The sequence below is a fragment of the Prionailurus viverrinus genome, chromosome D2, assembly GCF_022837055.1.
Source record: "Prionailurus viverrinus isolate Anna chromosome D2, UM_Priviv_1.0, whole genome shotgun sequence".
NCBI lineage: Eukaryota > Metazoa > Chordata > Mammalia > Carnivora > Felidae > Prionailurus > Prionailurus viverrinus.
In genome coordinates this window covers 4,712,280-4,856,458 of record NC_062571.1, presented here as the reverse complement: position 1 = coordinate 4,856,458, position 144,179 = coordinate 4,712,280, and the positions used below count along the sequence as shown (strand labels likewise).

General features: G+C 43.5%; 1 protein-coding gene and 1 long non-coding RNA gene across 2 annotated transcripts; both read right to left on the bottom strand.

The window, feature by feature from the left end:
* Positions 1-87,338: 87,338 nt before the first annotated feature.
* LOC125148188 (nexilin-like) lies at positions 87,339-109,896 on the bottom strand. Its single transcript, XM_047826000.1, has 3 exons — positions 109,466-109,896; positions 109,363-109,375; positions 87,339-87,483 (listed from the first exon to the last, which is right to left on the bottom strand). The coding sequence occupies exons 1-3, from the start codon at positions 109,866-109,868 to the stop codon at positions 87,339-87,341; spliced, it is 561 nt and encodes a 186-aa protein (XP_047681956.1). The 5' UTR covers positions 109,869-109,896.
* A 27,582-nt stretch (positions 109,897-137,478) lies between these two features.
* On the bottom strand, positions 137,479-143,336 carry LOC125148127 (uncharacterized). Its single transcript, XR_007145432.1, has 3 exons — positions 143,201-143,336; positions 140,137-140,395; positions 137,479-138,055 (listed from the first exon to the last, which is right to left on the bottom strand). It is a non-coding gene; the product is annotated as an uncharacterized LOC125148127 (long non-coding RNA).
* Between the last annotated feature and the right edge of the window lie 843 nt (positions 143,337-144,179).

Below are 144,179 nucleotides of genomic sequence, written 5' to 3'. Positions count from 1 at the left end.
TGACTGCAGTCAGAATCTTTGTGAGCAACTGGAAAGTGGAGATGGTGGGGGAAAAAAAAAATTAAAGTAGGTTTTCTTCGGTGGGTGAATGAACTGGGCTGGATTCTTGGCTCAGCGCGGGAAGGACCTGCCTTTCAAAGGACGGCCTTGACGCTCACTGACGCGCAATGTGCCACACCGTGCGGTACCCTGTTAACTCTACCCAAGCGCCAGTTTCTTTACTATCCACTTCCTGTCTCTCAGTCACGCTGACTCTATGAATTATAACCCAGACAGTAGTGCTCTTCCTGGGCTTGGCCCTCCTGGAAATTTCTCCTGTCTTGCGGACATGCAGGTATGGATCAGTTGTTGTCTATGTCCATGCAAGTATCCTTTTTGATATATGCACTCCTATTACTTTTATAACTTTTTGGGCAACTTTTAGAATTTTATGACAATTAGCAGGTTCCATTTCAAAATCCTTTTAGTGGGTCACCTCGGTGGCTCAGTCGGTTGAGCGTCTGACTTGGGCTCAGGTCATGATCTCACGGTTCAGTTCCTGAGTTTGAGCTCGGCTTCAGGCTCTTTGCTGAGAGCGTGGAGTCCCTTCAGATCCTCTTCTCCTTTATCTGCCCCTCCCTTTTTGGTGCTCTCTCTCAAAAATAAACACTTAAAAAATGAAATTCCTTATAGTGATTCACTTCTAGTTGTCTGCAAATTATTATTTATTTTCATTTTTTTTTCCTCTAGGGGAAACCTCCAATGAGAAGTTCTTCTTTTTTCGTTTTCTTTTGTGCAACTGACGCCTGACAATGCCTGGTTCGTAGCCTGATTCAAGGTGTCATGACTATTTATCGTCAGGCTACAGGGTTGGGTGTTAACCCAGCAAGTATGTTTCCAGAAAGTTGCCTGTAAATTATGTATCTAAAGCCCTGATTCAACACTCTGATTTGGCAACATTTAAATCTAACATGTGCAAATGTTTAGAAGACACCATAAGTACACTATTTGGAAGGGAGATATTTTATGTTTTTCCCAAAGAACCTAAAATCGTTTTAAAAACAAACATGGTCCAGAGTTCATTAGCCATCATGTAACTGAAATGGTGATTTGCACAAAGTCCTTAAGGTAAATAATATGACGTGCTTTATTCCTAAGAAGTACTCTGTTGAGGGGCACCTGGGTGGCGCAGTCGGTTAAGCGTCCGACTTCAGCCAGGTCACGATCTCGCGGTCCGTGAGTTCGAGCCCCACGACAGGCTCTGGGCTGATGGCTCAGAGCCTGGAGCCTGTTTCCAATTCTGTGTCTCCCTCTCTCTCTGCCCCCCCCCCCCCCCCCGTTCATGCTCTGTACCAAAAATAAATAAACGTTGAAAAAAAAAATTAAAAAAAAAAAGTACTCTGTTGATTCTTATGAAGAAATAAAACAACTTCTGTATTCATGTTTATAGGCTAAAAGCTCATATATTTTTATTTTTTGCAATATAATTGACATGAAACATTTTAGTTTTCAGAAGTACAATGGTCTCACACCTCTATATACTATGAAATGATCACCACAATGTCTAGTTAACATCCACCACCGTACATAGTTATGAGGATTTTTTCTTGTGAAGAGAACTTCTAAGATTTATTCTTAGTAACTTCCAAATGTACAATATGTTATCATGTATTTTTAATTCAAATAATTAAAATTTTGGAACAATGCAATAGAGAGATAATTTTTGACTCAGACACATGTAAACATTTATTTTTATTTGCATATATGGAGAGCTTTACAAAAATTATTAAAGCAAATAGAAATATTCATTTTCAGAAAAAGGGTTTTGAATGCCCCTACACTCTTGGGAGACTAAAAGTCATTTCTTTATTTCTATGTCTTGTGACCAGTCAAAAGGAAATCAGTCCTCAATTTTAAGAAATTTGTTCCTAACTTAGGACCTAAAAGTTGTTTGCCCTGAGGCATTTATATGAATTTAAACCCTTTTCCTCATGGATTTTACATCTTTTTTAGAGGCTCTAATTAGTTATATGGAAATACTGCGAACACATGGAAAGTTCTGCAAATGTACAATGTGATTATCATTACTTATTTAAGGTTAAAGAAAAATATATGGAACACTTGCCATTAACAATAAACAAAGACAGGGGCCCCTGGGTGGCTCAGTCGGTTGAGCGTCCGACTTTGACTCAGGTCATGATCTCGCAGTTTGTGAGTTCAAGCCCCACATTGGGCTCTCTGCCGATAGCTCGGAGCCTGGAGCCTGCTTCAGATTCTGTATCTCCCCTTCTCTCTCTGCCTCTCCCATGTTCATGCTCTGTCTCTCTCTGTGTCTCAATAATAAATAAACATTAAAATAGAATTAAAAAAAAAAAAGAATAAACAAAGACGGGATACCTGGCTGGCTCAATTTAAAAAGTGAGTGACTCTTGATCTCAGGGTTGTGAGTTTGAGCCCCAGGTTGCGTATAGAGATTATTAAAGACAATAAGAAGTTATAACTCAGGCCACCTGGGTGGCTCAGTCGGTTAAGCATCCAACTCTTGATTCTCAGGCCATGATCTCGTGGTTCCTGAGTTCAAGCACCACATCAGGCTCAAACAGAGACTTCCTGGGGTTCTGTCTTTCTTTCTCTCTGCCCCTCGCCTGCTCTTTTTGTCTCTCTCAAAATAAATAAACAAACATTTGGAAAAAAAGAACTTATAACTCATTGGAAAATAATGGAAATTCCTAGGTCTATAAATAAATAGCTCGATAGATAATTAGAAAAATAGGGAGGGGCACCTGGGTGGTTCAGTCAGTTAAGTGTCAGACTTCAGCTCAGGTTGTGATCTTGAGGTCTGTGAGTTCAAGCCCTGTGTCGGGCTCTATGCTGATAGCTCGGAGCCTGGAGCCTGCTTTGGATTCTGTGTCTCCCTCTCTCTCTGCTCCTCCCCTGCTCACACTCTATCTCCCAAAAATGAATAAACATTAAAAAAAATGAAAAAAATAAAAACGGGGTGGGGGCGCCTGGGTGGCGCAGTCGGTTAAGCATCTGACTTCAGCCAGGTCACGATCTCGCGGTCCGGGAGTTCGAGCCCCGCGTCAGGCTCTGGGCTGATGGCTCAGAGCCTGGAGCCTGTTTCCGATTCTGTGTCTCCCTCTCTCTCTGCCCCTCCCCCATTCATGCTCTGTCTCTCTCTGTCCCAAAAATAAATAAACGTTAAAAAAAAAAATTAAAAAAAAAATAAAAACAGGGGGAAGACAAGCTTTTATTTTTTTGTAAAACATTAACCAATTTGTTGAAGGTGTAGTGGTTAAAAATTGCCATTTTCCTTTACAGTGTAGATTCTCTTAGGCACGAATCATCAATGGATATTAAATCTACAGAGAAAAAGATTGATGAGAAGCAGGACATATACTATGGTCACCACATTTCCCCCTGCAGAGACTAATGAGTAGTTGCAAAGGGGGAAATTAATAACTATACAGCGGAGAAACAGAACCACACTGTAACTAGGTGACAGAAATGAATACCACCATCCAGGAGGTGATGGGCCTCGTACCCTCCAACTGTGGTAACGGGGAATTGTCACCTATGATTTGTCCTGCAGGGATACATAAACTGAATCTTATCGTGAGAAAACATCAGAAACACCCCAAGGGAAGGAAATATAAAATGACTGGTCTGTGTTCTTCAAAAATGCCAATGTCATAAATTAAAAAAAAAGGAGGGGTGGGGAAGAAGAAATAAAGCGGAGCAACCCCATCTGATTAAAGGAAACAAGAGGTCAGGACAACTAAACGTCACATACAAGCCTCAGCTGGAGCGTAGGGCGAGGCTCCTGTAGGGCGTGATCTCCCGTGGTCTGCAGTTCCGCTTCCGCCCTGTCAGTTACCTTGGACCCTCGGACCGGAAGCAGATGATCCTCCCCGGCCCGCGGGTCAGAGGCGGTGCGAGCCTGAGCTAGGGCTGCACGCCCGCGCCTGCGCAGTCCACACTTCCGGCACCCAGGCGCGCATTTTCTTCTCTCCCGCCGCTGTAGCGAGAAAGGTGAGCGGGCACCTTCCCATACGCTCATTACGTTCTGTCGTTCCAGGTAGTCTGTCTTATCGTGGGCTGTTGCTGTTACTCTTGTAGGGTGCCTCATTTATAAATCGAACTTCATCCTGGGCGCGTATGCACAGGAGAGAACCGGGTATGCGGGGGTGGGCGCCGTTCCAGGTTTCAGGCCTCCCCTGGGGTCTTGGAACGTGCCCCCCCCCCATAAGAGGGGGTTACTGTGCATTATTGGAAAAACTGACAAAACTGGGCAATGTATGAACGGTTCGATTTTAAAAGTTACTGCATTCATGCTAAATTTTGGAGTTAATAGCTGGGCTCTCATTACAAAAGAAAATCATTTTCTTAGAGAATACACACTGAAGTATTAGGAAATGAGGAAACATACAACGTATTATCATGAATCAAAAAAATCATATACATGCGTTATATAGCTCTATATACTACAGAGATACAAGTATTTCTATATAATTTAAATAGATATATAACATGTAACATATGCATAGTGGCCTGTATAGGATATAAATTAGAATATAGAATACATATATTTTACACTATATGTAATGTATATATAATGTGCATGTATGGAGAGAAAAAATACATACAGCAAAAATATTAAAAATGTTAAAGATTTGTGAATCTGAGTAAAGTCCATTTGGGAATCCTCTACATTCTTCTCTGGGTCTGAAATTATGTCGCAAAAATTGTTTTTAAAATGTGATACAGTTTTGGCAGCTACCCTCCTATGTAATACATAAGAAAATATGTATGCCTGCGTGTGTATGTATTTTTCGGTGGGATGTTTCTGCTGGAATCATGGTCTGGAGAAGTATTTCTCCTCTGGTTGGTAAGGTAATCTGAGGTCTTTCTGGCTTCTGGTAGATGCCCATTAACTATTTGAGTGCATAAATGAGTTAGTGTCCAGCTGGTCTCCCTTACCTGGTCTTCCCTCGTTACTGCAGAGGTTTCTAGTCACCCTGACAGGGGTTCTCTCGTGGACATTTTGCAGCGTTCCAGCCTGAGAAAGCATTTTGAACTCTGTTCTCAGGTGCCGTTACTCATTCCGTGCCTACGACCTGTGCCATCCGCATGTGGAAAAAGCCTTGATTGCTCATTTTCGTCTACGTTCAGAAGGGGGCGAGTGCTAAAGTTTCCTCCAGGTTGGTAGTCACCTTCTCCAGGGGCATCTCTTCTAACAGCTTTGAAAACTGTCGATCTTTGAGAGTCCTGTGTCTTTGGTTTATCCCTGAGAAGGATGGGATGGGATTGGCCAGAGAGGGAGGAGGATGTGCGGGAACCTACCAGTAACAAATCATCAGTGGAGGGAGTGAGGCCTAGATACGGCAGAGCAAAGTAGGAATTCTGGCAAAACAGATTCAGGTACAACAGGAGGGAGTCACCACTCAGGCTTGGCCAGATTGCGTCGCAGCGAGGGCTGGGGACGGAGGAGGCCAGTGGCTTGTCCCGGTGGTGGGGTCCTGGTGGAGCCATATATCGGGAGACTCCAGACTCCGTGTTAAGGGCCAGCAGGTGGGTTGGCAGGTGCGTCCACAGGTGAGCCGGTGCTGGGCTGTCTAGTAATGCAGGATCTCCCGGATGTAATCTGTGACAGGCACTGTCCAGGAGCGTGGGTTTAATCTACTGAATTACAAGCTCTCTTAAGCCTTGAAATCTGTGTTTTTAGTGAGTAACCCAGATGACTCTTATCAGGCAAGTAATAAAACTCAGCTGAAAGCAGAGGTGCCAGAATGCTTTAAAACGGGTTTAAGGGTGCTGTGAGCAAATTGGAAAGAGAGTAGATGTTTTTTTTTTTTAAATCCTGTTTCGATTTTGAGTAAAATTGTAAACAGAGAGCCATGTAGTTTCACTGTCTCTTTCTCTACGTTTCCAAAGTTCACAGAGTTCATCTGAAAATACGGAAACCGTGAAAACATCTGGCCCCAAGGTTTTTGGATAAGAGACCCAAATAACTATGGTCCCAGAACTCTGCCAAGAGGAAGGGCTAGCGTTTACTGAACTGAACCATGGTCCTGGGCGTTGTAGGAAGAGCCTCCAGGGGCGTGTTTGACAGTATAAACATTCCTCATTTTACAGATAAAGCAAAGTGAAGCTGCAGGAATTTAACCTAAACGTTACAGTTCACACTTCTTGTTAAATGGCAGAGGAGGGATTCAGTCCTAGGCTGTCTGACTCCATAGTACACATGTTCCCTATGCCATTATTCAGAACAAAAACCACAAAAAACCAGGGACAGAATATAAAAATTTCACCCTTCTGCATACCCAGTGATTTGGAGAGCGACAGTAGATATGGCTCGCTTTTCGTACCCCGCTTGAGAGAGTGGACTGAACCAGAGGGCTCCTTGTCCTGCCCTCCCTGTAAGTGACAGAGAACCAGAGTCTTCTGTGTCTGCAGGGCACTTTTCAAGCATCCACAGCAGCACAGAAGAGGAGAACTGGCTTAGAAATAGCAGGTCCTGGGGCGCCTGGGTGGCTGTCATTGAGCATCCGACTTTGGTTCAGCTCATGATCTCACGGTTTGTGAGTTCAAGCCCCACATTGGGCTTGCTGCTGTCAGTGCAGAGCCTGCTTCAAATTCTCTCTCTCTGTCTGCCCCTCCCCTACGCATGCTTGCTCTGTCTTTCAAAAATAAATAAATAAATAGATAAAAATAAACCTGGAGGAAAAAAAAAAAAAGAAAAGAAAGGAAATAGCAGGTCCTGGTCTGTGGCCCTCCAGAGTAGGAATCACATCTGAGACTAATGATGTAGCTAGCTCGGGGCCTGGGGTAGCTTGTGAACCTCCGGAGGAGGGTTTGAGAGCAGACCATCCTTGGAAAATTGAGCGTGGATAACTGAACAGTCAGCCCCGTAGTTTACCAATGTGATTTCCCGTTTGGGAAGTCCCTGTGGACTGGCTGGGAATGTATTCCGAGAAAAGCATCCATTACGCCACCTGAACGCTCACCTCACCCATACGTTCTCACTTGGGTGTTTGTGCGCCTGTGCACGTGCACACACGCACACAGAAAGGGTCACCGTTAAAAAAAAAAACAAAACACCTTCCTTTTTCTGAGAAAGAACAAGGATTACCCTCTTCCTGCCATTAGGATCTAAATCAGTAGTCTTCAGAGTAGAGTGTGGGAAGAAAATACTAGAACTTACATTTATATTTCTTCTCTCATTGTTTTAAAATTTTGGTGTTTTATACAGTGCATCATATTTCTACTTCTAAATAAATATACACGTATTAAAAAGGGTCAGAAATGAAGCCAGGAGTCCACTGAGCCAAAGAAATGAATGTTTTTTCATTTAGAAAATAGCTGGAAGGACTGCGGTAGATAGAGGGTATCTGGCATTCCGTCTCCGGGGCTTTCGGACCCAAGGTTCACACCGGGGCTCGGCTTCCGGTTGTGTAGATTGGGCTCCACACACCTCTAGGGGGCGCCCTTTCCGTCATGGTCGTTATAGATTTGCACGGTTGTCCTGTGTCCCGGCAGATGGCAGCGAAGCGTCTGGAGGAAAGGGTGGCTCTTCTTTGAGTGAGCCTGCACCCCTGGCTCCCGCACATGGTACCTCCTCCTGCACCTGTGCGCCTACCCAGAGACTGTGAGCGTGGGGCCACGAAACTATGTACTCGGCTCCCTCAGTCCTGAGAGGTCTTCAGCATTCCAGAGAAACGATGTTAGACTTGGACTACCGTGTTGCTGAAACAAGGCTCACCAGATTGACACCATTTCCTGAATTTACCGATCTATTGATAGTCATGAATACTACTATTGAAAAAACACTGCCCTCTATAACGTGTTTTTTTTTTTTTTAATTTTTTTTTCAACGTTTATTTATTTTTGGGACAGAGAGAGACAGAGCATGAACGGGGGAGGGGCAGAGAGAGAGGGAGACACAGAATCGGAAACAGGCTCCAGGCTCTGAGCCATCAGCCCAGAGCCCGACGCGGGGCTTGAACTCCCGGACCGCGAGATCGTGACCTGGCTGAAGTCGGACGCTTAACCGACTGCACCACCCAGGCGCCCCTTACGTGTTTTTTATAAACCTGTGCTTGCTCCTAGTGAGCCCCTGCAAACCATCAGCTTAAATAGCTGTTTCAGATTTTTTTCTTTTCTTGAGAATTATGTAAATCCATTATTGTGCAGTTTCTGGAACATACCGCTTCTTTTTTTTTTTAAATTTTTTTTTCAACGTTTTTATTTATTTTTGGGACAGAGAGAGACAGAGCATGAACGGGGGAGGGGCAGAGAGAGAGGGAGACACAGAATCGGAAACAGGCTCCAGGCTCTGAGCCATCAGCCCAGAGCCCGACGCGGGGCTCGAACTCCCGGACCGCGAGATCGTGACCTGGCTGAAGTCGGACGCTTAACCGACTGTGCCACCCAGGCGCCCCATACCGCTTCTTAAAAATGTGACATCTACCCTGGTCTTCTACACTTCTCCAAGTTTGCCTTGTTTCTAAAATCTCCCAGTATCTTCATGTGATCCATCCGAATCCATAAAATGAAGCTCACTTTCTGGGGCTTTATGCTTTCTTCGCATCTCAGCTTTCAATTTCCTCCTCCTCCTTTTCACTTTAACGGCTCACCTTTGGAATGGAGGAGAGAGACAAAATAAGGAAGTTCTGTCTTTTCTGCCATTATATTACATACCTTAATGCAATCTCTGCCAGCAAATGGGAGCATTTCTTTGGCTGGTGTTTTAGTTACACCCTCTGTAAGATAGGTTTCCTCAGCTGGTTAACTGACATCTTTTAGACATAGAGCCTGACATTTTTAAGCTGTCTGATACATCTTTCAGATCATGGACATCTCTGTTGTAGTTTTTTAAAATTGACAAATAATTGACATACAATATTCGTTGCAGGTATGTAATATAGTGACTCCATATTTATATATCTTATGAAATGGTTACCACAATGAGTCTAGTTACCATCTGTCACCATACAACGTTGTTAACGTTATTACTGATTATATTCCCTATGCTATATGTTACATCCCCGTGTCTTATTGATTTGATAGCCGGAAGATTATACCTCTTAATCCCCTTCACCTGCTTCCCCTGACCCCCTACCCCCTTCCTGTCTGGTAACCCTTCAGTTTGTTTTTTGTATTTATGAGTCTGATTTTGCTTTGTTCTGTGTGTTCATATGTTTTGTTTTTAGATTCTACATGTAAATAATATGGTGTCTGTCTTTGATGTATTTTGTGTAACTTGATACCTCCTAGGTCCATCCATGTTGTCACAGATAATAAGATCTCATTCTTCTTTATAGCTAAGCAATATTCTATTCTATATATTGTATATGCCACGTCTTCTTTCTTCCTTCATCTAGTGATGGACAGTTAATTTCCTGCTGTATCTTAGCTATCGTAAAGCAGTGAACATAGGGGCATATACGTCTTTTCGAATTAGTGTCTTTGTTTTCTTCGCATAAATACCTAGAGGTAGAATTGTGGAACCGTATGGCAGTTCTGTTTTTAACTTTCTGTGGACCCTTCATATTGTTTGCCATAGTGGCTGTACCAGTGTGCATTCCCACTAACAGTGCGTGAGAGTTCCCTTTTCTCTGAGTTGTGGACATTTCTAGGGAGTAAATACTGTATTTTCTCTCCAGTCTAATTTCTTAGAAGATGGCCATTATTATGAGATGCAAAATAGTATACATCTGGTCAATATAAAGCTCAGTGTTTCAAAATCCTATGGAATTTTACTTTGAAGAAAGAAATGTAAACATTTAAATAACTAACAATGGAGTTCCCACTAAATGAGCAAGTATACTTAGTCACAGTATCACATTCAGCAAGACATATTTACCGTGTACCCACAGAGATTTATTTGGAAAGGTAAGGATACAAAGATTTCATTATGAACATGCCCAGAGGAAGAGTCTTTTGTTTGTACATTTGGTTTACTTTTTAATTTATGTTCTCATCCAAGGAAATTCTGTGCAGAGAAAATACCTGTAATCAAGTCCGAGCTCTGCCATGTACCAGCCATGCGAACTTGAGTAAATTACTTGTCTACTCAGAGCCTCAGTTTTCTCATCTATAATTTGGGAAACATAACATCTCTCTCAAAAAGTAGATGTGAGGATTAAATCCTGTAACTTACAAAGGGACCGCCTGCATTTCTTGAAACCCACTGCATGAACGGAGAATTTACACACGTGTGTGTATTGGCGTGTAGGTCCCTTTCTCTGTGCCACCTCGGTAGGGGACTTTGTTCTGTCCCACTGAACCTCCCTCCTTTCTCTGGCTCTAAGAAATTTCAAGGAAATCCTGTGCTCAGCCTTCCAATCATCTTTCTCCTGAGACTGAAGTTTGTTTCAGTTTTGTTTTAGAAAGAGCAGAGATCGCGAGGACGGATGGAGCACAATCCCGGATCTCATGTTTCCTGAACTATGAAAATATTCTAGGACTGTGCTTGCTGTTTTCTCAGGCATAGCGCCTTGCTTCATTTAAGGGGCAAAAAATTAGAATTAATCCCAGCTAAACAGGAACTCCTTAATAAGCTCCCATTAGGGGGTGCCGTGTGGCTCACAGGACTATTATTAAGCATTTATATAGCACTTTGTATTGACAAAGTAGTTTATAATTACTTTTATAAGTAATTTATAATTCACAGAGACTCTCTGAGCTAAATTGGTATTGTTAGTCGATACAGAGGTAGTTACCTAAGTCATAGAATTTGCCTAAGGCTTCAAAGAGGAACCTCAGAGCCCTCTCCCTTCCAGAAACAAATACGGGCTCACCCTCTTTCTCCTAAGGAAACACAAAAAAAGAGGTAAAAGGGAATGGCAGTGCCTTACTTATCAGTCACATTACAGGGTCACTTTAATTTGTGTGCATGTCTTTAGAGTGACTATCTACTGTTCGAACTCTGCTTTTTGGACTAGATGCTTAAAGCCTTTGTCTGCCTCCTTGGCCCGCATCAGAAACATCTTTCACAAGAACCTAAGTGAAATAAGGAAGTTTCTTTCCAAAAACAAACCTTTTCATCATGCATCCCAACCCTTACCACTCTGCAATTAGTAGTGCATTCCCTGTAGGCAGTAGTTTAAGGGGTGCGGTAAGAAGCAAGGTTCTTCCTGTGCAAGTCTGGAAGCCCTCACACTGGGCTACAAGTGGGACTCCCCTCCCCCACCTCTCACAAATGAGTCCTTCCCTGCGTCAAGAAGTCTAATGCATAAAAGGGCATTTTCTTTCTTTGCAAGTCAACTCAGTTACCCGTGAAGAGGTTCCCTCCTGTGAACTAGCTCCATGCCCTTCCTCGTGCTTATCCACACTGGGTCCCAGCACCTGACTGCTGTGTGCCCGGGGCTGGTCAGAACCCAGCATGCAACCTGCTTTCAAATGGTTTAGCAAAAAATAAGTAAATGCATTTCAGAAAATAACACATTTGCATAATCTGCATGGTGATGTTTTGTATGTGTTTGCATTCTATATTTACTGATATATTTGTGCAGACAGATGGTCTGGTTAAACTATATATTTAGATATTCATATGTTTGTTATATATAACATATACATATATCTAAGGTAATAACGTGTATTATACGTAAATGTATATATACTCTATAATATAGGTATTGCTTTACATATGACAAAATTTTAGTACATATATTTTATACTAATATTGATGTGGAAATTTCTATATAGATGATGTATAAATGTTATACCTATGATATCTATAACACATGTTTACACATTATATATAAATATATAACAAGCATTTTTTCCTGAACCATATATGGTTTATGTAAATATGCTAGTTTTAGATTAAAAGGATAAATTTATTTTATTTTGTTGTTGAAACCACTTGAGAGCAAATTTCAGACATCATGACACTCGAGATACTTCACCTTTTCACATGGCACGTGTCCCTGAGGAAAAAGGGCATTCTGTCTATCGCTGTGTTATGATGATCATACCTGAAAAACATAACAATGATTCCTGATGTGATCTAACACCCAGCGTGTACTGAAATCTCCCCAGTTGTGGCAAGAATCTCTCCGACAGCTCTTTTGACTCTGGAGTCAGATTGGGTTCAGCTCCTACATTTGATTTCAAGCTTATTTGACCGCCAAACCCTCTCGTCCTCCGACAAGCATTCCTTGCAGGGACTGCTTGTTGGAACACACCCAGAGAGTCACGAATGCAGAGCACAGTAAACGTTCTTGAAGAACACAGATCCGGCACAGGACAGGCACAGAGCGTGGCTGGAATAACAAGTTAGGGAAGGAGCCGTGAGTTGGGAGAGCTGAAGCCAGATCAGCCGAGGAGGTTTGGGCAAGGCATTCATGGCTTATCGGGCAGATGCAGCAGCCGGAGCTAAAAATAAGTGCAACAAGACGAAATGGCGGCCCCAGGCACACGTGTTTCTTTCTGTACAAGTTATTTCTCTGGATTTGTGTGTGTGCTAACCACGAATACCTATCCGGACAATCCCGTCAACCCAAAGAGCTGTCCACAGGCACGCACACACCCACGCACGCACTTACGTGGGGAGGGAGAGAGAGAGAAGGAAAGAAAGAATGGAAGGAAGGGTAGAGGGAAGATACTGCCATTAATGGATTGGTCATCTCAGGAGAAAATCTGCAAAATATGGAAAGGGAGAGAGAAGAAAAAACAGTGGGTAGATGAATTGTTGACTTGTGATGAATATTCTATCTTGAGGATAACTTAAGGTGAAAGTTCATTCTTGGAGACTTTGGAACTCAGGGCAGGGAAAGCCAGGAAGAGGGAAGAGGAAGCGACTATGACAGCAATTCCAGGAGATAAGTGGCCTACGTAGGAATGAGAGCTTTGCCGTTGCGTGTTGTTCTTTACTCGAAATACTCTTGCTATTCAAGATCTGGGCCTTGCTTGGACATAATCTGTCACTCTTGCCAAATATGTGTGGTATTTTGGGGATGTGGACAAATCTCCACAGGAACTTGGCTGAGAGCTGCAGGTCTATTTTTACCTCCAAAGGCAAACAACAGGGCATTAACTTGTTCTGCCACTTAGCACTTAACATGTGAACCACAGCACACCAGTCTGGTGTGGTCCTTTACGAACAGAAGTTAGACTGACGCCATCTGTTTCATAGGCTTTGGTCTTTCTAAGGTTTACAAAGAAGGAGATCATAGGTTGTAAGGCTGGATAAACCCTCAGAGATACAACTCCTTTGTTTAATAAATGAGGAAGACTTGATTCAGAGGAAAGAGCACAGGGTGGAAAGCCCGGGAATTAATTAGCTATGGAGTTGTGGGCAAGTCACATCACCTAGTCTGCAGATTGATGCAGTTGACTGTGTGAAGTTCCAAGGGTCATCTTGAATTCCTCTTCCAAGATCCAACAACATATGATTTTGTTTGTATGAAATGGGACAATTTAAGTAGTTTTTGCTATTATTCTTCATATGGAATTGTGGAGTTTGGAATTTTTTCTTTCTTTTTTCTCTGGTAAAGGGTGTCAGGCCACCTTGGAAATAGCTATGCTAAATCAAGGGGAAAGGTCCGATAATCCACCCTCTGTCATGTCTGATTTGATGAGCCATTGGTACAGGTAATATGGAAAACAGGATATTGCATGTATAATTCAACACGGCTGCTCTCCGTGCTCATTTTCTTCAAAAATTGAAGGATGCGGGATGGGGGGTGATGGTAGCAACAGATATATCACCTTCAAGCAAGGAGTGATTCCTCACATGTCGATAGAGAGTAGGAACGGTCTAAAAGTACCTGCATGTATTGGAGATATTCCCTTGACAATTGTCTGGGCCGCTGCTATCGAAATCACTGAGTTCACGAAAGCAAGGAAAGGAAAGAGAGAGAGGAAGGGAGGATACATGTTCTTTTACTTACTACATAGAATTTGGGGAGGTGTGTGATAACCAGTCCATCCTTAGAGATGAAGTTGCAGTTCCCAGTGGGTAAAGGGACTTGCTTATTTTTCCACGACTAGTTTAAAATGAGGGTTCGGGTGCCAAACGGGTCCTGCCTACCTGTGTGGATGATTCACTTTCCAGGAGCACCTGCTCGGCAGTTGGCACCAGTCACTTCCCAACTCTTGGCTTGCTCTGGTCAACCGGGCCCGAGACCTGCCCTTAGGCACTTTGAGCTCTGAAACTCTGCACACAGTCCCCAGTGTCTGGAACCTGTCCCACCCGGCGAAACCTACTTCCTGTGAGGAGTCTTCTCCTGACGACCCGGCCCTCAAGGGTTCTCTTCCTTTTCTACACTCCGATAGTACTTTCCGGTGTGCCTGCGTTCGACGCTAGTATTTAGTTGTTTCGGTTGTTCGTCCCTCCCCTCCCCTCCCCTCCCCTCCCCTCCCCTCCTCTCCCCTTCCTTCCTTCCTTCCTTCCTTCCTTCCTTCCTTCCTCTTTCTTTCTTTTTTTCTTTCTCTCTCTCCCTCTGTCTCTTTCTTTCTTTCTTTTGTATCTTCTTCGTTTTCTTCTCAGTGGTAGGCTTCTTACCTGCCCGAGGACAACTGCCTCTTGAGAGGGGACGCATTCATGTTTATAAGAGTATCACGTGTCATAGTTTCGTCACCAGACCTGCTGCAGACCCATCCCTCGCCATGCTCACCTGAGATTACAGGGACTTGTGCTCTGGTTTATACAGGTTTGGGGTGGGGTAGGTGGGTCTGCTGCTTCCATTGCACCGTCCTCCTATACTCTCTGGAAAGTGACCCACATTTTCAAAGAGGAAGAAGGGCGCACCGTTTCTGTACTCCTGGCTAACGCTGACTTCACCGAGAACCTAGCTGAAAATTGGAAGGCCTTTTTCTTCCTTCTGTCTTTTGAAGACGTACACACCAAATGGGTGAAGACACAGGTCATGCATATTCGCCTATTCTAGTCAATGATTTAAATATAAACAGCGAACACACAAAGAAGTAAAAATGAGGGGAAGCATTGATTAGTCAACCTTGTACATCCTGTTCAGAGATCAAAGGGGCCAGTGAGCAGGGATCAAAGTGCTGGGAAATACAGAATGTAGCACCCTTGTGAAGCGACGTTTCTCACGATATGGTATGACTTAATCAGAACCACTCTGTTCAACAGCTGCAGAGAAGGGAAAAAACAACCCTGAAAATTATGACTTAGGCTAAGCCTATGCTCCGTGTGCCTTTCATGACAGACAGTCTGTGTGACTTGCGTCAGCTCTCAGTGCAGAGGTGTTTTTGGAGAAGGCTAACTTGGGTTGCAGGTAGGTTCCTTTTAGAAATGGGCACAAAAGTACATTGTGGTAGCAGCCATACAACCACACCTAGCCTGACTCAGGTCTGCGGAACTCCAGCGTTAAGTGTGTGGGGCTTGTTCACATCACAGGAACGTGTTACTCAGCTGCTCATCTGTGAAAGGCACACACACACACACTCAGAAAACCCCTCAGAGCAATAGATGTTCAACTCAGAAAGTTACATCTGGATAGCGCTTTACGGTTTGCAGAATATTTTCACACACACCCTTTCTCTTGTTCCTCACAACCTTAAGCGAAGCTAAGTGATTTGCCATCAGACCACAGAGCCGGTAATTAAGCAGAATCGGGACTTTCATCCTGGTCTGCTGAGTGCAGTGACGCTTCTACATATGTCGGGTCATAAAATACATTTCAGAGAGAGCTCGTTGGGTTTTGAACACAAACAGTAAGGAGCTCGGAAGAGAGCCATAAATGAATGAAGGAGGTAGAATGATTGGATCCGAGCAAGGTATGGTGACAGGACTGTATTGCAAACCACTTGGTATCTAAGGTCCTAAGTTTTAGGTTCTTGGCTGACCGGTCACCACTTTCTATTAATGCACTCAGTTCTCCAGATCGGTTAGGTTTAAGCTTCTGTTACGTGAGATTGCGTTCCGGACATGCGTTCCTGAAGGGCACACAAGTCAGCAATTTCGTGTACAGATTGTCATTTAGAGTGAGCTCTTCCTGCAAGTGGCTTATGAATGAGAATTCATTATTCTACCTTTCTTTTAGTTTTATTCTTAATTTCAGGTTTGGATAACATCTTGCCGTTCCTCCCGAGGTCCATGGCTTCTGTGACTCTGTTATGAAAGCCGTGAGAATTTTCTTAAATTTATCTTTGTTTTTGCTTTTATTTTCTTTCTGAGCTTACTATTATTTTTAAGATTCTGTTTTCCTTCTCTTTCTTTCTCTTACGGATAATTTTATCTTTGTGTTATAAAGAGTCCACCTGACTCTTTATAGGTCAGGTAGAGACCTATAAAGAGAAAAAAATTCTACCTGAGTTGCCTGTCATTTTAGAATCTCAAGGCAGAGAATTCTGTTTATTTTTAACCAAAGGTTTTATTTACTTATTTTTAATCCAAAGGTACTGAACAGTCAACACTCCCCACTTCTGCCCTATTCCTGTGCTACTGTGGCCACTCAATCTCATTCAGCTTTAACACAAACTCTGACTTGTGCAGCAGTGTTTTGTATCCTTATTACTTCTTGTACTTTCCTCACGAATGAAGTGCAGACAAAAAGAACGTGTCTGAGACCTGGTTTTAGCTGACTGCCTTGAGTTGGATTCCTCCGTGGCTGCTGGATCTTTCCTCCATGCCGGTTCTGGTGTCCTATAGAAATACAGATTCGTTTCCTTCATGTGGTCAGATTGTATCACTCCCGTTCCCATTTTTAGACGATGACCTCCAGTATGCTTCCACTTCCCTGATCTTAAATTTCTACATGGTGTGTATTAATTTTCTTAGGGATCCAAGAGCCTGGAGACATTTCCTGAGGACGTGCTATTATGACTGTGGTGACAGTGACTGTGGTGGGCTCGGGGTCCTGGTATGCATCAGTATAAGCACTGGCCCCTCTGCAGTGGTTCCTACAGTGATGAAATTACCAGAGATACAGTTGATGAGATGGGAGATTCTCTGCTCCAACATAAAGGTGAAGGGCATACGGATAGCACATGCCTCGCTCCCCCTTTGTTCCCTGCCCTGGAAGAATGCTCACCAGCTGCCTCGGCTGGAAACTATTAATCCAGGAAGTCTGACTGTCCCCAGAAATTCCCTGTGGACCCCTATGGCTTTTCTGTGGCTATGTTTCTCCCTTTCCTTTTTAAAATTCTTCATTTCAATTATCCTCTATTTTTGCACTTTATTTTCATTTGGATGATTTAGTATATCTCAAGATCATATCTCATATGGTCCCTGTTTTCTCTCTAATATCCAATGACATTGGCTTTCAATACTTTGTCACTTTTTTGTCAGAAATGTTCTCTCATTTATGTTTGAACTTTTGAAATGCGCATTTTTAAATTTTCACTCATCTTGGTGTATTTTTCTCTAGCTGGCTTTTTGTATTTGTTGAAAAAAATCCCTTTTGTCTTATTGATTTTTTTCTCTTTTCTCGTTTATCCATTTAGCAGATATGTATTAATCACCTACAATGTGTCAGATTATTTATCCCTATACATCTTATCAGGAATAAGAAGATATATTTTAGACATGTAGCACCACTCTATCCCTTCCCCCCATATCTATTCCTGTTCAATAATGCCCACATTTTTATCTTATATAAATTTTAAGTTTTATCTTAAAGACTTAGGAGTCAGTATTTCTTACCTTGTATTGTAATCCTAAATTCACTTTATTTTTCCATGCTCTGTCTATTAATCTATGGAGATCTGAGTTCATAAGCATCTGTATTATTTTTGGTCCCCTTCTAAATTCATTATTTCTTATGTGTATTACTGGGTACGTTTTTGTTTTGTTTTGTTTTCACTTCAATCCAAGTCAGTTAACATACAGTGTAGTATTGGTTTCAGGAGTAGAATTTAGTGATTCATCTCTTACATACAACACCCAGTGCTCATCCCAACAAGTGCCCTCCTTAATGCCCATCACCCGTTTAGCCCACCCCCATCAACCCTCAGTTTGTTCTCTGTATTTAAGAGTCTCTTATGGTTTGCCTCCCACTGGATACTTTTAAATATTTCTTAGATGTTCTTCCTGACCTCTTCTGGTGGTCGTGTTGATTCTCAGTGCAGTCCGGAGTGGACAGTGGTCACTGCGAGCTGCTGTTTCGTGGGTATTTGCTTCAGGAAAGTAGCACGCTTCAGCAATGGTCCTTTAGTCCACAACGCCATCAGTCACCCTCCATATTCCTATTCTTCTCAGATAAATCACATTTCCCAGAATTTAGGAGTGGTTCCTCCTTATTAACCTGGCGTTTACTCATGCAGCATATGGGACTTCAGTATGTAGATTCCGTAGGAGAGAGCCCTTCTCTTAAATATCAGATTTATTTCTTAGAGATGTGCTCTATTTTCCAGTGACTCTTCAGTGGGGCCGCTTCCTTATTCTCTCTGCCTCTTGTCTGCACAAGCCCCTTAGAGAGGGGCTACAGGCAAACTAGCTTTTTATTTCTCTTTGTATTTTATACTGTGTCCTTTTACTGGGTGATCTTTGTAATAATGGGTCTGCATCTTGACTCTGTAATCAGAATCATGGTTTCCTGATTTCCTTTCTGAATTATTATTACCTCCATTCTACTTAGGAACTCCTCCTTTCTGATAAACCGGAATGTCAGGAGGCCTGTCTATTCAAGCAATGTGGTTACCTAGCTGGTACTTGCCACAGAAGGAAGACAAATGTAACACATTCCCTTAAACTCTTTGGAAATAGGCCCCTCGGTTTCTATATTTTTTTTCTTGGTTAGTGTTGAATCTCAAATGGAATTAGCAAGCTTTGTAACGCCCCTTGATAACTCTCCCTTAGATGACCCTCTAAGTGAACAATTCTCACCTATTTGGTTCAGGCTTTGATCTTCTGGAGTTATAAGAGTTTGCTTTATATATAAGCCACTCCCTTCTCCCACTATCTTGAACTGTTTTCCTCCACAAGGCAATGCACAGTTGGTTGGCAACTGCCAGCAAATGACACCAATTGCCACCAAATTTCTAGCTCCTCAGAGCAGCTACCAGATTGCAAGAAAATTGTTCACATTTTCCAACCGTGTAGCTTCTGCTGCAAGCACGATCTTCACTGGTTCATGACCAGGCTCACTACTTTAAAATGGCAGCCTGTGGGGCACCTGGGTGGCTCAGTCAGTTAAGTGTCCCACTTCAGCTCAGGTCGTGATCTCATGGTTCGTGTGTTCAAGCCCCGGGTCGGGCTCTGTGCTGACAGCTCAGAGCCTGGAGCCTGCTTCAGATTGTGTGTCTCCCTCGCTTTCTGCCCCGCCCCCACTGGTGCTCTGTCACCCCTCTCTCTCAAATATAAATAAAAAATTAAAAATAAATAAAAATAAAATGGCAGCCTGTAGAATGAAGGGAGTTGATCCCAGGCTCTGGATGATTTGAGATCAGGTGATGTCCGCAGTGGAGGTAGATCTCCGTCTAGGGTTTCAGGAAAATAAGGAAAATGGCTGACACCTGACTACTTCATCATCAACCTTTTAAAGTTTTATCTGGGGAATTTATTTTCTTTTTTTTAAATAACACATTGCCTTATGTTTAATTTTTTTTTTTTTTTTATGATTTTCTTTATTTTTGAGACAGAGACAGAGCATGAGCAGGGGAGGGGCAGAGAGAGAGACACAAAATCCCAAGCAGGCTCCAGGCTCTGAGCTGTCAGCACAGAGCCCGACGCGGGGCTCGAACTGTGAGATCATAACCTGAGCCGAAGTCGGATGCTTAACCGACTGAGCCACCCAGGCTCCCCAAAACATTGCCTTATGTTTAAATGGAGATATGACTTGTTTTATAGAAACATTTTGCATTTAGTAAGAACCGAATAACAACTTGTTGAAGGTTTGCTTAGATGAACACTCGACATGCAATATTTTTGAGGGATTTTTGTCAAAATATAGTAAATTTAAACATAGTTTTAGAAATTCAAGTGCAGTAGAATCATCAAGAGACACTGTTAACTAATGTACATAGGTGTCTTTGTCCACTCAGTGATTATTATTGACAATACCTGAAATAATAAGATTTTAATGATGGTGCTAATTATACTTTCTGGCTTACTGTTTTATTAGCATCAATCTGGATGTCAATATTAAAGACGTGTTTCATTTAAGTTCATAATGTCAGATTATTATGGGTTGTCTCAAAGTTAAAAACATTTCACCTATGATAGTATTTCCTTAGTAATTATTTTAAGAAGATATTTGTTTTTACTTTTGGGGAGTGAGAGAGCAGTTATTCATGTATACTGATCCTGTTGGGTAGTTTGTGGAAAAGAGTTATGTGGACAAGTAAGTTTGGGGGTGTATGCGTCTTTATTTTGGAAATACATGGGGTTTAATTTAGCATATCAGTCACAGAACTAAGTCTTTTTTTTTTTTTTTTTTTTTTAATTTTTTTTTTTTTTTTTCAACGTTTATTTATTTTTGGGACAGAGAGAGACAGAGCATGAACAGGGGAGGGGCAGAGAGAGAGGGAGACACAGAATCGGAAACAGGCTCCAGGCTCTGAGCCATCAGCTCAGAGCCCGACGCGGGGCTCGAACTCCCGGACCGCGAGATCGTGACCTGGCTGAAGTCGGACGCTTAACCGACTGCGCCACCCAGGCGCCCCAGAACTAAGTCTTAAAACACGTATCAGGTAGTTTCCCTGAATTATTCTCCCCGGTTTTTAAGATATTTATCCTCCCCTGTCCTCCAGGAACTCCCATGTTTTAGGTATATTTTAAGGATAGAATCCAATCTCATTCATCTTTTTCTTTTAATTAGTACCTGGTAGAAGGACCTAGTAAAAATTCCTGTGCATAAATCCTGTTTTGTAAATTAATATCTATTTAGCATCTTTATGAAAACATCTCTTCTTTGTTACAATCTAATTTGCTCTCAAGTTTACATTTAATCCAATGAATACTGAATCATTTAGATGTTAGTTCACTAGAAATGATTTGAAATATCTAGTGGTAAAATTAAGAACTAATATAATTAGAGAGGGTGGAAAATGCCGGATCAGGAATCAGGATCTGGGTCCCAGCTCCCTGGGTTACTCACTTGGGGTAAGTGGCTTAAACTTTCCAAAACGGCAATTTCTTCATTCTGCCTCTAAGAATATATGCATCGGGTTTGAATTTTAATATACAATATGGGTGTAAGGAATGTCACGTTCTTTTGTTTCACTAAGTAAAATTTAATTTGTTCCAAGACCCCTTCCCACAAGACAAGCAGGGAATTAAACCACCACCGTTACAGGGGGATCCCCACCTCCCAGCCCTCCAAGTTGTACAAAAGCCTGGAGTTCTTATGCGATCCATAAGATTAGCAGGGAGAAGCCTCCGTCTGTGCCCACAGTGGTCAGTGATGAAATGGTCATTGTCCAAGCTGGCTAATCCTTGAAGGCTTGTTTTTGGTAGGAGTAGAGCATAGGAGTTTTTGCCCTGGCTGGACACCCTCCTGCTTCAGGTCTGGCTTCCCTCAAGGCACAGCACCGCCTTGTCCCCTGAGAATGTGCCATATCCGGGAGCTTGGCAATCAGAGAGTTGAATGGATACAATTGCCCTGAGCTGTTCGTGTCACACAGACCACAGTGGGCTATACTGATGGATGCTAGGCGTGGATGTCGGGAAGGATGTAGATGGTTCCCTGCTCCCTGCTTTCCGTGCCCCACACAACCAGAGGGAGGGAGAGGAGATGTAAGCATTATTGGTTGGGCGCTGGGTAGCTTCCATGTGCCTCCCGATGCCCTTTTCCGTTCCCTGGTGGCCTGGAGCATAAGGTCAGGGAGCAAAGTAGATTTTAAGGGAGGCTCGGTCTCTGTTGGCATTCTCTGCCTTCAATGTGACATTTAGTTGTTTTTCTGTACTTGAAAGTAGCCCTGACCGTCAGACTCGGGCCAAGTAACACCGCAGGCAAACACACTCCCACCTGGTATTTGTAAAAGGGACTAGAGTCTTTTGAAGAGAAAGTTGGGCATGTGTTGAATATTCAGTATTGACACGTCAAGGTCCTGCAGCGTCCCGAGAAGTACTCGTGGTCTCTTCGTTCCTCTGACATGCCTTCAGGAAGTTCCCCGGGGACACACAGCCTTAGGTTTGGGACGGCCCTCGCCTCTCCTCGCAGAAGCGGGGGGAGGAGCCCTCCAATGGTTTACTGGAGACTTGCTCTTGGGCTTTTAAGTCTGAAAGTTAGGCTTGTTATATTCACCACTTCGTTAAAAATGATTGTAATTTCCTGTCAGTTTGCATTGACTTATTCTTTACCTAGTGTCAAATTATCTTCCGTGTCTTTAATGTTATTCATTTAAATACCCTTTAGAAGGCACGGTTGAGTGACAGGGACATATGATTTAATTTCATATCCCACCGTTAAAAAAAATCAACTATGTTTCCAAATACACACGTTTTATTCAAATGTCACCTTTTTACTGTGATAGTTTATGATATGAGACACTTTCCTTGAATGTGAAGGACCATCGTGGTAAGAATTTATATAATTGTATATAGGGGTATATATCTCGCATACATGCTCATATTTCATACTTTCACAGTTCTTTCCTTAAAAATAAAAATATATATTTATAATTATATAAATATAAGTTATATGAATGTAAATTAAATTAAATTTTATTTTAGGGGTACCTGGGTGGGTCAGTCAAGCACCTGACTCTTGATTTAGACTCAGGTCACGTTCTCATGGTTCATGAGTTTGAGCCCCGGGTTGGCGTTGCCCTCTGCTCTGAGAGCACAGAGCCTGCTTGGGATTCTCTCTCTCTCCTCTCTGTCCCACCCCTGCTCACTCTCTCTCCCTCCCTCCCTCTCTCCCTCTCCGTCTCTCTCTCTCTCTCTCTCTCTCAAAATAAATAAACTTTAAATATACATATGTATATTAAAGTTATATTTCATAATTTTACAGTTCTTAAAAATGTATTTCCGATTATGAAAATATAAGTTATGTAAACTTTTTCATCTGTAGAAAGAACTGTGTAGTCTGACAGCTCCCAGCATGATCCCCGCCTCTTGGTATTCATGGTCTAGAGTGATCCCCTCCAAATGAGTGTGGACTGGACCTACTGACTTGCCCCTGAATGAAAAGAATAAGGCAAAAGTGAGATGTTCCTTCTATACTTCAGTCACAAAAGACAGTGGCTTCTATTTTGCTGGTAGATTCTCTTCCTTGCTAGCTTGGATGAAGCAAGCTGGCACGTTCAAGAGGCCCATCTAAGGGCAACCTCCGTCCAACAGCCTACAAGGAACTGGATCCTGTTGACGACCGATAGAAGAGCTTGCAAGCAGGTCCTTTCTCTGTTGACCCCTGAGTCGACTGTGAACTTACACCAAACACTTGACCGCAGCCTTGTGAAAGCTGCTGAGCTGGAGAACGAGTCCAGACTCCTAGAAACTGTGAGATACTAAGGCTGTGCTGTTTTAGGCTGCTAAACTTTAGCATGATTTGTTACACACCGGTTGATAACTGATACAGACTATATCTTCACCATCTGCTTACTCAGTTATCGTTTGCTTTGGACTTCCTGGGGACTTTGGACTTCCTGGTGGGACTAAGAGATACAATCCTCCCAAACCCGGAGTCTTAACCCACAGACAGGGGCGTATGTCACTTGGGGGTATACTCGTACTGTCTTCACACTGATGTTCATAATGATAACACTGAATTATAGAAGTAAATACCGAAATCAGTGATGAGTGTAATTGAGAAGTAAGATCCATTTGAACTGCTTGAAATTCTGCTTAAAGGAGGAACATCTTATTTTTTTAATTTTAATTATTGTTTATGTAGATGCCAACAGAAAAATACTGTATTAATGAAATTTCAAAAATTATCTTTGTCTTAAACTTTCTCAAATACATCTTTGTCTTTACTATCACCCTTATTAGAGTTTTTTGTTTGTTTTTAAGTTGTTAGTTAAATTCCAGAACAGTTAACACAACAGTGTCATATTCTGGTGTATAATATAGTGATTCAACACTTCCATACGTCACCTGGTGCTCATCTCGACAAGAACACTTCTTAATCCCCATCGCCTGTTTCCCCCATCCCCCCCCCCCCACCTCCCCTCTGGTGACCATCAGTGTGTTCTCTATAGTTAAGAGTGTGTTTCTTAGTTTGCCTCTCTCTCTCTCTCTCCCCCCCGCCCCCACCTCCCCTCTCCCCCAACCCTTCTGCTCATTTGTTTTATTTCACAAAATCTACATATGAGTGAAATCACATGGATTTGTCTGTCTTTGACGGACTTATTTCCCTTAGCATAATACGCTCTAGCTCCATCCACGGTTCCGTTTTGCAAATGGCAAGATTTCATTCTTTTTCGTGGCTGAGTAATATTCCATTGTATATATCCACCGCATCTTCTTTATCCATTCATCAGTCGGTGGACACTTGGGCTGCTTCCATACACTGGCTATTGTATGTAATGCTGCGGTAAGCATCAGGGTACGTGTATACCTTCAAATCAGTAGTTTTCAATTCTTTGGGTAAATGCCTAGTAGTGTGATTACTGGATCATAGGGTAGTTATATTTTTAACTTTTTGAGGAACCTCCGTACTGTTTTCCAGAGTGGCTGCACCAGTTGGCAAAAGGGGGAGCATTTGAGTCAATTATATATTCACATAAGTGGAATATTTTATATCCTGCCAGGTCTCACTGATATATTTTGTTTTTCATAATTAATCCTTAAATGAGAAATTCCTGAGAATATTCTTGCCAGTAGCAATATCGTGAGACGATACCAGAGGCAGTGAGAATGACATTCTTTTGTGACATGTCTAGTTATTTCTGGAAATCATTCAGTATTTGTGGCCTCATAAACCTTAAATTATGATACTTGGCAACTCCAGTATGATCTTAACCTATTAGCCCATGATATTTGGTTAAACTGAATTAAGTAACTGCCAGGTATGGAGAATGTCTGACAAAACTGAACATGAATACGTAGGCACAAGAATATATAGGTCCGAAGAAAGAGTTACTTGCAGTGTCTCTTTACCTTTTAGAACAGATGTAAAGTTAACCTTGCATTTGGTGAAAAAAAATGCAGTAAGAGTAAAGTGTTATAGAGAAGGCAGGGTTATTTACAAGAGACAAAAACTAATTAGCAAGGAATAAAAATACATTAGGGTCATGGGGGATCAATTCAGAAGCAAATTTACCATTTGTGTGAATGTCTCTTTGGTGGCCAGCATTCCATAAATGCCGCACATAAACACATTCATTTTTAATGTTAAACAGTTCCAGAGTTATTTTAAAAAGATACTTTCTCAACACATGAAGAAGTTTAAAGTTACAGCGCTATGAAAATATCCCTTGGTAGATTCATGTGTTTATCATTTACTTTAAGGATGTTTGTGCCTACAGTTCTGTCTTTGTGAGCAGTGTTTAGGTGGTCCAGACTGAGCATTCCATATCTATGGGAAATTCTCATGTGCTGAGGAAAATTCTCAAAAACGTTGACGTTAACCCAATCTTGGCATTTCTCCTTTCTGTGTAATTGAGCTGTTTTAGGGAATGAGTAGTCAGAATATCTTCTTCTATAATAAGTGACATATCGTACGATTATAGCTATAAATGGCAAGTAACATTAATAAAACTGCCTTCTTTTTCCCTGAAAATATTTGAGTTTATAACAGTTCAGATTTTCTGTTTTCACACCACCCTCCTTTTCCTCATGTATGTTAGAAGTAACTTCTGTAATTTTTTGTTTAATTTGAATAATTTCAATTTACCTGAAAGTTCTAAGAATTTTAAAAAATTTAAAAATTTTTTTAACATTTGCTTTTCGAGAGAGAAAGACAGAGACAGCTCATGAGTGGGGGAGGGGCAGAGAGAGAGAGAGAGAGAGAGACACAGAATCCGAAGCAGGCTCCAGGCTGCAAGCTGTCAGCACAGAGCCGGGTGCGGGGCTCAAACCCATGAACTGTGAGATCATGACCTGAGCTGAAGTTGGACGCTTAACTGACTGAGCCACCTAAGCACCCCCGAAGAATTGAAAAAGTTCTTTTAATTGAAGTACAATTAACATACAGTGTTATATTAGTTTCTGTGGATGGTATAGTAATTCACAATTCTGTACATTTCTCAGAGCTCATCAAGTTACAAGAATTTTGAGAGCAAATTGTAGCTATGATACCAAATCACATCTGAAAACTTCAGTGTTTTCGCTGAATCATTTCACTAAATCAATGACACTCTTCAACATAGCACAGCGTCACTATCCAAATCAAGAGATCAATGCTGATCCAGTACCATTGTCTAATCCACAGACCTCATTCAAATTTTTCCAACTATACCAACGATCTCTCCTTTCTGTTTTGGTGTATAATCTAGTTCAGGGACTCACTGTGCATTTAATTGTCATATCGCTTTAGTACCCTTCAGTCTGGAATGATTTCTCTCTTTCCCTGTTTTTCATGACCTGGCAGTTTTAAAGAGTGCAAGCCTTTCATTCTGGAGGAGCATCTTCAGAGTGGCCCAGCCAATGTTTCTTTCATACCGGACTTGAGCTGTCCTGTTTTGGCAGTAAAACAGCATTAGTTACTTCTGCTCGTTAGTGGCTTGTATCAGGGGGCACACACTGGTAACTCTTCACTCCACTAGTCGTCATTAACCTTGATTCACTGGTCAAGTTGGTGTTAGCCATGTTTCCCCACCCAAGGTCGTCATTCAGTTCCTTTGTAACTAGTAAGTATTTTGTAAGGATGTGCTCTGAAATGATAATAATATCCATTGTCACCAATGTGCTGCATCAAAATCTGCCCACCAGCCTTGGCATCCATGGATGAGACCTGCCTGAATTAGCCACAATTTAATAGGTTCCAAATGGGCACCTATTTCTACTGTTCCTTCCACATTAATTACTTGGCATTCTACTCTAAGGAAGAACTTTCTTTTCTTTCCCACTTTTTTTTTTTTCTCATTTGCTTATATTTGATGCTCAGATAATCTCAGATCTCTTTAGTGGAAATCTCTGCAAGCTGATTCTTGGGTTCTCTTGACCTATTCCCATCCTTCTTTGAGCATTAAAAAAAAAAAAATCTGGGTGAAGATATCCCAGGATCATCCTTTATGTTCCCTACTCCAGCTTTGGGATCAGCCATTTCTCCAAGGTGTTTAGAAATAAAGGTCTGGGGGAAAAATGTGCTCACTGCTACTGAGATATTCTTGCTTTTAATATTCTCAGTGGAGGGGCGCCTGGGTGGCGCAGTCGGTTAAGCGTCCGACTTCAGCCAGGTCACGATCTCGCGGTCCGTGAGTTTGAGCCCCGCGTCCGGCTCTGGGCTGATGGCTCGGAGCCTGGATCCTGTTTCCGATTCTGTGTCTCCCTCTCTCTCTGCCCCTCCCCCGTTCATGCTCTGTCTCTCTCTGTCGCAAAATAAATAAAAAACGTTGAAAAAAAAATTAAAAAAAAATATTCTCAGTGGAGAGAGTGAAGGTATGAATGTGTACACACACGCAAACACACACACTCATATTTCTACTATGTCATATATATTGGAAAAAAACGCAAGCTCACATGGATACCTTCTGTTGCATTTGAGAACCTTGGTGTTCTTTCTAGTCTTATCCTCTTCCATATTTATAAACCCTGTGTCTAACAGTGAGAAAGGTGATTGCCCCACATAGCTGTTTATTTGCTCACTTGCTTTCACCGTAACCAGTCTCCCTAATCTGCCAGTCACTGCTTCCTAGTCTGTCATCCCTGGGCTCTCGTGGATTGTCCCCGATGACATCACCATGTCTGCGGCCACCACAGCTCTATAGCTTTCTAACTGATATGATTTAATGTGTATTATTTAAAAATAGAGTGTTGGGGCACCTGGGTGGCTCAGTTAAGTGTCCAACTCTTGATTTTGACTCAAGTCATGATCTCACAGTATGTGGGTTCAAGACCCTCATCGGGTTCCATGCTGTCAGTGCAGATTCTCTCTCTCCCTCTCTGTGTCTCTGCACCTCCCCTGCTCTCTCGCATGTACTCTCTCAAAATAAATACACTTAAAAAAAAAAAAAGAGAGTATTGGAAAATCACTGTAGATTTCCAAAGAATGATAAAACTGTCTTGGTTGGATGCCTGGCTAAATACCAAAAAAGCATTTGATGATATTGTATTCAACATCAACTTTCATAATCTCCCTAACAGATTTACTCTTATGAGCCAGAAAATATTCTACCTTGCTAATCAGATATTCTGTCATTCCCCCCCCCCCCCATTTTTCTGTTTTGGGCTCTCAGGAGATAGATAGATAGATAGATAGATAGATAGATAGATAGATAGAGAGAGATAGAGATATAAATGTGCTTAGAGTACTTCTATCAGTCCTTCAAAATTCTTAAGGCTCCAAGACACCTTTGACTTCCATTCTTTATGTCAAATGAATCCTAATTTCTACCATGTTTCCTCATCGGAGGTATTTATACCATTCATGTTGTTTGAAGGACTGTAAAACCCAAAAGAAAACCTAGAAATCAATTGGTCCAAACTATTAAAGTATATAATACATAAGTAATATATATAAACTGCCAACTCCAGATACTTCATAGTTACTGGAAATATAGTGAGGAGGAAAAGATAAAATCATTCTGAAGCGTGAATGTTTGGCCCCGTGTTTCATAACAGGGTATGTCCAGTGGCCCTGGATTTTCCAGTTAACTCAATTCTCCCTCTTTCCACTGTACCATTTGCTTTTATGCTTTTCTTGGATTCTCTCTGGTTTCTTAACCAGAGGTCATAAGCGAGTAGTCTGTGGCCATGTCAGGGCAGTAGACTTGTTTTGTTTGGTCTACACGTGCTCAGAATTGTGCTTTGAATCATTTGCCAAAATCCGTAGATTTTACATGAAACTCAGAATGCGAGCTCCCCAAAATTAGATCAAGCAACGCTGGTCCTCCATCGGTGCATGACCACACCCAGCTGGAATCAATAACTGCTCACCACCTTCAGGTAGGTTGTGAAGTCTGCGTTTAATTGCAGGCCCCACCACTACCTACAGCGTTATAGCCAGTCTGCTTTACTAACCTGGTGCCCCCTGTCCAGCCTTCTCTGGGGGGCATCCGTTTGCAACCTCTGCTTTATACTCTTAAATCATCATTTTCCACACATTAGCTGCCGAATGGACTGCCAATACTTATGCGCTGTACAGCTTATGAGAAATCTGAACTAATGTGTAACAACTTTTTACATGTGAATCTTCCATAATAATCTGTATAGTGATGGCAAAAATTGGATGGCAGTACTTGTAATAGTAAATTAAGTTATTAGTAGCAAGGCAGGTGTGATTCGTAATTAGCTTTGGTCCCTGGGAATTCCGTGTTTTGACAATGCATGCTTTTCTCCCGTGTTTTCATGGGATTTGATTTTGCCACTCAAACTGTGTAATACTCGTGCATTTTGATTCCATCCGTGTTCTCAGTCACGTTTTCTGCCGGCCACTGGACTTCGTTTTGTATTACATTTTGCACAGCGTGTGAGATTCTCTGCTCCAACAAACCTAGTCAGAGTGCTTCAGTACGCTCCAAAGTGGTCTTTGTCTTTAAGGAGCTTTGATTCCACTAGTTAACATTCAGTCCATCATTGCTTTTTTTTTTTTTTTTTGCATAAGGGTCTCAAGGCTTCCTCTTGAAAGTTAGTTGTTTTCCAGACATCACAGGTAAATAGGTTTTAAGAGGGGCTCTCAGGTGATCTCTAGGATAACCTTAAATTAATGGTGCATAGCCCAGATATTTTGTTACCTGCATTTATGTATGAATGAGCATGATACTCTGGAAGTTCACTTAAAATGAATCATGATGTGAGCTGTTATTGAAGATTCTCTCTGGAAGAACTGAGTATATAGCTCTCATCTACATTATCCATTTTTTTCTAAGCACAAGGGGTTTTGGTAGATAAACCTCCACTGGACGGAATTTATTTGCGTGTCTGCAGACAAGAATTAATTTTGTGTTGTATCCAGTTTGCTACAATATGTAGAGTTGTAAAATAGCTCCCATGGATAATGCATAGCTTTCCAGGGAATCACAAAATTTTCATTACCGTACTTACATTAACAAAGTACTATCTGCATTTTTCCCAGTCTGTCCCTTTGCTTTCTTTCTAGGGATATTCAGAAAGTAACATTAACTTAATCAGTATCCTTTCCAAACTTTTGCTAAAAATGTGACTTTTCGAATGATAAGAACACATGTGGAGATAGAGACATTTCCGTTTTGAAATGTGGTGTTTCACTTGGTTTTACTTCATGAGGTTTTATCTAAACTCAAAACAAAATTTTTTTAAAAAGTGTTTATGAGTGATTTCTTATTATTTGGGTACGGATAATGCCAATGAAGGAAAAAAGAGCAAGATACATTTGCTTATTAGAGATCTAATTAAAAAAGAATTAACCACCTCTTACAAAGTTGAAACAATATGGAAATCCCCTTCTGCCAAAATATACTTGGCTCTTGCTAGTGGGGAATGCCTAAATATTTGAGTTTAAATATTTAAATTCCCTTTGGGCTTTGTCTTATGATAAAATCATATTGTCTGTTCATTGTGTTTCTCTATCTGTTGGTTTCTTCTCCTTCCAAACCCAAAGGGCATGTCTGTAAGGGTCTTGCCTCGTCCCTGAATGAATAACACATTTGTAATAAAAGGTCCTTTGTTAGAGGGTGGAGTCATTTCACAATGAAGGCATTGACATTAAGTTGGTAAAATTTGTGAGCTTTTACATGAATAGAGACTTGCAGTGATTTTTAAAATCTCTGTAAAAATCTCTATAAAGTCCATGTAAATGCATTAGGGAATTTGACCAGGACAGTCTTATTGAAATGGTGATACCCGCTGAAATTACCTGGGAAACTTTCTAGTTTTGAGGCTTTCCTCCCTTAAAGCATTCATTTTATTTACAGCCTCGTCCAAGGGCCAACTGTATTTGAGCTCTGTTACTAGAATTTCATACTCCAGGGCCTGTTTTGTTGGGGTGCGAGCCCTCCGCTTTCCGTTATCTCCAAGAGCGTACCCTCTCCTTCATTATTCCACCCCATTACACACAGTAATTTGTCGCGTTGGGGAATCTTTCTTCCTTCCATAAGAGAAACCCCAGTTCAACCTCAGGTTCTCAGTGGTGATCAAGAGAGTGAACTCTTCCCGGTATTTCAAAAACCTGGTAGGAAATAGTTTGTAAACCATTGCAAAGATTACATCTTCCCTCTTGCCCTACAGATCAGTATGAGTTTGAGGGGGGAAGGTGTGGAATGGGATGTTGCAGGAAAGGCTTGTCAGACATAAATAGCTTTGGTTAATTAAAAATGGGAAAACAAATTGTATAACAGATGCCATTTATTTGACTTGAAATCACGTCTTTCAAACATTTGTCTGTGGCAAACACATTAAAAGCGTTTTTAGTGGTAAATATCTGAGAACTCTCATTTTATCTGTTCAATTCAAAATTTACATAGCAAGTATCTAACATGCCCCTCATGCAGTCTTAAAGTGCCATGGATCAATGATTCATTGATTGGTTCTAGATTTCAAGTGGTTTACGATCTATTTAGAACAATAGAAGATATATAATGATAACATATGATGAATACAAATACTACATCATAATTTCTTAAGTTTATTTATTTATCGTGAGAGAGAGTGAGTGGGGGAGGGACAGGGGGAGAGGGAGAGAGAATCCCAAGCAAGCTCTGTACTGTCAGCACAAAGCCTGACATGGGGCTCGATCTCACAAGCGAGGAGATCATGACCTGAGCCGAAGTCAAGAGTCAGACGCTTAACTGATTGAACTACCCAGGTGCCCCACTACCTCATAAATTTTACTTATTTTTTTATGTTGCATAAATATACATATATTTCATGTTGAGGTCATATATAAGTATGTAAATTGTATATGTAATAAAATGCATCTCTGAACTATGATAGTAAATAAAACCATGCACAGCAAATAGGGATGGATGAACAAGCATTTGGTTAATTTAAGTTTCTACCAGAGCATTCATCAACCAAACCAGTTTTCAAAGACTTTGCATATAATTTATTCTCTCTTTTGATCGTTCGGAATAGCCTCAGAACATTTTGACGCGCAGATTTGTATTTGTGAAGATAAACATCTAGTACGGTGAGCAAAGACCATTCTAGCGATTCTCACCTTGTGGTGACTTCAGTTCTGATAAGTAGAAGAGCACTGTAGAAACGCACTGCTAATCCTTCAGGTGAACCCCCTTTCTCCAAGTCAGCCGGGAATGTGTATCATCGTGAGCAGATCTCTCAAAATCAGGCTCCCTGCCAAATTCCTACTCAGATAATTACATTTTATCTGTCTAAATCCCCTATGTTACTGCATTGGGATAAAGGCTTAATTTCCCATCCATTAATTTTCTTTCATTTTGTCTAAGAGGTGTTTGCATTTTTGTCATTCAGAAAACAATTCCAAGGAGTCCTTCTGAACTTCCGGTGTGATCTTACAGACGGAAGCTTATGCAGATGGACATCTGTTCCCCTCAGGCCTTCCAGCATCCATAGCCCCCTTTCCTGGTGACGGCCCGAGAGCCCTAGAGAAACCTGCCATCCCCTCTCTCAGCCTGTGCTCTCAGGGGAGCCCGATCTGGGTGGTATATGCACTGCTCGGCATTTTCCATCCCCCTGGCCTCAGTGATCGGCTCGGGGAACACAAGTGGCCTGATTCGGCTGGGTCTGACCTCAGCCATTCATTCAATCCACCTTGAGCAATGGTGTGACAGTCACACAGGCTCTGGGGATGCAGTGGTGAACACAGAGTTGTCGCCCTCGTGGATCTCACAGCCTAGCGGGAAACGTTTTCTTTGGTGCAAAAGGTATTTCTCTGGGGTGAGAGGCGTTCTTTCCTTCTGCCTGACTTGGGGTGTGGGAAGCCAAGTCTGGAGTGGCTGGGACCAAACAGAGGGCGGCACAAGGCAGAGGGGACAGAGAGACTTGAGTTCTGGACGCGTCACGTCCCCACGTCTGTTGTCATCTTTTGGGCCCTTGGAGGCCATAAGCCAGCTAACGCCTGGATTTTCAGTGAGAGGATCTACTCAGTCCTCCTTTGAGGTTAACTAGGTTGTGACAGAATTTCTGCCACTTGTAGCTGAAAACGTGCTCCTTGGCCACCTTCAAGTAATGTGATCAGGTACCCAGTTGTGGCAAGTGCGGCTCCCTGGGTCTCCGTGTGACAACAGTGAGGCAGACGCGAAAAGTCCATTCGTGGCTCCCAAACGGACTCTTGATGAGAGTGTGCCTGGCCTGAAAAAGAAAAGTTCCAGAGGACTTGTTTTAGGGTTGGCACCAGTTAATTTTGCTAGAATGAGTCAGGGACGCTCTGGGGTAGGTTACAACCCTTTACGACAGTTTTTGTTTGCCTATTTTGTTTTAAATTTCAAGCTACTTTTATTTTGGAGTTTTTGTTATGAGGCAATAGATAATCAATACATATCTAGATAGGATTCATGTAAACTGCAATCTATATGTTCAACATTTTTTTAATATTTATTCAGTTTTGAGAGACAGAGAACTAGTGGGGGAGGGGCAGAGAGAGAGGAAGACACAGAATCGGAAGCAGGCTCCAGGCTCTGAGCCGTCAGCACAGAGCCCGACGCGGGGCTCAAACTCACGAACCGTGAGAGCATGACCTGAGCCGAAGTGGGACAGTCAACCGACTGAGCCACCGAGGCGCCCCCCTCAACATTTTGAAACGGATTGGCTCGTGAAATCCAAATGAAAACCTGAAGATACACTGCTATACGTGAAAAAGGCAAGTTGCAGTTGCAGAACAATTAAGTAGACAGAGGTGGGTTTCAGTATTTTTTAAATAATTCATGACCAGTTTGAGCGTCTGACCAAAGCTGCAGCTGTCCGGTATTTAAACACCAATGCTGTCACGTGTTTCCATAAATCTGTAAGAATTCCAAAGTCTTCTCAAAGAGGTCACGGCAGAGGGGGGAGAGAGACTGAGTTCTGAATGCCTCGGTAGCTGTAGGTGTTGTTCTTGTATCCTCTGTCTTTCCGTGTAGTTTTCTGTTCTGAACCGTGTCCACCATTCGCTCAACGTCCAGATACTCTGAAGAGACGGCACAGCTCTCCTGTACCTGCCGCCGTCTCTCCCATCTTCACTCTCACTGCCCTTCACATCTGTGCGGTCCTGCGCTTCCCGTCTCTTGCTCGCGTCCATACTGCTTCTGTGTCGTGTCAAACAGTAGCTAGTAAGCGAGCTGTAGGACCATCTCCTTCCATCGTCCCAGCAGCCCTGACAGGCACGTGGTGCTGTTGGCCCCGTTTGACATCTAAGGAAACTGACCCTCAGGCGTCAGGTTACCCGTCAAAGCTCGGTTAATTAGGAAGCAGAAAAACTGAGTCTGGCATCCAGATCAGTCTATCAGTGTACTGAACGTTTCTGCCCACTCCCGGGGTTTATCCTTACATGGTTTTTGGGTTCCAGCTTGGGCACTTTTCCTCCATTCCGTCCGTGGGCTTCTCAGTTCCCCGCTGGTGTCTGCTTCCATCCCCACTCGGACTCTTGGCCGTCGTGTCACCCTGCTTTTGAGCGTGCCCCCTGTGTCGTCGGCCTCCCCGGGAGAGGCTGCACACGCGCCGCGGTCAGTTACGCGACTGATTGTTGACTTGTGCCGCTTGACCGTGGAAAACACTCCTGCCCACGGGAAACTGCTGTGAAGGTCAGAGAGCACTGCCTTCCTGGGAGCGTCCAGGAGAAGAACATGCTGATGAGGAATGAAATCAGCTTTCCTGTCGTAAGGCTTTCTGTTCTCTAATGTGGCCACAAATACAGCAAAATGGGCAGATCTTAAAGACTGGCAGGGAGTGCTACCAGCTTTTGAAGCTCTTTTCCCCTGCTTACTGCGGGCTTACACATAAGTGGTTGCACTGGTTATCAGCAGACTGGCCGTCACTTGAAAAGAATTACTGCAAGGCCATAGAATTTTGAAGTTCAAAAATATGTTACAGATCAGCGATTCACTACTTAATGAGCACCCTTGACAACCGTGACTGACTCTTTTGCATTAAACAGCCCACCATTTGAGTATTCAGAATATTCTATTACCGGAAAGGAAAGAAGGACAACACTGTTACTAGGTCGTCAACTCTTCCTTCAATGCAGAGCGATTCACAAAACTGTCGGATCTTAGGGGCAGTTTCTTCCCAGGGTCCCTGGGCTCGTCATCCATGTGCTCACACCATGGCCACGGTTAGGCCTAAAAGTAGGTATGAAGTGAGGTATCTCCTAAAGTCTCATGTCCTCTCAAACACCTCCCTCTCCAGTGGTTAGTTAGACCCGGTCTCCTTTCAGTCTCGCCCCAAATTAACTGCATTGTTCTTTTCTGTCCTAAATCCTGGCTTTAGTCCTTTCTCATTAATAAAGGATCAATACCTTCCTCAAATAAAAGTAGATAAGTTGTGGAGAGAGTGGGGAACATGATGAATGGGGTGTTAGGGATTATGGAACACCTGTGCATCAAAGAAAGGTACCAAGCACCCAAAAAAGAAAAAGTCAAACGCAGAATTCTCCTACCTTTCAGTATGGCTCACTGTCCAGTCCTGGACTTTCACTACACAGAGGAGGTGGTGGCCCATGCCGTCTCATTTGGCAAACCCTAATTACTCTTTTTCTAGAGCTACGCTGTCCAGTATGGTAGCCACTTGCCATATGCGGCTGTTTGTACGTAATCAAAATACAACATTAATTCCCTCTGTTGCACTAGCCACGTTCAAGTGCTCAGTAGCCACATAAGATTAGTGGCTACCGTATTGGACGGCATGAGTCTGGGATATTACCAGCATCTCCGAAATTTCCGTTCTACAATGCTGTTCCAGTGTTTCTTTAGACCAGTGCTTCCCAGCTTTTAACATGCATAAAAATCACTTGGGGATCTTGTGAAAAGGAAGATTCCAGTTCAGTAGGTGTGCAGCATGGTTTGAGATTTTTTATTTCTGACGAGGTCCCCATGTCATAATGCTTTCGGTTCAGAGATCATAATTTGAGGAGCAGCTTTTTACATTACACTGTAAGATCATCGTTCTTACACTCCTGCACGTTGAAATCACCAGAAGCTTTAAAATCCTAATGGTCAGGGGCTCCTGGGTGGCTCAGTCGGTTATGTGTCTGACTTTGGCTCAGGTCATGATCTCGTGGTTCACGAGTTCAAGCCCTACATCAGGCTGTGTGCTGACAGCTCGGAACCTGGAGCCTGGTTCAGATTCTGTGTCTGCCTCTCTCTCTGCCCCTCCCCCACGAGCACTGTGTGTCTCTCTCTCTCAAAAACAAATAAACATTTAAAAATTAAAAAAAAATCATAATGATCAGGCAGCATCTGAGATGAGTTAAATCAATCCCTGTGGATGGGAACCAGCCATCTGCACTTTTTTTTTTTTAAATTTTTTTTTTTTCAACGTTTATTTATTTTTGGGACAGAGAGAGACAGAGCATGAACAGGGGAGGGGCAGAGAGAGAGGGAGACACAGAATCGGAAACAGGCTCCAGGCTCTGAGCCATCAGCCCAGAGCCGGACGCGGGGCTCGAACTCACGGACCGCGAGATCGTGACCTGGCTGAAGTCGGACGCTTAACCGACTGAGCCACCCAGGCGCCCCCAGGCATCTGCACTTTTGATGAGAACTTCCCAGATGAATCTGATGTGCAGTCCAGATTGAGAAGCAGGGTACTCAGCCTGCATCAGAATTACTGGAAGGGCTTGTTGAAACAAAGTTCCTACTTCCCGTCCCAAGTCCCTTTCAGTAGGTCCAGGAGGGAGCCAGATAATTTGCGTTTCTAATAAATGCCCAGGTGATACGTGTGCCGCTGGTCTGGGGCCGCTCTGGAGCCACAGCCTTGGTAACCGCAGCGTGGGCATTTCCTGGGAAGTCCTCAGAGGCACCAGATCTGGAGTCCCACCCCAGACCTATTCAAGTAGAATCTGCATTTCAGCCAAATTCTCTGGGTGATCTGAACGCACGTTACTATTTGGGAGGCGCCACTGTGAGGCACTAGGGAATGTCTTTAATTGCTAACTCAACTGATCAACGCGTTTTGTACTTGCGGTAGAAGTCCTTAGCGAAGAGGCTGGATATAACGTAGTTCACCTGGCACGAGGCTACCTTGTGTGGTAGTTCCTGAAGTGCGCAGCGTCGCATGCCCGAGGTGCTTGGGAGAAACGTAAATCCTCAGGCCTCGTCACAGACGGTCTGGATGGGATCCACTGGGGCTGTGTGTCTTCCGAGCCCTCCAGATGTTTCTTACGTATCCTCGAGGATAAGGACCCCTGGTGTAGCCACAAGGGTGGGCTTTGGAGCCAGATGGCCCTGGTTCAGATCCCAGAACCACTGCTGAAAAGTGGTGCCCTCGGATATGTTAATTGTCCCCGGTTTCTCTTATGAATGAGGATGAGGATAATAGGAGTACATCCCTTGCAAGGTTATTATATGCATTAAATGAGAAAATACATGAAAAGCTCCCTCTAGTGACTAGAAAACGTTAGCAGTTGTGGTGGCACATGACTGGCAGTACATATGTTTATGAGAGCCCCCAGACCGCCTTCAGAGGGAGGTGTTTGCGATTTTGATGCTGGCTCATGCCTGGAATGGTCATCAGCAACTACGACCTTAGCTCAGGAGAACGAAGCCAACCTGACGGCTGTTGACATTTTCTGGGCTCTACTGCAAGGATGTGACATGGCTGCGAAGACAAAATCTTGCAGGACCCGGGGCCTGCACACTGCCCTTCTCCACCTGCAGGACCGGCCCCCCACCTCAGGCTGGCTTAGCTCTGCGTCATGGGCGGAGCTGTGTCGGGCTCCCAGGACATGCCTCTTAGGTGCAGGGGTTGGGTTGCCCTCGCCTAACCTGAAGAACCAATGCTCTCTTTCCTCTAAGCCCACCCACCCAGGCAGTCTTGAGGTCGTGTACCATGAGCCGGCATTGGAGGACTGGTGTGGGTGGGTGGGTGGGTGGGTGGGTGGGTGGGTGTGTGTGTGTGTGTGTGATTCCTCCTCTTCCCACAACCGCCTTCTGTAAGGACAGGAAATACATTTGAGCTGAAAGAACGTCTCCCTTCCTCTACCTGTCTTCCTCTTCCAGCTGTTCACTAAAGATGTTCAGTTTTTCTGGCTAGCTGCATAGCTGACTGAAAGCCTCCTGACAAAACTATTAAAATAATCCGCTCCTCTCTTTAGAGCATTTCTGTGGCCTGTTGCTCACTCCAGTTTTGGCTAAAAACCTTAAACTTGAGTGAACTAAGTACACTGTCTTCTATTGTTTCTAGCTACTCAGTTTGACAGAAATATGTCCTCCCCGCTGCCCCCCCCCCCCCCCCCCCAATAAAAGAACCATGGTAATATGCTTTTCTTTTCAGGCTAGTAAAGCAAGTAAATCAAATGACCTCTACTCTTCTGAGTCTTTGTCAGTTGCATAACCTTCCCCATCTTTGATGTTATGTTTCTTTCTGTAGGGGTTTGAGTGATATTGTCCATTCGAGCATTCGAGCAGTGTCTCAAGAGCTCAAGAATGCATCTCATAAACTAAGTCAAACACTCCCAAGAAAGACTCACCACCACATGATAGATTAGAATTATGGAATTAAAAAAAAAAGAATTATGGAATTTAGTTGGAATGTCAGAGCTTGGGATCCCAGGAAACCTTGTAAAATTGTCCAGTTCGTTAGTTCTCAAACTTTGGTGTGAGTCACCTAGGAGGTTTGTAAAAACACATGTTGCTAGATCACACTTCGGAATTCTTGATTTGGTAGGTCTGAGCTGATGGTTGAGAATTTGCGTTTCTACCAGATTCCCAGGGCTGCTGCTGGTGGTTCTGGGACCCCGCTTCAAGAACACTGACCTAGTTCAGTCTTCTTTCTTTAAGGAAAATACTTCTAGCCCCAGTTTGCATATAAGACTGTGGAAGTAGAGAAAACGCTACATACGCAATTTAACCAGAATGTAGAAGAAAAGGGGAATTTTTAGGTCTTGATTATCTCTTTGGGTTAGCTAGACAAACATCTGTAATGTCAGGGTCCTAGATTAAGTGTCTGGGGAAAATGAACCACTGTGAAAATTTCGACTTAACCTCAGCTGTGACTTAACCACTGGGAGGCATGCATTTGTTACTGAATTTCCTGAAAAAAACTCATTTGATGGTTTTGCTTTAAGTTGTCTCCAAAATGCTTTCGTTGATACTATTTTTTGTTAGATGGCACTAAAATCCTGTTCACAGGACCTGTATAAGGAAACCAACGATCAGAGATGTTAAGTGATACTCTTCTAAACCACACAGTATGTAACGTCCTGAGGCAGAAAGAATACACAGGCTTCTTGACTGCATTAAACAGCACTATTCAAGATATATCTTGTAAACCAAATATGTCATTTTAAATTTCTAGGAGTGACTTTAAAAAGTAAAAAGAAACAAGTGAAACGAATTTAGCAATATATCTTATTTTAACCTGACATATGCAAAATATGATACCCCAAGTACGTAGCTCTATATGTGATTAGTAGGTCCTGTATCGTACAGAGTAGCTTGAGCAGGCTTGTTGGGAGACTCAGGTCAAGGAGCTTATTGCTCAAGGTCAAGATTGTAAGGGTCAGCGGCAGGTCTCGTTTCTTTAAAAATGTCCATGACTATTATGGTCTGTGGAGTATGTTTCTAACTCCCTTGTCAGATGGCCCGTGGTCTAGAGCTGGACTCTCCCATACGTGCGACAGCTTGAAATCAAGTTAACTAAAATTAAATAAAATAAAAAATGCGTGTCTTCGGGGCGCCTGGGTGGCTCATTCAGTTAGTGTTCAACTTCAGCTCAGGTCAGGATCTCACGGTCCGTGAGTTCGAGCCCCTCGTCGGGCTCTGTGCTGACAGCTCGGAGCCTGGAGCCTGCTTCGGATTCTGTGTCTCCCTCTCGGTCTGCCCCTCCCTTGCTCACACTCTGTATGTCTCTCTCTGTCTTGCAAAAATAAATAAAATGTTAATTATTTTTTTTAAGGAATTGTTTCTTCAATCACACTAGCCACTTTGCATGAGCTGCATAGCTCCGCATAGCTAGGGCCTACACACTGGACAGCCCAACTGTGGACTTCGTCTCACTGTTCTCTTTGAACATTCAAACAATTTGGAGATACATGGTTTTTCTTCCACTGACAGTCTCCGTTTACAGCCCCGGTTCAGTCTTCCCTCTACTTTCTATAGAGAAGCCCTGTCAACAATTTGATATATATTCTTCCAGTTTTTGTCTATGTACTTTGTACATATGAATATTCATACGTACTACTCTCTGGCTGTTTATATGGATGGCATCATTCTTTTGTATTTAGAAATTTGCTCTTATTCACGTGATATTTCCTGAGAGATTTCATCTTTATACATATATGCCTCTACCTGTTATTTTAATTGTGTCACGGTACTCTGTTATGCTTACAGTATACGTATTTTTAAGACATCTCCCTTTGTGCGTATAGTCTGTTGTGGGTATTCTGCTGTTGCAAACAAGGAAACAACGAATCACATTTTGCATATCTTTTTTGTGCATTTGTATAAATTTTCTTTTGAACAATTTTCTACAGGTACATTCATTTCATCCAAGTATATCCGTGTTTTAAATTCTTGTAGATATGTCCAGTCTGCCTTTCCAACCCCCCCCCCCCAACCATTTGAAATGCCACCTTTATCTCAAACTACATTTCCGATATAAAGGATGAGTTTCTTAATGTGTTTTTCAATGGTCAGTTTTTCTGTGCCTGCGTAAATATTTTCTTGGTTACCAAGCGTCGTGGTATGTTTTAATACCTGCTAGAGAAGTCTGATTATATTTTTCATTCGTTCATCCAATGGCTTTGTTACTCCTGAACGTTCTCTCTTTCATATGAACTTCAGGATCAGTAACTTCGTCAGCCGAGACTCCAAGGGCAAGTCCACCTGAAATACGATAATATATTTAGAAGCATTTGGATATACTTCTTTTGAATTTGTCATAACTCAAAAGTACAATCTGCATTGGGCAGTACATGTATTTACTAGATATAACAGACCTGTTTCACCTAGAAATGACAAGTTATTACCCAGTAATACACTTGCATATTTTAGGCAGTTGTAAAGTCTTTATTGAATGTGTAAGATCAGACCTTACTGTTAGCTTTTAAATCATGTAAGGACAAATGGCCTCCTGGCAATTAGCAGTAGCATTAGAATTTTGATTTATTATGTTTCTGTGCTGATTCACCTGCAAAATCATTTAACGCCAAAGTTCTTTAACACAACTAAATCTATGTTTTAGGAGTTCCTTTCTGAAATAAGGGAAAGCGCATATTTTAATCATCTTTTTATGTCGTGGTTGCCTTCCGCTCAGAATTCATGTAAAAATGACAATTCTATTTAAAAACCTCTAGGAATGTAAGTGCCATGAAATGTTTATGAAAATCAGCTTGTGTTACATATCTATTCATTTCAAAATAAGGGAGAAAGGGGATGAAAAAAAGCTTTCAAACCTTCTAGCTGTTTCCCTAATAACACCTTTTAAGTTTGAAACATTTTGAGGAAAACTTTTGCAGTTCTAAGAAAAAGCTGTGAAATGCAAGCCTTCCAAATGAAAATCCGAAGTAAGAGAAAGAAAAGCTTCTTTCTTTTTTAATAAATCATATTCAAGGGAGGTGCTTTTTTTTCCCCCCTAAATTCCCTTCTGTTTACTGTGTGCCTAGAGAAAATTTGGCAGGTAGAGAAGTGTTGGTAAGCACACGTCAGGGCTATTTGAAACTAAAACCAAAATGGGGAAAAAGTCCTAGGCATTGATGCGGACAGCCAAAGTAGACATGTCTCCCCATGTGCAGTTTTACAGATTTAAAGATATTTCTTGAAGTTCTATAAAAAGCAAATAAATGAGAAAATTACATGAGGGTGAATAAATGTCTAAGCTGATGTAGCAATATGTATTTCATTTAATCCTCTGTATTTTTAGGGTATTTTTGTGACGTTGTGCTGAAGAACATTTTTGCAATTCAGTCATCTGTGTGATGAATTCAAAATTACAAATTCTTGCAATTGGAACGTGCTGTGTAAATTTGTTTCAGTTTCACACCACGGAGATACAGGATGTGACACTTCTAGACAAGTCAAAATAGCAACAGAAACCCAGAGAATGTGAAAGTCTGCTGAGGAGTTTCATATTCTAGAACAATCAGATGTGTTTGATTTCGTTTGTTTCCATTCCCTACCAAAAAACAAGCACTTGTAGAACAGTTTGAGAACTGGAATAATTTCGTTTGTGCTAAACGTATGTTTCATAAAAATCCTGTTGTTTGTGAAAACAGCAGGTCCCAGTGGTAACGCAGAGAGTATTTCCAAAGGCCTTGCCGTGAACCGTGAAGCCCCCGTCAGTCACGGCTTCCCGCTGTGTGACCTTCGTGGTGGTCACAGACGTGGATCTCCACAAGAGGAAATGGTGGAGCCTTCACGCAGGTGACTTGTTCAACCGTCACTTGACAAGTGGAAATCACACGTGAAAGGACGGCACTTCTGCGTGATCCGAGTCTGGTTCTCCCCAAGCCACGGAGTTAGCTCAGAGAAACCTGTGGATCCTTCAGAAGCAGGAAGGGAGTAGAAAAAAGTGATTTAAAATCTGGTGAATTCAATCACATTTCCAAGGAAATACAATCAAGTTGAAGGTTGTGCTGCGGAAGGGGAGGAGGAGGGGATGGTTGGCCACTGTCTTGCTCTCTCTGTCTTGTTAACGTACTCCAAGTACATGTCTTAACTTCACTGGCGATATGTCTGGACCAGAGTTTCTGAACGTTGGCACTACTGATGTGTGGAGCTGGTCGTTCTTCCTGTGCGGAGCTATCTGTATGTTGTAGGGCGTTTAGCACATCCCTGGCCTCTACCCACTAGATGCCAAGATAGCACCGCCCACCCCACACACGTTCGCACACCGTTGTGCCAACCCAGCATGTCTCCAGTCCTTGCCACATGTCCCCTGGGATGCAAAATGTCCTAGCCTGTGTCTTTGCTTGTTTTCCAAGTGAAAGATACTTTGCTGATGAGTTTTGTTGAATTGTTGGTTAAATTAAATGAGTTAAGTTGTTTTGGTTGAGGGAAGTCATAAAACTCTTTTCCCTTATGAAATCAGAAGGATATAATGCCATCAACACACCATCAAGTAGGGTAAATAGATATTTTTGTGGAGAGAGAAAGTGTTTGACAGGTTCAGCTGGGGTAAAATGATTGAATCGGTAAGTGCCTTGAGCCAGCAAATAAATGTTACCATGATTTGAAGGTGTATAGGCAAAGAATGGTGTCGGTATTCCTACAGAAATACTAGAATTCTATAGAATTGTTGCTTCTTTTGGATGGCCTTACATAGGGGAGAATGGGAGGGGGAGAGAAAGCTGTCTGCATTAATAGCTGATAAATAGAGCTGACGTTTGTGGTGTGCACGTCGCGTGCCAGACGCAGTACTCTGCGCTTAGCATATGTGACTCTACCCATTAGGAAGGTACCACTACTATTCTCATTATACAAAAGCAGAAAGTGATGTTTAATGAGAGTAAATGGTGCCCCCAGTTCCACATCCGGAAGGAACTGTGACTGGGTTGGAACCAGACTCACTCAGCTCCTAGACTGTGGCAACATGATGGACTATTTTGGCTTACTTTAAGTTACTGCATTGTTCATTGAAAATGTTTATCTCCCAGACCTTTTAAGATACTCATTGACCCCTCAATTTCATCAGTGTATATTCAAGTAAATAGAAACTTATTTTATTACTAATGAATCCAAACATCTTTATTTTTTTTAACGTTTATTCATTTTTGAGAGAGAGAGAGAGAGACAGACAGACAGACAGACAGAACATGAGTTGGGGAGGGGCGTAGAGAGAGGGAGACACAGAATCTGAAGCAGGCTCCAGGCTCTGAGCTGTCAGCATAGAGCCCAGTGCGGGCTCACGAAGCATGAGATCATGACATGATGACCTGAGCTGAAATTGGATGCTTAACTGACTTAGCTACCCAGGTGCCCCCAAACATCTTTCGATCAGTTACTATGACATCTGAGTGTCCATGTAAGGGGGAAAATAACATAATGCCTTCCAAAGGAAAATACAAATATTTCCTTTAATGACCGCTGAGATCTTTTTGTGTTATAATTGCCATTGCTGTGTAAAAGTAAATCTTCAGGCACCAACAGCTACAGAAGCCCCCGAGGCGTTTTGTGTCGCATAACATAAAGCAAGTGCATCTCATTTTGTCAATTAGATGCATGCCTAGGGGTTTCCGGCCCGTCACATTTACGGAGGTTGTAAGCGGTGGTGACTGAGACCATAGGTGTTGGTGTTGGAAATCCTTAAGTTCAAATTCCATTTTTACTGCATACTCTCTATAACGTTAAGCTTCAGCTTTTTTTTTTTTAATCTATCAAAGGAACAAAAATAGTACTCCTAAGTTTGTGTGCATATTAGATGGTCATATAGGTAGAACGTCCATAAAGCAAGAGCGCCTTCCCCTTTGCAGTAAATTCTAACTAAATGGGAATGTATCTCTATCCTTGTTATGTGTGTGCTTAGGTCCAGTGACTTTTTGTGAGGAGAGCATGAAGTCCAGTCATATTTCCAGAGGTAGGTTATGCTCCTGGTGCTGGTTGCCTTACGTGGAGTCCCTTGAGAACTCTTTCTCTTATGGCCATAACCCAATCATTGGCAACGCCAGGAAAGCTGTGGCCGTGTGTGTGACCCTGGAGGCTCATGGAACTTCTAAAGACGGTGCTGGTGACAGTTACAAGGGGACAAGTCGTTAGTGGGGGCGAGTGGCCCTGTAGCAGGGAAGGAAGAGACTGGCTTCATATCCTCAATCATAGACGCCTCTTCCCTTGCAGTCAACACCCCTGTTGGGCAGGGTCTCTAGGGACCCCCCTCCCTCCAGCCACTCTCTGCATGGCTTCCTGCTGTGAAGACATTACTATTGCCTGTCCAGCGCCCATCTTCCCCCCTTTGGATGACACAACCCTGATTTCTTCGGGAAGCCACCTCTGTATCCTCAGCCATTTGTTTTGGTTTCCCAAACCCAAGGGCTGGGCCCTGATCAGCCTAAAGCAATTAAAATACCAGAACTACTGGTCCAAATTATTGGTTTGGGATTGGGCACTGAAGGCGGTCCAGGGGATGGAAGGAGATCCTGCTGGAGGGGTCCGTGAAACAGAATCTCCTTCTTTTCTAGATTGTGGGGTAAGCACGTGTGAGCTGTGGAACATTTATAGCCACGTTGCTACTGTAAGGCAGGATCGTGGGGATCCGGGGTAGCCACTGGGGGAAAACATTTCAGTTGTTGGAAGAAGCCTGGCTTACAGCTAGATCTGCATTTGAACTCTGTGGTTAAGGAAGTCAGTAAATACTCCTTTCCCTCTCTCCTCCTCTTCCTCCTCCTTCCTCTTTGTGTCAGTCGGTTTTCATTTATAACTAAAGATCTCCTGATTCACCGACATTTAATTTTCATAACATTTTCATATTTTCTTAAAGAACGTATACTATGCTGTGCATTATGGGTATTTATGGACACATGCCTGTGTCTTGCACGATGCTCAGGGTAGGGTCTGGTGGGAAGGATAATCTAGGTGACTTTCTTCTTTCTCTCCCCTTGGGACATGGTGATATTTTTGCATGCAGTCAGTCCTCAAGAGGGATAATTGTTGAATGAATGATAATAGCTGTAATAATTACATATTTCTCAGGCTTGGCAAGGTGATATTATTTGCAATTTACTTTCTAAATCCCAACAACTAATGAGTTAGTTATTATTTAAGTGATTTCTATTTAAAAAAAAAAAAGGCAGGTAAAGCAAAGATAAATGGTTCTGAACCATTGCTCTGATCCGGGGTAACAATTGTGTGGACTCAGGCTGGAGACTGGAAACCAGCCCATCCATTACTTAGAGTCCTTTTTTCTTCTAAGAAAGTAGTGTGTGATGAAGTAATAAGCATCTGTGGATAGTGGCCTCATTTTTAGATACACTGGTAACAGGTGCCCTCATCTGGTGAATTCACTGGAAAGGCAAGAATGACAGTCCACGGGGCGCCTGGGTGGCTCAGTCGGTTGAGCGTCCGACTTTGGCTCAGGTCATGATCTCGCAGTTTGTGAGTTCGAGCCCCATGTTGGGCTCTGTGCTGACAGCTTGGAGCCTGGAGCCTGCTTCGGATTCTGTGTCTCCTTCTCTCTCTGCCCCTCCCCACTTGTGCTCTGTCTCTATCAAAAATAAATAAAATAAAATAAATTAGAAAAAAAAAAAGAATGACAGTCTAGCAGCCACGGATCCACAGGTAGATGTCTCCAAGGGTGTGGGGGTAGTGAATTCTGAGCCAGCCTGCAGAAGGTATTGGTCCTCCATGGTTTGCTTGTTTTTAATTTTTATTTATTTTTTAATTTTAATTCTTTTAAAAAATTTACATCCAAGTTAGCATATGGTGCAACAGGGATTTCAGGAGTAGAGGCCTTAGTGCCCCTTACCCATTTATCCCATCCCCCTCCCACAACCCCTCCCGTAACCCTCAGTTTGTTCTCCGTGTTTATGAGTCTCTTCTGTTTTTTCCCCCTCCCTGTTTTTATATTATTTTTGTTTCCCTTCCCTAATGTTCATCTGTTTTGTCTCTTAAAGTCCTCATATGAGTGAAGTCATATTATATTTGTCTTTCTCTGACTAATTTCACTTAGCATAATACCCTCCAGTTCCATCCATGTAGTGCAAATGGCAAGATTTCATTCTTTTTGATTGCTGAGTAATACTCCACTGTGTGTGTGTGTGTGTGTGTGTGTGTGTGTGTGTGTGTGTATATATATATATATATATATATATATATATATATATGGCACATCTTCTTTGTCCATTCATCCATTGATGAACATTTGGGCTCTTTCCATACTTTGGCTATTGTGGATAGTGCTGCTATAGACATGGGGGTGCATGTGTCCCTTCGAAACAGCACACCTGTATCCCATGGATAAATGCCTAGTCGTGCAATTGCTGGGTCGTAGGGTCGTTCTATTTTTTCGTGTTTTGAGGAACCTCCATACTGCTTTCCAGAGTGGCTGCACCAGCTTGCATTCCCATCCACGGTTTTTATTTCTTTCAGTTTCTCCGTGTCCCGATTCCTCCCCTGGAAATGAGACAAAAACAGCCCCTCCTTCACTAGGTCAGACAGATTAAGCGATGGGCCGGGACACGCGTAGCCTGGCGGTGTCCTGGCACGCGGGAGGAGCACAGAACATGCTCACACTGTGCGCTCGCCGCACCGAATCCGTAAAGACAGGAGGACAGAAAGCAGGATACGTCAGAGCTCAGGTTTATGGGTGGAAGTTCCTTTGAGGTGAAACTGAATTTCTGCCTCACGTATCGACCACCTAGGACTCTCACTGCTGCTGTCCAGATAAAAACCACCACCAAGCCCCCCTCGTGAAGTGTTGGGTCGGTGGGTGGGCACACACACAGGTCCGCCGTGAAATAGTAAGAACAGAAGTTGCCGGGACGCCCAGATCCTCACTTGAGCCCTTTGCAGGCAGTGGAGCTCTTTGTGTGCTGATACTGGATCCCGGGGACCCTCACAGGGGGCTGTTTTATTCTCGCCGAACCTTTCTCTGTTGCTTTTCGTATAAACAAGGGAAACTTTTTTTTTTTTAATTAAAAAAATCTGAGGTCAGTTAGGAATGTCCTTGTGACTGTTGTGTGGTGTAAAATAGACCCTCTGGGGAAATGAATCATGCTAGTATCTGCTTCGCTGCTCATGCTGGGAACCATCCAGTAACATCCCGACTTTCAAGTGCTCCCCCACACCCTCCTCGCGGTCCTTCCCTCTCCTCCCCACCAGGCTGCCAGAGCCTGTAGTCGCTTGCTCCCCCACTCTCGGTCCTCCCTGCCAAGCGACCAGTTCCAGGAGGACAGGGATGGTCTCCCTTCCCTCCCCTCCGCATTGTACCCTCAGAGACTAGTATGGTTCCTGACTCGTAGTACTCTACCGAGGAGATATTTGGTAAATTAGTAAACGGATATCCAAACGCTAGCTAGAAAAATAAAGCCTGTTGAATACCAGCATCAGCTGACTTGGAAGTGTGGCTCAGCCATTGCCAGAGAGCGACGCAAACACGCTCCCTGAGGAACCTATTGGTGAACCTTTGTGGCTTGTTTAAATGTGTGTTGACCAATGAATGACAGTTAATAAGCGGTATTTTGTGGTAGCAAATTACATCTATTTTAAATTAGATGTATATAGGGGCGCCTGGGTGGCTCAGTCAGGTAAGCGTCCGACTTCGGCTCAGGTCACGATCTCGCCGTCCATGGGTTCGAGCCCCACGTCGGGCTCTGTGCTGACAGCTCGGAGCCTGGAGCCTGCTTTGGATTTTGTGTCTCTCTCTCTCTCTGCCCCTCCCTTGCTCACACTCTCTCTCTCTCTCAAAAATAAACATTAAAAAAATTTAAATGAGAGTTTATACAGATGTAACGGATAACTTCAGTTTGCTTCTTATTATGCATGTAATAATACCCACTGATTGTGAAATGCTGATAAATGCAAATTCTTTCCTCCCAAAGGGGAAGAAGTACTTTCCATTTATTTTCAACCAGAGATAACTCAGACTAACCACTGATTAACAATTGAGAAAATATCCTATTTTAAATGTATATAAATTTGCTAAATTTATTTTATTGAAATTAACATTACTTTTCCTATCTTCTCTTTATTTTTTTAATTTTTTCCCTTAAAAAATTTTTTTTATGTTTATTTAGAGAGACAGAGAGAGAGAGAGAGTGAGTGTACAAGCAGGGGAGGGGCAGAAAGAGAGATTCCTAAGCATGGTCCACACTGTCAGTGTGGAGCTCGATGTGAGACTCGAACCCACAAACTGTGAGACCACGACCGGAGCTGAAGTCAAGAGTCAGACCCTTAACCAACTGAGCCACCCAGGTGCCCCTCCTTTTTTTAATTTTTAATTTAAATTTTATTAAAAAAAATTTTTTTTTAACGTTTATTTATTTTTGAGACAGAGAGAGACAGAGCATGAATGGGGGAGGGTCAGAGAGAGGGAGACCCAGAATCTGAAATAGGCTCCAGGCTCTGAGCTTGTCAACACAGAGCCTGATGCGGGTCCCAAACCCACGGACCGCGAGATCATGACCTGAGCTGAGGTTGGATGCTTAACCAACTGAGCCACCCAGGCGCCCCTACTATCTTCTCTTTATTATAAAAACAAATACTGCATTGAACATCACACCATATGAAATACTAAGAAAATGAAAGTTTCATGTAATCTCATACCCCAGAGCCATTCTACTCAAGATGTGAATGTGGTCTCTAGCCTGCAGTGTTCTGCCTCAGACTGTTACTGGTCTGCTAGGAAGGAAGCAAGGAAAATACACAGTTAAAAAACTTGAACAGGAATTTCAATATCAATTATATGATATAAAACTTGTTTCCCAAAGGATTAGAAAAAAATAACAGTAGCAAGTTTTCGAAATCTGGTTCTTAACTACTATAGACTGAGAAGCAGTGGATTAGAGAGAGTTTGCCTTATGTTAGCTCATCGTTTTCAGTACCCATGCTACTCTGTGTCTCTTTGTATGTATAGCTACCTGTCAATGTATGCAGACATGCCCACCCGTACATGTATTTATTCACCAGGTCTGTGTGTAGAGATAAATGCCCATACAAAGACGTACAGACATATATAACAAAACTGAAATTTTAACAAATACGAAATTCCAGGAATAGAATACAAATAAGTTTTCCTGTTTAATATTTAAAATGGCAATAGGAATTTGCTACCAGGATCGTCCCTGCTTCCCAAAGAGATGTCTGTTCTGTACACTCGGTAGTAAATTTTCAGCAGAAGTAAGCTGCTCAACGAAATGTCTTCTTTTAATGTTTATTGGACAGGGAGAGAGAGAGAACGCAGGGCAGAGAGAGAGGGAAAGAGAGAATCCCAAGCAGGCTCTGCACTGTCAGCACAGAGCCCAACACGGGGTTTGATCTCACAAACCATGAGATCATGACCTGAGCCGAAATCAAGAGTCGGAAGCTTAGCAAACTGAGACACTCAGGTGCCCTAGGGAAATTTCAAACTGAGGTATGCATCTGGAACTTTTGAAAAGACAACAAAAAAAAAACCCACAATGTTTTGAAATAACTCAGAATTAGAGCCAAGCATCCAGAGATGAACTCAACCAACAAAATCTGGCCACTGTTTTTGGCCGGTGAGATCTATGGTAAGTAATGACGTTATTTTGTCATTGTAGGACATGCTTACGTGTCGACGTTGTTCGGTCCGTGACTAGATCCCAAGTCTCTGGGGTCCTCTATTCTACCGGCTGATGGTGGAGCATCTCTTAACTGCGTGTGTTGCCGCCTCGCCCCTCCTTCTGCGACAGTAGGTGTTGGTTGGCAGATGGACGTCAGGGATGGAGTCAAGGGTAGGTCGTCCTTAGAGGCCATCACGAGCCATCCTCTGCGCCGACTGGTCTGCTTGGGCAGGTGCACGCAGCAAAAAGTCCCAGGAAATGCTCAGGAAACCTGGGCAAAGTCACGTGGCCGAATAAGATAACGCAAGCATGGGAGAACATCTTGCCAATACTTTATTTGGCCCTTCCTTTAGCTCTGTGTAAACACATTTTAATTTCTGCATTTGAGCAAAGACCTGGGTCACTCTGGGCTTATTTTGTAGAGGAAGAAAGCTTTACCTCATAAAAAGCCCACTTGCAAGCTTCTCTCTCTCCGTTGTTTTCCTAGGTGTAGGTTCATGACAGTTTATCCTTTTTTCTCTCTTTCCCCTTTCCTCTGAAAGAAAACCTAACATCTACTTTATATATAATTGATGACAATTCTGGTACAGGAGTTTGACATATGTTCCTACTGAAAGGGTCATGGCTTTACTTTATTTTCGATCTGCAATAAGCACTCAAATCGTTAGTCAAGGATTTGTTTTTGTTTTTGTTTTTCTCTATGAGGCAGTGAGTCCTAAGGATGAGACCGAGCCAGTTTGTTTCCGTTCTGAGGGGCTTCTAGCATCATCCTGTGTGAAATACTTCACATTAAGTCTGACTGTAGTAGGGTCAGCTATCTGATATACATAATTAATCTCAGAGTTCAAAAGAAGTGAGAATTTCGGTGGGAAGTTTTCACATCTGGCGTTCTCCTTGCTGATTTTTGCAATCCAAATCCTGATAGTTGATTGCCAAACCTCTATCATCATAAACTGGGCCCAGCACAAGGAAAATAAAGGTTTTATTAGGGGGCGGGTGGATCACTTTGTCACAGGATAGATAGTACTGATTATATTTCCTTAAAAAAAGCAACATATAGCTATTCATATAAAAAGTCAGAAGGATATATAAACTAAGTGACAAAAGGGAATTATTTATGAAAGAGAAGATTATGGTTTTTATTTTCTTTTTTTGGTTTGGTTTTTATAATTTTTTTCTGCAATACCTATTATTGTTTAATTAAAAGTAAGTTTTTAAAAGTAGAGTGTTATACATAATTTCAGTTAGTTAAAGGTAGACATTTTAATGAGAAGATTATTTTCATTTAAGGAGAAAATTATTGTGCTTGATTATCGTTAAGCATGTGTTAATTACAGTAAGGAAGGAATGAAATGCACTTGACCTTCGTGTCCAACAAACCTGAGTTTCAAAGCCTGGAGGTATGTCACTGATGGCGACTGCCAGAAAAAATACAGCGCATCAAGTGAAATTTGAACTTCTGATCCCAGTGGATTTTTTTTTTAATATAAATATGTTCCAGATATCTTATGGAACACATAAAAAAATCATTGGTTATCCATCTGAAATTCAGAGTTAATTTGAATTTTTTTTGTGTTTATTTACAGAAACTAGAAACCCCAATAACTGGGTAGGTTAATCTCTGTCTGGGTCTTAGTGTCCTCATATGTCACATGAATGGAGTCACCTACATCATTGGCTCTGCTCTGAGGATTACAGGGAAAAAAACATCAGGGAGAGATTTTCTGTGACGTTAATGAAGCTTAGGCTCCGCCTTACTGGAGCTGACTGTGTGCACGATCCTGTGCCTGATTTTATATTCATAATTTTCTTAAAGCCCACTCCCTCGCCCCAATTATATAAGCCGTGGGGCGCTGTGCGTTTTCATCTTCCCTTGGCGAAATATTCATGTCTACGCAGCAGCTTGCACAGAGTGGGCATTCAGTGAGAGGCAGTCTCTGTTCCTCATGACAGGCAGGCTATGAAGCGGAGTCCTCTGTTGTAAATAGGACAGGTGACCGCCAACGACTGAGCTCAAATTGCCCTTCTGTGCCTCTGAGTTGCAAAGGGCCATCCTCTGGAAGTCAAGGACAAACCTCCTCGTCTCCCCACATCCCTGACCCTTCTCATATCGCTCCGAATGAGGAAGCCTGGAAGTTTCCAGAAATCCAGGAACTCGGGGCTCCTATTGGCTGGCAGCTCTGGAGGGCCTATGGACAGTAAGCGGTGAGCCGACTGGTTGGTGCAGGCGGGATTCCTCTGAAGGGTGTGCAGCCCGGGTGGGCGGGGGCCCCTGGCGGAAAACGCTACTCCCTGCCGTGCACGGACCGCCGGTCTCCATCCAGCTCACCGGACCCGAGGGCACGCACTCGGAGCTGGCACCTCAGGGTCTCGAATCACCGCAAGCGCACGTCAAATACCATAAAGACCTCTCCCCCCCCCCCCCCCCCCCCGCCTTCAACGCTGTCATTCGTCTCACCTGCTCAGAAGTCCCCATCCCCACTCGCAGACCACCAAGCACTCGGTGTCCACGTGGCTCGTCCCGTGCCCTCCGTGGCCCGTCCCGTGCCCTCCGTGGCCCGAGTGTGCTTTTGAGCTGTGCTTGCCCGGATTATAAGGATGATCTGTTTGCGACTTGCTACCCACACGTGGCATGTCTGGGAAGACCCCAGGACCAGCATCGTGGGCACCAGCCTCACCTCACCTGACTGTTCCTTCCCCGGCTTATCTGTCTCTCCCCTTGCTTGAGTTTCCACAGATTGGTCTGTTTTTCTTCCGTTGATATGTATTATAGTTCCGGAAACCACCTCAAGTTCTGTCTTCAAAGGAGAAGTGTTACATAAATGCATCACTAAACAAACATTTATTTAGTGGCACTGAGGGAACATTCTGGTTAAACCTTTGGTCAGGACTTATGTGAATCAAGACCGTTAAAGGCCTGACTTTCTTAATGTTTTTTATTCCCTCCTATTCTGCGGGGTCGCAGATGGTCAGCGACATATTTGCACGAACTCTCATATGAGAAGACTATGGTTTGCAGCTGTGTAGGAGGTCAACAAGAAGGTAAAATTTGGCTGGGTTCAGTTTGGCACTCGTGAACAAGATGGAATTTGAGTGTTATTTGAAGGCATGAATTTTGGTTTATGAGGTATGAAGTAGGTAAAGAAAACGTTTTCTTTTCGGCTCTCGGCACCCGCAGGCGCAGGCCAGCCCCGAAGTGGGGTGTGCGGGGACACGGCGGATGGCTCCCTGTGCGTGCCCACGGGGGGAGAATTATATGGATTCTGGGAGCCTCGTGACCCTCCTCGGTTGGCAGCCGGCTAAGTCAACAGAGACTCCGGGGAGAGCCCGCTCCTGGTTTGGGCAAGAACTTAGACCAAGAAATGAATCACAGTAAGGAGAGACCGGAGAGGGACTTCTTTGCCTCGCCCTCCCCCAAAAGAAGGAGGTTTCAGTACCCTGCTGGAAAAACATGAGATCCTCTGGGCCCATATGCGCCTTTTCCCCTCCCTTCCTCAGTTACTCTGGAGATCTCTCACGGAAGAACACTCAGAAGCACAATTGCTGCAAATTTTATTTAATAATGACCCCTCAAGGGGTGCCTGGGTGGCTCAGTCGGTTGAGCGTCTGACTCCTGATTTCGGCTCAGGTCGTGGTCCCAGGGTGGTGGGATCGAGCCCCGCCGTGGGCTCTGCACCAAGAATGGAGCCTGCATGAGATCTTCTCCCTCTACTGCTTGCTTGCTCTCTCTCCAAAAAAAAAAGATCTCTCAATACTTAACCAAAATTGACCAAAACCAAAATTTCCTACTATTTTTACCGTAAAATAAATTTTAAGCCTTATAAAGTTTTAAAAAAAGGTGCATTTTGGAATTATTTTTTCAACACAGTTAAGGAACAACGCTTATGACCACAAATTATGACACGGTTCATATTATGTTGACAATTATCTAAAGTTGCAGTAGAGGGACAGAGTAGATCATCATTAGCTTCGAGGCAGTTAGCTGAAAAGAAGTCTTGCCGGAAAAAAGAAAAGAAATGGGCATCTTTGAACCTGAGCATGTAACCACGCAGTATTGCATCATTTTTCTCATGAAAAGGATTATTTCTAATGGATTAGTTTTTGAAACTACATTGAGAGGAAAGGAAATTCACAAGAAAACATTCTTAAAAGTAAGCCAGGAGACTATTGATCTGTGAAGGATATTTGCTCAAGAGGGTGACAAAAATCAACATGAGTTTTGTAGCCGGGACCTGTTTCCAGCTTTCCACAGCAGGTGCCTCGAGGGTCCCAGCAGAGGCCGAGCCGCAGACCCAGGCTGACGGCCCTGCATTCAGGTGGTGGTGTAGGTGACCCATTCGTGCGGGAGCGGCCCAGCCCGTTCAGTCGTGACCTGCCATCCCAGGTTGTACCTTCCTCCTTTTCCACTGTCACTTGCAAGTAGGCATGGACGTTGTCATATGCCTGGCCAGAATTTATGTGCTAACCATGTTTTGTGTTGCAGAGACCCAACAGAGATGTAATAGGAAAGTGCAGGATCTCACTGTACTTTCCTAGCAGTCTTGAGAAGCATAGGACAGTGGAGATTCTGTTGTTGCTAAGTCGAGGCTGAAGGTTAAGGTCCCGGAAGTGCCATCAGACTGCCTGAAGTCTGAATAGCAGGGTGATGTTGCAGAGTAACATCTGTGACTCACCACAGTCTCTGCCCCGGGATGCTCATCGGTGCTTTCAGTGCATGTCTCCGCGGACCCCCTTCTCCAGTTTCTAAGCCAGAACTTGAGAATTTCTGGCGCATATCACAATCTCGGTTTCGGGGCAAGTGAGAATGAGCGCCCATGTGAAAGAAAAATCTCCCCTCCGGTGCCAAAATTGTGTTCCTTAATATATGGGTCCATACAGCATGCTTCCTTCTTTTTTTTTTTTTTTTTTTTTAACGTAGGCTTCACGTCTAGCACTGAGCCCAACACAGGGTTTGTACTCACGACCCACCCTGAGATTAAGACCCGGCACTTAACCAACTGGGCCACCCAGGTGCCTCAAGCGTGCTTCTTGTTTTGATTGTTCAGACTCATTAGTGTAATTCTGCTGCTAACAGGAGGTCTCGAGGCTCTGGTGACATCACATAGCCACATCTCCCAAGACAGAGTAGATTTATCGGCAGAGAGCTGTCTATGAATCTGTTTCGCTGCGGTAGATCCTCACAACCTCTCTGTAACGTCGAATGATGACCTGAAGCGACAGGTTACATCAGATGGCGGCACTGTGAGTCTCTGATCATTTCCATGACTTGCGTGGGTCACGCGCCCTGCCGGGCACTCCGCCTTCAAACACCTCGCGCCTTCATGTGTACCAGGAAACCTCGTCTTCCTTCAAAGACAGGACAGTCCAAATGGTTAATAGCTAGTTGCTTCGGTTTTGCCAATTCTGCATTTTGGCCACAAGTTCATGTTTCTCAAGTAACGAAACCGAAGTTTGAGCGCTATCTGTTAAAAGTGTTCGTGCTGATACATATCCTCGGAGAGGTCACTTAGCCATCTGATTACCCTGAGCTACTTTAACTTTTCTACCTTTTCCTCATGTTGTGCTTCAACATCAGGAGCTCACAGGGATATCAAGAGGGCAAATCTAATCAAATATTGAAGCATGTTTCAAGGGCTACTGAAGAAGTCTCCTTGTTTTATGACAATTGTCCGAGTTCTCCTGGAGTCTCAGTGGTGGTCCCATGGCCAGTGTTTGTGAGTCGGAGTCAGCTGCGTTCCTGAAATACGGGCGATTCGAGCATCCTGGGAGGTCTGGGGGGAGGGGTTCTTATTCTAACTTTGGCTGCTCCCAAGGACGCCGGATTGTTTTCCTAAGGATGGTGGCTTTAGGAAAATGAGACAAAGCATATTAAAAATTTCCCTTAGTGCACAGTCATTTTCACAAACCCCTTGGCATTAGGAGTGTATTTAATGCTCCTTTGAAAATCTTGGATGTTATGAATAACTGAAGGAAAATACGTATCTGAAAAAAAGATGCCCAAGTTTATGATTCTAGGGAAAATAGTCTGTCTTTTTTTGTTTTTGTTTCTTGTTTTTATTTCTTTATTTTAGAGAGAGAGCGAGCAGGAGTGGGGGAATGGGGCCGAGGGAGAGGTAGAGACAGAATCCCAAGTAGGCTCCACGCTGGGCACGGAGCCTATCACAGGGCTCAATCTCGTGACCCTGGGATCAGGACCTGAGCCGAAATCAAGAGTCAGAAGCTCAACCAACTGAGCCCCCCCACCCAGGTGCCCGAGAATCGTCCATTTTTATTTCTTTAAACCGTTCTTCGGTAGGACTCAAGACTTTGACTAAGATTGGTCATTGTACCCTTAGAATTTGAAAGCATATTTTCTTCATTTACATAAAAGATAAAGCCTGCCACCAAGAATCTTGTCTTTTTTTATAAATAAGCTAGTCTTTTGCTAAACCATACAGTTTGTCCATTTGATTTCTTGTTTTGGGGTTGTATGGCTTATATGAAAGACGTGATTCCTGAGCAGTATAAAGTCAGTGATGTTCTGTACATAATTTCTATTCTGTCATCTCTCAGTGTCTCCAAAAAACATCTTTTTGGACACAGGCTAATAGAATATGTGTCAAGGCAAGGAAATTTACTTAATGAACAAATGGAATGATGCATTTAAAAAAAAATTTCATTTAGAGAGACTTAATGGTGCACGTGTCTATTTAAGACATACCAAGAATGAAATTAGATTTGTAGTCTAAATTTTCAAGCCTTCAGAAAATACTAATTTTCCCACTTGGGAAGATGTGTTTTGCTCCAAGCTGTAGGTACTACGGTGTCATTTAAATTTAAAATCATTTTTACCTTTGTGATTTAAACTTTAATATGATCTCAAAAGACTGGTTGTTAAGGGTGAGCATAGCTCCATCCACTGGTTTTTGAAATGAGAGTTGTAATGGGGAAAGGATAGCTGTGAGTAACATAAAAAAAATTAAACTGCAGAATCCCCTTGCTCTCCTGTGGCACAATAAAGTAAAAGTCTCTTATTCTCAACCACCCCCTTCTGAAAAAAAGTGTATAATTCTACCGTTTGTTCTCAAAAGAAAGGTTTGTGCTGGAGAGAGACAGCTTGAGCGGTCTCATTTGCTTGCTCAGCTTCTCAAGCAGGTAATTGCAGATAGAAAAGACAATTCTTTGATCTCAGTGAGGTGCTAATTTGTAAGATTTTGGAGCTGTTTGGGCCTTAGGAAGCAGGGATCAGTGCGTAAACAATGGCATTTATCTGGCAGCCTATTACTGACACATTACTATCTCAGTGCTTATTCATTTACACTGGTGTTTGAAGACAGGACCATGTGTCAATAAAGGAATTAGAGCAGACACCTCTGTCCATCAGCTTTATCTCAGTTTGCCGACAGGAACAGTAGGTGACGGTAAGCAGCAGAAAACACTTCAAAGTTTCCTCGACTTGGGTTTGCAGCTAAGACCAGCAACATTTACTGCCTTAGCAGCAGCAAACAATGGGCGTAAGACAGCAGAGGAACATGAAAGTGTGGGCCAGGCCATCAAACGCAGAGCCTGCCCACACCCCACGCCTAGTCCTTCCCTCAACTTCATTAGGGAGATTTTCCAGAGAGATTTCTCCGATAAGCGGGCCTCCCAAAAGGAAACCCTCTTGAGAAGGACGCTGGGAAAAGAGTGGATGAGAACGTTCTACCTGACCGTTCACCAGCTACTCTTCACTCAAGAGTTCAACATTAGCTCGCTCAGTCAGGAAACAACCACGGCGCCTTCCCTGTGCTGGGACTCGTGTGAAGACAGTGCCATTGCTGTTACAGATGCCCGGAACTTTGAAAAACAGCACAGGGCCCTCGTACAGCACGGTTCTTAGGTGGATGGAAGGCCGTGTTGGAGGGCATGCGCAAGTGCGGTCTTCCACATGATGAACCATGCCTTGGATGGGTGGAGAAACGTTTCTATTTTTAGCACCATTGCAATTGAAAATAACTTGAAAAACTCCTTCATCATACTATCGTGTGAAAGTGTATCCCAGCTTTCTCCCTCTGTACTTCTCGGTTGGGATTGCTTATCAGAGTATTGTATCCCAATTTTGTTAATGTACTGAAATATAGGTGAATTAGTTTATTTAGCAACTTTTTATTGAACACCTGCATCAGTCCATGTTCTAGTCTGGGATAAAACAGAACAAGACAGGGGTGCCTGCGTGGCTTATTGGTTGAGCGTCCGACTCTTGATTTTGGCTCAGGTCATGATCATGGGGTCGTAGGATGGAGTCCCATGTCGGGGTCCATACTTAGCACGGAGCCTGTTTAAGATTCTCTCTCCCTCCCTCCCTCCCCTTCTCTCTCCCTCCCTCCCTCCCCTTCTCTCTCCCTCCCTCTCCCTCTCCCTCCCTCTCTCTCCCTCTCCCTCCCTCTCTCTCCCTCTCCCTCCCTCTCTCTCCCTCTCCCTCTCTCTCCCTCTCTCTCTCCCTCCCTCTCTCTCTCCCTCTCTCTCTCCCCCTCTCTCTCCCCCTCTCTCTCCCCCTCTCTCTCCCCCTCTCTCTCCCCCTCTCTCTCCCCCTCTCTCTCCCCCTCTCTCTCCCCCTCTCTCTCCCCCTCTCTCTCCCCCTCTCTCTCCCCCTCTCTCTCCCCCTCTCTCTCCCCCTCTCTCTCCCCCTCTCTCTCCCCCTCTCTCTCCCCCTCTCTCTCCCCCTCTCTCTCCCCCTCTCTCTCCCCCTCTCTCTCCCCCTCTCTCTCCCCCTCTCTCTCCCCCTCTCTCTCCCCCTCTCTCCCCCTCTCTCTCCCCCTCTCTCTCCCCCTCTCTCCCCCCCTCTCTCCCCCCCTCTCTCCCCCCCTCTCTCCCCCCCTCTCTCTCCCCCTCTCTCTCCCCCTCTCTCTCCCCCTCTCTCTCCCCCTCTCTCTCCCCCTCTCTCTCCCCCTCTCTCTCCCCCTCTCTCTCCCCCTCTCTCCCCCTCTCTCTCCCCCTCTCTCCCCCCCTCTCTCCCCCCCTCTCTCCCCCCCTCTCTCTCCCCCTCTCTCTCCCCCTCTCTCTCCCCTTCTCTCTCCCCCTCTCTCCCCCTCTCTCTCCCCCTCTCTGTCCCCCTCTCTCTCCCCCTCTCTCCCCCCCTCTCTCTCCCCCTCTCTCCCCCCCTCTCTCCCCCCCTCTCTCCCCCTCTCTCTCCCCCTCTCTCTCCCCCTCTCTCCCCCTCTCTCTCCCCCTCTCTCTCCCTCTCTCTCTCCCTCTCTCTCTCCCTCTCTCTCTATCCCTCCCTCTCTATCCCTCCCTCTCTCTCCCCATCCCGACTCGTACATGCTTGCTCTCTCTCTCTCTCTCTCTTGAAAATTAAAAAAAATTAAAAAGAAACCACAAGGCAGACTAGATCTTTGCTCTCATGTGAGGAAATCCATAAAAAGCTGGTAATTTTGGAGTGTCAAAAAATCCTATACTGTGAGGGGAATAAAGTAGTGAGATACAGAGTAAATGGGGGGATCTGGAGAGAATATTGGCAATGTTGGGATCTTAGAGTGCATGGTCATGAAAACAGACTGTATTGATAAAAAGTAATAAAGAGGAGAAAGCCTTCTGTGCAGGGAACCCAGTGTCGAGGTGCTGCGGCCACAGAGAGCAGAGCAGCTGGGGCTGAGGGAGAGTGCTAGAGGGTGAGACGGGCGAGCAGAACCAGGCAGGTGGACGGGGGCTCCGTCCTCCTGAAGGAGGGGTGGTCCCAGATGAAGTCAGAGTTGCTGGCGATCATGCCGTGTGGGTGCGTTCCCGTCTTGGGAAGACCTTCCAAGTCTACTCGACCCCCATGCAGTTGGTGGGTCCAGTTGATGGGTCCTTCCTCATGGAAGCCTGTCTCCCCTCAGCTTCTCCGACAGGACACCCTCCTGCTTTACCTCCACCTCTGCTCACTGCTCCTCCCCAGCCAGCTGGTCCTGTTCTGTGCAAGAGTGGCCAACAAACATGCATCTCTTGCCTCTTCCTCTCTGCCCACCCAGCTGCCTGCTTGACATCGCTGATGGGATGTCTTCTGTGTATCTCAGAGGCATCCCGAGCAAAACCAAGCTCCTAATAAGTACCCCAAATCCCTCTTCCCCGCAGACTTCCCATCCTGGGTGATGGTAGCTCTGATCTTCAGTTGATCAGACTGAAAACTAGGCAGTCACTCTGGGTTCTTCGCTGTCCCGCCTCACAGAAGCTGAGCATCTTTTGGCTCAATCCTAACATCGCCCCACAAATACCGCGGTAGAGTTCTCGCTGGTCCCACGGGGGCCCTTGCTCCCCTGCGGAAGGTCCCCATCACCCACGGCAGCCCCTGTCCTCTCCAGCCTAAGAGCACTGGTCTTTCCTGCCACGCACCTCGTCCAGGGTCTGCAAGGGTGCCATAACCCTGCCTGTCATCTCTCTGACCCCTCTGATTTCTCTCTCCCTCCCTCACGGTTTCCTCTCTGCTCCTTGGCACCTGGTCTTTCCTCTCCCTGCAAGGCTGTTCCCAGCAGACTCCACCTGCTTGCCGCCTCCTCTCTTTCAGGTCCTTACTCAAAGGGCACCTTCACAGTCTGGACATATCCCTGACCATCCTATTTAAAGTTGCAACTCTTTCTTCCAAACTCCTTTACACCTCTGTGATTTATTTTTTTTCCAGAGCATTTCTCGTTTATCATAACATGCTACATAATTTCCTTTTCTTCCCCCTGCTTTGCTTATTATCGATTTCCCCTCTTTAGAATGTGGCTTACGTTTGGCAGGGCTTTTTGTCCATCTAGGTTGCTGCCAAGTTCCCAGCAATGTGAACAGTACCAGAAACATGATGAGCAGATCATAAGAGGTGCCAAATTCATAGGTGGGAAGCTATGGAAAAGCTTAAGCAAGGAATGACAGAACCTAGTTTGTGTTTCAGATGATCATTTTGCCTCTGGAGAGAGTGGGTTGGAGGGGTGAAGCTAGGGTTGAAACACCAGTTAGGAAGCAAGAGTAGTTCAGGTAAGTCACGGGCGTGGCTTGGACCAAGGTGACAGTGATGGAGGTGGAAGGAGGTGGCTGTGTTCAAGATCTGTTTGGGTGGGCTCCTTTGTAACACTTATCATGGCTTGTATAACGAGAACGCTTTTGATTACTTCTGTGTCTAATACAGCTCTAAAGATTCTCAGCCTCCTTGAATGCTCTCTTATTTGCTGTATGACAGGTATTCAAACTGATGCTGATGGCTTGATGGTGTGGAGGAGGCTTAAGGGAATGATCTAGGATAGCTCCTAGATTTCTGGCTTGAATGCATGGGTGAGTGAAGGTGTCATTTACTGAGAAGATGACGATCAGGATGGGTGACAATTTTAGGAATTGTTTCATTGGAGGTACCTCTTAGACATCAGAGGGTAAATGATGAGGACAAAGCTGAGGTAGATACAAAAATATATCCGAGAGCGGAGAGAAAAAGTTGGAAGTTACCATGTGTAGATGGTTTTTAAAACCATTCGGCTAGATAAGCTGATGCTTAAATTGAGCAGAGGAATTGACTTCCAGCAAAAGAGATTAGAAGGTACATTCCAGAAGCATGGCACTTACGGTGGGTAAAAAAGACTTTTGGGATTCCTAGATCCTAGAACATTGCTGCAGCCAGTGCAGAAAAGCTGCCCTCTTGCTGGTTTTTGTATTGCCCATGAGCTAAAAATGGTTTTCACAAAAGATATCTGCAGTTGAATTGATAAGGAATACTGACTTTGAACTCTAGGAAAGCAAAATGTTTTCCCAAAAAGGGGATTCCCTTCTTCTCATTAGTAAGCCTGTGTTACCAATTTATATATATTTATAGATGTGCAATTATTTTATTATATTTTGCATTTGGTCACTTACAAAACATTTGTGGAAATTTGTTTCCTCTTGATTTTACCTTTTGTTCCGCAAAGGGTAAGAGCCTAAAATATTTACTCTTTGGCCCTTCTTGAAAAAATGTGCCCTATTTTCGATGAATTCTTTCATTGTGAGGAAAGAGAGGCTGGGACCTGGATATTTTAGGTTATTCTTCAGGGTTACCCTGAGGAAGAGCAGGACTCCCACCCACGCCTGAACTTCTGGTTGCATTTCTGTCCCAAAGTACTGTACTACTCCTCTGTGTAGGCTAGCAGATGTTTACATCACAGAATAGGAAGGAAACTCGATCATGTCACGGACATGTTTTGTCACTTAAAAAATGAAATCAATGCAACCAATTACCAATAGCTGAATACATCCAACTAGAAGGACTTTGCTGTGTTAATTCAAAGGAAATCATTGTACCTGTTGAAATGAAACCTATGTGAGAGAAAGCTGTTTAGGTGATGGACTTTTCCATTCTTTAAGATAGTGTGAAGGGTTATGGCAATTACCCAAATAATTTGTGTCAAATAATGGTATGAAATGACAAATGTTTCTGTAAGCATTTTTCTTGCTTGTTTCCGTGAACAGAGTTGTAAGAACACGTGCTTAGATGAGGTTCTTCCCCTCATCCTCATTTTGGGCTTGGGTTGGTACCACTGTTTTCTGTTAGTCTGTATTCTTCAAACATCTTTCACTTCTCACACACTGAAATCTTAGAAATTTAGCAGAACTGCATTTCTCATACATTTACCATTGCTTTTTAAAAAACGTGGTAAGACACACATAATACGACGTTTACCGTCTTAACCATTTGTAAATGCACAGTTCAGTGGTGTTATGTATGTTCACATGGTTGTGCAGCTAATCTCCAGAATTTTTCATCTTGTAAAACTCAAGCTCTACACCCCTTAACAACTCCCTGTTTTCCCGTCCCCGCAGCCCCTCGCGGCAACATTCTGCTTTCTATTTCTATGAATGTGACTACTCTCATTACTCACAGAAAGGCAATCCGTATTTGTCTTTTTGTGACTGGTTTACGTCATGTGCACCATGTCGTCAAGGCTTACCTGTGGTGCAGCCCATGTCAAAACCCCCTTCCTTACCAGTGTATGTATAATCCACAGTTTGTTTATCTGTTCATCTGTTGATGGATGGTTGGATTACTTCCACTCCTTTGGTATTGTGAATAATCCTGTTAGGAACATGGGTGTTCACCCATTGCTTTTATAACCCAAGTAGCATGTCCAAACTCCAACTGCTTTTCTCCTCAGGCAGGGACTATTTTTTACGAGATGGGTGACACATGACAGGGATCTTGGAACAGATGAAGAGAAGATATCTCTTCCTGAGCAAGTGTAGGAAACCCTCCCGGAAAATGTCTTCTCCCCCTTTGTTGATTCAGATTGGGTGTCCATCCGTAGACCAAGCATCCTGACCATACGATATTATTGGAAAAAAGATGGGGGAAGAGAAAGGGTCTGGGGTCAGGAGACCAGTGTTTAAGCTAATTGGGCAGATTTACATCCAGGCTCCCAGGAGAGGACCCCTGAGGAGCCTCTGATAAATGTTCCCTGTGTAGGGTGGTTAGCCAGAGGAAGGCACCGTCCTGAGCCCATGGCAGGGTGTCAAAAGTTGGACTCAAGTACACAGAGAAGAACAAAACTTTAAACCTTTATTTATTTTTGTTAATGTTTATTTTTGAGAGAGAAGGAAAGACAGAGCATGAGCAGGGGAAGGGCAGAGAGTGTGAGACACAGAATCCCAACCAGGCTCCAGGATCTGAGCTGTCAGCACAGAGCCCGACCCGGGGTTTGAACCCACAAACTGTGAGATCATGACCTGAGCTAAAGTCGGACGCTTAACTGATCTGAGCCACCCAGGTGCCCCGGGACACTCTTCTTTTTCACATGGGACCACAAAAATTATCAATGGGAAGAAACTTCGGTATTTTAGCAAAAATTGAAGTGTTTATAACTTAACATACATGTATGTGGAACCCATATATTTGACAAAATGTGTCCACTGTGGATGTCCTTTCCTAAGAAACTTGAGATGCTAAACATAGGTACTCCCTAAAAAATACACATATTCCAGGTTGATGAGTAATTCAGTATTTATAAAGCTGGTGTTTAGACATGAGTGCCATTTGGAGAAATCGTAGGTTTCATTCTGTCTGTGCCTGGATTAATGTTACACATCAGAGTCTAAGAATCCCCTAAATAAATACCATATGTCTCTGAATGTTGACTTTTTGATTCTGTAGCCAGTCCTTTTAATACATTTCAATGTACAACCTAGAGTCAGCATCTTCCTCCCTTAAAGGCACATAGTCAAGTGGTGGACAGAGAGGTGCCCCAAAGTGTTGAGTGTCATCGGTTGGCACATATACACTCTAATATTTCCTCCGTTCATTAATTCCTCATCTCTCCTGCTCAAGAATGCAGATCACTCAAAAAGCATTTTCATTTTTTTGAAACAGAGAAAGAAAGAGAAGAGATTGCAAGTGGGGGAGAGAGAGAGAGAGAATGAGAATGAGAGAGAGTATCTTAAGGAGACTCCACACTCAGTGCAGAAAGCAACACAGGGCTGGATCGATCCCACAACCTTGAGATCATGACCTGAGCCGAAATCGAGAGTTGGGCACTTAACTGATGGAGCTCCCCCCCGTCACCCCAGAGTATGATTAAAATAATTGTAAATACAAGGGTATCTGGGTGGCTCAGTCGGTTGAGTGGCCAACTCTTGATCTCAGCTCAGATCATGATCTCACAGTTTGTGAGTTTGAGCCCCACATCAAGCTCTTCACTGATGGCATAGAACCTGCTTGGGATTCTGTCTCTGCTTCTCTCTGCTGCTCCCCTGCTTGTGTGCGCTCGCTCTCTCTCTCTCTCTCTCTCCCTCCCCCTCCCCCTCCCCCTCTCTCTCTCCCCCCCAAAATAAATAAATTTAAAAAAATAAAATGAGAGAAGATTAAATACAGCCATGAGATGAGGTTCCCTGGACCCACTGCCCATGTCTCCCCCGCTGTGTTTCTTGCCACCAAAGCTCTAATGTGAGGAGACACAGAATGAGCACGAATAACCACTCCCATTCTCATCAAGAGCGGAGGTATTCTTTTTCTTTTAAATTTTTAAATGTTTTTATTTATTTTTGAGACAGAGACAGAGCATGAGCAGGGGAGGGGCAGAGAGCGGGAGACACAGAATCCGAAGCAGGCTCCAGGCTCTGAGCTGTCAGCACAGAGCCCGACGTGGGGCTCGAACTCATGGACCATGAGATCATGACCTGAGCCGAAGTCGGACGCTTAACCGACTGAGTCCCCCAGGCGCCTCAAGAGCAGAGGTATTCTTGTAGGGGACACTGTGTTACACACTTCAGGTCCCATTAGTCTTTCCATCCACATCGTGAAGCAAGGTGGGGAAGGTGCTGAGATCATCAGTAAATGATGGTCTTTCACAGCATTCTGCAAAGATGCTGGAAAGTGCACGGGGGGACTTATCACCCCCCCCATCACAGGGTTTACTTCACACAGATGTGTCCACCGTATGCATGTGTTCCCCGCTGTGCTGAGACGTTGAGAGTCCCTTCCTGAGGCCCCGCCGCACTAGGGAGGGGAAGGTGTGCGCAATACAGGCCTCCCCTCACCCTGAGCACTTACGTGTATTCACCCATCTGTTTCCCAGAAACCTTGTGGGGTTGCTACTGCCCGTCCTCCCTTCCCCATAATACCGGGACACCAAAGATTAGTCCCTGCTCCACGTCACATAAATAGCCCAGAGTCAAGTCTCAGGAAGTTTGACCCTGAGAACCTAGTGATTCTTCTATACAGACACACACACTCCCTCACACATGCATTGGGGTACAAGGTGATGGGCGTCAGGACACGAGCAGATGTCGTGCAGTGCGGGTTCAGGAAAGGCTTCGGGACAGCCAGCGTCCACGCAGAGCTCCGAGAATCGGATAGGGTTTGGATGTGAGAGGAGGAACGCAGGGCACCTGAGGAAGACCGGTGATCGGGGTCTGCGCTGATCTGTTCTGCATGTGCGATTGTTGGTGGCCCGGGGCAAATCAACACAAGATGACATTATCATCACTTTATGTGGCAGCCAATAAGCAGCCCGTGAAAAGTTCTAAGCAGAAAAAGGACGTGCTCCTAACAGTTCCATAGGAAGTTGAGAAGTAGGTGTTCTCAGAGGGATGGGTGGGCACTGAGCGAAGGAGGGGTAGGTTTGTGTGCTATCGCTACGGTCTGTGCGGCATCCCGGGGTCTCTCTGAAGGGCAGTAAAGGCTCAGGTGGCACATCGTCAGGGGAGACAGAAAAGACGTGGGTTTGAGAGAAGGTGGACGTGGAATCAACAGGAGGGAGCAAAGGGGTAGATTTCCGAGGAAGGAGACAGCGGTTCTGAAACGAGCCTGGGAAGGCACATGGAGTGTTCGTGAGGTAGGACAGAGAGAGGAAACGTTCCGAGTGGGGACTTGATGTCTGCTTCTGCCACGTCAATCTTGACCCGCCCGAAAGATAACCGGATAGATGGTGTGTGACCATGAAATTCTTGAGGATTTTCACACGAAGGGAAGACACGGGAATGATTGGAGATGATACATGCCCTGTCTCCTCCCTCACTGGGAATGGTTTCCAAGGCTGAATCGATGTTTTTATCCTACATTTTCTTTCTTTCTTTTTTGTTTATTAAAATCAGGAAAGTCTTTCAGAATGACTACTGATTCAGGAACTTGAAGGCATTAAAAAATGTTGCGTTTTCTCTCCTGTTAACACCATTCTACTGTTCGAAGTTAAAATAAGTCATGTAATTGTGGATGATATTTATCCTACACAGATTGCCGTTATGAAAGCATCTTTGTATACACAAAAATGCTCGTAATTGGGAAAACACACGGTAGCCAACCTGGTCAGAGTCCAGAATGTGTATGCATATAAAAACTATTTTATGTATTTTACTTTTTTTTTTTATAGCATCTATTACTTGTGGTTAGTGATCTTCCATTGCCTTTAATTTGTGGACACTTTCTAACCACCCCCTTGTGGGTCCTCAGGGAGCAAACTCCTTCCCAGAAACATTTATTTGCTACCACAAAGGCCATGAGGATGGAGAGACAATTCCGTATTTATTCTGTGTTTAACAGCATCCTTTGAGAGTTGGAGCAAGGCTTTCAAAGTGTAAAACCGAAGAAAAAATAATCCCCCAATCCAGCCACCCCCCTGGAGTTCTGTGGAGAAGGGCACACGTGGAGCTGTTTCCAATCCATGTAGTCTGGGAGGTCCTTCGCAGTATATTTGGCCAGATAACGGCACGGGAAAAGTGTAACACAAGGAAAATGGAGCCAAGCTCCAAAGTGCACTCTAAAGACCATTGCGGCCTTTGCGTCTGTGATCTAGAGTTGTTCCCTCCTCTTTCGGTGGCTCCTCAGTGCAAAGCCACGGACGGGCTGGCAGAGCTGGCTCTTCGATGTGTTCAGTGCAGAACACAGGCAGCCCCTCCACTTTTCTGATTCTGGTCCTCGAGTTTGTAAATTGAAGAAAATGACACCTGACTGACTCACATACGTCGGAGGGTGCGGCGAAGGTCGGAACCGAAAGATGATTTATGCGGAAGTGTTTATAAACTGATACGTATTACGCGTTATCTTCGGAGACGGGATTCCCCTTCCTTTTCTACTTGGATAGGATGTTGTAGAGAGAAATAACGTAATCAAGCAGTGAGGGCTTGGACAGAAATATATGTAAATAAAGGGTATTATTATCTTATAATTAATTATATGAACTTAAAAGTTTTTTATGTTTATTTTTGACAGAGAGACAGTGCAAGCAAGGGAGAGGCAGAGAGAGAGAGAGAGACAGAGAGAGAAACACAGAATCTGAAGCAGGGTCCAGGCTCTGAGCTGTCAGCACAGAGCCTGATATGGGGCTCGAACCCACGAGCTGTGAGACCAGAGCTGAAGTCGGGTGCTTAACTGACTGAGCCACCTAAGTGCCCCTAATTATATGAAGTTTTAATGATAACCTAGAAAACACATGTGTTTGGGCTCTGAATCTGGCGGGGGGGGGGGGGGGGATACAAAAATAAGAGTACTGGATTGATTTTCTTTTGACTCAAATAGTTGGCTAAAATAAAAAAGAATACCTTAGCAAGTTGAGGGTCAACCTGAATTACTGCCGGGATGTATGTACAAAAAGGGGTGTTTATTCGTATATTCTTTGGGTATCTTTCTGACTTAAAAAATCTGAAGACATCTGAAGAAAATCTTCTTCAAATGGAAAGCCAGAAACTAGACCTTCCTTCCTGAACTTGTTAAAGACAAGCTTCTGCTAACTGTAGTGCTTTGATGAATATGAAGAATATTCAAATATTTAATAATGAAGGCAGAGTTTGTTCTTATGATCTGCACTTTAAAATTCTGCCCTACTTCCTGAAGAAACAGGTTCAGTGCCAAGTAAGAGATTCAGACACAGCAAAGCAATTTTAAATCCGAGGAGGGGGGAAATAATTAGTTTTTCATATTTTTAGTTATTCTCATATTAAAAGAAATTAGCTGGATTGGATGCTGTCAAATTTGGCAACTCCTCGAATTTTCAGACCAAGGCAAAGCTCCGTGTTTCAGGCAGAAATACTGTCTGTTTTTCCTTTACCTTCTCAGTTGAGTTAACTCAAAAAAAAAAAAAAAAAAAAATGGCATCATGTTGGTGTTCAAAGGCTCCTGGGATCCCTAATAAAATGGGCTCAAAACACAGATAATGCACTGTCTGTAACATATAGGGTCAACGCAAACCATTCTGTTGACCCACTCTTTATCAGACCATCAGAAGAGACAGAGGAAGTTAATTGCACACATATTTTTGAGTTATAAAAGAGTGTCACTAAAACATTTTGGCCAAAGAAAGCACTGTTACTGAATCTTTGGCCAAAGAAAGCACTGTTACCCTCTCTAATTTTCTAAAATATTAAGCGTGTAATAATAAAACATTGGCTGTTGGACTGTGATGAGATATCGCTAAGTCTTCCCCAATACCATAAATTAATAGTAATTATTAATTACTATTATACCCCTCCCCCCCAAATCAAGGCAGAGGCTAGTTTCCCGGAAACTCACGAAAGAATTCAGGTAAAACGCAATCAAATTCCAACCTTGAATCTAAGGCCTAGCCATGGCTGTAAGACAAAAGACTGAAAAGAAGGCCAGAGAGCCTGGGGGGGGGGGGGGGACCCTGTTGCCTCTAGGAAGAAGGGCCCAGTTGCCCCCCAGAGGTCCCTGCACGTAGGCTTGAGGTCAGAGTAGTAGAATGATTCCACGAGGCCCAGAGCAGCAAGGAATGTGAAGTGTCTTAGAGGCAGCCTCAGCTCCGAGTGAAGGCCAAGTAGCAGAAAACCCAGTACCACTGGGACTTGGTGGACTCGAATAGGTCTTTGTATTCAGGACAGGGTAGGGCACCCCCCACCCCCCACCCCCCTCTCAGAGTCCTTCCGTGCTGAGCTGGCCTTCCAGCTCTGAGTGCACCTGCCGAGTGGGGTAGGGATCGAGGGAGATCGCCTGGAAGGGTAGAGGCTTGCAGTGCTGTGGGAACTAGAGTTTGTGGAGCTGGTCCTCACTGCAGATGTACACAGAAAACTGGATTTCTCAGAGTGACTAGAGAACGCGTAAGCCCTAGGCCTTTCTGGAACCACTCCTCAGGCCTCCTTCGTAAGTCTGTGTTCTCCTTGGATCGGGTTCTCTGCCAGATCGCCCCCCCTTTTCTGCCATCGGAAGTCTGTGTAGCTCAAGCGAGGGCACCTCCAGTGCCGACCCCTTTCCCCCGCGGGCTGGCTTCCGTTCTAGCTTCCCTTTGGCCCCGCCCACTCAGGAACAACTTGCGCTGCTGTTTAATAGTCCAGCGCTTTTTCCAAGGCACCGTATTACCTTTATCGCACGGAGGAACCCGATCCGTGGATGGAGACTGTCATCGTTTGTCAGCATATTTAAATACTTTGCGCTCCCTGCCCTCCGCCCTTTCTCCACGTTGGTTAGCTGGGTTCGTGCCCAAGCGTGTCAAGTGGCCCTCCACACTCCAGCGTGTCTCCAAGGGACATGTTTCCTTGCCTCTTCCTCCTTGCTCGACCCACAAACCCGAGCCTGTTACCGCCCACCCAGCCCGGCAACACGCCAGCACTTCAGTTTGCCTTCTGCGGAAATGAGCCTTCCTTATTCAGCTTCTGTGTGAGAAGACCTGAGGTCTCTTTGTTGATCAACACAGTGTTGATTTTTGTTAACTGTTCATCGCAGCTGTCCCGCTTGGAAGAATCCTCTTAGAAAAGGTCTTATGGCAAAAATAAAGCCTCAGTCCCATAGGATGAGAGCTACAGTGTTCCCTTGAGCCCCCGGATCGTGCCCGTTAACCAAAAGTGTCCTCTCCGGCGTTGAAGTGGTCAGTTTAAACCACACCCTGTGAAAGGGAGCGCGCTGTGAAGGTTGACTCAACTTCGAGAGCGGCGTCTATAATTAGAACGCTGTACTGACACAGCTTGCTGGCATCTTGTCATGTGTGCATACTGAATACATTCCCGTAAAATCGTTCCAGTTAATCCTCCTTTGGGGTCCGTCGTGGGGGGTCCACAAGTCACTGCTCCTTGCGTTTCTTCCTAGCACGGGGCCTCTGTGAGCACAAGCGTGTGACTGTGCTCTTAGGAGATACTGAGCAGTCTGCCCAAGCTTTTCCCCCTGTGTGTGCGGAGGAGATATCCAAAAAAGCAAGAAGGAAATCTAGGCGTTAAGTATTAGAGCTGAGCTCCAGACACAGCTCTTCCTCGGTGCGGTAGGATTTACAGCCAAGGATGCTGGAACATTTAAAAAGGCAGCTCGGGGTGGCCGGTGGGGCACGGGGGGAAGCACGTCCTCATTTTTAAAGTTTTCACTCATTCCTTCACATTTGCCCCAGCCCTTGGCGACCCTGGCCACTGCTTCAGCACGGGGGTTGAAAAACTGCCTGGAAGCAGTACACAGTTCAGGCTTTGCAGGCCTCACGGCCTCTCCTCTGGCTGCTCGACTGTGCGTTTGCAGCCTGAAACCAGCCAGGGGCCACATGTAAGCGGACGGGTGTGGCCGGGTTCCAATAAAACTTTATTCGTGAGCATTGAAGTTGGAATTTCGTATCATGTTCGTGGGTCACAAAATATTTTGGTCTTTTTTTTTCCTCAACTGTTTAAAAATAGAGAAAAACCCTCCTGAGCTTGTGGGGTGCACAGAACTGGGTGGCGGCCAGGCTGGGCTCACAGGTCCTAATGTAGGCACCTGTTTTATCACCATCCAGATAGAGTCGCTTCCTGAGCTCGGGGCCAGAAAACGACTGTTTGTTGTAGAACTTCAACTTGACTACGCCTCCTTCTGGCCGCAGCCAAACTGTCATGTAGGAGCAGGAGTTTCCATTCAGTCCCTCCAGTGTTTCCGCTTGTGAAGCCGCCAGCTTCTATGCACAGCAGGGAAAGTATGAAGCTCCTTACAGGCCACACATGTGTCTCTGGGGTGTCCCAGACGCCAGATCCGATCGCCGCCACACGCTGCAATGTCACACGTGCCGGCCAGTTCGCTGTGGCCATCTAAAGAAAGCCTCCTGCGCCTGTCGCTGTGGCTAAGTTCAGTAGCAGAAACAGGCAGGCCTTTGCTCCCGGGAAACGAGCCCAGAGGGCACTTTGGCCACCGGCTCTTGCTCAGGGTGCCAAGCCACAGCCGCGGGAGGGGTCCCGGCTGTCAGCTCCGGAGACAGCCCAGCTGGAGAAGGAGGTCAGGACACGAGGTGGCTTCGGAGCCGCCCTGGCCTCCGAGAAGCAAACGTGAGCGGTCGGCCGTTCTTCCCACTTGCAGCGTCACCCGAGATGCCGTGGTTCCACAGCTTCCCCCGAGCCCACTTTCCTTCCTCGGGGGGCCGTTGCACCGTTCGCCCTCCTAGCATCCTCCAGTTCCCCCAGGGAAATGCGGGGCACCAGGCCACAGCGCTCTCCCCCTCGTGGTCCTGGAGAAGGGAGCGCTCGTCCTGTGAGACGAGAAGGGTCTTGAATCTGACATGCTGCGAGCATCGGCAGCCTTCCACATCACTTCACCCCAGAAACCTTCTCCTCCTGCTTCCCTCTCCCTGCACCCGCGGGCGCTGTATCTCTTCAACCTTTGCATTCAAAGACTATGGGGCGAGAACAGTGATCTATAATCCTTGTATCATATAGTTCCCCGCACACGGCGAGTCCGCCGTTAACACACGTTGTCGATTAAATGTGGAGGGAAGCATCTTAGAAGGTGCCTGTGCCGGGCGGCCATGGCTTTCACTCACGTCCCCTTTCGTCTTGTACCTTTCCCGATGCAGTGCCGTTCATTGCAGGAAGGCTGGGCCCTGGCTACGCCCATCAACCCACGGATCTCCAGGCATCCATTTCATGGATGTGGCTGCATTGTGCCTTTTTCATTCACCCACTGTCTCTATCTACAATGCATTAGACACACGCACCTATAGACACATAGGGACATGCATGCTCTATTCATGTAACTCTCCAATTCCCGTTATAGAACCATAACAAGTAAAATTGTCCATAATTGCACCACAAGAAATGATCACTGCTAACATTCTGACACCAAATTCTTTATCCTAAGGCAGCCATTATTTTTATTTTTTTTCCCTCAAGGTATTTATTACTGTGCTTTTTGGGAAGAGATTAATAGATTCACATTCAGATAGGAAGTCAGCTACTCCAGAATTCGTACTGGTGATACATGAAATGATTTTAGGTGGAACACGGGTGGATTTGTCTTCTTGTCAGTGCTTTTATTTTACTTATAGCAAGGAATACTGGCTTTCCATCTATATTAGTGCTATAAAATTCCTTACTAAAGATATTAACTTGGGGCACCTGGGTGGCTCAGTCGGTTGAGCATGTGACTCTTGATTTCTGCTCAGGTCATGATCTCGTGGTTCATGGGTTTGAGCCCCACATCAGGCTCTGTGCCAACTGTGCAGAGCCTGCTTGGGATTCTCTGTCTCCCTCTCTCTCTCTCTTTTTCTTAAATAAACACCGAGAAAAAAGATACTAACTTGAGTAAAAGAAGGGTGTTGACGTCTGTGGACTTTTGGGTCTGTAACTGACTTTGACGAGCGTCAAAGCTGAGAGGGCGCGGACCCACCTAGTAAAGCGCTCATGAAATTCCTCAGTAAGATGTTGGAGAACAGGGGCACACTGTGCCTTCTGTGGAATCATGTTTCCTCTCTGCCACGAAACAGCAGGACGTGAGCCAGACGTCACAACAGTAATCAGTGTAGCGTAAAGGTAGTAAGTGGGCCAGGTCTCTGAGGCTGGTCTCGTGGGCCGACGAAACAGCTTACATGCGGTTCCTGAGCGATTCCGTCTGCCACTCGGAGGACGCCGTTCTGGCGGGGGGTGGTAGTGGTCCAGACGCTGTGCTTCCCTAAGACCTGCGGTGTCCGTGATGGTGTGGCTCACCCACGCCGGGGAGGCGGGGAGGCCCGGGACTGGGTTGGGTTGAGGGGACAAATGACAGAGACGGCCATCACGTGAGGAACAGCCTCCAGGCCCTACGGGGTGCTTGGCCTTTGTGAGGAAGTGGCGGAAAGGTAGAGAAATGAAACTCGTTAGCTGGCTTTAAAAGCGATTTCCCGGAAAATGCTGCGGCCTCGACAGAAAACAGTATGGTGTTTTTCTCCAAAAGCCAAAACCAAACAAGTCCAGTCCGACGGAGCAGCGGCACGTCTGGGTGGACCCCCGGCTGCCGGGGAGAGCGGCTTGAACACGCAGCGGGACGTCCGAGTGCAGGGCAGGGGACGCACGACCGCTAATAGTAGCCTCGACCCAGGCGCCACCCTCGGGAGGGTGGGTGGGATGCGGAGCGTCAGTCTGGGCGTCGGCCCCAGGACACAGACGGTGGAAGGGGGGCCGCCGGGGCCGCGGGAAGGGAGGGAGGAGCACGCAGGATTCTGGGGACGCCCGTGGCGATGCCACATGGCGGCGTGAGATGGGCCCGATGCCACCGCCCCGCACCCGAACACCGGTTAAGACCATCGCTCCAGGTGGCACGTTTCTCCATGAGTTTTCTTTTTTTTCTTTTTCTTTTTTTTTTTTCAACGTTTATTTATTTTTGGGAGAGAGAGAGACAGAGCATGAACGGGGGAGGGGCAGAGAGAGAGGGAGACACAGAATCGGAAACAGGCTCCAGGCTCCGAGCCATCAGCCCAGAGCCCGACGCGGGGCTCAGACTCACGAACCGTGAGATCGTGACCTGGCTGAAGTCGGACGCTTAACCGACTGCGCCACCCAGGCGCCCCTCTCCATGAGTTTTCAAAAGGACAAAACAACCAACTTCGTGTCTCCTCCTTTCTATGCTTCGAGGAGGCCTCTCCCCCGACAGCGGCCCGTCCTGGGGGCCGGCCCGGGCAGCACGCATGTGCGACTGAATCCAGGGCTCTGTTTCTGTTTGTTTTTACTTTTTATTTTTCATAGTTTACAGCAACCTCATCACAAGCCCCGGGCCTCCAGGCAGCCTCAGTCCTGCTGGAATGCTCTTCCTTCGGGTGGAAAGTTCCACCCAGCACAGTGGCTGAAGCGTCTAGGCCGGTTGTAACAGCAGACGGTGGTGAGGTTCAATGACATAATCCTTGGACGGAGGGTGGGCCTCGGTTTCCCTGTCTGTGAAATGGGCCGAGCCCCCCCAGAAGTTCAGGGTAGAAATCGGTTCGTCCAGACTGGACCCCAAGGATCAGGAAGTGTATGGGCAGGCCGGTTCATCGGGAAGACGATGACGACGGTCCCTCCACCCCTGCGTGTTGTCTGTAGTTTGCCCTGAGGCTAACCTAGCCCCAAAGGATTCTGGCCCTCGCCTGCTGACATAACCCGCAAGGGTATGTTGGCTCACTGCTCAACGTGGTGGCGAGGCACACGCACTCTGAAGCCAGTCTGCCCATGTCCCAGTGTTTCCACTAGCTGTGAGGCCTTGGGCCAAGCGACACGACCTCTTATCGGTCAACTGGGATGATGATAATGGTGTTTATTTCATAAGCTTGCTGCAGAAGGAACGAGTTAGTGTTTGCAAAACACACAGAGGGGATTTGGTGTCTAGTCTGGACTAGATGAATATTCACTGACTTAGGGTACAATGGCATCCCCTGTAGGGCCGGCCAGTCATACAGGAAGCTGCCTCTGTCAGTCTCTTGATTGTCTACCTGTAAGCTTGATGTCATCATGAACTTGTAAGGGCTGTAATGTTTTTACTGTGACTATTTTTAAAGCTTCTGTCTTCTCTCCCTTGACCTCTGAATCTGAATTAAGGCAGGAAGAAATCTTCCCATTAAAAAGTAATGGTTATTTTATTTTTTAATCAATTAAAAAACATTTTTAACATTTTTTCATTTTTGAGAGGCAGAGACAGAGTGTGGGTGGGGGAGGGGCGGAGGGAGAGGGAGACACAGAATCCGAAGGAGCCTCCACGCCCTGAGCTGTCAGCACAGAGCCCGACGCGGGGCTCAGACTCACGGACTGTGAGATCATGACCTGAGCTGAAGTCGGACGCTTAACCGACTGAGCCGCCCAATCACCCCAATAGTGGCTATTTTAAATGATAAAAGTGGTATATGTTTAATGTAGAAAATATGAGACATAAAATTATTTTAAGATTCATCGTTGTGTCTACCCCCTTAGAGAAAGCCACTACTAACATGATACTCTTCCTTAGTTACTATCAAATATCTTAATGCTTACAGTTTCTCTGTCGCTTTTTTTCTCTTTTCCTGGGCAAGATCCCAGCTGGGAAGACCTATGCATTGAAAAAATTAAATAACCTTCAGGCTTTTATGCTTGATTTTGTATAAGAAAACTGAACTTTCTAAATGTTTAGATTTTATTGCCACGTGAAAGAATTATAATTTGGCTATGTTTACAAGGTCATTTGAAAAGAACATTCAAATAGGCATATTTCCTAATATGCCACAGTATTAAAAATGGCTTTCACTCGATGTATTACGGTAAATTAGATTCACTGCTGCTGTGTAAAGGAGGGCAAGGTGGATAACAAATTATAAATTCCAAAAGTGTTTCAATGGATGACGCTCACAACTGTAGACAGCACGGGAGTTTTGCCAACAGAGAGTTAGGGTGTTTCTGTACATGAAAGCAGTCGGCCACAGTCAGTTTTTAGTTCTGAGGAAGTAATGTGCTCATGTGAGGAGTGGGTTTGGGTAGCGACTGTCCGTGTGACACCCTCAGGGCCCAGGGCTCAGCCTCAGCCCCGTGGGCGAGAAGGCCTTCCGGAAAGCAGAAAGGCTGGAAGGTGCCAGGTGACTTCTTCTCCCGTTCACATGTTGTCTCTTCTTGGAAACCTTGGTAGTTCACGCCTGCTGCCTTTGGTTGCCCCTCAGCCCTTCACCCCTCTTTCCGTCCGTCGTCTCTTCCCTCATCCCGTGCCCCATTTGCCGGAAGCCATGAAAGGAGTCTCATGCCTTGTGGTTCTTTCTCCTCAGTGGAGAGAAGTAGTAAGCACGTTTCTGAAAGAGCCAGTACTCTCTGGTGTTCTTTTTATCGGAAATTCAAAGCATTCCCGACGCTGGGGAACGAGGACGTGATTCCAAGTAAGCGGTGAGTTACGTGGCCTTCCCTGTCTTCTGCAGAACGGCCTGACTGATGGCGGGTAAGTGAAACGTCTCGCTGGCCTGTCCGGCGGTAGTGTTCCTTTACCGAGCTGCAGCCGTGCGGAAGGGAGAGGCAGGCAGGCCACCCGTGGGCCTCACGGGATGCGCTTACCCCGAACACCTCCCTTCTCTGGCCAGCAGTAATCCAAGGGCCGTGGAAGGAGGGCTCATGCTGACATAAATGCTACGCGTTTCATGGAGGCAGTGGGTTGACCCGACATAGGTCTCCGAGAACCTTCCCAGCAGCGAACAAACAAAGAGACCTGCTTTGCCCGTCCCCAGCCAGCCATCTCCTGGAAACCCTCGCTCCGTTCAGCCGGAGCACTCGGGTCAAACAAACACAAGTAAGAAAACATTCGAAGAAATGGGAGGAGGCAGGGCAGTTGGAAGGACTGGAAAGGAGCTCGGTATTTGCTTTATTTCCTCTGAGCTCCTTACTTGCTCCAAGCAGGTTAGCCAGGAAGGGAAGGTAAACACTGTCTGGTTAATCATTCCCGTAAGAGCCCCACGGAACGTCTTTTCTGATTTGCCACCGTGTGGTTGGAGAAAGCACAGTGTCCTCATTGCGTGTGTTTTCCCCCCCGATCAGGTTGGAAGCCCTGGGCGAACTCGGCGTGTGGGTGAACAGTGACCGCTTGTGTTTTCACATCTTTCTCAGCTTAAGGATGTGAGATGTGTGCGAGACACATCTGGGAAAAGAGAATATTACCTGGGCCTCGTCTCTTAATGACATTTTGGATCAGATGGAAATGTTTCCTTCCTGACTCGGTATTTGCCGCCTCACCCTGATTTTCTTATTTCCAGCTCGGGCAGTTAAAAAGCAGGAAGGAAGAGGTCTATATTTTTTGGTACCACGGTGCCCTCGATTGACCTTTGTGATTCATTCACCAGCTTTGGTTCCTACCAGACAAATAAAATCTCTCTAAGAGCTGGTTGAATGCAGGACTCGGACTGGGAGATGCTCCTCCTGTGGCTGAGCCGTGGGGCGTCCTTTGTTTATGTGCCTAGATGCAGACCTTCTGATTGAATTATTCTTAAAACATGTATGCGGCCGTGGAGGTGGGTGAGGAGGGGAGGGACAGGGGAAAAAGAAGGGAGGTCGAGGAAGAAGATACTGGTAGGGTTTTCATTTAAAATTAATAAACGAAAATTTAAAATAACTGTCCCAGGGGAAAAAACAGTAAACCATAAGTCACGAGTCTAAAATAAATTTTATGCAGTGTGGAGGGTCCTCAGAAAATTAAAAATAGATCGACCCTATGACGCAGCCATAGCACTGCTAGGAATTGACCCAAGGGATCCAGGAGTGCTGATGCATAGGGGCACTTGTACCCCAATGTTTATAGCAGCGCTCTCAACAATAGCCAAATTATGGAAAGAGCCGAAATGTCCATCAACTGATGAATGGATAAAGAAATTGTGGTTTATATATACAATGGAACACTACTTGGCAGTGAGAAAGAATGAAATCTGGCCTTGTGTAGCAACATGGATGGAACTGGAGAGTGTTACGCTGAGTGAAATAAGTCAGAGAAGGACAGATATCATATGTTTTTACTCATATGTGGATCTTGAGAAACTTAACAGAAGTCCATGGGGGAGGGGAAGGGGAAAAAAATAGTTACAAACAGAGAGGGAGGGAGGCAAACCATAAGAGACTCTTCAGTACAGAGAACAAACTGAGGGTTGATGGGAGGTGGGAGGGAGGGGAGGGTGGGTGATGGGCATTGAGGAGGGCACCTGTTGGGATGAGCACTGGGTGTTGTATGGAAGCCGCTTTGACAGTAAATTATGTTAAAAAAGAAGTAATAAATAAGGAAATAAAGTGAATTTTATGTTATATCACAAAGAGGGAATTACCGTGCACATTGTCCGTGAGGCCTTATAAAAGGCACACTGAAAGCTGTCTGTCCGAGACATCTGGACCCCCCTGCTCGGGTCCCCACGTTGACCATACGTATGGGTAGAACGGATGGTAAAGCTTAAAGGTGATAAAGTGAAATTATCTCTATGTGGAAGTGTCCTATCTATATGAAGCCTATTTCTGTGTGAGCACAATTGAAAATACGTGAAATTTTAAAATACGAGCCTCGGCCTAAGAATTCTATTGTCTAAGTTACTGCTGGTGAGTGACTAATGGATGTACTGTCTCCACAATAGGACAAAGTCACCAGTGATTGTAGTCGACTCTAAGGAAATGTTTACGTGTCAGTACGATTTTGTCGTGAGTGCCTGTTTTACCAATTAGAGGGCCGGTATTAAAACCCCGTTCCTTTGGAAAGTATTGAACTTTGGGATATCAGACGAAAGTATACAGAAGTTGGAAAGAAACATGGCATTTTCTTGTTGATTTTTTTCCCCCCAGTTCATTGTACCTCTCAAGTGCGCAACATGGTTAACGGGGCAGCCCTGTGGCAAATATTACACTGGAGGAACAAGAGTTCCCCAAAGAGTGGGGAAGGTTAGGGGAAGTGAGAATCAACCGTTTTGCAGTTATTTCAGGCATAAAGTAAAGTTTTACAGAAAGGTTTGTTTATGTTAATAGGAAGTGTCATGGTGCCATGTTTCTGCCTAATGGCTTACTGGTAGGGTTTTCATTTAAACTCAGATCCCAAAAAGCTAACAAAGAAGCAAAACTCATTTAAAAACACACGGAATGCTTATGTTAGGGAGCAGTTATAGCATAAAGGAAATGTAAGTTATTCTTGGAAGGCCAGTTACCAGCAGGTGCACCTGGGAGACATTGTTGCCAAAGCTTTGGTGCTTAAGAAGAACCTGAAGCTGTTGTAAATGTTTCGGCAACATCCTGTAAACGGTCTTGTGAACATCTGCAAATAATAGTAGGGGTCCTGATGCAATGAGGTGAAATGCACCAGCCAGCCTGTGAGGGTAGTCACGCGGACACAGGAAAAGCGAGAAGGGAGCTGCAGAAAAAAAACTTTTCTTAAATATTTTTTTAATGTTTATTTATTTTTGAGAGAGAGAGAGAAAGGGTGGGTGAAAAAGGAGCACAGAACATCCGAAGCAGGCTCCACGTTGACAGCAGGTAGCCCGATGTGGGGTTCGAACTCACGAACTGTGAAATCATGACCTGAGCCGAAGTCGGACACTCAACTGACTGAGCCACCCAGGTGCCCCAGACACCTGCCTTTTCATCACATCTGAGTAGTCTGTAAATTTTCTTGCAAAGATAAAGTTCAAAACTCATATCAACACCTAATACATATTATAATTTGCTATACACAGACATTAGGTAATTGCACAATAATTAGGTGAATAGCACACCCTTGATGCTCATGTGGAATCTGTGCCCAAACCTTCAAGAATATCCACATTTTTAAGCAGAAAAATATCTGTAGAAGCTCCTGGCTTCTACAGAAGCCAAAATTATGTGACATTGTATTAAAGAATTATGTGACATTGTATCCTATGCAAATTATAGTTTCCATTTTCAGTGTACTTGTAGCGTTCATTTTGTCACACCGTGGGATTTTTGTGAATGGACCAATAGGTAATAAACCACAAAACCGATTTGAAGAGTAGGTGTTGGGACCCTTGAGTGAGTCTCGCATTCGTTCTTTGCAGGGTGTGCTGTTCAGATCATACCCCAGCAAAATCGGATGGCCACGTCATGAAAACTCACGCTGCTAGTCGTAAATGATTTCAGGGTTCAATTCCAAAATGCCAGAGACTCCCGGTGCTTTGGAGATGACAGTGTGAGGGCAGTCCTCAGAAAATCATTGTTGTCTTTATAATGTTCTACTTTGAAGAATGTGGATTTTAAAAAGAAAAACAAAAAAGAATGAATGTAGATGTTATTGCCTCTAGATGGCAATTTGGCAATAATCTCCAAACTCTAAGATTTTTCATATCATGGAACCTGAGAATTTATCCTCATGGATATAGTCAATATTTAACTCTAAGTATGCTTATAATATTGTTAAAAGTCATACAGAAAAATCAGAGGGCAACAAATACCTGTCTCACAGGGTCATGGGATCATGCTAACGTTTGTTAATGGAATAGATACAATCTTCCATATGTGAATTTTTAAATAAAACTTAACAGACTGGAAAATGTTCATGAATGATATGGTTATCTTTGAGCGTTGGGTTTATTGGAGATAATTATTGCCTACGTGATTTTCCACACGATGCATGAGGAACATGTATCAGTGTGCAGGTAAAAGATGAAAGAGACTAACAGAAATTCTAGTTTTGCAGAATGTGCAGACCAGCAGAGACAGAATCTGTCTCCACAGGGCATCATCTCCTCTGCGTGTAACACGCGCAGCTCGTGCATCCCGCGGTGTGGAATACAGATTCCCAGGCGCCCCGAATCCGCACCTCCAGAGGCAGGGCCTGGGCCCCAGAGCGTTAGCGCTCGCCGACCAGTAGAATCAGCTCAGGCAAAGAGCTCGTGCAATGCAACACAGGCTCGGTGACACTGGGATTGCTGTATGAGGAAGGTCGTGTGTGAAGTAAATTACGAGGAATTTGAAAAGAAAGGTGAAGGAAGCTTCTAAGAGACCAGCATGTAAGCAAAACTGGGCGATCATCTGCCCTCCGTTTCTTTCCACGTTCTGTGCGTTCTTTCAAATCCCAGTGTCACGGAATCCTCCTCTGCTGTGTTTGCGTCTGATGTCAGCAACTTATAACTTACTGTGAATGTAATTCTAGCTTTTACTCCTATCAGGACGATTTGTATGTTAAACCTCCTCCCTACTCAGGAAATGCAAGCATTTTTCTCCTTCTAGAAGACTGCGGGATTGGCTGAGGAGTGGGGGCAGAAGGCTGTATCAGAGAATCATGGCCTACGCGACCTGCCATCGAGGAAGTCAGCTAGAGAACTTCTAGCTTTCTTGGCAATTCCAGCTTTAAATGGACAGATAAAGAGGATCAGTTCAGTGATGGAATGTTTGGGGGCATTCGGGTCTTTAAACACTTGTATATCTGGCTGTTTTGAAGCTGTCCAGAAGGTCGGTGAGGTGTAGAAATTTGTATCTGTGTGGAGGCACTCGTCTGAACATTGAGCTGTAAGACTGTTTCACGGGAGCAATCCCTTGGGGTAGACTCGCTCGTCAGCCAGAATGCACGTTTCACTGCGACCTTGTATTTTCTCGTCATCCTTAAACATGCAGCACTTCTCAGGAAATTGTGTTCCTTGGGGGAATTGCCACCAACTGGAAGGTTTAAGAAGCATAATTTAAAACTTTGCAGGATATTCCTTTCTGGATTGCCTAAACTACCCCCCACCCCCCGCTTTGAACTGAGTTCCCTCTACTGGTTCCTAACAGAGAATTTCTGTTTCATGAACATTTATGTAGCACTCACTGTGTGTCACTCCCTGTCTCAAAAGTTCGCCAACAGTCACATGCATAATCCTCACGACAATGCTCTGCGTTAAGTGCGGGATCATCCCGTGGGACACCGAGGCAGAGATGTTGGGCACATTTTCCAAGGCAGGTTTTCTAGTAAATGGGAGAGATGGGCTTTGAGTTCATGCCATGTGGCTGCAGAGGCTTTGCTGTATTCTTCTTCTTCTTCTTCTTTATTTTTATCATTATTATTATGGGGCCGCTCACACCATTACATGTTTGTTTATTTATTTTTATGTGAAAGCGAAGTCACTGAATCATCAGCGTAAGGCAGAATGTGCTGTGGTAACTAGTGACCCCACGAATCTCGGTGGCTTCCAACCTCACAAGTGACTTCAGCCTCTCGTTCCTCTGACGCTGCAGGGTGACAGCAAGTGAGCTCCATGCCTTCTCCACCTTGGGGGCTAGGCTGACACAGCGACTTTTTCTCTCTAGGAAATAAAGTGCGGGTCGTTGTGGCAGAAAGGAAAGACACACAGCAAACCACGTTGGCTGGTGCTTAGAGTTCTTCTGGGACATAATTTACGCTACTGTCTCCCACAGTTGGCTGGCCGTAGCGTCCCAGGACAAAACTGACCATTAATGGGACTGGGAGTGAAGTCTTCTTCCTAAGGAAGGGTATCAACATTTGTGAGAAATCTAGCACAGTGTCAATTACTTACGATAATTTTCGTGATCTATTTATTGTTACGCCCGAACTCTGGTTTAAGCCCCACAACGTCGTACTCAGTGCCCTCATGTAGTATTTGGCACCTGCGAGGGCCCCACATGTGTGTTCACTGGATGAATAAATGCACATCCTTACTGATAACCAGGACTGAGGTTGGCAAAAGTCAAACTTCGGTATCGAACAGTGCACTTCAGTCCCCGTTGTGCCCTTAAATTAGTGTGGAATCTGGCAAATCAGCCTTAATATATCTCAGCCTTCTCTTCTTTCAAATAGGGGCAATAGAGTACTTATATTCTAGGGCTATCACAAGGAGTAAGTGAGATAATGTTTGCCAACAGCGACCAAGGTAACCGCTCCTTGCATATTACCTCATCTAATACTCCATCAAATACAAGGTGTGCTAGTATTTTGTGGACCACAAAGAAGAGAGTGCCAATTAAAAATGTACATAACACCGTTAAGGTGGACTCAATTTTGGAGATGCTAACACGCCCCCAAATGTGCATTTTTAGAATTAGTGACGTTTCTGTGTTAGAAATTAAGAAGCTTACACCAATATTTTGTTTCAATGAAGTTGATGATTCATGAATGTCCAGATTATACTAGCGATAGGGATTTTTCTCTCCCTCTGATGCGTCAGACCCTGTGAGTTTCTTACGCAATAGCCATGCGCCTACCCTCAACACCACCCCCCCCTTTCCGGAATAATCCTGATTATGTTTTGGGGTTTACACTTCACCCAGGGAAATAGATAAACTCTAGCCTCAGGGAGTTAATCATAAATTTCATTCAATTATGGTCTCATTCCCTTTATTAGTGGTTGGTTTCAAAACAGTTTTGCGACCTAATTCTAGCAAATCGGACCTCAGAGAAAGTCTCCCTTACACCCTCTGGGAACATTTTTCTTCCTAATTAAAGACCCTCGTCTGAGGAAAGACCTGCTTGCTTTTCCGGCACAGCCCCATGCATCAGTAGTGGCCACCCGGACCTACAGGTCAAAGCTTCCAACTCAGAATCCCATCCCTCCCCTCGTGTTTGCCCATCAGTGTATAACATTATTACTGTTTCCTGTCTGAATCATTACCCTCACGGTTGCCAAATGGCAATTTTCTACTGTCATCATTTCTTCTACATTTATTATTAGTTGGCCTTCTAGGAGAAGGAAGAGCTTCCTCATTTATCCGTTTATTCGTGTATCGGTCCGTTTCTTTACTTACGTACGTCCCTGTGGACTCGGCTTCCTATTATTATTCAGTGCGTTATAATTTACTCCTGTCGTGATTTATTTTGCTGATCACAATTATCCTGCATGTGACCAGTTAGATCCCCTTCAGGCTAGTCGTCTCTTCTTTTCAGAAGTCTCCCATCATTCTTTGAGTGTTTCCTTACCTTCCGGTGCAAGACAAAGTTCTAGGCTCGTTCTGTTCATTTCCTAACTCGGCCTCAGAATCACTCATTTCTCCAAGGAGCCCTGGTTCTTTACCACGGAGAACGCCGTGTGGACACCGACATCTGGACAGTAGATGTGCTCATTGCTACTGTGACGTTGCTTTCCCGGGCTCCTTCAGGGCACTGAGCTGGGAAATCTATCCATACACGTATACGCACTGAGTGTTTGGGCTGTTATGGCAAAATACCGTGGACTGGGTGGCTTATAAACAGCAGAATATTCTTCCTCACAGGCTGGAGGCTGGAAGTCTGAGACCAGGGTGCCAGCGTGGCCACGTGAGGGCCCTCATCCTGATTACAGACCCTCATCGTGTCCTCACCTGGTGGAGGGACGTGGGAGCTCTGTGGGTTCTCTTATATAAGGGCAAGAATCCCGTTCGTGGGGGCTCTACCCTTATGAGCTAATCACCTCCCAAAGGCCCACCTCCTAACACCGTCACGTTGGGGATTAGGTTTCAGTGTATGAAACCTGTGTATACAGGAATACGTCCGTATTTGTGTGTATGTCTCCATCTGTGGGTACCGCGTTCAGAAAGCTGAGCGTTTGCTGGTCCTTCCAGCTCCGTCGGAGTGCCACGCGGTTCTTCTGGCTTCCCCGCTTGCACATTTGCACCTCCCTCCTCCGCCAGTGGGGGGGACCCAGCCAATTTCCTGCTGCCACCCGCCAGCCACTCCCTGTGCACACTGGCTCCAACCGTCCTGAGGCTGACAGCTCCGGGCCACCCACTCTATTTGGGCTTTTCTAGGAAAGAGAAAAGGCAATAAATCTGTATCTGAAGAAGTTAAGAGAAAGGGAGGAAAGGGGGGTGGGGAAGACGAGTTCAGGAGAAATCTTGACTTACATTATGCCATGTAAGCCTTCCTGTAGTCTTACGAGAAAAGCACAGTCATTATCTCCCATTTCATGGAGGTCGAGATCTTGATCGGGTCCCGCAGCTAGTAATTGATGAATCTGGGATTAAACCCAGGGAGTTGACCCCTGGTCTGCAGAGCCCAACCCAATAGTCTGCAGCCTTTTATCTGCCTGTCCCTGCCATTGTCTGCATCCTGCATTCAACGCGTTTATTAGTCTATGTGCCTCCCCTGGTTGAAATCGCTTAGCACCTAACGCAAGAAGAGTTTGCTCCAAGTGCTAGAACTAATGTAAACAGGGCATTACATGATTACAGCTACATGTGGCGCTATACTTACATCAGAATGCAGGTCAGTCACTGGCGCGTCCCATGCGCCACACTGTCGCCATATGCACAGATGTTCAGGCTTACTTTTATTAAGCATGACAATGCCCAGCAGGATCCATTTTGTCTGATTATCCTCAAATGGAGAAGAATATTAAAAGGCAGGATAATTAAAAATATATGCCCAAACAAAGGATGTGTCTACAATTCCTTTCCTAGCGCTTTGAAATAGTTCACATTTCTCAGCTGGCTCTCGTGCACAGAACACTAAAAGGATGTCTTAAATTTAGACATATGTCTTCATTCTGTTTAATGTGCCAGAACAAAAACATAGCTGGAGACCACCATGAATCGATGTGTAAGTGCTGGAACACTAGGGCACTCATATTTCCACAGGCTAATGTCATCGTAGAGTTTGTGATTGCACTTTCCCCTGTGAGAACACAGCCTTCTATTTTTAAGACTGGCTTCTTCCAATTCTCTGCCCGTATTCTTCCTTGAGTCCACATAATGGTTTTCTTTTATTTGATGCAACTTCAGAGAATTCAAATCACACTCCCATTAGTGGTGATGCTTTTACTGAGGGCAAGGAAAAACTCCCAACACTTCCATACAAGGCAGTGGTCCTAGTAGACATGTTCAAAGGATGAAAAAGTTAGGTGAATTTACTAGAATGTTTTCCGGTTTCTGTGTACTTAGGAAGCCTTTAAAGAAAGTGAGCACATGAGTTTGTATTGGACAAATATGTGGTTTTCCACATATGGCACGCTAAATTGTTCTAGTGGATTGGTGGTTAGTATAGTGATGAGATCGTGTGGTGGCAAGAATATTAGTGAGGAAATCCCACCGCTCAGTCTTAGCAGCTTGAGGTGATACTAATCACCAGGTCCCTGCTGGACTATGAGATTCTCAAAACTTAGGAAGGTTTCTTTTGGGGGTGGAGTCAGACTGGGATGTCTTCAGGGGAGAAGAAACTTGGAATTATGTGATATGCTGAAGTAGTTAAGTGGATGTACCTATTTTAAAATAGAAGAAAAAATATGGGGACTTGATATTTATCTTAACATATTTGAAAGAATGTCATGTAACCAAAAGATTAAATGTTGGGCTGACCCAAGCAGGTCTAAGTAGGAACTTGGACCCACAAGTTAAGTTCACAGAGACATAAAATTAATTTCAGTGTAATGGAGACATAAAATTAAATTTCAGTATAAGGAAGGTCTTTTTTTTAATGTTTACTTATTTTGAGAGGGGGGGAGGGGCAGAGAGAGGGGCAGACACAGAATCTGAAGCAGGCTCCAGTCTCTGAGCTGTCAGCACAGAGCTCGACGCAGGGCTCGAACCCATGAAATGTGAGTTCATGAGCCAAAGTCAGGTGGTTAACTGATTGAGTCACCTAGGTGCCCTGGAAGGTCTTTTTTTGTGATGGAAGCCACCTCAAAATAAAATAATCACTAAAGGTATTCAAGAAGATATTACCATTATGAGTGACATCATAGAGTAGTGCTTCTCAAAAGGTAATGTGCATATACATCACCTCCGGTTTTATTAACATGTGGATTCTGCTTCTGTAGGAAGCAGCCAGGGCCTGGATTCTTCTCCCAGGTGATGCATACACCACTGAATTACAGTTCTCTGGGTAGCAAGGTCATAGAGGAAATTAAAAGAAAGAAAAATTTATTCCGAACATGCCATGGATCTAAGGCTTAGCACATCATTGTAGAATGGTTGTAAACCTGACCTGATAGGAATAGGAGGGAAATTAAAAGAAAAAGAAGGAAGTCTAGAAATCATCAAGTTGCTACAGTTGAGAGTTCCAGAATAAACCTGGGCAACAATGAAAAGAAATCCTCCTAGGACTGAAACACGCTAAAGCCAGGTGGAAGCCATCCCAAAGCAGGAGATGTTTGGCGAGAGCAAGGGAACCGTGCAGCACAGAGAGCCACGCACGATTTAGGGAGAGCTGATGGGCTAGTCTGCGTGCTCGCTCGTGTGCCAGAAAGGCGGCTGAGACGGTCCAATGGAGTGGATACTAAAGTCGGGGTGAGGTTCAAAAGCGGGTTTCTCCAGGGAGCGTTCTGTCCTCCATGAGGATGAATGGACATAATGTGGAGTTCTGAAAACCCCGGCATGAGGCTGCAGAAATCCTGGCCACATCAACCCTTGGCCACTTGGTGCCATTCGGTGCTGGTCCAAGAGGCATAGGTGCAAAGTATCCACCCCGAGAACAAGTGCAGATTGCTGGGGAACCTTACAGCGGTGTGTTAGAACCGAGAAGCCTTAAGAACGCACATGCCTTTGATTAGCCAGAGAATCCTCAGTTGCTCATAATTAGTGAGTCTACTAAAAATCCAATTCGGACATTTGTAGATGATGATCATGTAGCAGGTGCTTTCCAGAAGCTAATGCTCTTTCCAGAACTCAGCTTTTATCCAAACTGGGGATTCCTGTGTTTGTGTATATGCTCTTCTGTATTTATTTTTCCAATTTCACATTTCAGTATGAGCTTCCACAAAAATGTGTGTTAACTTTAAAAGGATGACTGAGTAACTCATTACATTAGGGGTTTTCACAGATCCCCAGTGCCTCATTGAGGTTGAACTTGGCCATCTGTTCTGTCCACAGCGGAGCCTCAATCTCTTGGCATTAACACAAACCTCCTTCCTTTCTTTCTCTTTTCCTTTAAAGCGGCGTTTGAAATTTACAAGTTCAAAACAAAATCATCAAGCTTTTCATTACAAATAAGTGATAATAAAAAGTAGAGGAAAATTATGTAGCTTCCTTACACCATCATCTTTTCAGAGAAGCAACATATTGATAGATTTGATGTAATTCTTTTTTTTTTTTTTTTAAGATTTCCTTTAAAGTAATCTCCACACCAGCCTGGGGCTCAAACTCACAACCTGGAGATCCAGAGTGTCGTGCCCCACCCGCCGAGCCAGCCAGGTGCCCGGTGCCACCCCTGACGACTAGACTAAAGTCAACAGCATTGCTGGCTATTTTCCCTCAAACAGCGGACTTGTTACAGAGATGTCAACTCATACTGGATTATGTTTCAAAAGTATAGTCAAGAGGTGTGGACAGGTGTGTGTTAAGTTTGGAGAGGGTTCAAAAAATAGTAGTGACGATGAATAAGGTTGGACACTGAGTCTGATAAGAAAGACTTGAGGTTGAGGGGCGCCTCAACCCTGGGTCCGTGGAGTGCCCAGGTCTTCCTCTCTGGGTTGTAGGTTCGAGCCCCACATTGGGTGTAGAGGTTACTTAAAAAATAAAATCTCAAAAAAAAAAAAAAATTAGGGCAGAATCGACTTGCAGAAAAAGCATGAGAACAATTTAAAATATTTAAGATATTTTCTATATTGCTATATGACTATTGTAGAAAATTTGAAAGATCCTGAAAAGTATAAATGTAAAAAACTCTACTCACAAGCCAACTAAATCAAGGAAATCAAGGAAGTTTTTTAAAGGAGCTGGTGTGTGTGTGTGTGTGTATAATGCTGTGAAAGAACAAAATGGTGTGAGCTGACTACTCAGCAGGGTGATACAGGTTAGTTACAAGAAAAATATCTCCTATGATAAATATCTTTGGTTGTTTGATTTTTGTTGTTTGACATTGAGGTGTATGAAGTGTAAGTAAAGTGTGGCTAAAGTGTATGAAGTTATTCTTTTATTTTTTAATGTTTATTTATTTATTTTTGAGAGAGAGAGAGAGACAGAGCACGATCAGGGGAGGGGCAGAGAGAGAGGGAGACACAGAATCGGAAGCAGGCTCCAGGCTCTGAGCTATTAGCCCAGAGCCCGACTCGGGGCTCCAACTCACGGACCGTGAGATCGTGACCTGAGCTGAAGTCAGATGCTTAACTGACTGAGCCACCCAGGGGCCCCTGGATGAAATTATCTTTAAAAGAAGATAGTAAGTAGGATGATGTTTCACCTGAAACCTACAGAGACCTGATTAATTAAAATTTATATATATATATATATATATATATATATATATATGTATGTACATATTTGGGAATCCCCATTATCAGCGATCTGGTCCTAGTTCAGTTACCAGTATATCTATAGAAAGACCATGTGCCTGAGTTAGTTTGGCTTTTTTCCGCCAAATCTTGCTATTTCAATCTGCTTTGGGGTGGGGAGGGGTGATAAAGTTACAGTTCTTTATTTTTTTGAGGTGTGACCGCAAAGTTCCCCGGCTTACGTGCTTCTGGCAAAGTTTGAAAGGACTTTACAGAGGTTTTTCCCTCTCTATGCTCTGCAACTGTATCGACTTTAGCAAGTGACTAATAAACAGAATGCAGTGTTCTGGCACTCAGCAGATCTGACGCCAAGGGAAGAGGGCAAGAATGTGTTAATAATTAAGCTGGCAAATGCATGCATTTCCTAGCAAGCCTGTTGTAAAAATACTCGCTTTCAGAGGTGATAGATTATACCGAAGTTCAAAAAAGGTGATATGCTTCGTGTGCGTAATCCATCGCCCTGTAGGATGGATTTTTTTGAATTGTGTACGTTATCTATAGTTCTAGAATATATGTCAGTTTTAGACATTTTACCAGCTACAGCATTCGGCTGAAATGAGGAGGATAGCACGGATTCACACATTAAACTCAAAACTCAGACGTGTTTGGGTAATGTGTAGATGTGTACCAATGTATGCTAGTCACTTCTTTGAGAAATGATTTTAGAGTCAACTGGCAGGAGTAAAAATACAAAATGTTCGGTGGTTCAGTTAAAACTGAGCTAGTTATGGTGACCTGATGTCTAAAAAAAATGTTTTTATTTGTACAAGGTTAAAGTTTGTATAGATCATCATTTACAGTAGCTTTCTTGGACAATTTTTTTTCACCTGAATTCAGTTTAGAGTCCTGTAATAGTCCTATAAGAGACTGACAGATCGTGGGGCTTCAAGGGCCTTATAATATAATCAGGGAGGCAGAACAGCCAGAGAAAACGTAATTAATACTGTCAACCAGTGGATAGGGAGTGATGGAATGGAGATGGGATCAGTACATTCTAAGGACTTACTATTTGGGGCACCAAGTTATGTTTTAAGAGGACAATGAGCGGGGAAAAATAGACCTTTGCGGGGGGCAGAAGGATGATACTGATGGGTTTTTTTTAATTTTTTTTTTTTTTTTTGAGACAGAGACAGAGCATGAGCAGGGGAGGGGCAGGGAGAGGGGGAGACACAGAATCTGAAGCAGGCTCCAGGCTCTGAACTGTCAGCCCACAGCCCGACGTGGGGCTTGAACCCACGGACTGTGAGATCATGACCTGAGCTGAAGTCGGACACTTAACCGACTGAGCCACCCAGGTGCCCCGATACTGATGTTTTGAGAAGAAACTAATTCTATGTAACTTAGGAAAACAGAAGCATAGAAAGACTGAAGTAAATATAGGTAGGATTTCTTCCCAGCAGGGCCTCCTTACCTCGGAAATTATTATGTCCGTTTTTTTCCTGAAGGATAGTCAGTTAGGGGTATATGTTTCTATCATGGGATGCCCACTCTGCAAACTATAGCTGATTGGATGATGGGTCAGCAGCTTGGAATCTATCAGGTTAGGAACAAAGTGTGTTCCCCAGACTTAGGTGCAGGTTACTCATTTCCAAGAGCTAGGATCCAATTTGGGGTCTCCTGTATCTTGCGTGGCTTTGCTGCTAAGCAGACCTGGGGGCTGGTGTGCCTGGCGAGCCCTATGCCCCCAGGTCCCATGTCCCAGCCCTATGCCCCAGCTACTCTAGCATTTCCTACCTTCTCCCCGTAATTAGAACAGAGATTCTGTTTGCTTCCAGTTTCCCAGGCTGTTTGATCTTCCACAGAAACCTTAGTATGCATCAGAAAAACCCAGAGGGCTTGTTTAAAACATGAGTTCCTGGGCTCCAGCTTCAGTGGGTCTGCAGTGGGGCTGGAAAGTTTGGGGCTCCCAGTGGGGCCGACGCTGCTGACGCAGGGAATACACTTCGAAACCACGGTCATCTGTCCGGACTATCTTCTACAATTCTCCCAATGGCCCTGTGAGAGAGGAATAATTACATTCTCCATTTTCTAGATGAGGAAACAGGTACTCAGATGTTGAAAGAAATGCGCTTCAAAACGCATGGGTTGGAGGGGGCAGAGCTGAGGTCAGTTCACAGTAATCTGATTCCAGAAACAGTGTTCCTGACACAGCAGAGAACCTGCCTCGCGGCCCGGCCCACGCTCTCGGAACCCTCCAGAATGAGGCAGCACCGTGCACCAATAGACTTTTGGATCTTGCCTGGCTCTTTGTAACCAGGTTTTGTGACTCCTATCATAAATCCTCGTTTTATGGTTCTGGTACCTGAGCCACATTTAATTCTGCTGCAGTTCCTGAGACGCTTTGCTAGGCGCCTTCCAGCTGCCTTCACCAAGCCTGCTTAGCGTCGTCCACATTTTCCTGGCCCTGCGTTTGCTCTGCCTGCTGCGTAGTTGCTGAGGTACTAACAACCCCGAGGTGTCCCGATTGCACGTCATGCATTGTGTTGGTTTGATTTGTTTGGAAAATGGAACAGACCCCTTCATCATCTGCAGCCTGTCACAGATGGGTCTGTGATTATGAAATGAAAACGAGTGAGAGCCCAAAAATATTAGTGTTCTTTGGCCGTATCCAGCAAGAGGGGGCTTGACTGATGGACAGAGCTATTTCGGTCTATAAAACCAACCCTTTTAACAAAGACAGATCCCTCAGACCATCATACTTAGGTTGGCACCATAGTCCCTGAAGATTATTTATTTATTGTCCTTGCTTGGGTTTCTAGATGCAACAGATTACCTGAGTTTAGATCTGGATTTGGTTTTCTCAGTGTTTTTGTTGCTTCTGAGTTGTGAATGACTGAATGGCTATCTACTTTGGGAAGGTCTGTTTGGCTAATAGAATTAGCCCGCATGGTGGCCCATATAGGACTTTCTTTCCTCAAAGTAAGTGACTGTATTGACTTTCTATTTTAATTTTTTTTTTTTGATATTTATTTACTTTTGAGAGAGAGAGAGAGAAAGAGAGTATGAGCAGGGGAGGGGCAGAGAGAAGGGGACACAGAACCCAAAGCAGGCTCCAGGCTCTGAGCTGTCAGCAGAGAGCCATGCGGGGCTCAAACTCACAAAGTGTGAGATCATGACCTGAGCTGAAGCCAGACACTCAACTGACTGAACCCCCCAGGTGCCCCTTGACTTTCTGCTTTCTAAGTGCTAATCTTTTGACTGTGTCATCATAAATCAGTTCTCTAGAACCTGATTTGTTATTGCAAACCTACTACATTGAGAACCAGATGCAATTCTCAGTGATCACCCCATCCAGAAATCTGCAACCCCCGTTAAGAAACACCTCTCTGTCTCTGGCTGCATGCCTCAACCCTGCTTGTACATGAGAGTTATCTGGGAAGTTGGTTTGTTGTTTTTGTTTAAATATGGATGCCTCGGCCTCAGCCTAGGAAATTCTGGGGTGCGATCTGGACATTGCTAAAGCTCTCAAGGTTTCTAATGTGTAGACAGAGTTGGAGAAACACACATGTAGAAGATCACGACTGCCTTGTCTGAAAATGGTAGTGGTGCTTAGTAATGGTTCTGGTAAAATTTTGGTTAGAAAACTTGTAAGCACATTTTATGTTTACTGTTTCTTCTTCTTTTTTTTTTTTTTCCTGGAGAGGGCCTTGATTGATGCATTTGTGTGTGTGTGTGTGTGTGTGTGTGTGTGTGTGTGTGTGTGAGAGAGAGAGAGAGAGATAAAACAACTCAATAGTTTTGTGATACTGTAGTTAAAAAAAATGTACTTTTAGTTTGAACCCTAGATCCTAGAAAAATGGGCAGCACTCATGACTCTCTATCGCCACCTGGTGTCAGAAACTAATAGTCTACAGAAAATAAAGTAATAGGAAGCGATGATTTTAAATCTCAACAAAGTAGCAATGTCGGCCACAGAGCTGACAAGTGTTTACACGTGTCCTGTCTGGCTGGGGTTAACAGAAATCCACAAGCCAGGCCGAGTATTGATCATCCCCTTTTCTGATCTTGTTCCAAGACTAATTTTTATTTTACTTTTGAGCTTAAAGCTGTCAACTCGGTAAAATAGGAAATGGTCTTCTTTTCCCCATTGTAAGTTTTCCTTTCTGCACGAAGCATTTTTGAAGTTTGGCTAAAGTCAGTTGGCAATGATCTGGAGGGATTTGGATTAGGTAAGAGTAACTGTCCTTTTCAGTTATTAAAAAGTGATTGCAATAACCAGATGCTAAAACATGCATTAAATATTATTAACTTCAAAATTATCTGTTTCCAGTGATCGCTTACCTGTTACCAGTTACCAGGTTACTTAACAGTAATGATACCACCAGTCGTGGTTACTTAATAATTATCCACCAGGGGAGGCAGTATTGGAAAGGCAGAAATGGCCATATTTGAATGCTTATATATTCAGTTCACAGGCTGTGTGACTTTCATTGAATAATTTAAACATCCTGAGTTGCTCTGAATGTCAAATGGGGAGACTGCTTATATGAACTACATAGCCAATGCCTAGCCCGTGGTAAATGGTGAATGGATCCATTACTACTGATATAAGTAATGGAAGTTGCCCACATTTGGGATGTGGATTTGACAGGCAACATGAGCATCTAAACAATTTATATTTTGCTTGGGTTATTTTGTTATATATGATTACCTAAGAGCATAGGCTTTGAAGCTAGGCCGCTGTGTCCAGATCCCGGCTGCTCTGTGCCTCAGTGGTTTTTTATTTCATCTGTAAAATGGGTATACTAATTATACTTGCCTCACTGTGTACTCATGGCTATTAAATGAGCTGTTATACATCAGATTGCTTAAACGGGGCCTCGTACATGGAACGTTTTCAGTACATGTTAGCTTTTGTTGTCATTTTTCCTACAGTTCTTACTACTTACAAGGTAATGTGTTAGGTTCCAAGACACTGACATTGTTTCAACTTGTAAATAGTTTAGTAATATAGTACAGAGGGAAAATACTGGAAACATTAAATTGAATTTAAGTGTACGAACAAAAATAAGCAAGACAATTTAACTGCATTCCAATTTAACTTTATTTTGACAAGAGTTTGGGCAGTCTTGCATTAGTTTATGGTGCCCTGCTTTTAGATATGACACATTTGGGGGGGGGGGGTGCCTGGGTGGCTCAATATGTTAAGCATCTGACTTCGGCTCAGGTCATGATCTCATGGTTCATCAGTTCAAGCCCCGCATTGGGCTCTGTGCTGACCGCTCAGAGCCTGGAGCCTGCTTTGGATTCTGTGTCTCCCTCTCTCTCTGCCCCTCCCCGACTTGAGCTCGCTTGTGCGTTCTCTGTCTCTCTCTCGACACAGGGGTCTCACACTGAGGCCACTTTTTGGGGGTCTGCCTCTGCCACCATTTCTTTCTGTCGCTCCCTGTCCCACATTATCTGCTGATGAATGGTTTTACGCATACTGGAGGGAGAATAAGACTGATAGCTTTCTGGAGAAAGGGATATTTAGGCCATGAGAAACTCATAATTATGCATCAGTAGTCTCCTTCTCATGGTTGACATTTAATACACAGTGACTAACAATCTAGAAAACCATTTAATATTTAATTAATCTCTATTAGTTTTCATATTCTCTTAAGATCAATCTCAATCATTGTTGCATGTTGTTGATACACTCAGAAAACATTTCCTTGCCTAATGGGACCTCCTTCAAATATGTGACCTTTAAATTTGTATATTCACCTAATTAAAACAAAGCATGCATAAAATTGTCTGCTTACAGTTTCCAATTTAAAAATCTGTGCTAAGTGAATAAAGGCAGGAATTTCACTTAAGATCGTGGGCACAATGTTTTGTAATAATCTTCACATGTTCTCGAACACAGGAACACCATAATCAAAGAACTGGTAAGTGGAAAGGAAATGTTCCTGTTGAATGCATTCCACTACCTTTGATCAAAACAGCACTCATAGTTTCCAGAGTCCGCTCACTGTCTTCAGGGAGGATTTTCGTGGATCATCCCAGAAGCGTGGTCAGTTCGGGGCCTTGAGGATTCAGTCACCAAATAAGAATTTGTGCTTTTTAAAAAAAAAATTTTTTTAACGTTTATTTATTTTTGAGACAGAGAGAGACAGAGCATGAACGGGGGAGGGTCAGAGAGAGAGGGAGACACAGAATCCGAAGCAGGCTCTAGGCTCTGAGCGGTCAGCACAGAGCCCGACGCGGGGCTCGAACTCATGGACCGCGAGATCGTGACCTGACTGAAGTCGGATGCTCAACCAACTGAGCCACCCAGGCGCCCCAGAGTTTGGGCTTATTAACTCTTCCTCTTCTTGGCATCCAGTAGGTCATTGTCACTATGCCTAGTCCGAGGGAAGACACACGTAGAGGTTCATGAATGCAGAAAATAACCTTTTCTTTCCTTGCCTTGGACACAAAAATATTAAAATATGAAAAGCTACATACTCCCATCATGAGCTAAAGCCTGGAACTCGTATTTTTTACATGACTGAAATAGATGAAAAAGGAAACTGGGTATTATATTCTAATGGTAAAATAGCTGCTATTATTTTCAAAGTACCTTCATATCTCTATGACTTCATCCTCCTAAGCGTATGTTAGCAAAGAGCTCTTTAATTTTTTTTAATGTTTATCTACTTCTTGAGAGAGACAGAGACAGAATGCGAGTGGGTCAGGGGCAGAGAGAGAGGGAGACACAGATCCCGAGTAGCATTCAGGCTCTGAGCTGTCAGCACAGAGCCCAACGTGGGGCTTGAACTCATGAGCCGTGAGATCATGACCTGAGCTGAAGTTGGACGCCTAACCAACTGAACCACTCAGGTGCCCCAGCAAAGAGCTCTTTAAACCTCAATGCTATATTTTTGTCCTATAAAGCAGTCAAAGAACGTTGTGACAGTTATTCATGCGTGCACTGTAAGAAATAGTAACGTAGACAATGCATTAGTTAAAAGTTCATTGTTAATGATATTTTAAAGGTGATAGTGTATTACGTTGTACAAATGTCTCGTGCAAAATGACCCAGGGGTGGGTTGCTTACTTCTTACCACTTGACTAATGGGTATATTTTTTTTTATATCAGATGTTCTGCTTCTTATTTCATCCAGATAAGTAGATGTTCAGAGCTAAATATAACGCTCACAGTGCTTACGTTAGCCTAGATATTTGCTTCTGGTTGATTTAAGAACATGTTAAGTTTTGGAGCACCTGGGTGGTTCAGTCGGTTAAACGTCTGCCTCTTGATTTCAGCTCAGGTCATGACCCCAAGGTCGTGGGATCGAGCCCCGCATCTCACTCTTGCCCCGACAGTGTGCAGTCAGCTTGGGATTCTCTCTTTCTCTCTCTCTGACCCTCCCTCCACTCTCTCAAGATAAGTAAACATTTTAAGTTTTGATTTCTATTTTAGCAGTTCTACTCTATGGGTTTTAGAAAGTGGAGGAGGGGAGGAGGAGGGGACAAACCGTCACCTCTAATTCTCCTGGAAGCAGAGGTAAATAATAGAATGGAACTATTGCTTAGAACGGCCGCAGTGGTCCTATGTGTAGGACAGCAAACATCTTGGGGAGGTTTATGTAATGCAAGCTGACACACACAAAAACTTCTTGCCAAGAGACTGAATTATATTAGAAAAACATGTGTTTTCACCCATCTTTCCCACTCTACCCAGGAAAATAAATTAATTTGTGACCAATCAAAAGAGCTGAAATAAACAGTGGTTCTCAATTCTCATTTTTCCATTGGTCTCCAGACCGACTGGCATATAGTGTGAGACCTTAATTATCTTCCCTTTGAAGTGAATCATTTATAATGAGCGTAAGAATCAGTTGTCCTGTGAAGAAATAATCTAAAGAGTGGGTTAGATCTTCAGCACATTCCACAGAGTCTCGCCCTTCTTGACTCTGCTGTATTAAGTAGATATTCATTAATTATAGAAATATTCAAATATATCGACCCTAGTTATCACGAATTCTGGATTCTTAGGTTTTAGAAATGGAAAATATTTTAGCAATATTGTTGTCTGGCAGATACTTAGAAAAGCGAGGAGACTTACCTGTCCTTCTTCACGTTTGTGACTCAGACCCTCTTGAACTTCTAGTCCAGCGCCCTGGGATAGCACAGTGGTTGAATGTGGGCTCCAGGGCAAACTGTGTCCTGTCCTCGAGCTTTAGTTTCCTCATCTGTGAAATGGAGGCATCACATCTACGTTACGGGGCTATAATGAGATAACGTATGGAAACTGCTTTGGACATAACTGGCATAGGGTAAGCACAAAATAAGTTTCTTAATATTTAAAAAAACCACATTTCTGATATCTTGTCCTAAAGTCAGAAATTACAGCAGGCCGTTCGCTCTCTGCGGTCAGATGAGCGCAGGTCCCTGGAGCACGGATTTCTTGTTCTGGATTAATAATTTGATATCTTGAAGGCAACAAGGACAGGTACTTCCGTATTATTTATGAACTATTTTGAGAAAAGCAAAGATGAAATACCTCCATTATGCTACCTTGATTTCTCACACTCCAGGTGGATAAGCCAAAACAGGTTCAAAATCCACCCCGATATTTTGACACGAAAAATAAATAATTATTACGACTGTCCCGGATACTATTTTACCTGGCAGGTGTAATGCTGCTGGGTCTCCCATCTCTTCAACTATAAAATAAAGAAGCTGGTCAGCCAAGGTCCTCCTGTTCAGTTCTCAGACCGAGGTGTTCTAGTCAGATGGTTGGGTGAGAATGATTTCTCCCAGGAATCTGGCCTCACACCTCCTGGCATGCTCCCATCTACTGTTTCAAGTCAATAGCGATAATACCTTTTACAACTCAGCAGTGGCCTGGGATGTGCTTTCTACGTCACGCAGCCAGGGTAGGATTTGAACTTCAGCCCTAAGGAGGGAGTGAGACAGTCGCTGCATTGCACACTCAGTGTGCAAGAGGTATCGGGACTCACGAGAGCCGGGAACAGCTGTAGTCGTTGGGATTCTTGACACTTGCCTGACTATTGGGGTGAAGAAGCCAATCACCCCCCTCCGTCTCTCTTTTCCTGTCTCTCCTCTGCCCAGCCTCCAGCCCATAAGCCTGGTCAGATAGTCCACACTTCTAGGACGTCAGCCCCTTGTATACCAGAACTACATAGAGCGTAGTTACCCTAAGAGTTACGTTTACTGAGGACATGTTGTGTCGCAGATGCTCTGTGAACACTTTACACACATTATAGGGCAGTCTCATGTTCCCTGCGGTAAATGAGCACGTGACCCAGCTTGTCACAGGCACCTCTGTTTGACCCTACTGTCCTAAAATCATCAATGATTGTGCCCCCCTTTTATTCTCCAAAATGATCCAGTTAGAAAAACAGTGTTATGGCCAGTGTGCATATATATCGTATCGGTTTCCTAGGCGTGTCCTAACAGATGAGCACAGACCTGGGACTTAAACCAGCAGACGCCTTTTCTCTCACGGTTCTGGAAGCCGGAAGTCTGAAATCAAGGTGTCAGGGTGAAGCGGGACCATGCTTTCCCAGACGCAGAGGGAAGGACTGTTCCTCACCTCTTCCAGCTTCTGGCGGTGCCTGGATTTGTGGTAGCGTCACTCTGTCTTCACACGGTCTTCGTCTCTGTGTCTCTGCCCTTGTCTTTGTCTCTTATAAGGACACTTGCCTTGGACTTAGGGCCCACCCGAGTCCAAAATGATCTTATTTCAAGATCCTTACCTTAATTATATTGCAAAGACCCTTATTCCAAATTAAGTCACCTTCTGAGGTTTTGGGTGGACATATCTTTTGCGGACTAAAATTCAACCCTCTACATAGACACACACAATATATATACATATATATACATATATGTATGTACATATGTATGTATGCATATAGATGTACATATGTATATGTATATATATGTATATATACATATAGGATTATAATGACATCATATAAACATATATGATAAATATATATTGTATCATAATATATATTTTATAAGCGAATTAAAAACCTGTTACATACCTATACATTCATAATAGATTTTTAGTTAGCATGTAAAAAGAAAATAATGTCCCTAAATTACCTATAAAGTATAGCCTGCATAATATTATGTGTACATCTCTCTAGTGTAATGTTTAGTCACATTAAGGTTTGAAATTGCCTGGTGAAACTAAAAGAAAGATAATAAAGAAAAGTGTTAGAAACGTAGAAAATTTAAATAATTTATTTTGCCTGTCAGGGAATGATCAAATTCGAGGTGGTGAATGGGAGAAGTTTGGAGAATTAAAATGACTCTTTCTTGTCTCCAGGGTATACTGTTATAATAAGCCTTTTTAAGCTTAATACACATTAATAAATTCTTGTTAGGAGACTTAAGTAAAACAGATTATTCTTTCTCAGTTGGGTCTCATTTAAGCCTCATTCTGCTTCATCAGCTCTCCTTACGTCACAGAAAAGAAATGTTTGGCTCAGAGATGTTAAGTGTTCAGTCAGAGTGCACATCTAGAAAGCTGCAGACGATCCTGGTCCTCTTGGCAAAACAGATCTTCTGGAATATAATGTCGTGGATAATAATTAATAATTAGATCATCATATTAGATACAATAACTATATATAACACAGATACAATATAGCAATATAGGTATAATGACAGGAGATTATATATAGATATATATAGATATAGACATATCTATATCTATATATATATATAATTAGATTAGACTTTCAATAACAAAAGCAGTGACTTTAAAATTAGTTTACATGTTTAAAAAGCAATGTACATTCATGGTTTTGAAAAAGTGGAACTATCTCTAAAGTTGTAAAGGAGAAAGTAATTCTTCTAGGTTCCCAGTTTGTCTAAAAAAAGCACAATGATTCTTGCACGTTAGACTTTTTCTGTGCATATATAAACACATAATGTAAAATACAAATACCCTTTTAATTTTACACAAATGAGATCAAACTTGGCATAATGTTCTGTAATTGATTGTACTTGATAATGACATGGCCTGCCTGATCTCCCTTATTCTTAGCAGCTGTCACCTACCATGCCTGTGTATGGATTTCTGAAAGTAACCGATTTTGATGGCTTTTATAAACAGTGCTTCAAACTGTGTATTGGTGCACATGTCTTTGAAAATGTGTGTCGGGCGCCTGGGTGGCTCAGTCTGTTGAGCGACCGACTTCAGCTCAGGTCATGATTTCACAGTCTGTGAGTTCGAGCCCCACATCAGGCTCTGTGCTGACAGCTCAGAGCCTGGAGCCTGCTTCGGATTCTGTGTCTCCCTCTCTTTCTGTCCCTCCCCCTGTCATGCTCTGTCTCTCTCTGTCTCAGAAATAAATAAACATTAAAAAAATTTTTTTTAAAGAAATCCTTTGTGAAGGATTTTGTGAAAGGCATGCTTATTTTGAACACTGAAATATTGAAAGACTGTCAAAGGATATGATATAATTTTGAAGCAAAAAAAATCAATTGTTGAGTATTTACAATTGTTATAAATTCTTTCTCATATCGGACCTGAATCAGTGCTATTGTAAATTCCAACTACTGGTCCTGTTTATGCCCTTTGGAAGAGCAAAACATAAGCATTTTCCTTCATCAATGTAACATACGTTCAAATAGTTTTTAAAAGCTCCATCTAAATATTTTCCTTTGCATGTAAAACATTTTCAGTTATTACAGCTAGTCGTCTTTGAAATAGTTTCCAGAACCTTTCCCTTCCTGCCCATAATCCTCTTCAGTTTATTATTGTCTTTGCTTTAACTTTTTTTTTTTTTTTACTTTAACTTTTATACTAAACCTTGCCTTTCTTTTAAGTGTGAGGCTTTCTCCAAGTACAGTCTTGTGGAAAACAACTAGAGACCCCACTTAGGATTCATGTGGTACAAGAAACAGCCCCCCTGTGTCCTCACCTCATCTGTCAACAAGATGCTGTTTCATTTGATGGATTTGTTATTTGTTGAATTGGAATGAATTGAAGATACTTTCTGTCATGGCCCAGACACATCTTTGTCTTACTTAGTATGAGATGAAACTGAGATAATTTTAGACAGAAATTGTTAATGAGTATATGCTACATTTTAATAACAATTTTTTCTAAAATGGTCACAGACCCCATTTAGCAGTTGGTTCTAGTATTTCTCGGGTAAAAACATTGTTCTTGCTTCTCCATAGTTTCCATAATTTATCTGTTCCCTTTTCAGAAGATTAGAAAATTTTCCTCCATTTTTCTCCACTGTTTCTCAAAGATTTCTCCAAGATTACCAAGATCTCCAAGACCGTATCAAGCAAGTACCCTGAGATGAACTAATTTGGACTCTACCCTCAATGTTTTGGGGGTGACTAGGCATTCTATCATTTTTTCTGCTAACGTGGCTTTCAGTGACCTCTGAATGATGTTTTCTAAACCCTTTTGGATTTGAGGATCCTTCTCTTGAGTAGCCAGAAAGTTCTGTCATTCACTCCCCCCCCACCCCCCCCCCCCACCCCCCAACCTCTTTTGTATACTAATATATACCACCTTCTGGAGGGGAGTTGGCTCCTACGGTTACAGTATGAGTTTATTTGAATTTTTTAAATTCTGCTTTTATAAAATCTAGGACTTCATAGAATCATGGTAGTGTTCCCATCAAGAAGGTTACACATTCTTCATATGACACATCTGACTAAAATCAGAAATTCCTGATGAACCCCCATGTTCCTGATTATTCAGCTGGATCAGGGGGACTCATTATGGCCTCCACAGTGTCAGCTGAGTATTTCAAGAGTTTCCTCACATGTGACCTGTGATTCTTTAGGGAAAAAAAATATTGGGGACAAAAATATAGTCATCTCTCCCCATGTCCAAAGATTGTACAGCTCTTGTAGCATGAGGGAGATTCCCTCTGCTTACTCCGTGGATTATAAATGACTAGCACTCCTAAATAGAAATAGGCAAGACGTCCATGATGTGAGAAGATGCACCGGTTGAACTAAAACCACAGGAAACAGAGAGGCAGTGGTATGTTAGAGGTGTTGGGGACTTTCTACATCTGTTGTATGACCTTGTGAACCCCTTGGAAGCACTGTTTCAGACTTTACCACCCGACTCTGCAAACTTCAGAGAAGAGTGAAAATAACCAGGTTCTGGGGTATCTGAAGGGGTTAGCTAGACCTAGCCCCCTGTAAGCGTTCAATTTTGACATCTTGTTTTCATCTTGAGAAGGGATGCAGTTTTACTTTATATATTGTGGTATTTTTGTTGTTTTCATATTTTTAAAAAGTCTAATCAAGCCCTTGCGTTTCCCTTTTGAGCCTCTTGATAAAAGTCATACTCCTTGGGGTGCCTGGGTGGCTCAGTCGGTTTAAGTGTCTGACTTTGGCTCAGGTCATGATTTCGCATCAGGCTCTGTGCTGATGCCTCGGAGCCTGGAGCCTGCTTCGGATTCTGTGTCTCCCCCTCTCTCCCCCTGCTCATGCTCTGCCTCTCTCTGTTTCTAAAAAATAAATAAGTGTTAAAAAAAAATTTAAAAGTCATACTCCGGGAAACTGTTCCATGCTTTTAGAACAGATTTATTAATGTATAATCAACAGAAAACTGCACCCATTTTAAGTGTAGAGTTTGATGGTTTGACTTATGTACATATTTGCGAAACCATCCTCACAGTCAATATAGTCGATATGTCCATCACTCAGGAATGTCCATGTGCCCTTCGTAATCCCTCCCTTCTGCCCTTGGGCACCTCTCCCCACAAGCAACCACTGTTCCACTTTCTGTCACCTTGGATTAGTCAGTATTTCTAGAGTCGTATATAAGTAGAAGCAAACTGTATGTGCTCTTTTCTTCTTTTTCACCCTACATGATGATTTTGAGATTCACCCATGTTACAGCATGAAGAGTTCATTCCTTTTTGTTGCTGAGTATTATTCCACTGTATGGATATACCATATAGTAGAGTGATACACATTCTAAGGATAGACATTTGGGTTACAGTTTGGGGATATTATGAATAAAGCTTCTGTGAACACGCATGTGCAAGTCTTTATATGAAGATGTTTCATATTTATACTGTGACTTTGTAGCAACCAGCATACACATACCTTGATGAGAATCATGGCCTTAAGATACTCCCTAGGATGTACTTCCTACAGGATGGGCTTTGCACATGGGCTGTGCTCAGTCATATACTTTTAAATGGATAAATAAATGAATGAGGACTTTGGGAAAAAACAGAAATGTGCATCATGCAGTGAAAAGGACCCTTGCTTAAGTCAGGACATTTTAACGCTAACTTCGATCTCACCATGTAATAGTAAGCAAGTTACTCAATGTCTTACACCTTAGCTCACTCACCTGTAGAAACAAGATAACATGATCCTTTTGGCACAATACTAAAGTCCTCAAGTCTCTGAAAAGTAAAAAGTTTTTGATACTCGTTTGGTGGTGGAACCTGACCAAATCTGTACTGATTTATGTGCAGAATCAGTCATGAAGTGATGAGAACCTATTATAGTTTTATTTATCCCATTCAGCATAAGTGTTCTGATATGTTGCTGAAAACATATGAATGAAGTTGATTATGGGAACCTGCGTCGGGTGCCATTGGTGTGTCACATAATGTACATCTTCTGCATTGTATTTTTCCTGTGTAGGGATTGTGAACTCTCCACCCATCTGTATTGGAATTATATTTGGTTTCGGTTGACAGAAAACACACACAAAAATGGCTCAAATGACTTTATGTCTCTCTCCTGCAAAAGGCCAGAAAGTAAGCAGTTCTGACCTTTTATGGTGGCTGCATGATGTCAGGAGTCAAGGCTGCTTCTATCTCATGACTCTGTCTTACATGATGTATTTTTAATTTTTTTTTAATATTTATTTATTTTTGAGAGAGACAGAGACAGAATGCGAGTGGGTTAGGGGTAGAGAGAGAGGGAGACACAGAATCCAAAGCAGGCTCGAGGCTCCGAGCTATCAGCGCAGAGCCCAACACGGGGCTCAAACTCACGAGCTGTGAGATCATGACCTGAGCCCAAGTCGGTCGCTGAACCCAGCCTGAGCCACCCAGCCGCCCCTGTCTTATGAGATTTCTGATCCCAAGGTCATGATGGATCAAAGATAAGATGGTTGCTTGAGCACTAGCCATTCCATTTGCTGTTCAGTCAGCAAGAAGAAAGGGCAGGAGATGACTAGATCGTGGCATTCAAGGACACTTCCCAGAAAGCGTACACACTACATTGGTCAGGCCTTAGGTGCCTGTGCATATCTGACTCAAAGGAATACAGGAAATGGGGTCTTCATTTTAGACTGCAGTAAGTCCAGCTAAAAATGGAAGGTCCCGTTATGACAGGAGAAGAGAATAAATATGGCGGATAGGGTAGTCTTTGCACCACAGCCCTTCTACCTTGTTGGGCAGCTGTGGTCATAGTGAGAGATAATGGACACGAAAACACCTTGAATCAAAAACTGCAAAACTATAGGTTTGATAACAAGGATCTTAAATAGGGGATTTTTAAATTCTTAGAGGATTGGGGCGCCTGGGTGGCTCAGTCGGTTAAGCATCTGACTTCGGCTCAGGTCATGATCTCACGGTCTGTGAGTTCGAGCCCCGCGTCGGGCTGTGTGCTGACAGCTCAGAGCCTGGAGCCTGCTTCGGATTCTGTGTCTCCCTCTCTCTCTCTGCCCCTCCCCCACTCATGCCCTGTCTCTCTCTGTCTCAAAAATAAATAAATGTTACAAAAAAATTTTTAAAATTCTTACAGGGTTTTGATATGCCACTTTGGTGGCTTCTCAGCATATTATTGGAAATATGTTGTAAATGATGGGTGAATGCCAATTTCTACTATTACTCAAAGACTTTCTCAATTATTATTTCCATCTACCAGGAAATCTAGTAGTTTCCTTTTTTTTTTTTTTTTAATGACACTTGAACTTTTTGCCTGTTTCCAGAAAGCTATAACACAAAGTTGAAACAGCTGTAACTTCAAACATAGTTTTGTTCCTTTTTTTTTTCCCCCTCTACATTTTTCTGGATCTTTTTTTCAAACTGTGAGCCTGGTTACAACTCTGTGGCTAGTAAATCTCATTCTCGCCTACTTGTGCAGATTCTATTATTTTTTAAATATCTCTTATATTTTCACAGGATGACTCTTCAGTTCTTGTGGCTGAATTGAAACAATGAAAGGCACAAGGCAATGTAATCTAGGAAGAATAGAAGAGGAAGAACTAAATCCAGTCTTAGGTAGGTAATTGGTGGGAGGTCCATTTCTGCAAGGTGGGTATGATTGTGATAAATGGGTAATCATCCTGGACACATTTCCATCCCTCCCCACGCAGTGAGGAGGTGGCGTTCTGCTTCTCTGCCTCTACCTGATTACATGAGTTTAATTTAAGGGGCAGGGATTAAGGTATCTAACTTGTTGTGTTCAAGCCACATTTTTCAGTTCTATCTTGACTCCAGTAAAGGTGATATCACATTTTACTCCCCATTGAGTGCTGTACCTCTTAACAAACTAGCTTAGAATTTGAAGAGGGGGGATGGGGTGACTTAGGCCCAAATCCCTAGCAGTAAGTCAACAGCAATTATCTGATAAATGGATGAATGAAATTTAAATGTGAAATTGAAATCGGTTGACTGAATAAGTAAACCAGAGTGATAGGAAATGATGGGAAAGTTAAACTGCAGATGTGTGGTGAGTGTTTGTAGGTTCCAAAAAATGCTATCTGAGCTGTGTGTCAGAAAAGTAAGGGTATTTCTGCTCCACTGAGGAAAGAGCAGTTGGCTTTGTGTAAATATTGGCATGCAGTGTCCTGATGAGTCTCTTTTAGGAGAGAGTGAGCTGGTGGCTGGTATGTTAGGAGAAGCTCTGTAATTCGATGCACAGGAGTATTCCCAGGACTTGAGCATCTCTAGGATAGCACACACTTAGCAGCCTTCTAGGCTCCACGACGAATCTGTATCTTCTTTTATAATAATGCTGGTAAGTGTTTATCTTGGTTTAAAAAATTTAAGAGATAAATGCAAGCTGGGGTTGATTCCACACAACAAACATGCCATTAGCAGAGCCCCAACGGGGATAAACTCTGGACGGTTCTTAGGAAGCATCATTGCTGTGGGATCGTGTCCAAGGGCTATCAGTGACCGTATGTGTGTTTTCAGCACGATTTACCCCCTCGACGTCACTTTCTTCCACCGAGAGCTCGTCACTCGGGACAAAATGAGCCTTTTGCTAATGGGTTTGGGGAACTCAGCCTTGGTGGCTCCACAATGTCCGCACAGCTGCTCTGCTTAGAAAAGAAGAAAGGCTCTGGGTTGGTGCCTTTATTTTATTCTCCATATTACTACTTTCCACCCACTGAAAGGGAAATATACCATTTCAGTTTTCCCTTTGGTTTTCATCATGAACAGACACATTCAGAACTTTTACCAAGGCCAGTCCTTGACAGTGTGGTGCTCCAGCTGGTTTCTATTCTAGCTCCTAGGTGGCCCTGTTGAAATACAAGTTTTCTCTTCAGACGCATAGATATTTGGTCGGAAAGTGGAAGTAAATCGAAGGGCTTCTAGTTTGCCTGAGTAAATCGGTATTAATTTAAAACATTAGAAACTTACAACTCCATCCATCAGACTACAGAAGGAAAATAAGCTTAATGTATTTTCGACCCAGAATTTCCTAAATTTTCTCTTAGAGACTTTAGAGATAATCTAATGAATGTCTTTATCCTCCAGGCAAGGAAACTAGGTTGCAGGGATGTTAAACCATATGCTTAATGTCATAGGGTTCTCTAGCATCAGAACTAAGATTCGAACTGGCTCTCTGACAGTCCAGCCCAAGACTCCTTCCTTCATGCTGTGCTCTTGTCTTTAAAAACAAATAGTGTGATTGCTCCTTGAAAGTCAACTGGCCGATGCAAATAAGGAAGTCTGTTATGCTAAATGTCACTCCAGGTTGTGCTCTTAGAGGTGAAGGGGCATCTCTCAGATTGTGACTGTTCCTGGGGTCCAGGAAGCAAGCTTTTTCACTCTCTTTCTAAATACCCTTCCTACGCAGTGGGTCCCCAGCTTCTTTCCAGGGAAGCCTCCTTTTCGCCACAGAAGAGATGGTCATAAAGATGTTAGTAAAAATGAATAAGCCAGTCAAGTCGCTGAATGTTTGTGAACCTTGCTTTTATCAGCAACAACAACAGTAAAGTTTGTCTTGTAGTAGGGACCTACCTCATCTTCTCTGATCTCAGAGCTGATACAGGCTCAAGTTGCCCGTGCAAACCTGTGTCCTTTCTTCCAAAGATAATAAGTAACAGACCCTCGCAGTGTCTGCTGGAAGGAGGAGAAAAGCGGCTGTCTGCCTTTGTGTTCCCCGGGGAGGGGGAGTTATTGTGAGGAAGCAGACAGGCTGTGTGCGGCCGCCCCGCTCACAATGGCACATGCTAGTGACAAGAGACACAGCATCGGGGCTGTGGCTCCTGAGTGGCTGCAACTATCGATACAAGTTGTGTTTTTATTAGGACTTCAGTCAGGTCGCCGCATTCCAAATGGTAATGAGTCCCATACAAGCGTGGCCGGCGTGCCCCCCTCGCCCCAACTGCACAGGATGTGAGAGCAAGGCGCGCGTTGGAAAGCAAGTCCCTGTCCTTTCGATGGCTCCTATGGTCTTCTTTCTTAGGTTAGCCTGACACTGGACTAGAGTCATTGGAAGGAAAAGCAAACTTTAGTCTTAATTGCTGATGGGCAGCGAGCATCGTAACATCCACAGATGAGGTTGATGCGGAGTGTCTTTCATTCCCTGTGCAGAGCTTTGCAGTCTAGTGTGTTTAAATTCTGTGCATGTGTGGGTATGCCTGTGTGTGCGCGGGTGTGTGCGCACGTGCATGTGTGTGCGGGTGCGTGTGTGTGTGCACGTGAGCACACGCGTGTGTGTGCACACCTGAGTGTGTGTGTGTGTGTGTCTTTGGGGGTGTGCGTGCACCTGTGTGTGTGTGTGGGCGTGTGTCCATGTGCATGTGTGTGTGTGCATCTGTGTGCAGGCATGTGTGCATGTGCATGTGTGTGCACGTGTGTACAGGTGTGTGGGTGCATGTGCGGGCATGTGTGGGCATGTGTGTGTGTGTGTATACACTTGTACCTGTACAAAACAGAAAGGCAGTGAGATTAGAGTTTTAAACTAGCAGGAAATTTAAATGCACCCTAATCGACAATTCCATTTTACAGTTATAGAAATTGAGACATAGTATTAAGGGTTCGTGTGTTGGTGTCAGAAAAGAACAAAAGTCCAAATTCTGTTGGTTTTTCATTCCTGTGTGTTGGGCTAGATTTCAAATTATGTGAAAGTTTACAAAACAAATTTTTCAAATGCAATGATAATGGGAAAACTTGTTCATATCCATAAAATAGCTTGAATTATACTCTGAATCATCAAGAGATGTATTGGATTTTAATACAATATTAATGTGAAATGTATTTTGTGGGATTTAAAATTGTGATCTTTTAAAAATTTCTCTCAACTGATGAGAATTTTTTTTTTAATTTTTTTTTTCCTTAAAACTTAGTCTTAACTTTTGTTGTTCTCCATGTTCCCCCTTTTCCCTCTGTGCTTCAGAAAAACTTTAAAACTACAACAAGAAAAATGACTATTAAGGAAAACTCAGTAGTTTCCAAATTATGAAGTCTCCATTAATTTTAGGTGTATAAATAGCTCATAAACATCATTTTTTCATGCAAAATAATGTTTTATTTGTGATCTTTAAAACGTAATTGCTATAAGCTTAGAATAATTGAGTAACTTTTCCACTCTACCCCATTAAATACACATTAACTTCACAATATGGTGACGAATCTGGTGATGATTTGGATAGGAAGAAGGTATTCTTTAGATGAGCTTGTGTTTTGAAGACTGTTAGGAAAAGGAATAAAAAGTCAATATAGTGGCACTTCTGGTTTCCATTTTTGGCCCCGCCACAGAAAACATGGATGTAGTAAGAAATTTGGGGGGGTTGGGAGGGGGCAGAGAAAGTTCCAGGGAGAGGGAAGGGGAGCTCGTAGTCGTCAGCTAAAAAAGAGAAGAAGAAAAGTGATTTTTTAAAGGAAAAAAAAAATTAAATACAATAAAAGTTCTAGATTAAAAATGATTAATTCTTACTTTCAATTGTAAGAATACAGGTACTAGCTGCAGAGCCTTTGTTGTTGACCGCTTTACACATATATTCTCCTTCATCTTCTGGGAAAGTTTCTGGTAAATAAAGGCAGTAAGTTTCTCCTCTTTCAATATATTGATAGTCTTCTCCATCTTGCAGTATTTCTCCTTCAAACCACCATGTAATTTCTGGTTTGGGTTCTCCTGTTACTTTAACAGAAAATCTAACTGGCTCACTGTCTACAACTGATGTGTTTTTTAGAGGCCTCTTGAACCATGGAGCTCCTGATCTCGTTTGCTCCTCATCTTCAATAGTGGAACCATTCATGATGCTACCACCTTCTTCTTCCTCCTCCTCTTCTCTTTTCTTTTGTAGTGCTGCATCAATTTCCTTTTGTTCAAACTGCATGCGTAGTGACTTTTGTTCTTCAATTAATTTGTTCAGGCAAGGTCACAGCGTAAATTTGCTTTAGAAGCTTGAATATAACACACCTTTGAACAGTACATGTTAATAGTCTCAACACTCAGAATTCTATATAGGCAGTGGTTTCCATTAAATTTTCTCCTTAAAATTTAGTCTTAACTTTTGTTGTTCTCCATGTTCCCCCTTTTCCCTCTGTGCTTCAGAAAGACTTTAAAACTACAACAAGAAAAATGACTATTAAGGAAAACTCAGTAGTTTCCAAATTATGAAGTCCTGATGAGAATTTTAATCAACTAGAATACCTTCAGTGAGTTCGTTGGTTAACAGAAAACTCTGAAATTTAGTTCTGTTTTAACTCCACTTATACAGGGAAACCAGAGTGAGGTACTATGCCGTAACCTGCTTAACTTAGTCATTTTTACTCTTCATCTGAGGAAGAAGAAAGCAAGTTTATTTGTTTATCAAACAAATCAGTCCCGATTTTTTGAATGGATAGAGTTCTTTAGATGATTCATCTCTCCCTTTACTGGTATGGACATAAATGGTGCTGTTTTCCACGAGCAGGAACGTTTTTCTGTAACGTTTCTCGCAAATTCTGTCTGTGGAAGGCTTCGTATTACCAGTGAAGTATTAACCGCAAGCTGGAGACGGACAAACGTAAAGAAGGATGTCTTGCCGGAGGCTAATCTGAAAGTGCAGGGTCCCAGGTAGCCTGTGAAAAGCAGAGTCAGGTAAAAGGAAGAGACTTCCTGTCAGCCTCCGAGTGTTTAAAAGTTTGTTGTACGGGTGCTGACAACTGTTAAGAAGAAGAAGACTTACATCTTCAGTTCTGCAGCCTCAACCTGATAATTGGGCGCTAGCTTAAAGTAGATGCTTGGGCTCTATCTCAGAGACTCTTGCATTCTGGGTGAAGGACAAAAATCTGCAGTTTTAACAAGGAGCCATGGGATGCTGATACAGGTAATCTGGGGCCACCCTCAACAAACTTCAAGTGATAGCATGAGGAATTTAGGTTATTTAGAAGAAAAAAATTGCACTCCAACTTGTAGCATAACGAATTCCCATGTGAAAAGTGGAGTTATAAAATTCGAGCAGTATTTTACAATAATCGTAATAAGCTGCTTCTCATACAGATGCTGTCCTACACAAATAATCTGAGGAAATCTATAAACTATAATCAAAATTTAGATATCCATGGCGTATGTTTAGATGTGAGAGGTGCTGCACTACAAAAGCCTCTCTCGCTCTTTTTTAAGCCGTTTCCTAAACTTAATCACACCATCTGTTTTTGCTTCAGCAGAGCTCTTATTTATATGTCATTGAGTCTATGGTCAGCAACACCACTTAAAGAAACAATAGAGTAATAGAAAAGTTTTAGCTGTTTGGGTTGATGTGCAAGGGCCATTATCAAATGCCCAGAATGCCTACCAAGAAATCCCTTTACCTGTGAAGGAGGTTGGCCAGGCCTTTGGGGGATTTCTACCGGGATATTTTACCGTTATCATTGCTGTCGCTTTGACTATTATTGCTCGAAAAGTCTCCTCCGTGACTAGGAAGACCTATTTGTATTTGATTAGTTTATCTCCTCTATGATTACAAGTCCTCTTAATTACAGAAGCTGGTGGAGAGGTATCCAACTTAACTATTTCATGCCTGTTTATATAATTATTTACAATCATTTGATTACCACTTTTGGACAAGGACAAAGTGACGATAGATAGAACAAAGAGTCTTCTGAATAATTCCAAAAGAAATTTAGTGTTTTCTCATTATGCTGTGGGGTTCCATTCGCACCGTGGGATGAACAAACCATCTTCTGTCTCCGTATCTGCTTCTGATAAGCAGTTGGCTTCTGCTGGACAAAGTCACAGAAATGGAGATGGTTTCCACCACGAATTCGTGATCGCCAGCCTCAAAAAGCCCTTCGTCATGACCAGCGTATTGTACCGTATTCTCTCTTACACACCCACCGATGACCATTGCAAACATCGTCTCCTTCTAACCAACTCCCTCTCTTTCCCCTCACTGAGGTCCGAGCCCCAATGTCATGACTCACTTAATGAAAAAACAGAAGCCATGCATTAGAAACTTAACAAAGCATAGAAATATTCCTACATCTGCCCCCATACTGTCATGTTCCTTTTTATTACAATATAAAGGCTTTCCTTCTTCCTCTAAAGGCTAATCCTTCCACATACACACTGAATTCCTTCCTATCCCAGCTCTTAAGGTATCTTACACAGTCATGCCTTACTCTCTTTATTTTGTATCTACTGCGAACAAGACAATATTTTAGATTCTACAGATCTGTAGGCAGATTAGACAAAGATCCCTGCCTTTTAAAAAGTCCTATTCTAGTGAAATATTTTTGTTTACATTATAGATAATCCCTTCTTTTATTTATGCATGCACCCTCTCCTCTCATGTGGATTTGTCCTATTGTTTGTTCTCATTAAGAAAAGCAAAACCAGGGGCGCCTGGGTGGCTCAGTCGGTTGAGCGTCCAACTTCAGCTGAGGTCTTGATCTCACGGTTCCTGAGTTTGAGCCCCATGGCGGGCTCTGTGCTGACAGCTCAGAGCCTGCTTCGGATTCTGTGTCTCCTTCTCTCTCTGCCCCTCCCCCACTCGTGTGCATGCTCTCTTTCCAAAATAAACATTAAAAAAAAAAAGAAGAGAAAACCCAAACCAAATAAAAATCTCACCTCTGCAGATATGGCCCTGCCTCACTCCTCCTTCCCCAGCCACATTTCCTGAACGAACTGCTTCTACCCTCTTTCATCGACGCGTCCACCTTCTATTTGCTCCCTATTCACTAAACTCCCATTTCCGCCCCCATCATTTCACATGACCGTTTTTTTTTTTAAGTTTATTCATGTATTTTGAGAGGGAGGGCGAGGGAGAGGGAGAGAGAATCCCAAGCAGGCTCCGTGCTGTCAGCACAGAGGCCAATGCAGGGCTCCATGTCATCAACTGTGAGGTCATGACCCAAGCTGAAATCAAGAGTCAGAGGCTCAACCGCCTGAGTCCCCCCAGGCCCTGCATGCATGGTTTTTCTTGAAGGCAGTAATGGCTCTAAAGTTGTTGGGTTCCACGGACACCTTCCAGTCTTCGTTTTCCTTACTTCTCAGTAGCACTTGCCTCTGTCAGCTACTCCCTGAAACACTCATTATCCATTGGCTTCCATGATCATCGTCTCCGGGTTTCCTTTCTAGGCACTTACGTTCTTTCTCTTTTTTTGGGCACATGTCCTTCTGCCCGGTCATTATGTTGGAGTCCTTTGTGGTTCACTTTGGCCTCAGGGCTCTTCTCCTTTGACTTTATCATCGCTTCTAGGAGTCTCATTCAGATCATTAGTTTGAAACGCCACCCTTACACCGGTGCCTTGCACACTTCTGTCTAGTTCCTTCTGAGCTCTGTCTATATTTATATATCTCTATCAACCCATCCACGTATAGGTATTGATAGGTATATATGTATGTCTTCTCCAACTGAACATGTCTCAGTCTGAAACTCATAACTCTTAGGACGCCCTTAATCGTGTTTTGCCTCCATTGTTCTCTGCCTTCCCCAAGTCAGCACACTGGCATCACCCAGCACACCTCCCTCTGCCTCACCCCCACATGGAATGCGTCGCCAGGCCCTATTATTTGACCTCCTAAATATTTCTAGATCCATCTACCCGGCCTCTTCTCCACCATCGCCCCGGTCAAGGTATCCTTTCTCACCTGGGACTTTATAATAGTCTTCGGAATGGATCACCAGTCTCTCCCCTGTCTCCCTCCACTCTGTTCTCGCTCCGAAGCAAGAATGCTCCTTTGAAAGGAAAAGCTGGTCGCACCACCTTCTTATTAAAAATCATCCATTACTTTCGTGTTCTTAGGACAAGAGTAAAATGAAACCCTCTCCTGGCCTGCAAGGCTGCCCCTCGGCCTTGGGTGGGCTCCACTCCCTTGTTCTCCCCTCCAGCTGGGCCGCCTCCTCCTCCCTCCGTCCCTCACCAGTTCTCCCCCGGGCCTTTGCCAATGCTATTTCCACGCCACCTGGAATCCCTGTCTCTCCCCGCTTCGCGTGATGAGCTCCTCTTGGTTTCCCACATATTAGCTCAATGTTCACTTCCTCAGGGAAGCTTTCCACATGCCTGAGTTAGGTCAGATCCCTTTTTATTGTTGCATGTGTTTTTCTTCTGTGAGTAATTGTCATGGTAGGTCTAGTCACGTGATTGAGGGGTTCATGTCTCTCACTAAGTCATAAGCTCTGTAAAGTCAAGAACTATGCGTGTTTTGCTCGCCAGTTGTCAGCAGTGGCTCGTACACCCTTGACACTTTGAATATATATAAAATAATTGTCATGCTTGTGAAGTGTGCAAGATACTTGGCCAGCAAAGTAGGATGCCAAAATATGCCCAGTGTTCTAGGAACTCAAAGTTCAGTGGCTTGAACACGTTACAGAGGATTGCTATGGTTTGTGTTAGGAGATGACTCAGGACAATCCTGTAACCTCCACATACATCCCCTGCCCGACACAGACCATTTGAAAATTTCTATTTTCCATTCTTCGAATTATAGCCTACATTTAGATATATAAGTGTAATATATAAAAATGTAAAAGTCTATAGCTATATATGTTTCTAGAAATATAGATTATAGCCTATGTTTATAGTCTATAGTCTAGTATTTTCAAAAACATTGTGCGGTTTACAGGTATCAAATACGTTTTTCAAGATGAATCTTAGTGGGGGCACCTGGGTGGCTCAGTCGGTTGAGCGACTGCCTTCAGCTCAGGTCATGATCTCACGGTTTGTGAGTTCAAGTCCCGTGTCGGGCTCTGTGCTGACAGCTCAGAGCCTGGAGCCTGCTTCGAATTCTGTCTCCCTCTCTCTCTGCCTCTCCCCCACTTATACTCTGTCTCTCTCAAAAATAAACTAAAAAATTTAATAAAAACAAAAGATGATTCTTAGGGGAAGTCTATGACATTTCCCAAGGTAAACGTGGAGTTGTTGGAGAAAGTGCCCCCAGGGCTCCGAAGGGTCCAGATATACAATAATTGCTCTACTCAGTTCGTTTCTTTTTTTTTTTTTTTTTTTTTTTAATATTTTTTTTCAACGTTTATTTATTTTTGGGACAGAGAGAGAGAGAGCATGAACGAGGGAGGGGCAGAGAGAGAGGGAGACACAGAATCGGAAACAGGCTCCAGGCTCTGAGCCATCAGCCCAGAGCCCGACGCGGGGCTCGAACTCACGGACCGCAAGATCGTGACCTGGCTGAAGTCGGACGCTTAACCGACTGCGCCACCCAGGCGCCCCTCAGTTCGTTTCTTTAGATCCTCATCATTTAAAACTTTCCCTCCATATTGTTGGAATGATAAATTCTTCCTGGACTAAAGAGCTGCCTTGATAAGTCTTGCCACACCCCAATATGGTATGTGATATACTTATAAATGTCTGACGTATGTGTATCTATTTAATAATTATGTGGGAGAACTATGTGATAGGGTCTGGTAAATGCCTCAGGTTAACCAGGAAGTAGGGAACCCTGAGCTACAATTTCTAGCTGAAATTTCAATACTGTGTTTGCTTTTGGGGATAAGAACAGCATGTACAAGACATTCTTACTATTTTGTAGAGTTAAGCGTGCATACATAGTAATCACAAAACAAGCCACTTGCCATAGCAGAGGCGCTGTGTGCCATGGGGGCTTGGGTTAGAGAGTGATCACAGCTACCTGTCAAAGATCCAGTAAAAGCAGAGGAATTGATTTTACTATTGAATATTTGCCATGATTTGTAAAAAAGTAGAACTTTTCTTCTGCCACTGAACCAACATAAACTCCTTGCAGGCAAAAACAAACACGCGTGTGCACTTCTACTAGATCAAAGTAACCAATGATGACGTTTTTGTATATTTCTTTACCAAAAGGGGTAATAGAGAATATATTGTTTTATTACCTGAAAGCATAGAGTGAAATATTGTCCAGGTCAGTTCTTCTAGAATACGCTCTTCAGTGGCTATATCCCTTTGGCAGATGAGCCGTGCGTTATTTAAATAATCATATAACGATGGGCACTGGGTGCTATTGTCAATGATAACTGATAAACTACGAGGTCAAAAATTTAGGGGACCACGGCAGGGGGGGAAAGGCAGGGATGTTCACAATGTTTGCGCCACGCTGCGAAGCACGAGCTGAGCTGGGAAACATAGGTAACTATATCTTGGCCCACTTTGCAACGGAAAATGAAACACCATGGCGCAGAGCAAAAGCCAGGTGAGTCAGACTGGATTCAATATGGGTTGGCTACCGTGTGTCAGCAGGTGCCCCAGCTACAAGGAGGCTGTGCAGGAGTAGTAATTAACAATGGTAGTTGTACATTCAGACTCTGCGGATACAACCTCTAACTTTGTCACTCTGTCACTTGATCCAGGGCAAATCATTTCATTCTTGTGAGTGTCAGCTTCCTCGGATACAAAATGGGAATAATTACACCTGTAGCTAGAAAGGTTGTTGCAAACATGGGGATGCTGTCTCTTAGCATGGTGCGTCGAACATAGTAAATGCTCAGCAAATACTGTCTCTTGGTATTGTAATTTTGAGAGCCTTTGAAAAAATGTAAAACCAAAGTTTCGAAGTGCAAATGCAAAAATCCTGGTAAACGTGGGTCTGTACAGACTTCCAGGAAGAGGGTAGCTTTTGTATGTTTGGACACTTAAGATGACTATTTTTTTTTTCCCCATTTACTGTGGCTCCTTTCCTCCAAGGGCTGCTAAAGTCCTCTCTACTGTCTTTGCTTATCCACACACTCAGAGGCTGTGAATTGTTAGGCAGTGCCCACTCCACCCTCCACAAGCATTTAATGAAAATCGAAAACACATAGCACTTGGCTGGCCATCCTGTATTTCTTTCAGGGACAAACAAATGAAGAGAGATTTGGCCAAATGGCAACACTTTAAAAAAAATAAATTATCCATGTTTTTTTTTTTGAGATTTTTTTCCCCTCATGAGAAAGGTACATATGCTTTGTGAATATATGAATATATGTTGAACATTTGTGTGTGTGTGTGTGATTGAGAGATAATTGACATTGTACATTAGTTTTAGGTGCACAGCATTTATGACTTGACAAATGTATGTATTGCAAAATGATCACCATAATAAGTATAGTTAACATCCATCACCGCACATAATTACAGGTTTTTTCTTGTGACGAAAACTTTTAGGATCTGCCCTCTCAGCAACTTTCAAATACGCAGTTCAGTACTATCACCTATAGTCACCATGCTGTACATTACGTCTCCAGGACTTAGTCATATATAATTGGAAGTGTCACCAAAAGGTGCAAAAGGCAATGTGTGTACTTGACCCCAAATCTATCTTTGGAAATACCTGCACTTCAATTAGAAACGTACTTTTACTCTTCTAAAGTTAACACCATAAGGGATAAGCCTACATGAAGAGCAGAACAATGAAATGTTCAAAGTCCTGCTGTATTTTCTTTAGTTTTTTTTTTTTTAATCTTTCTTTATTTTTGAGAGAGACAGGAAGAGAGAGACAGAGCAGGAGCCAGGGAAGGGCAGAGAGAGAGGGAGGCACAGAATCCAAAATAGGTTCTAGGCTCTGAGCTGTCAGCACAGAGCCCAGCACAGGGCTGAAACTCACGAATTGCAAGATCATGACCCAAGCCGAGGTCGGATGCTTAACCAACTGAGTCACCCAGGCACCCTCAAAGTCCTGCTGTATTGAAGGCATATTCAATCTAGTGAAAGATACACACACACACACGCCTAATTATTGCCTAAGGAATTTCTACAAGAACTTAGAGTTCAGAGGCGACTCAAGGTATAAATCACGGTGTGTGTTAGCATAGCCCTACTTCTGACCTAATACAAATTCCTGCCAAGGAATATTGACAATGTGATTGGAAATAGAAGCAGACCCTTTTAGTGCAAAAAGCACTGGCTGTTTCTGTCCCTAGTAGCTTGGATATTCCTTAGCGTCTCTGAACTTCAACGTTCTCATCTGTAGAAAGGAAATAATATAAGTAGATTTCGAGGTTTTGTTTTGTTTGAGAATTAAACAATGTGAATGGAACCCCCGGAAAGGTTCCCTACATACTACTAATACTACATTGTTATCCATTTCTGCTTAATCACACCATCAAGGCTAATCTTAGGGCTAGTATTTATAGCAGTAATTTGCCTGCCTTGCCCCTTTTGGGGCCCTTGGCTTAAGGTGAGCCCATGAGACCAATGCGTAATTGGAACACAGACACTCTTCAGTGTCTCGTGTGGGGCCCCTCACCTTGGGGAGCACAGATTATGCAGGGTGAGGTTACACCATGTTCAAGTACAGGAAGTTGGCCTGTGGAAGGGAAAGAAGGAAGGGTTGTCCCGGGAGAAGCTGAGATGAGGAGAAACCATGAGGCTCTTGACAGCCTGAGGAGCAGACAGGTTCCTCAAGTTACCGTTCATGCCATGGCCGCTGGTGAACTTGAGCTCTGTGCTTACGGGGTGTTGCTCGTGTTTGCATGCAGGTGTTACTGTATCACCCCCACTCAGCAAAGAGTGATGAATAAGGCAGATGTGGTCCGCATGGAACCTACGGAGATAACCTGTGTTTTATTTTAGTAACATCTCTTTCATGATGACATCTTACATGTTTCTTAAACCAAAAAGCTTATTTTATTTTTGAGAGAGAGAGAGAGAGAGAGAGAGCGAGAGAGAGAGCGAGCTTGCCCATGCAGGGGAGGAGCAGAGAGAGAGAGAATCTGAAGCAGGGTCCATGCCCAGTGCAGAGCCCACTGTGGGGCTCAATCCCAAGACCCTATGATGACTGGAGCCAAAATCAAGAGTTAGAAGCTTAACTGACTGAGCCACTGACTCCTTAAACAAAAATGATTAAAACCCAGGTTAACTTTACAAAGTAGGTGATATCTGTCTCATCCTCATAGAAGTTCATACTGAGGGCCTCATCATTTAGCATCTAAACGTGGACTTCTCAGTGTTTCTTTTCAGTGATGCACCTCTAGGAAATCTTTCTGGGTCTTTCTGGACACTGGCATTTCCTGTCCTTGGTGGTCCCTTACGTTTCCCTACCAGCTCTCCCCCTGACCCCTCACAATCCTTTGTGGTACATTCATGGGTTAGAGTCGAGATAGAATTCGTATAAAAATACATACATTACTTCTCTGGTCAGCCCTATAAGTCACTATGAATATTCCCTGTTCAAAGAGGGAATGAAAAGGCCGGAGAGTTCAAGAAAAGCATTGGGATCTAGAGTTTGTTGTCTGTTACAGCCAGTGGCCACAGATGGCTGTTCAATATTAAATTTAATTAAAAGTAAATACAGTTATGGGGCCCCTGGGTGGCTCACTAGGTTATCTTGATTTTGGCTCAGGCCATGATCTCACAGTTCATGAGATCGAGCCCCACATCAGTCTCTTTGCTGGTGGCGTGGAGCCTGCTTGGGATTCTCTCTCTCCCTATCTCTCTGCCCCTCCCTCACTCGAGCTTTCTTTCTCTCTAAAAAATAAATAAACATTAAAAAAAAAGTAAATATAGTCAGCAAATAATTTCTTCAGTCACACCAATTGCACTTTATGTGCTTAGTACCACATATGGCCAATGGCTACCATATAAGACAGTGTAGAGTAGAGAACATTTCTCTCACTATAACATATTCTATCAGAGAGTGCTGCTACGGAGCAAATATTATGAACACACCCTTCTTTTGCACTTGTGTTCTGATTCATTTGAAGAATATTACAACACTGTCAGAAAATGGAGTATCAAAATATCATTATAATTACAGATAAAGGTGGAACTGGAGGACATGGGTTAGGTCCATGGTTAAGCACGCTCATCTATCCAGAGTTATCCATACACATATGGCTGAGCCAGACTGAGGTGGCTTTCCCTGTGTGGTGGAGAGATCCTACCATGGAAGAACAGCTGAGACCTGACAAAAGGCAAATCCAATAAGGAAGAAAGGTCAGTGGAATTCATCGATGGCTAGTTCACTCCCCTTCGCTAGAGTAGTTTAGTCTTTGGCCTTCTTTTTGTGGAAGAAAATAGGTATATAGAGATTATTTCCCTTAAGTAGAAAATAAAAGTAATGTCTCTAGCCTTTCCTAATCTACTATGAAGTATAAGGTCCCATGGGGTGCCTGGGTGGCTCAGTCGGTTGAGCATCCAACTTCAGTTCAGGTTGTGATCTCATGGTTCATGGTTTCGAGCCTTGCATCGGGCTCTGTGCTGACAGCTCAGAGCTTTGGATTCTGTCTCTCTCTCTCTCTCTCTCTCTCTCTCTCTCTCTCTCCTTCTCTCTCTCTCTCAGCCCCTCCCTTGCTCACGCTGTGTCTCTTTCTGTCTCTCAAAAACAAATAAGTGTAAAAAAAAAAAACAACAACAACTGAATTATAAGGTCCCTGGGTCTCTAGGACCAGTTTCCCATGCTGTATGTCTTGAGATCATTATCCCCTTAGTTCTCAGAGTAGAACATGAAGAATCCACACCTTCTTTCTGATTGTTAATTGCTATTTCTATGTAAGCTATCTCTCTCTCTCTCTCTCTCTCTCTCTCTTTCTCCCCATCCATCCATCCATCCATTCATCCATCCTATCCTATCCTAAAATAGGTTCTTTCCCTAAAAGGGATTCTGCCTTTCTCCTAAAACAACTGGCTCAAATTTGCTTCCTTTCAAGAACAATTTCTCTCACTTTTCTACATTATCATTGTTATTAACTGAATGCTACTAATGCACTAAATATTTAATTACTCTATGAGATAGGTGCCCATGTTACTGATGAAAAAAATAATTTCTCTCCCCCAAATCCAGTCATTTTTAACTACTTCCCCCAAGATCATGTAGCTAGTTAGGGGCAGTGTTTACTATGTGAAAATCTGTGCTCTTGACTACTTAGGTGTATGCTCTACCATGAGACTCTATACTAGGGGGAAGCAAACTGTATTGTGTTTATTTGCATCTCTGTTATCCTACATAGGATTTGGGACATAGTAACTGCTCTATAAATATTTGTTGCTAAGTTATGAAAAACACCTAGCGTTGTAAACATGTCTGTAATGTATTGAAAACAAGTGATAAAAATGAAGAAATAACACTACTAATCAGTAAGACACAATGCTTTAGCCAGATAAGAAGAAGTTAAACACATGTCACACAGATATGTGAAATCTATTCATGGTTTCTTATTTCCCAAGTCATTTTACAGGCGGAGTGACTTTGGGAAAAGAACATTCAAATTGAAATGGTCCACTTAGTTTTAGTTTACATTATGGAAAATGAATCAGATGAAATCAGCAATTGTCTGTTTTCACTGAGTAATAAGAAAGAGCAGTCCTTCTTCTAAGTCGTAAACAATGAAAAGTTGCTAATTAAAAGTGTTAAAAAATCCCCAACTCTCCTCATTTAGCAGTTGGACATGTTTTCTACACCTTGTTTCATTACGTGGAACGTGGCAGCATTATGTCCTTAGAGCCAGTATGTCAAGATGCCTCTGACTGAGATGCCAGCTGCCCTTATAACACTGTCCCTAGTGTGTTCATTCATTTGAAGGCTCAGACATATTTTTCTAGCAGAGAGAAAGAATGAAAGAAAGAGAAAGAAAGGAAGAAAAAAGAAAATCATTAGCACGTTATGATAAAGACAAACTCAAGACTAAAAACAATATTTTTTTTAAACTTGACCATAAAACACATTTTTCCAAGGAGGAAAAATCCCCAACTAAGGGGATAAATGTTTTAAAAGTCATTTATTTTAGATGAGAATTCAGGGAGATTGTTATAATTGTTTTTGTGTATTTTTCTCATGTTTTCATTCTTAGTGTTTTTTAAAAAAATGCTGATCTCTGTATGTATTCATCCATTTATTCAACCAAGAGTGATTGAATATCTTCTGTATATCCATCACTGACTATGAAAAAGGAAAAGGTGCAGCATTAAACAAGGAAGACAAAGCTTCTTCCTAAGGGAGCTCACATCTGATGGGGTGAAGTAGACAGTAATAATAGAAATACATTACATATCTAGATAGGTAGGTAGGTAGGTAGGTAGGTAGGTAGATAGAATGATAGATATGTAAGAAGAGCCAGGAAAAAGATCAAACAGAATTTTGAGTTAGAAATGCTTTAGATAGAACGGTCACAAACTTCACTCTCAAATGGTGAAACTTGGGTTGAGATGTAAAGTATAAGAAGGGCCCAGTCTTACAAGAGCTGGCGGAAGAACACCGTAGGCAGAGGGAGTAGCGAGTTCAAAGGACTTGATGTAGGAAAGACCTGGGTGTGTGGGGAATGGATAAGGCCCATGTGTGGTTAAGGAGAAAGTTCAGAGTTCATATCAAGTGGGAGCCAGATCTTGCAGGATTTTATAGGCTATGGTGAAGTGTTTTGATTTAAGAGTTTTGAGAAGCCCCTGGGGGGTTTTAGTAGAGGAGTGACACGACAGACTATACATTCTTTAAAAAAAAAGACAGAAGCATGATATCAATTCGGTAGCAGTAGAGAGAACAGGTTTTTCGGGGAGACTCTGTCATCGTCCAGGCCACCAGTGATGATGGCGTGGACCAGTGAGGAGGGTGGCAAAGCCAGTGAGTGGATTCAAGAAAATCTTATAAGAACTGGCCGTGTTTGCCAATGGACTGGACACGGTCCAGGGGGAGAGCTGCACGGGGGAAGGGACTGGGGCTGGCATGGCATTTACCCGGATGGGGGAGCCGGAGGAGGTGCCTCTCCTTTCACAGGTGTTTGAGCAACCCCTACTGTTTTCTTTCGTGACAGATGAGGTCACAGGTCTTGGCTTTGTCTTCATTCTGCTTCTGAAGAAACTTTGACTTTGGCAAAACAATTTATTTGATTCCTAGTGTCCCTACCTGTAAATTATAATACGTGGCCAGAGTGATTATTAACAGCCCGCATTTAATAATTTCATTGTTTTGCCTTAAACTGCTCCTTGCCTCCACTGTACAGGCATGGCTTCTTCCTATGTCTTCCTCACCTCCATAATCTCTGGATCTTTTTTGCATTTCTAGCTTCACGTTCTCACCCTCTCTGCCTCCTGACAGCGAGACTTCTTCCAGCCCCTCGTTCTCACCGACCTCCTTCTGCTGGGTGCGTGCACCTGCTGCTGCTTTTCCTTCTCAGAAAGCTGAACTTGCCCTCCTTGGACTCATGGACTTGCATCCAATTTCACACTGTGGATTAAATGGTCACCTCCTCAGGGAAACACTGTTGCCTTGCCTAGATCAATCGGGCCTTTTTTCTGTTCTCGTAGCCCTGCGTGTACTTCCACCCCAGCGTTACAAACTTCACGTTTGTTTGTATGATTGTTTTACTAACCCGGTTTCCTCCATGAGGACAGGAATTCTGCCTTTCTTCCTCAGTATTATATCCTCTGCACTTAGGTAGGTCCCAACCTTGTCATAATGTTATTAGGTGAACAAATTGTTGAATGAAAAGTTGAGTGAGGGGGCTATATCACATTACCGTTCACGGTGTTCTGAGCACTGGAAACATTTACTTCCAAGCAACAAAGCGATTCTTTTAAATGCATGTGATTTGTGTCGCTGTGCCATTTTTCAGATGCAGTTCCTCTGACCTGGATGCTCTGTGCTGGTAAAAGTTCTCTCCCTGGCTTCTTTAAAGTGGGCATCTTCACCACTAGCAGCGTTCAGAGCCTTTTTCAGGGATTTGAATGACGTCATTTTTCTGGGATGAATTGTGTTTCCCCAGAAAATCATGTGTTGAAGTCCTAACACTGGTATCTGTGAATGTGGCCTTATTAGGAAATAAATTCGTACCGATTTTTTTATTAACTTGTTTTATTTTTTATTTTTTTTAAATTCACATCCAAATTAGTTAGCATCTAGTGCAACAATGATTTCAGGAGGAGATTCCTTAGTGCCCCTTCCCCATTTAGCCCATCCCCCCCTCCCACAAGCCCTCCCGTAACCCTCAGTTTGTTCTCCATATTTATGCGTCTCTTCTGTTTTGTCCTCCTCCCTGTTTTTATATTATTTTTGTTTCCCTTCCCTTATGTTCCTCTGTTTTGTCTCTTAAAGTCCTCATAGGAGTGAAGTCATATGATTTTTGTCTTTCTCTGACTAATTTCACTTAGCATAATACCCTCCAGTTCCATCCACGTAGTTGCAAATGGCAAGATTTCATTCTTTTTGATTGCCAAGTGATACTCCATTGTATATATATATACCACATCTTCTTTATCCATTATCCATCAAGGGACATTTGGGCTGTTTCCATACTTTGGCTATTGTTGGTAGTGCTGCTATAAACATGGGGGTGCATGTGTCCCTTCAAAACAACACACCTGTATCCCGTGGATAAATGCCTAGTAGTGCAATTTCTGGGTCGTAGGGTAGTTCTGTTTTTAGTTTTTTGAGGAACCTCCATACTGTTTTCCAGAGTGGCTGCACCAGTTTGTATTCCAATAAATTCTTACAGATTTAATCAAGCTAAGATGAGATCATCAGATCGGCTTTAATCCAATATGACTGGTACCTTTGTAAAATGAGAGAGATTTGGACACCGACAAAGACATGTGAAGATGGAAGCAGAGACTGGGGTAGCGTAATCATCTTCAGGAAGGGCCAGCCCGCCCCCTGAAGTTAGGGAGGGAGGCCCGGAACAGAGCCTCCTTTGGAGCGTTCAGAAGGAACCAACTCTGATCTTGGACTTTGAACATACATTTGCATTGTTTTGAGCTACTTTGTGGTGCTTTTTTACGGCATCCTAGGAGACAAATGCAGTCATCATGCAATTGCTTTTGGTCTCTGCTTGCATATCTTCTATCCCCAGCGAAAGTCTTCATCCACTCTGTGTCATACTTAACGCAGTGTACGTACCTGTACGATACTGACATACATGATTTGCTCTGTATTGGATGTTCAGTATAATAAACGAGGCTTATATTTTCTTAAGGCTTAAAAAGGTCTCTACTTTGGTTGATCCCTTTTCTCCAACCTGGTAAGATGTGATCTCTTCATTTAAACAGAGTAATTGAAGTTCTGTTTATTGTGGAATCTGGGATGAATTTGAGGTATTTAAAGAGTAAATTAATAAAATGACTCAAGAAGTTAGCAAAACATCAGCAATTGTATTCTCCTGAGATATTTAAAGAGGTCTTATTTAAATACGTAAGAATTGGTCTGAGGTAACAACTGTGTGAGTGATGGTGACAGTTGGAATCTGTTCAGTTTTTGGTCTAATGGTCCAAAATTCTCTCTTAAATGTTTTCTGTAGAATTTTCAAATATATATATTATATTGTCACATATTATGCAACTGGCTTTTTTCAATAAATATTTTTTGAGGTCTAATCACTTTGAGATAGAGAAATCTAGTTCACTTCTATAATCATAATGTGCTCTTACTTAGAAAATTTTATTTACGCTCTTCCCCTACTGATGATATTTAGGTTATTTCCAGTATTTTACTATTAAAAACATTGCTGCAGTAAATGCTTTCCATAGGTTACAAACTAAGAAGCAGAACTTCTGGCCCAGAGGGAATACATATTTTCAGTCATACTAGATTCTAATTGTCCACATTTTTCTAACAAATTGCATTCCCACCCACCTAAGTCCCCTTCGCCCATATTCTCCTCTACCTTTGCTATTAATCAGACTTACTAATTGTAATAGTCTTATGAGTGTGTGAAGTGATATCTCACTGTGCATGTGTATGAGTACATGCTTTAAGCATATTTTGGGAATTCATCTTTGTCTTCTGCATATCTGGTAAATGTGGGCTCCTGACCAAGAGCTTACCTCTTACACTTTATCTTTAAATGTGTCTTTCAAGTTAAATGAACATGAAATTATGTACCTTTTCTTAAAGGTTGGGAGTTTCGCATCTTGTTTCAGAAATTCTTTCTCATTTAAGGTGATACGGTTATTTTCTATGTTTTCCCCTAACTTCCTGGAGTTCACATTCTTGTCATTGAAGAAAGAGTAGCCATAAACATAGGATTTGTTTTTCTTACTAAGTCTCAGCCCATTTTTTACATTTCTCCTCAAAATTTTGTCTACAATCTAAATCTTATAAATACACTTAATTTGTTTCAGTCAAAAAATGGATAAATGTCGAGGAGAGAGGAAGATGGTGGACCCTAGCCTCATCTTGTCCCATTAACACAAGTAGATAACTATCGAATTATCCTACATACCCTGGAAATTGACCCCAAAAGTGGCAGAACAAACTCCACAAGTAAAGGGAGAGAAGAGGTGACATTGGAGAATGTAGGAAATGTGGAGACATGATTCAGGGGAGAAAGGATCACAGGTGTTGCAGAGGGGAGAGAGAAGGGCATGAGGGAGAGAGGAGCACACAGGGGGATGTACACGGAGTACATTTCCCCATAGCCATTGGCTTGGAAAGCAAGAGGGGATGAATTTCATGAGTTCTTGCAACCGGTGGAGAGTAAAGCCTGGAGTTATATTATTTTTTAATTATTATTTTTTTAAAGCCTGGAGTTTTAAAGGTCAGTGGGCTTGGCTGGTGTAACACCCAGAGGGCAGTGCACTGCTCCTGGAGAGAAGGCAGGCAAACAACCTGGGGCACACAGTGGAAACAGAAATCTGAAGAAAACCTAGGGCACACAGGGGAGAGAGGATTCTCTCTTCTCAGAAGGCATCCCTGTGAGGCAGTATTCATGGAGACATCTCTCCAGAACAAAGGAGCTGGCTGGCAGCATTTCCCTCCCCAACTCCTCAGCATAAACACAGGGCCACCTATAGGAAGCAGCGCAGTGCCAACACTGGTGGCCTAACTTGCTTACACCAAGCCCTAGCCCCCTGTGCTCTGGTGGAACTGCACTTCTCAATTAAACTTGGCTCAGGTCTAGTGCCACAGGCCCTCCCCAGGAAGACTAGCACAAACCCCTGCCCACACCATGTCCCTCAAACAGAGAGTTCTGCAGGGCCTCAGTTCTGGTGGAGGTGGTGTCAGGTCTCATTTCATGAGCAGACTAGAGCACACCTAGTTAAAACTTGCCACATTCAGGCCAGGGACCAAACACTGCCGACAACAGGCAAGGAGAGCTTCTGCAGACCACCTGCCTGGAGGACAGAGCAGCCAAAACACAAGAGCAGAGTTCTTGTGGCACACACTGGAGAGCACCAGTCCTGGGGACTACATCACCTTTTTTTTCATAAGGCCATTATTTTTAGGATCAGGAGACATAACTGGCTTTTCTAACACACAGAAGGCAGAGACTTAGACAATGAAGAAACAGAGAAATTTATCCCAAATAAAAGAACAGGATAAGGCCATGACCAGAGGTCTAAGTGAAACAGATATAAGTAACATGCCTGATGGAGACTTTAAAGCAACAATCATAAAGATACTCACTGAGCATTGGAAAAGAATGGAAGACATCAGGGAGACCTTTACCACAAAGATAAAAGGGTTAAAAAATAATCAGAGATGAAGAATGCAATAAACAACTTTGGAAATGGGCTTGATGCAATGAACAGTGGACTGGAAGAAGCAGAGGTATGAATTAGTGACCTAGAAGACAAAACAATGGAAAATAATAATGCTAAACAAAAGAGAGAAAGAATTATGCAGCACAAGAATAGACTTAGGGAACTCAGTGACTCCATCAAATGGAAAACATTTGTATTATAGGAGTCCAAGAAGAAGAAGAAGAGAAGGAGGAGGAGAAGGGGGGGAGGAGGAGGGAGAAAAAGGGGCCGAAAATTTATTTGAAGAAATAACAGCCAAAAACTAACCTAATCTGAGAAAAGAAACAGACATCCAGATCCAGGAGGCACAGAGAGCTCCCATAAAAATCAACAAAAGCAGGCCAACACCAAGACATATTGTAATTAAATTTGCAAAATAAAGTGATAAAGAAAACGTTTTTTAAATAAACAAGACAAAAGAAGTCATTAACTTGCAAGGGAAAACCCATAAAGCTAGCTGGAGATTTTTCATAAGAAACTTGGCAAGCCAGAAGGGATTGGCAGGATATATTCAATGTGTTGAATGGGAAAAATCTGCCACCAAGAATATTCTGTCCAGCAAGGCTGTCATTCAGAATAGGAGAGATGAAGAGCTTCCCAGACAAGCAAAAACCAAACAAATGCATGACCACTAAACCAGCCCTGCAGGAAAGATTAAAGGGGACACGTTAAGTGGAAAGGAGAGACCAATAATGACAGAAAAGGCAGGAAACACAAAAGCAGTAACAATGAATATGTCTGCAAAAATCAGTCAAGGAATTCACACACAAAAAAGGATATGAAATATAAAAGCATATACCGAAAACATGGGGAGAAGAGGAGAAAACAATGGGTTCAAATTTGAATGATGATCAACTTAAATAGACTATTTGCAGAAGATGTTATATACAAACCTATTGGTAACCATATATTGAAAAAAAATTAATAAACATGCAAAGAATAAAGGGAAAGAAACCCAAATATGTCACTAAAGCAAATCAGCAAAACATGAAAGAAAGACAAGAAAGGATCAGAGACAATCTCCAGAAACAATGACGAAACAAGTAATAAAGTGGCAATAAATACATATCTTATCTAATTATTTTGAATTTAAGTGGATTAAGCACTCCAATCAAAAGGCACAGGGTGTCAGAAAACAAGGCCTACTTATGCTACCTTCAAGAGACTCATTTTAGACCTGAAGACACCTGCAGATTGAAAGTGAGGGGATGGAGAACATCTATCATGCAAATGGATTTCAGAAGAAAGCCAGTGTAGCAATACTTGTATTAGAAAATAGACTTTAATGAAGATTGCAACAAGAGACAAAGAAGGGAACTATATAATAATAAAGGGGACAATCCAACAAGAAGATATAACAATTATAAATATTTATGTACCCCAAATGGGGGCATCAAAATAAATAAAAAGTTAATAACAAACATAAAGAAACTCATTGATAAGAACACAATAAGTAGGGGACTTTAACACCCAATTTACATCAATGGAAAGATCATCTAAACAGAAAAGCAACAAGGAAACGATGACTGTGGATGACACACTGGACCAGATGGACTTTACAGATATATTCAGAACATTCCATCCTAAAACAGAAAAATACACATTCCTCTCAAGTGGACATGGAACATTCTCTAGTATAGATCACACATTAGGTCACAAAACAGGCTTCAACAAATATAAAAACACTGAAGTCATATCATGAACCTTTTCTGACTGCAACACTATGAAACTAAAAGGCAAACACATTAAAAAGTCTAGAAAGACCACACATACTTGGAGGTTAAACAACATGCTACTAAATGATGAATGGATCAACCATGAAACCAAAGAAGAAATTTTAAAAAGTGCATGGAAACAAATGAAAATGAAAACACAAAAGTCCAAAGCCTTTGGGATGCAGCAAAAGTGGTCCTAAGAGGAAAGTATACAGCAATACAGGTGTACCTCAAGAAGCAAGAAAAATCTCAAATAACCTAACCTTACACCTAAAGGAGCTAGAAAAAGAACAAATAAAACCCCAAACCAACAGAAGGAGTGAAAGATAAAAGCAGAAATAAATGATATAGAAACCAAAATAATAATAGAACAGATCAATGAAACCGGAAGCTGGTTCTTTGAAAAAAATTAATAAAATTCACGTACCTAGGCCAGACTTACCAAAAGAGAAAGGACTCAAATAAATAAAATCATAAATGAGAGAAGAAAAATAACAAGCAACATAACAGGAATACAAAGAATTATAAGAGATTATTATGAAAACCTATAAAGCAACTCACTGGACAACCAGGTAAAAATGGATAAATTCCTAGAAACACATAAACTGCCAACATTGAAACAGGAAGAAATAGAAAACTTGAACAGACAAAAAACCAGCAATGAAGTAGAATCAGTAATCAAAAAACTTCCAAAAAACAAAAGTCCAGGACCAGACTGCTTAACAGGTGAATTCTATACAACATTTATTTTATTTTTTTAAGTTTATTAATTTTTAGAGAGAGAGAGAAGGTGAGAGTGCATGAGGGGCAGAAAGAGAGGAGAGCAAGAATCCCAAGCAAGCTGCACACTGCCAGTGAAGAGCCTGGTGCAGGGCTTGAACTCACAAGCTGTGAGATCATGACTTGAGCTGAAATCAGATGTTTAACTCACTGAGTCACTCAGGCGCCCCTACCCAACATTTAAAGAAGAGTTAATACCTATTCTTGTCAAACTATTCCAAAAAATAGAAAAGGAAGGAAAGTTTCCAAATGTATTCTGTGAGGCCAGCATTACCCTGATAGCAAAACCAGATAAAGACTCCACTAAAAAAGAGAACTACAGGCCAATATCCCTGATAAACACTGATGAAAAAATCCCCAATGAAATATTAGCAAAACAAATCCAACAATACATTAAAAAAATAATTCACCGTGATCAAGTGGGATTTATGCCTGGGTTGAGATATGATTCAGTATTCACAAATAGGTCAATGTGATACACCATATTAATAAAAGAAAGGATAAGAACCATATGATCTTTTCAAGAGATGGAGAAAATGCCTTCGACAAAGCACAACATCCATTCATGATAAACACCCTCAAAAAAGAAGGTTTAGATGGAACGTACCTCAGCATAATAAAGGCCATATGTGACAAATCAACAGCTAATATCATTCTCAATGAGGAAAAACTGACAGCTTCTCCACAATCAGGAATGAGACAGCGATGTCCCCTCTCACCACTTTTAGTCAACACAGTGCTGGAAGTCCTAGCCCCAGCAATTAGACAACAAAAGAAATAAAAGGGGTCCAAATCAGCAAGAAAGAAATAAAATGTTCACTATTTGCAGATGGCACGATACTTATGTACAGAAAGCCCTAAAGACTCCCCCCAAAACCTGCTAGACCTGATCAACGAATTCAGTAAAGTCACGGGATACAAAAATCAATGTAGAGAAATCTGTTGCATTGTAATACACCAGTAATGAAGCAGCAGAAAGAGGAATTGAGGAATCAATCCCATTTACAACACCAAAAACACTAAGATACCTAGGAATAAACCCAGCCAAAGAGGTGAAAACCTGTATGCTGAAAACTATAAAACACTGATGAAAGAAATTGAAGACGCTAACAAATGGAAACTCATTCCATGCTCATGGAATGGAAGAACAAGTATTGCCGAAATATCTACACTACCCAAAGCAATCTGCGGATTCGAGGCAATCCCTATCAAAATACCAACAGCATTTTTTTCACAGAGCTAGAGTAAACAATCCTAAAATTCATATGGAACCACAAAAGACCCTGAATAGTCAAAGTAGTCTTGAAGAAGAAAAGCAAAGCTGGAGGCACTGCAGTTCCAGACTTCATACTGCAAAGCTGTAATCATCAAAACAGTACGGTGCTGGCACAAAACAGACACATAGATCAACGGAACAGAACAGAAAACCCGGAAATGAACCCACAAATATGTGGCCAATTAATCTTCAACTAAGCAGTACGGAATGTCTAATGAGGAAAAGAATGTCCCCTCAACAAAGGGTGTTGGAAAAACTGGACAGCAATATGCAAAAAAAAATGAAACTGGACCGCTTTCTTACACCATACACAAAAAATAAATTCAAAATGGATTAAAGACCTAAACGTGAGACCTGAAACCATAAAAATCCTAGAAGAGAACACAGGCAGTAACTTCTTTAACATTAGCTATAGCAACTTCTTCTAGATACATCTCCTGAGGCAAGGGAAACAAAAGCAAAAGTGAACTATTGGGACTTCATCAAAATGAAAAGCTTTTGCACACTGAGGGAACCAACAAAACTAAAAGGCAACATAAGTAATGGGAGAAGGTATTTACAAATGACATATCTGATGAAGGGTTAGCGTCCAAAATGTTTAAAGAATTTACACAACTCAATACCCAAAAAATGAATAGTCCAATTAAAAAGTGGGCAGAAGACAAACACATTTTTCCAAAGGAGACATACCGATGGCTCACGGACACGTGAAAATATGGTCAACATCACTTATCATCAGGGAAAACAAAGAAAAATCTACAATGAGATATCATCTCACACCTGTCAGAATGACTAATCAACAACACAAGAAACAACAGGTGTTGGCGAGGTTGAGGAGAAAGGAGAACCCTTGTGCACTGTTGGTGGGAATGCAAACCAGAAAACAGTACAGAGGTTCCTCAAAAAGTTAAAAATAGAACTACAGTATGGTCCATCAATTGCCCTAATAGGTATTTACCCAAAGAAAACAAAAAATACTAATGGAAAGGGATACATGCACCCTGATGTTTAAAGCAGCATTATCTACAATAGCCAAATTATGGAAACCGACCGTGTTCATTGAGTCATGAATGGATAGAGAAGATGTGGTGTATATATGAAATGGAATATTACTCAGCAATAATAAACAGAATGAAATCTTGCCATTTGCAACAACACGGATGGAGCTAGAGAGTATTATGCTAAGCAAAATAAGTCAGAGAAAGACAAATATGATTTCACTCATGTGGGATTTAAGAAATAAACAGGGCACCTGGGTGGTTCAGTCGGTTAAGCGTCCGACTTCGGCTCAGGTCATGATCTCACAGTTTGTGAGTTCGAGCCCTGCCTCGGGCTCTGTGCTGACAGCCTGCTTTGGCTTCTCTCTCTCTCTCTCTCTCTCTCTCTCTCTGTCCCTCCCCACTTGTGTGCACGTGCACTCTCTCTTTCTCTCTCAATAAATAAACATTAAAAAAAAAAGAAAACAATCAAGCAGTGGGGAAAAAAGAGAGCGAGGCAAACAATAAACAGACTCTTAACTATAGAGAACAAACTTCTGGTCACCAGAGGGGATGTGGGGGGGGGGGTGGGGACGGGTGAAATAGGTGATGGGGATGAAGGAGGGCACTCGTTGTGATGAGCACCATGTGATGCATGGAAGTGTTGAATCATTCTTTTGTACAGCTGAAACTAATATTACACAGTATGTTAACTAACTGGAATTTAAATCAAAAACTTTTAAAAATGGTTGTTTGTTCCCACTTGAAAATGGTAGGAGAAATTTCTAAACAGTGTCCTAAGTCTGCTTTTCCTAGTACATCTTGTGACTGTTTCAAAAAGCCTGAGAGAGAGGATATTTCGTCTTTTTCTTTTATTGTGTTAGAATTTTAAGTGGCTCAGTACGACTCTACACACAGCAGGCTGCCTCACCTCACACCCTGTGCCCTGCTCTCTCCTCTGCTGTGGGGTAGCACACGCCTACTTCTTCACGGCTGCGGATGCGCGTGCCTCCAAGCCAGAACACCTTCCCTTGGCTGGTTTGTCCGATTTTTTCTCAGGCTGCAGTGATACGGCGGACAGTTGTTTGATGGAGTCATGAGTCAGAGTGGCCAACACCAGGAGCTAAGCTTACCTTTAAGAAGCAAAAGGCATTAGGCGGCCCCTGGGGGGGCTCAGTCGGTTAAGCGTCTCTTTGTTTCAGCTCAGGTCATGGTCTCAGGGTTCGTGGGTTCGAGCCCCGGGTCGGGCTCTGCACCAACATCGCAGAGCCTGCTTGGGATGGTCTCTCTCTTCCTCTCTTTCTGCCCTTCCCCTGTTTGTGCTGTCTCTCTCTCAAAATAAAGAAACTTTAAACAAAAAAGAAGCAAAAGGCACTAGGTGTCCATCTACCTTGATGAGAGCTCTACAGATTTCGGGAGTCACACGTTTCTCTTGGCTGACCTTGCCATTTTGATTCTCTAAAACACTTCATATTTCTGTGACAGCTATTTCTTTCTTCTCTCCAATATTGTACATACCTCCCTTCATTTCGCATATGGTACTCTTCTCTTCAAAGGCATTTGAAATACTTTCATAATGATTATAAATGTGGGTCCTCAACCTTAAGTATACAGTCTGTCTTTCTATATCACAACCCAACTCTGATAGCAAAACTCTGCAGGAATGCTAAGAAGTTGTTGGGAGGCTTATGTGGCACCCGGATATTGTGGCGATCGGGCCCTGGGGTCCTCTACCTCAGCGGGGATGCTCAGAGACCTCCCGTGCCCTATTTAGTCCCTGCCATTCGGCCATAAAGATCCCTCCTGAGATAACCCGCGTTCCTGTCCTCAAGGCCCCTTCAAGTCTGTTGGCATCCACTTCCACGCCACAGCCAAACTGGAGACATGGGCGTCATCCCATGGCTTCCGCCCCATGATGTGGCAGTGGAAACTCTCCGTGTCCAGGGCTCTGTCTGGCTGGATCCATTTCACAGATGTCCCTTACTTTCACTGGTCGTTTGCTGCCCTCCCCGAGCCCACTCTGAGCATCGTGTTCCGGCATCAGGGCACAGGACCCCTCTCGCAGAGACTCTACGGTTTCTCTTCCTTATTATTTCCTTACTGCCTCGTCTCTTCTCTTCTCCCCCCAGCAGATTGTTTTTCCAGTCTGAGTGGGAGTTGGCACGAAACACTCCTCTTTTCCCTTTGCTTTTCCCTTTGCTTTTCCCATACGTTTCATTCTAAATCCTTACAGGTTTCCAAAGGAATTTAATCTTTGGGGGTACAAAAGGCAGAGACCGAGCGGCTCCTTCTGCTTTGTGCCTGGTCGCATCCCTTTGCTGAAGTGATGAATGCAGACCAGTATTTGCCCACATGGGCATCAAATAGGGAAAATGCCTGGAAAAAAATTTTTTTGAAGGAAAACAGTAGTTAACTTCATTAAAACATTATCCTGCTATGCTTACACTTTATAACGTTAGTTTAGTTTTGATTTCTGTGCTTTTCAATTACTATTGTAATTTGGTGTATGTACGATTGCCTCCGGTGATCCCTTTCAGGAGAGGTAATACTGTGATTCCTCAGTTCTTTCCAGTCTGTCTGAGTGCTTGCTGTCTGCTGGCTGCCAGACCCGTGCCTATTAAAATCCACATTTATTAATGCTCACGGTTCACGGTTCGCTTTGAGCCCTTCTAATCACACTGTCCTTCCTGTCTTAGTTTTCTTTTAAATCACTTTAAATCATGTCTCCATTTCCTACCATCAATTATTGGGTAAGCCTTGATTTGTTAAAACGTCCATCGAAAGCGTTACGTCGGCAGAATGATTGGACCTCAGGTCCGTGTCTCCTGTCATTAGCTGGATTTCTGCATCTGATCCCCCCGGTGATCCTGGTGAAGAATTGTCTTCCTTGAGCTGTCGTGGGGAAGGTCGTTGTGACAGAAGAGTCTCGCCTGATTTATATAGTGAGGCACGCTCACTAATTCTGGCGTCAGAGCTCTGAGCACTTACCAATTGATTCCTATCAGTGTTGTGTGAGATGATAAATTCTAATCAGAGCTTTTTGGTCTGTGTTAGTCTGGCTTTCTTTTTTATAATGGATTTCTCTCATTCATGCTTTCCCTAGTCTGCATTTTTATGACTGTGATGTGCTTTGATTTACTTCATTCAGAGCACCACGCTCTGGCTTCAATTACTCCATTTAACTTTAAATAGACATTGTAGGAGCCTCACTGATACAAAGAACATCTGGTGTCAATAAAGTGCAGCGGGAGGTGCCGTGTGGGAAGGAACCCAAGAACTGAACACATCTCTGGGCACATCCGTCAGGACATGAGCGTACGTATCGTGGCGCCCCGCCGCTTAAATGCTCTCGGAGTGGAGCTCGCTCTGGGTGTTCAAGTCAGGAGGGCACCATTTTGATCTGCCTTGTGGCAACGCTTGACTCACTGACCTAAATAAAGCTCCAGACACAAAACATTCCGTTCAGTTGATAACATCTTTGAGGATGACTTTTGCCAAACAGGAAAGGCACAGACAGCGAGGGGACAGTTTTTTCTAGGTCGTGTACAGAGTGTTTGATGAGGGATGTTGTAAAGAAGTCAGAGTAAGGAACTTTGTTCTTCACACCCCTCCCCAGCAAGCACACCAGAACACAAAGTCCGGAAGTTTTCACGGGGAGGTACAGTTCCTCAGTGCTACTGAGGTGATCCCAACGAGAAATTTTAATAATTTCCTAAGACCAAATCCAGATAGTAGGATGTCAAATGATTAAATAAAGAGAAGCTTTTGCCTGCTCTTAGGCCCCGAAAGAAATAAACTATCTTTAACTGCCAAAGTAAGGACCAAACCGAAATAATTTACCAGATAAAACATTTACATTCAGATTTTAAATTTTTTTTTTTTCAACGTTTATTTATTTTTGGGACAGAGAGAGACAGAGCATGAACGGGGGAGGGGCAGAGAGAGAGGGAGACACAGAATCGGAAACAGGCTCCAGGCTCTGAGCCATCAGCCCAGAGCCCGACGCGGGGCTCGAACTCACGGACCGCGAGATCGTGACCTGGCTGAAGTCGGCCGCTTAACCGACTGCGCCACCCAGGCGCCCCTACATTCAGATTTTATTCCGTACGCAAAATCTCTGAATCACTCAGGCACTGACAGTCTGACCCTTGTGAACAAGGATGTTCCTAATCATAGGTTTTAGTTAAACATTCTCAAATAAAATTATTTATGGGTTACGTACCGGGAAGCATACTTCTGCTTCTCACAGTATCAAAGTATTCTGAGACTCCGGTCCTCACGCCTGAGGATCGGGAACCCCTCCCCACCTCGCCAGACTCTCTCTGTCTCCACTGCGTGTTTTCCTCTGCAGCACAGGCCGTCTTTCTGTGCCAGACAAGCAGGTGAGCAGGACCAACAGACACCGTGCCCTCCCAGCTTAACAGAAGGAGAGTGTGGCTTCTCCCCGTGGTCCCAGGAAGACCCTCGCTGGCCCTGTTTTGTGATGTGCTCATGCTCAGTTCCATCACAGCTTCTGGGAAGGAAGAAGACAGGACGTGCCAAGAACTGAATCTGTGGGGAGAACAGGTTGTGTTCCCAGAAGGAAGGTGAGGAAACTCATGGTGCAAAAAAAAAAAACCAAACCAAAAAGGCAAAGCAAATTGATAGTAGTGACTACCCTCCGTGTTGCTTCACAATCCAACTCTGGTCAGGGGTTTGGAGGATGAGTGTGGGGACGCATGCGTTTCAGATTCCGACAGGAGACGCTTTCTGTTTCCTGTCCACCCAGAGCCGAAAGGGCCTCCTAAGACGACTCGCCACCAGGTGGGAACACACAGACGCCTTGTCTACATTTTGGAAGAATAGTAGTAAAGAGAGAGAACGTTCTCTGTGGTGCAGCTGTCGGAGAAGGGTTAAATTAGTTCAGCACTCCTCCCAGCGTGACCTCATGGGATGGTTAAAGATGGGATGTGTCAAGTGAGCAGACAGGAGGAGATTCGGGAACCAAGTCAGAACGCTTTTTTTTTTTTTTTTAAATTTTTTTTTCAACGTTTATTTATTTTTGGGACAGAGACAGAGCATGAACGGGGGAGGGACAGAGAGAGAGGGAGACACAGAATCGGAAACAGGCTCCAGGCTCTGAGCCATCAGCCCATAGCCCGACGCGGGGCTCGAACTCACGGACCGCGAGATCGTGACCTGGCTGAAGTCGGACGCTTAACCGACTGTGCCACCCAGGCGCCCCACGGAACGCTTTCTTTATTGAAACATTTCACGAAAACCATAGCATTCCAGAATACTTTGGAGAACTTGGGGCTGCTATGGCATGCAGAATTTCCAAAACAAATTTATTCAGAGAAATCTATTTTTATTCATTAGGGAAGGTAAAGGTAAAGTGATTTCTTAATAACTCGCTTATCCTGATGTTCTCCCAATTTTATTATTTTAAGAGAGCAGTGTAACACCGGGATTCCAAATCCAGACCTTCTGTTAAGACATTGGATGTCTCTGGGGTCAGAAAGCCCAGTCACAAGTTCAGGAAACTTTCTGTGCCCTGTGCTAGTCTTCGTGCGATCACCGCCAGATCCCATAAGGAGGGTCATTGGAGTCATGTCACCTGTATAAATCCAATATGGTGCAACCAGCCTGATGAAATAGGAAGACAGCCCTAGCACGAAAAATATTGCAGCATCTGCTGTGTAACAAAACATCTCTTAATAAGTCATTAAACTTTGGGGTTCCAATTCTAGTACATGAAACATCTACGTCGCTTCTCAGGAGCAGATTCTTATCATCTGTACTAGATGTTATCTGACACAGAAGCTGAAGGAAACGAGAACTAGATACCTGCTTCACTCGTTTCTGCATTCCCTGATTCTGCCGCAGCACCATCTCGTGCCAGAATTTCTTGGAGTCTTCTACACCGATTCCGAAGAAATGGTGTACGTAGCGAAGCTCTGTAGGTTAAGGGAAAGAATTGCTCAGAACAGATGAAGATCTACCTTTCTATACCAGCGTTTCTGTGCAGAAACCAGCCATTTGACTCTCACAGACTAATGAATATCACCTCATTTTGAATCCTAAGACATTACCTGGGCAGAGTATTTTTTCAGTATTTTTGTTTACTTAGTTCTGTGATTATTAAAGCAACTGTGTTTGTAATGTTGGTTAGTTGATGAGATGGGAGAATTTAGGAGAAGACATGTTTGGTGAGGCACATTGAGGGAGGACAACACATGCCCCCTTCAAAAGCTGAGGTCAAGGGCAGTGGGTGTTTTAATAGCCAGGGAAAGGCAGAGAGTCCCCCTGTTAGAATTTTGCATCCCCTCACCGATCAGATTTCATAGACACAACACCTAAGTTTGATCTCCTCTGGGATGACAATTAAGCAGCTTTTGTAGAATGAACATGCTTTCAGTTTTGGGTTGCCACAACTTTGGTAACGTGCCGTTGCTCGTACGTGTATGTCCTTGCATCCCAGTTCATTTCGGATTTCACCGGTAAGTTTGCAGGAATTGGTGCACATTTTCACATTCGCCACCTGTGCCCTGAAGGCTCTCATTGCCGCAGTGCAATTACTTTAGAGCTTGCATCTCACCCACTTGAAAAGAGCATATATCATTTATAACGGGAAGATCTAGAATCAAACTCCTGTTACCATTTTTTAATCTGTCTCTTTGCAGGCTACTTATTTCGCCTCCCTGGGTCTCAGGCTCCTCGTTTGCAAACCGAGGCACCAATGGTCACATTTATTCTGCCTGTGGTAAAAACGTTGTGATCAAGTGCGTACTGTCCGTCTTGAAATCTGTCGGGAAGTTTTGGGCTGGGGACTAAGGCTGCAGTGATGAGTGGGTGACCCCTGATCACAGGGTCCTTGCAGGTGAGCAAGTACAGCATTTTAGGGGACGTGCATCTGAGAGAGCCTCAGAGACCCCCCCCCCCCCCCGCCCCCGGGGCGGGGGGAGGTGACAACTGGACCAGTTGAATGACAACCAGGTAAATGAAGAGGTGAGATTTTTCGGATGGAAAATATGCACAGGTCAGGAAAAAAAAGAGCTTGGCATATTTTGTAAATAAAAATGAGTTCACTTTTGTTTTGGAGAACAAACTTGGGGAACTGGGCCAGAGAATGGAAAGATAAGGAGAGAAGTAAGTGGAGGCCAGATGATTTTAAACCACATGCAGGAGTCTGGACTTTCACATGGCTGCAGCGGACAGTCCAAATAAATAGTATTTGAAAAGCTTTATACAGGAGATGGCATAAGCCATTTTGCAAATATTAGTTATTATTGGCTTTTTGTTAATTATTTTAGTAATATGCAGACAGCAACTCTTACCTAGCTTAATCTGCGAACATTTGAGGTAACACTTTGAGATCGTGTCTTAAGAATGCTACTTAGCAATCCACATGGCCTCTGCCCCTTTAGATGGGTCTGGTCTTTCTTATTTAAGCATGAAAACACATTTCTTTTTTTAATATTTATTTATATTGAGAGAGAGAGAGAGAGAACCAGGGAGGGGCAGAGAGAGGGGGAAAGAAAGAATCCCAGGCAGGCTCCATACTCAGCAAGGAGCCCAGTGTAGGGCTTCGTCTCACTAACCATGAGATCATGACCCGAGCTTAGATCAAGAGTCGGAGGCTCAACCGACTGACTGAGCCACCCAGGCCCCCGTGAACACACATTTCTGATAGACCTCGTCATTAAAGAAAGTTGGAAAAATAATGGCAAAGCGGAAAATAATTTGGAAATATAGAAGAAATACGGGCATTTCCAGAATTTCAGTTGAACCGTTTGGCAATGGTAACATTTCCCCTAAAAGGTTAGTTCTCTTGACATTAACGAGTGTATAATACATCACAATTAGCGTGAATTGCAAACCAACTGAGGCGCCGTCAGACAAAGACAAATCATTCTCCCAGACATGACCGTCCGGCTGATTGCTTTTAAACTTCACAACCTAACTGAAGGATCCAGGACTAGAACTATATCATCTACCTTGTTTTCATTTTGTGTGCCCTTGGCCTGCACGAACTTACAGCGTTGCCTTAAGGACGTTGCTTGCCTTGCTGCTGGAACTCTCCTCACTTGTAGATGATGTTCTTTAGACCGAAGGAGTTGTCCCTATCAACTTGAGGAAAGAGCCTGTCCCCGTTAGCATCGCTCTCTGAGCACGGATGGAAACGCTTCTCCGGCAGACCGCCCCCATTGCCCCTTTGTGATCTTGCAGCACTCAGCTGTGCGAGGTGATTCCATTCGTGATGTCGTGACATAAAGCGAGGGCCAGGACCCGGTGTTCTGAAATAGATGTCCTCGTTAGGCTCTCCTTTTGAGACAGAGACACCATTTATCCATAATTCGCGTTCCCTCTTAGCTTTAACCAACTCACTTAAATCCGCACAAAGGTGAAATGGACATACTTGCATCCAATATATGTGGCTATCTAACTGGGGAGAGACGTCATTCGTGAGATTTCTGAGCAAACACCCCCGTCGAAATGGAAAGGGTGGGGGGAATAAGGGAATGTTTGTATGTTAATGAAATGATCCAGGAAAGGGTGAGGAGGAAAGAGAGAGAGAGAGAGAGAGAGAGAGAGAGAGAGAGAGAGAGAGAGAGAATTACTGATGCAGGACAGAAGGCTGTGGATTGGCGTCTGTAGGACAGGAGACGGGGTCTCATGCACGACTGGTGATGTCGGCAGTTTAGGTGACTAGGGCCAGTTCTGTGGGGGAGTAACAGGCGAGAAGGCAGAGTACGTGTGTCCTAATGCTGGCAGACAGGTAGCTGCAGGTGTGGGGATTTGTAGAAATCTCTTTCTGAATGCTTCTACTTTTTTTTTTTTAATGTGTATTAAAAGAGAGCAAGCAGGGGAGGGCAGAGAGAGAGGGAGAGAGAAAATCCCAGGCAGGTTCCTCACTGTCAGCTCAGAGCCCGATGCGGGGCTCGAACACACCAACCGTGAGATCGTGACCTGAGCCGAAATCGAGAGTCAGACACTCACTCAACTGAGTCAGCCAGGCGCCCCCTGAATGCTTCTACTTTATGAGGAAAATGAGTCACGAGCTGAGACTGAGCGTGGGAGAGAAGGTGTTGCAGGTTGGAGGAAGACAGCAGGCTCTCGTTACCGAGGAGTCTGGCAGGGCAAATGGGACCGGGAAATAAAACATGGCTGCCGGTGTTATTAAAAGCTCTCCTGGGATTTGCAGTCATTGAAATTCAAGTGTTTGGCAAGTCAGTGTTTTTCTACAGCTGGGCAGAGTAGTGAGGTCATTGGATTGAGCTACAGACTGGGTTTTGGCAAATGAATCTTTAAGAGATGGAGAAGGAGTTAGGCTGCGTGCAAAGAAGCGGTAAGAATGATCCACCATGAAATTTAATGGATGGATGTAGTATCATTAGATTTTAGGGGCCAGTATGGCAAAAGGGTCATTGGACTTTGGCTGCCAAGTAAAGGCAGTACGCTGGACGGGTAGAAAGTGGTGTTCGGAGAGTAAGACACTCGAAATTGAGATTGTGGAGAATTTGTAGTGATTGATAAAGACAGGGCAGGGGGTGGCCATGAGGCATCACTGGAAGAGAGGCAGTAAAGAAGCTCATGGGCCAGGTCTCCAGTCATCTAAGTATACATGGAAGTCGGCCAGTATTAATGATAGTAATGTCGAGACACCAGTAAGGAGCTAAGGTCTTTGAGGCATAAGGGGTGTTTCCCAGAAGTCAGTAAAAAGTCGGATCCTAGGGGCGCCTGGGTGGCTCAGTCGGTTAAGCGCCCGACTTCAGCTCAGGTCACGATCTCGCGGTCCGTGAGTTCGAGCCCCACGTCGGGCTCTGGGCTGATGGCTCAGAGCCTGGAGCCTGCTTCCGATTCTGTGTCTCCCTCTCTCTCTGTCCCTCCCCCATTCATGCTCTGTCTCTCTCTGTCTCAAAAATAAATAAACGTTAAAAAAAAAGAAATTAAACAAAAAGTTGGATCGTAATGAGGGGGGAAATAACAAGGTTCGTTTGCCATTTCCAAGTACGTGTGGGTGCCTTAAGAAAAACTATTGTGATTTTTTGTTTTTAATTTTGTCAGGGAGTTATTATGAGGTGCTACAGTGTAGGCAGAAGAAATGAAAATGTGTAGAAAGCTATGTTTCTGAATAGTGATTTGATAAGGATTTTTTTATGGGGGGGGACTGAAAATCATTGTCTCAAAAGCACTGAAAATACTGTGTTATGAACAGGCTCATCTTTCATTTATCACTAAAGAATGAAAACTGTGGATTATCTAGTCAAGTGTACTTTTCACAGTGTCTGGTATATATCTTGTTTTGTTTCCAAGTGTTCCCGATTGTCATTTATGCATTTAGTAGAATATGGCAGAATTGAACTTACCGATTGGAGGTTTTTGCAAAAAAAAAACTTTTTTAATGTTCATTTATTTTTGAAAGAAAGAAAGAGATAGTTGGGGAGGAGCAGAGAGAGAGAGGGAGAGGGAGAATCCCAAGCAGGCTCTGCACTGTCAGCATGGAGCCCTGATGCAGGGCTCAAACCCATGAACCGTGAGATCATGACCTGAGCCGAAATCAAGAGTTGGACGCTCAACTGACTGAGCCACCCGGGCGCCCCTACATTTGCAAAAAATTTCAAATCTCACAGGTTCTTATTTCTTTCACATATGAGATCTCTTCAATTCAAAAGCGAAATTCAAGCTAACATACAGAAATTAAACATTTATATTAAATTCTGTTTTCTGTTTCAGGTAAGTCTGTGCTCTTGATTTATTAGTTGAATAATTTCCTCATGGCAGTATTTTATTAACTGATATGTACAGATAAGCCTTCTCCATTTTATATTTTGTTCTAAATGGATCACTTTTACTAACAAGAGAGCTAAAGGAAATACATGTTCTGTTCAGTTGATAATCTGTTGATTATTAAATAATCCGCATTTTGTAAATGTCTTCAGAAAATCATGGCAAATTGAATTATTAGTGTTAAATATTCAGCAGAAACTTTATGAAAAGAAAAATAAATCCAGCATGCTATTGAAAGCTAAAGTAAAAAAAAAAAAAAATCAAGCAGTCTTTTTAAAAACAACGAGTTTACTGTGAAGAGGGACATTTACTCATTATGATATCCAGAGAGAGGCTGACGAGTGCGGTGTTGACGAGCCCGGTCCTGGAATCGGGAATCCTGGCTTTGAGTCCTGGCCCCGGGCCTTGTTGGATTTATCCTGGGCATGTGGCTCCAATTCTCTAGGCCTAAGCTTCTGCTGCAACACAGCAGTAATAAAATAACCATTTTGTAGAGGCTTCGATTACAATTAAATCACCTATACCAAGCACTTAGGACAATTCCGGGCATTAATAATTGTATTTTATCTTACCCTCTGTCAACTTTAAGACTTCGCTCAAGCCATACCCCACACCTAGGACATACTTTTCCCTACTCTGTATACCAAACCACTCTCTAACTCAGAAGGAGCTCCCAGAAAGATTAAATTAACCTATTCGAAACAGAGTGATTCCCCTAGCGATTATAGAAAGTATACATTCGTGTCCATTTAATCCCCATCCCTCTTCCGGTGCACAGCCACCAGGGAAAAGCCTTATGAGGACAACCAGGCAGGGGGCCCTCACCGAGGAGCCGACCGTGCCGGCACAGGATTCCCAGCCTTCAGAGAAATAAATGTTTGTTGTTTAAGCCACCCGGTCTGTGGAAGTTCGTGATAGCAGCCCACAGTCCACACTAAGATAGTCACTCAGTGGTATTCTGTACACCCAGTGATTGTGTTGACACACCCATTTCGATGGCGATGTCAGAAATCAGTATGGTGCTAGGTCCCCTTAAAGATGCCTGAATTCCTACACGAGACGAGTATTCACACTTAAGACAGGCCACGTGCACCTCAGACGTTCATTGCCGGAGTGTTTGCAATGGGAGGTGTAAGTTCGGCATGAGAGTTGGGGACGTCTGTGGTCATCCAGGAGACCATGACTTAGAAGGCTTCGGGAGTAAGCGTTTTCTAGAAGTTTTTACGCAGTGGAAGCTGCCGTTTACTAGAAGGTTAAAAGTTGTGATCTCTTAGAAGAAGAGAGAGTTAT

Bases quoted from the DNA above. Each gene is read 5' to 3' on its own strand.
- LOC125148188 (XM_047826000.1), bottom strand. From the start codon at position 109,868: ATGCAGTTTGAACAAAAGGAAATTGATGCAGCACTACAAAAGAAAAGA.